This window comes from Anolis sagrei, chromosome 1, assembly GCF_037176765.1.
Source record: "Anolis sagrei isolate rAnoSag1 chromosome 1, rAnoSag1.mat, whole genome shotgun sequence".
Lineage (NCBI taxonomy): Eukaryota > Metazoa > Chordata > Lepidosauria > Squamata > Dactyloidae > Anolis > Anolis sagrei.
This window is the reverse complement of record NC_090021.1, coordinates 225,750,216-225,894,394: the sequence shown is the minus strand read 5'-3', so window position 1 is coordinate 225,894,394 and position 144,179 is coordinate 225,750,216. Positions and strand designations below refer to the sequence as shown.

General features: G+C 40.1%; 1 protein-coding gene across 1 annotated transcript; it reads right to left on the bottom strand.

Annotated features, from left to right (window-relative positions):
- Positions 1-81,603: 81,603 nt before the first annotated feature.
- Positions 81,604-126,343, bottom strand: GYPC (glycophorin C (Gerbich blood group)). Its single transcript, XM_060774149.2, has 3 exons — positions 126,100-126,343; positions 88,411-88,461; positions 81,604-83,368 (listed from the first exon to the last, which is right to left on the bottom strand). Exons 1-3 carry the CDS (start codon positions 126,131-126,133, stop codon positions 83,172-83,174), a joined length of 282 nt encoding a protein of 93 aa, XP_060630132.1. The 5' UTR covers positions 126,134-126,343; the 3' UTR covers positions 81,604-83,171.
- Positions 126,344-144,179: the final 17,836 nt, after the last annotated feature.

The following is a 144,179-nucleotide window of genomic DNA, read 5'->3' as shown; positions in this document are numbered from 1 at the left end:
TTATTTGGATTAAAGGAAAGGTACTTCTCCCAAATCACACTTAATGAACCTGAACCCAAAATCTTAAAAAAAAAAATCCTTGCCACATAAGCCATGTACAAAGACAATACTATAGGAAATTAATTGTAATGTAGTGCTGGGGAAAAAACCCCCAGTATATATGTGTGAGGAAAAAAATCACAGCTATCTTTCATCATAGGTATAACCTTGGTAGAGATCAAATCAGCCCTTGTAACACCACAGTTCCAGGGTTATATGAACATACCCTAAGTTGGGTGGAAGAAAACTATGTTATATGAATTCCATTACTGGTAAATTGGATTTGTGTGTGTGTCAGGAGTGGAGGAATTGAGGTCTGGGGCTGATAGGCAGATCTAAATGTAGCATTAAAGGAACAAGATAAAAAGAATCACTAGTTCTCATTTTCCCCCCAGAACTTAAAGAAGTCACACTATCACTAGTAGGCATCTTCAGACAATTTCCAGAGGTCCCTCAGGTATAAAGTAAATGAAAGCACTTACAACCTCATTACATGATGGGAACAGCTGATCGGCAGAGCCCCACACCGCCCACTGTACAATGTAGGCAATGTGTGGCAGTTCTCCATGGACGAACTGGGGTGTATGCATTCTAGGACATTTGGCCCACAGCATGGGAGGCCTCCTGTGATCCATAAGGACCACATAGCCAGCACATGTGATGGGGAAGTGTAGCTGCCAATGAGGTGGGGTGCAGGATGCCGAGATTTCCCCACTGCTCTGTCGATTCACCGATTCACCACGGATGCTAGCAAATCGCCATGGGGACCTCATCAATCTGAGGAGACCCTTAGTGACCTGGAATGCAAATGTGATAAATTTAGACAATGATATAGATAGCCAGAAGAGTCACAGTAGTATCCATTCTGGACCAGAAATAGTGACCATGCAGTTCTGTTCTGAGTCATTCCAGACAATTAGTTTCCTGCTTTACCTTCATGTACTCCTAGCAATCAAAATGTTTACAATGTGCAACAAAAAAGGCAATTCTTGCCTTTTTTAATGAACAGGGCATGGGGACAATGCTTTTAAAAACAAACAACCCGGAATCTCTTAGGAAAGATGATATGGATTCAACCTTACAATCCTAACTGGGAAAGACAGGCCTCCAGAACAAATAAGGAGATAAAAATCGCCATCGGAGCCAGCTCTGTTATCAGCAGGCTGTTAACATCCTGTTTCAGGATGAGATCGCAATAGAATAATATAGCAATTGGTGTTTCAGTCGCAGAATCATAAAGGTAGAACTGACTTTGCTGCAACTTCCTCCTTAACATCATCGTTTTTCTTTCACGACCCCTGTACCACTGCATGAATTCACAGCTAAGCCACCTCTGAAAAGTGGTTATCCAACCTCTGTTTGAAAAGTTCCAATGAAGGAGAGCCAATAACATCGAATGTAGTATATCCCCCTATCAAACAGCTCTTACAGTCAGAACATTGATCTAAATGTTCCTTATAATTTGAACCCATTGACTCAAGTCATATTCTTGCATATTCCACATTACCTCCTTTCCACCTCCAGCTCCACCCTCAGCTTTTGTCCCTCCTCTAACTCCACCTTCTTGCCTCACTGAGCATGTGAGAGATTCTCAATGAAGCCATTGTTTTTCTCAGTTTGCAATTTCATTCTGTGCTAGTTCCACAGGATGTGGAATCTGCAGATATGACAAGTCTACCATGCTATTATTTTCCCTGATCTGGACATTATAGTCCTTTTGCAACAACTTAGACTTGTTTTGGCTGTTTTGATACAGCCCTTTCATGCAGCAAAACTTCTTGGATTAGCCACACGTTATACAAATGACCTATTTTTCAAAAGGCAGTTTCCTCTACCTGAAATATTTCCCAGTCCAATCATTGTGAATAGTCCCTTTACTGTTTTTCCCATTGTCACAGCATGGCCTCGAGAGACATAATTTGCTGTTGATGGACAGTTCAACACAAGTCAGGTCTGTATGTGTCTTTTTTTCTAAGCAGGAAAAGGTGCTGGCTGTTTAGTTTTCCACATTTTTCCATAATAATCTGTCTCAGGCCATTAACCTGAGTGACAGGATGGCAAGCAGAGATGAAGAGGATGATGGGTGATTAGTACAGGAATATCAGAGATGATGATACTCTGGTACAACTCAGTTTTGGGGGGAGGCACTTTATTTATTTATTTATTTATTTATTTCGTGTGCTTATACCCCGCCCTTCTCAACCCCCGAAGGGGGACTCAGGGCGGCTTACAAAAGGCACATCTTGGTGCCTACACAAATACAATAACATATAAAACCAGCAATTAAATGGTCAACAATTAAAACACTTAAAAACAACAATATATCACACAATCAATAGCCAATCTCAGACACAGCATTCACCAACTCAGAGTTCATATTTCGTTCCACCTTGTCCAACTCCTATCCATCGTTACAGTCCCTTATTCTACTGCCAGAGTGCCCAAACGCCTGGTCCCACATCCACGTCTTTAATTTCTTTCTGAATGAAAGGAGGGATGTTGCTGATCTGATCTCCCCGGGGAGTGAATTCCATAGGTGAGGGGCCACCACTGAGAAAATGTTGGATTTTGGGACATTTTTGTTGGGACATTTTTGTCAATGTTAGTGGGGCTACTTGAGCAAATGTGAAAGTAAAGAGCTTTGTATATCATAGGTAGAGGATGATGCAGAAGAAAAAATTACTGCGTGTGATAGAGACCTGAGGATTGGGGGGGGGGGGGAATCTAATTCAGTTGACATTTTATATGGATTTTCTCCAGTCCACACTGCTGGACTTTTATTTTAGGAGGCATCACATAAATGTATCCAAGATAATAGGTACATTTGAAAATGCTGTACAGAAAATTGCATCCAATTCAAATGTACACATATGTGTGTGTGCGTGCGTGCACATACACCCACCTTAGTCAATGGAGGTAAAACATACAAGTAGTTGATCTAATTGGAAATTTTTACTCAAAAATGTACATATTTTCAAAAACTGCACAAATATGGAAGGAATTATGACTCAGTTTTTAATGGGTGGGAGTAAACACAGAACAGATGTGGAAGAGAAAAAAGTACTGCATCTTTAGTGTGGGATTAGATTTCTGAACTGGGAATTTGAATGAGCAGATGGGATACAGATCAGATCTGTATTGTGAAACATCCAGATATAAAATACCCAAGGAAATTCCCATTTGTACTCCAAGATGCACCTGGGGATATCCATAGTACTCTGTGTGCTCCTCCTCAGCCCCCTAATTATAGCCAAAATTGCATGTAAATCCATGTAAATCCTTGAAGTTGGAATGAGCAGCTGTTCTGGCTCTATAAAAAGAAATCCAACATCCATGATAGGAATAGATGAAAAATATGATGTGGGATATTTTCTTTTTGTATTTATTGTTATCCAAGTTACTGCTGAGCAAACATCTGTGGACTCAATCTGTATAACATTGATTTTTAAATGGGGAGTTTTATGATGTGCGTTATGTTTTCAAAACTGTAAACAATAGGTTAAGGATGAAAGTCAGGGTGTGCAGGGAAATGTTAATCTTCATCCAACTTACAACTTTGTAGGACTAAGGCAAATCCTCTGTTCTCCTAATATGCTGTAGGTACCTAAGGGAAGTTTTCCCTCTTTTCCATTGGTACTAATGTGAGTTTTCCTCTTGAAATTAATAGAAGCTTGGAGGTTGGAGGGTCATTTTGAGTGTAGGAAATGTATTATTCTCTTCCTGCACTACCATGGTGCTAAACTGAATCCCTAGTGGTTGCTATTTGCAGTTTTTAGAAGATATCACCTTGCATCCTATTGTTAAGGTGTTTCCAGACAGGGCTTAAACCCATGACGAAGTGCAATTTGAACCCTGTCTGGAAGGGTCCATAGTTTCAACTAGAGATGACCATTTGAATGAGTGGGATCTAATGTCTCACCATTCAACAGTTGGTTTCGTGCTAATTGGACTAATCAGCAGGATTCAAGCTATGTGCCATATTAAGTTAGAAACACAAAGAGTGATTCATCAGTCTTCTGTGAGAGTTTATTGTTAAAAGACTGATGTTGGCATAGGTTATATGTGTATTTAGAATTAAATCGCATTCAAAAGCAACCCATACAACATTTCTCTACCAGTCCTCTCTGATTTGGCCATGTTTGCTAACTTTGCAAGTATTTTAATGTATTTCAATTTATAACATGAGAAAAAAACATTTTACATTCAAATAATAGCCCCTGGAAATGTAGCTATTTACTTTAAATGATCTGTCTTCATCACCCAGTTTTAATCATCAAAGACTTTTGGAAAAAAATCTTTTTCTGAAGAAAATTTGAGGCCAAAAGTTTAGTAAAATCCAGTAAAGGACCTCTCACCTCAGTGGCTCCTATCCATTTTCTTTCTCTACCAAATAGTTTCATGGGAATACCTTCAACAGAAAGTGTTAAACACAAATTTGTTATTTTTATAGTCAGTGAGGATTCTGCTCAAACAAAAAACAAGGTATACAAGAATCGGAGAATCAATTGAATTTATTACTACAAACAAAAAACAAATACATTGGGAAAATATATCAATACCTTCTGCAGGAATACATAATTAATGAACAAATAAAGGGCCCCATGATCCAAAGGGCAAAAAAAAAAAAACATAGGGCAAGCAATACATTTAGAAAAATGGGAAGAACTTGTGAAAAAAGATTTCAATTTACAAGATGTTACTCTGTAAAAAAAATTACAAAATGATCTACAGATGGTGCATAACTCCAGAAAAACTCTCTAAATAAATAAATAAATACATCAAATTTATGCTGGAAATGAACAATTGGAACATTTTATCATATGTGGTGGACTTGCCCAAAGGCTAAAGCCTTCTGGATAAAAGTGCATGCTGTTATTGAAAGTACCACTGAAACTGTGAACGTTTTTTAGACTAGCAAATATGGAAAAAACCAGGAAAGAATCTTCCTGTACATGGCTACAGCAGGAAGTATTGAATATGTGAAACTGTGGAAGCAATAAAGAACATCAACTCCAGATGAATGGATTACATTTTTTTAATGGCTGAAATGGACAAATTAACTTTAATTCTACAACAAGATAAAACTGAAAGAAGAATGTAAACCTTTTATAATTTTTTAAAGTCAGAAGAAGATGATTGCAATAGGATTTGTGAATTAAAAGTATTATGAAATAATATATGTATAAACTATATAACTTCTATATCTAAGAGCAAAAAAGCCTTAGAAAATTGTTGAGTTAATACTTCTGAGTTAAAGTAGAAAAATAAATAACTTCAAGAAGGGTGATATATACATTTATATAAGAAGATTTATTATGAGTATATCCTACATGAATTACAAATAATTAAAATTAAAATTTACATGTATATTACTAATCTATTAACAAAAGAAATTGATTTTAAGACATGTAGATAGTTGACTGCCATCAAGGTAGAAATTAGTTAATGAATAAAATAAGGAGAAGGAAGAGAAGAAAAGAAAAGAAGGGAAAATATAAGAAGTTTTTTTTTAAAAAAAAAACAAAAACACCAAAGTAGAGCCTGAAGGATAATCTGTTACCCTTTTTAGAGAAGATGCTATACTTGGAACTATTTACTTATTTACTTATTTATTTATTTATTTATTTATTTAAAACATTTATATTCCCTCCTTCTCACCCCAAAAGGGGACTCAGGGCAGAGCACAGCATATATACGGCAAACATTCAATGCTAGGACAAGAATTCACATTTTTGTTTTCTTCACTTCCTCCCTATACTAAAGAATGTGTATAAAGATACTGCCTCCTTCTCTAGGCCTTTGACGATACAATAGACTCCTGTTTAGAACTGTCCGTAACTTGCATACTATATTCTGTGATGTTTCCCATCTTTCTTTTTCCCTATTTAAGTTTTTTTCCATCTTTTTTTGGAAAATGAAATAAAAACTTATTTGCACAGGGAAAAATCCTTATCCAGAATGCTCTTCTTGTACCTTGGATCAAATTAGAAGCCTTATAGGCTGCTCCCATGACAGTTAATGCAAATTACAACAATGTATAGAGTGAAAAGGCCCCAGCTAGGATTGCCAGATCTCAAGTCCTGCACCTCTTTCTCCAGTCCTCAGGGCAAAGGGGAGGAATCTGAGGATAAGAGGCCTGTTGTGATAAGTGTATGGATGTACATTTGTTGGATTTAGTGGTGTTTTTTTTTTTTTTTAAAAAAGATCAGAACAGCATACATTGCAGTTGTGGTTGATGCTAAAGATGTCATACTGAATCACATTACCAGGTCTCATCTCTGGAGATCATGAAGTTCCAAAGTTTCAGGTGTCAAACCTGAATTTGGGATAGTTCTGATCTGAAAACCCTAGGTCCTGGTTTGTGTATACTAATAATCACATGCAGAAGGCCCATCGATGTTAATACTTCCCGTGGATGTGCTTTAGCATATTCCATCTGAATTGATAGTAGGCAGATGCAAGTTGCCGGCTCTTGTATATTTTCTTTAACGCTCTACAACAAGACTACATTAAGACAATATTCTATGCCCTGCAGATCATAGTCATGCACTACAAACTGAAACGTAACTATTTTGTACATCTTTGGAAAGCCCACTAGAGATCATGCAATTAATTTCAATTCTCTAGTTTAATTTAATTTTTTTACCATCTTTGATTGTGATTGCACTTACAATTATTTGTTTCTTATTTCCCAGTATCCTAGTGTATCTGAATCCAGCCCTTGAAAGTATTACTAGGAATATGACTCTTTATCTTATTGGTTAATCCCAGTTACCATAGCTCTACTGAGTTAATGGCTAAATGGTGAGTCAATGCCTAAAGAAAGCTTGTTGACTCAACGGGCTGGCATTAACAGTGAGATTCTGACTATGGTTTTATAGCATGTTCAGAGTCAGTTGCTTATTATCAGTTTTGGCATAAGGCATCTGATCTTGTAAGTTAAGCAGGGTCAACCCTGATTTGTATTTGGATGGGAATGTACCAGCAAATCCCAGATTCTGTAGTCTATATTATAGAAGATGCAAATGGCAAAATTACCTCTGAGTATTCCTTGCCTAAGAAAGACCTGCGAAATTCTTGTGGTCACCATAAGTTTACAGGCCGTTTCAGGACATGCGCGCGCACACAATGTGGTCTTGCGAATGGATTCTCCTCCTGTAACTTTCTTTTCTTTCCCTTTCATCTTTTTGTTTTTCTTCTTCTTTTTTAGCTAGCTTTTATTTAAACAGTATTTATTTCCCTTATGGGTTCTGAAATTTCTCCTTTTTGCAGCCATCCTCCTTGAAGGACTGCTTTTTCCCTTAGAAATCCTTGCTTTGTTTTATGTAAGGGGATTGATCTTTTCACATATACTGATTATATAGCCTACAGCTATTTTGTCTCTGGAGCAGTGACTGAAGAGACTTGTTCCGGCAAAGCTGCTTCATCAGCATCCTTGGACTTGGCCTTTGATTCGGGATGCTGATAAGATGCAGAGACCAGCTGCTAAGGGGTTGGGTGGCGGGTAGTAAAGGAAACCCGAGGTTAACAGCATTGGCAGCTTTACAGCACCAACTTATGTCTTTCCTCTGTGATGGGAAACAGCTTAAACATTCACACCAAAGAAGGGAAGGGGGAAAGAGAAGATTATTGATCATCGAGTCGTGATGAAGTGTTTTTAATATCCAGCTTTCTTTTTAATTCTTTGCCAACACTGTCACCAATTATCCAGAACTAAAAGCATAATGTTATGTTTCTTTACTTGGAAGTGTATTCTGCAGTGTTCAATGGGGCTTATTCCCTTTAAGTAGCTTCTGTTTTGAGGAAGGGGGGTTCTTATTTCATTCCTAGAATCCCACATATTTCATTGGGAGTGTGGAATGGGGATTTAGCATGTAGCCCATTACTACAATCAGTTCTATCTGGCTGTTAAGATGTTATTATTCCCTTAGTTGGGTGATTTGAAACTGATTTCAAGAGGGATACAAGGTGCATCTACACTGTCGAATTAATGCAGTTTGATTCCATTTTAACTTGTATTGGCATGATGCCATGGAATCATGGAAATTGTAGTCTTCCAAAGTCTTCTTTGTCAAAACATGCTGGTGCCTCATTGAACTATAGTGCATATGATTCCTAAGTATTGGACCAAGCAGTTAAAGTGGTGTCAAATTGCATTAATTCTACAGTGTAAGATGCACCCTAGAGAAAGTGACCGGTGAGCTACCACAGCTTTCAAGGCCACATTAAAGTGCTTGAGGCCCTGGAATAGAATTAAAAACAAGAGTACATTTGTTCTGTATGTGGGAGCTAGCAGGAGTTGCATAAAAATGAAACAAATAAATGATAGAAGTGTGCGAAATGCCAAAAATCAGCTTTCTTTGTATTTACAAACTTTGGGTGCCCCCATTTTGTTTCTGAATTGTTTTGCAAAAATGTAAGAGGCCTGATTCATTTCTAATTTGAAATTTCTAATATGAATGCTTCTATGATTCCAAAAATTTCATTATTTTTTGTTGTTTACCCATTTGCGCCATTGGGACACTTCTGGTGCTGGTCAACGGTACTAGACTAGAATTCTTCTTCTCACTTGACCCCAAAATGTTTGTTTGTTGTTTGTATTAATATTGGCCCCGCATCAACAGCAATAGCAGCAAACACACCCCCACAACACCTTGGGATTTTAGAAAATAAAGCACACACTGCACTTTGCAAAATTGAATTATACTTTTAAAACCAATAGAACGGAAAGAAAGACTAGACTAGAATTAAAATAGACTAGAAAATAAAGAAAGCACTTTGTGGAATAGAATTGCAATTGAAATCATGGCTGTGGGACCAAGCTTTCGAGCAGCAGTCACAATGATAAAGGAATCATGTGATCAACAATGGAAGGATTTTGAATTATGACTCTGGATTTGGACTTGTATTTTTTAAATGGTCTTTTTAACTTATGATGATGTTTTAATTAATGTTTAACTGTGTTTTTATGATTGTTGTTGGCATCTTATGGTTGCCAGTTGTAAACTGCCCTGAGTCCCCCTCGGGGGGGGGGGGGGGTGTGTGTGAGAAAGGTGGAATATAAATGTCTGAAGTAAATAAATAGAATTAATTTAAAATTAAAGAAATCCAAAGGGGAAAAAATGGAACTTCCCCAAAATGAACCCCACCCCCAAACCACAAAGAAAAAGTGTCCTAAAAGGATCCTAAGCTCATCTGTGGTGATCCTAAAAGGAATCTTAAACTGCTAGGCTAACTAAGCCTGCATTGCACGAAAGCATTTGAGAATAGACAAATTCAGCTCCTAGCTCCTGAGCTACCCTCAACCTCCCTCCCAGCTCTCTCACAGCTTGCTCATACAATGTGAGAGAGGCAACATGGCTCCTGCATTTAAAGGAAATGCCAGCAGCACCTCCTCCCTTCCCCTCTCCATCAACATTGATAGGCTAAGGAGAGCATATGACAAAAAGAAAAAAAGAAGCTGATTCACTGCAGCCTATATAAAATAATGAATTTATTATGAAAACTCTGTAAATTGCTGTTTTAATTTTCTTGTGTTGGGAGGGAGAGCTGCTCTGGCTACATAATACAGGCCATAAGTATGGATTTTCTGAAACACTTATGATTTATGACCCGCAGCCAAATAAATGATAAACCACGAAGAATCAAAACAGGAAAGTCTTCATGTGTGATCCCCCTTTTAGCCATACAACTTTTGTGAGCCCAACAGTTTGATCCTATACACTTTTTACTGAAGTAATACAAACAATATGGATGACAATAAAAACATTGGGAAATTTGATAATCTAATGGGAAATAATAGAAAGTCTGGAATATCTTTTCCCTTTCAGAAGGGACCCCTAGTCAGTGAGGGGTCTAAAGTAAAGGCACCAGTTGAACCCTTGGCAATCTGTCCCTGGTTAGGATCTGGAAGAAGCTACCAGTGAACTACCACAACCATCAATGTGGAAATGGAAGAAAAATATGTTTGAACCGAGATATTTCAGTAAGATGTCCAGCAGGTTATTTTTCAGATGACTACAAATGCAGAGCAGAAACAATATGTTCATTAATACGATCTGCCTAGGAATCCCTAAAGTTAATCAATGAAGTCAGTGTTTCTAACTGACCCCAACGTCCATACTGTTATCAATAAATTGACCCCGGCTCCCAAAACAATAACTTAAATTAAGTCTCTGGAGCATGTTATAATTTTTTTTCGGCTCAGACAAGTAGGTCATAACAGCAGATCTTGGATGGGTTTCAAACAACCCAACCCAACCAGACCCTAATATTCAAGATATATTAACTAGGTATTTATTGAAATCAGAATGCCCTAGGGTGAATGAAAGGAAATGTTCCTGAGGCAGTGGGATAATCCCCAACCCCTTACCCAGTAAGTTTCAGCATAACTTAAACAACCCTCTGAGTTTTCATAGATATGATTTAGTGGAAATAGATTAACAAGGGGAGACTCACATATATATGCCATGGGGATTGAAGTGTACTGGCAAATGGCAGTTAAAGATATATTTGAAGGCACCCAAAAGAACTTTAAACTACATGATGTATGTGCTCGTGAAACCGTTGAGGTTTGTACATCAAGAAAATATGTCTGGTGTCCTGCTGGGAGGAAATCCCCTCAAGGGAGCAAGACTAACAGGGAAATATCCTTCTTTAGATACAATTAAGGCCATTTCCACACAGCTGTATAAAATTCACATTGAACTGGATTTCTGAGCCAATCAAGGGAGGGAGGGAGGGGGTCTCTTGAATGGCTATCAAAGGGGATAAAATGTCTTGCATTGTATTGTATGGTTGTGTTCAATTCCTTTTGGGCCGAGACTCTGTGTCAGACACCCTTTCAGGTCTGAAAGTAAATTAAACCCGTGCCATATGGTCTGTATGCATGTGCAGGGGCAATGTGCAGAAGTTCCTGTCAACACACACAGGGACAAATGACACAGTTCTGCTCCTCCATCTACACAGTGTTTACCCCCCCCCCCCCCAATAGTGCGCTTCTCAGATATGTTGACTATGATAGCCTTAAATGCTAGGGGTGGTGCAATTCTGCCCATCTGGAAGGTGCCAGATTGGCAAAGGCTGATGTAGAAGAATGCTGAGATGTTGCTGTTTGAAAGGGGATTGTTGCTACTGTTTTGAGCAACCTTGGTAGGACAGGTGGTCAATTTTATCCACGCAGAGACCCACCATAGATCACATCTCCTTCAAAATTGCAAAGATTTCTGCACATTTGGAAGGTACCAAATTGGCAAAGGTTGATTTAGAGGAATGTTGAGAGATTATCATTTGAAGGGAGAAGTTTACCTACATCAGAGTTGAGCAATTTTGCCAAGTCTGGTGGTCAGTTTTATCCCAGAGATTATCCTTAGACTACACCTCCTTCAAAAATGTAGATTCACATTTCTTCAAAGCAAGAGGCGACCAGTAAACACTCCCTTATAATATCCTCTCACACATGCTGGAAAAGCTTAGCATCTTTCTGTAGACAAAAACAGGCCACTTTTGAAAACCCAGAATTGCAATTTTATCATTTTTGACCATGAGTGGAGGAAAAGGTGGTTCAGAAGCAGTCAGTAGACCTAGAAATGGAAATGATACTCGATTCTGATTTAAAACGGGAACAGTGCCTGGAAACTAATTTCCTGATAGTGACTGTGTGCTCACCTTAGGTCATTAACTGAATATTTATTGCAACAATGCTATAAGATAGAGTAATATTATCTTCATATTGCAGCGGGTAAGAGAAAGTGGAAGACGAGTTGGACCCACAAACCACCTATTGTAGTTCATTTTCTTTATGATTATATTACACATCCTTTCTAGTATATGTTACAGATTTACATTGTAAAGTGAATAAAAAGAAATTATCATTGCTCTCTTTCCCACCTCATAGTTATAGCACTTCAATGCCATTTAAACTGCCATGGCTGCATTCTAGCATTTGTAGTTTGGGGAGCCACTTAGAATTTTCTTTAAGCAGAACCCATGGCAGAGGATTTAAAGTACCTAATGAAACTAGAAGACATAGTCTTCCCTAGAACACAACCGAGGCAGTTAAAGTGGTATCAAAGTGCTAGAATTGTGTAATGTGAAGTATATTTTATAATGTATATATCATGAAATATATCTTATCATGTATGTGGGGGCTGCCAATGGGTGCGGCATACAGGGAGCATACAATTCCCCTGTTATGTCAGCTCCACTGGCTGCCAATCCGCTACCAAGCACAATCCAAAGTGCCTATAAAGCTCTAAATGGTTCTGGGCCAGTTTATCTGTCTGAACATATATCCCTCTATGAACCACCATGGAATTTAAGATCATCTGCTCTTGGTCCCGCCTCCCTCGCAGGTAGGATTTGCAGAGACGAGAGACAAGGTCTTCTCAGTGGTGGCCCCTTGGCTGTGGAACTCCCTCCCCAGCGATGTTAGATCAGCCCCCTCCCATCTGACCTTCTGCAAGAGAGTGAAAATGTGGCTTTGTAAGCAAGCCTTTAGACAACTTGTGCAATAGATAGACTTGGAACAATGTGAAATGACCATTGGAACATCCCAGATTACGCTCCTGGATTATGTGTTTCACTCTTAATGTATTGTTTTTAAATGTTTTAATTGTTTTAATGTACTTTTAATTCTATTTTAATATTTATTTAAGTGTACATTGTGTTTTAGGTCATTGAATTGGTGCCTGTATGTAAAGCGGCCTTGAGTCCCTTCTGGGGTGAGAAAGGCGGGGTAGAAATGTTGCAAATAAATAAATAAATGTATTAGAATAAATCTAATTAGGTGGGTTCCTGCCAAAAATAATTATACTCTAGTTATGCTAACTATTTTACACAATTCTTTTTATAAGACTATTTAACTGTAAAAAAATGTAATTTTTAAGATTCTCCAACCGACTTCTCCCTAGATACCGTCACATGGGGCTAAATTCAATGCCATGCACTAATTTAGCCCCAGTCACCCAGCGAGCCAGCTGGTTCCCATCACATGATGCCACACCGGCTCCATGAGTGAAGGAGGGCAGAGCAGCACATGCTTCTGGCAGGGCAACATAGGAGGGCTCATGTGTTGCTATTGCAATGCATGGAGGGAAGCCACGTGCACCATGCATGCTCACGAATTACCCCCATCTGGTTGCCCTTGGCAGAGCCGGGTGATGCAGGGAATGAGGTGCTGGATTACCCATTCCTCTCTACAAAGCAGAGCAACCTCGGCAGCCATTTGACAAGTTCGCTAGTCTGCGGGTGCATCTATAATATAAAATCAATATAGTTTGATGCCACTGTAACTGCCATGATTTGATTCTATGAAATGATATGAGTTGTACTTTTAGAAGATCTTTAGCCTGCTCTTCGAAAGAGTGCTGGTGCCTCCCTAAACTATAAATCCTAGGATTCCATTGCTTTGTGCCATGGCAGTTAAAGTGGAGTTAATTTCCATTAATCAATCCTCTGTCCAACTCTTTGTCCATCTGCATACATGTATTTGTGTGAATAGAACTTTTTTATTGTCATTATGCTGAGATGTACACTCTTGGCCTACATATGTTATGGGACTGCAGATCCCATTATCCTAGCCAGCTAATGTGAGGAACCCTGGAAGTTCCAATTCAGCAGCATTCAGAAGGACCACACACTGCTCAAACCTGAGTTAAAAGGACAAACAGCTAAGATAAAATAAATATAATGGCAGTAATCTTGTTGGTTAGTCCCAAGTTTCCTTCAATGAATGGTTGAATGCTGAGTCAGCACATGAGTAAATAAATATAATTGATTCAATAGGTTTATTTTAGCTCTAACAACAGAATTCAGGCCAACATTTTTTCACATGTAACTAAACTTTGTTACAATCTGTATCAAAATACCAGTAAAGTACTGTTTTATATATGTAGCATAGATTATTTCATTCAATCCTTATAGAGTAGACCCACGGATTTACCCACATGTTTATTCACCATTCTGGGACTGATTCAGTGGCTTTATATATTGTGACTGAATGAGACTACCAATAGAATTCAAGTGAATATTTCTCTTTCTTGACCCAGCTATCAATAAGATACCCCAATTATTGGATTATTTGTGTTTGGGCTATGGTCACAAAATTCAGCTCCCCAAAATGGGGTATCTGTCCAACATTCATAAACCAGTTAAATTGAAAGATTTAGATTTCAGCTAGTTGAGTTGAGTGAAGTCATACGGACACTTTTCGCTTATATATTGCAATTTGTCTGTGTAAAACATGCTTCTAAAATGTTTATTAAACTAAGTCAAAGAGGATTAAAATACTCAGTTTTTCCTGGTTTACTTTTTTGCCTCTTGAGGAGAAACTAGTCATTGTGTTAATGACACAAGTCTAATTTTTATACATTGAACAGTTTGACCACTGGATGTTTCAGCAGCCTGAGTTCATCCCACCAATCATCATCAACCCAATTTTCTTTATAAATATAATTGCTACAAGGTTGCTTTCTGTGTTCACCTTGGTACCATGCATAAACCATTGTGAACTGACATGGCAGATATAAAAGCATATAAAGTATTCAGAGAGACAGGATGAGAAGTGTGGAGAATCTTTGTAGACAGCTATCAATCACTACCTGAAAGGTCTTGAGCAGGATTGTAAAAAATGGCTTTTGCATGAGCAATTGACCTAAACATTTAAGAAATCAGCAGTACCTTGCAGTAATGCAACTGGTCACACTATTCAATTATATCCATTGTTGCATTGTATCCTAATCAAATGGAGGCAGCTAAATTTCCCTTTCTGCTTGTAGTTGCTGGTAGGGTTAGAAACTGGGAAATACTAGAACCATTTTATTTTTCGAAATATTCAACATAGTTTAAGAAAGTTTCTCTAATATAAAAACTCTAATATTTCCTTTCATTTACATCTGTTTGCACTTACTGTTTGTCCAACAAGAAAAACAATGTTTTGAGTAAGTTGTGTTTATTTGAGTCTATAAAGTAAAGAAATGTATGGCACAAATTGAACAAGAATTAAGATTAGGCACACACAGAACTAAAACTCCAATCATTTCTAAAATTAGTTGTGACGGCTAATGAAGGTCCAACTTCATCCAGAGATTCACATATTCCGACCCTTGAAGTACAACCTACCACTGATTTTTTTCAGGTTTCCGTCATTCCTTCTTAAAAATTTGGCAACACAGACTTCATGATTTCAGCATCAACACATCTTGAAAGCTTGCCACAATTTTGGTGTGTTTGGTTGATTCTAAGTCGGTATTATTTGGTTATTGGTTTGGAATTTCTACTGATGGACCAGCACTGCTTATTTATGAGTTACAGTTCTTGTGTTTGTGGTAATTTCAGATATGGATGTACTTCTCATAAAACACCTCAAACATATTCAGCAACAGTTACTATCTGTAGCAGATAAAGGAATAAAGCCATGGGGTAGCAGTAGTAGACATCAACACATTTTAAACACCACCACCATTAAGACACTAAAAAACTATCTCCCAAAACAAAATAGAGAAATGTATTTCCTTTGTGGGCTTACAGAAAATAGGACTTGCTGAAGAAACGCTGAAGTGCATAACATACAGTTCTTTATGATAAAAAAAGATGCCAAGAAAAATACTAAAGTTCTCATCACAATAGAGAAAAAGTCCACTGAAAATCCAGTTTCTGCCTCCTGCAGAATTGTGGGGTTTGTAGTTTAGGGAGGAGCCTTTAACAGCCTCAGTAAACTACAAACCCCAGAATTCTGCAGAAGGCAGAAACTGGATTTTAAGTGGATTTTTTCTCTAGTGTGATAAAGGGGTTAGTGAATCAATCTGAATCTACAGTCTAACTAAATTTATTCAAGTTTCAAATATTCATATCTATTCAAGTCTTACACTACTTAGTTGATTGTCTTAACTGAGAGTTTAGTAGATCTGGGAGGCTCAGTTTTTATTGATGATCTTGTATGTTGATATATTAAAATTAATATCCTTCATGTAGAATTAAGGTTTTAGTAGTAATATCTATGGTTTTAATTGGCATTTGATTAGAAGATTGAAAGAGTCTGCAGAAAACTTAGGAAACTAGTGTCTGCTTTAAAATAGAATAAATGACACTTAATGGCCCCAATTAAGCTTAAATTTACAGAAGGCATAGGTAAAATCTGTGGTCCTCAAGTATAGCTAAAAACAATAAAGAATTACAAAAAAGCAGGCAAGTAAAAAGAAATCCAAATTAATAGTCCCTTCATTCTTGACATTTCCAGAGCTCTATCTGCTCACATCAAAGGAGAGTCAATGATAGTTTGAACAGCAAGAAATCTTACACAGATAGTGACTTAACTAAAAAAACAAAAACCCAAAGTATACTTACCAATCTCCAACCCCGCTCTCTCATATCCCAGCATCATTCTACCATTCTTAACTTTCTGAGATGCAGTGATACACTCCATTCATCTACAAATAAATAACTTGACTCCTATTTGGTAATCTTAACTAGAGTAGATCAATTGATTCAATTATTGACTGGTAAGCAAGCATGTAAGCAAATCCCATTGATTTTTGGATTCACCCCAGGTGGATTAACAATTAAAATTTAAGCCTATAACTTAATTTATGCAACTGATTTTAAAAAATCAAGCAACATCCCTGTGAGTGATATACATGACCCACTTCCCTCATTTCATATTTCAGCAGAGACTGGCTTGTTGTCGTATTATAAGCACACTATTACATGCCAGAGAGCTCACAGCTGTCTTCTGAATATTCAGGACTAGTTTATTGGTATTCCATTGACAGCTGAGCAAGTGTTGGTGGAATCCCATGTGGAGAGGACTCTGCAAGAAAGGAACATTTCTATTCTTTTTTTCCTTTCCCCTTAGGATTAACTTTGGCTTGCAATGAAAGAGGTGGACACCATGTTCCTTACTTTATTTCTACATCAGGGACCATCCATAAAGTTTGAACAAGATAATTCAGATAGGGCCCCACACTAGAGATTATTGACAGACTAGATCAACAGGGCTCTCATTCCCTGTGATTTGTTGCACGTCTTCATTGTACTACCTTGTGTGAAAATTCTGTGCCATCTGGAGTTTTCTTAGCATTCTTGTCCATTGCAATCAGCAGGCTTCTAGCCACATATATCTGTTGTGATGGGGAGCAGATGTGCAATGCCTGGTGAAGGGAACGGTGCCCAAAAAACTTCTCCATGCTTCATCTGTGAATGCAAAATGAAAGCAAGGGTCTGCCTACAAGCAGTCCTATATTAAGAAAAGTATCAATATTGTGAGGCTGGACAACCTTCCAGATATTGTTGAATTGCAGCTCCCATCCACTCTAGGTTGCACAGCCAAAGAGTTTAAGGGAAATATTAATCTGACATTTAAATGAGCTATCTAATAGGCTGGACTCTACCCCCAAAACAGGCTCATCATCTTGGGCTCTCTTTTAATGTTCAAATTATATTGCCTCCCCCCCCCCCCCCGCCTTGCTTTTTTCCTGATGATGTAATCTGTGGGGTCAAAAGCTGGTACAGTGTTTTTGTGCATTTTTATTTGGCCTAATAGTGGTATTAGAGACACATATTAGGCATATTATACAAGCTATCCTAGTTACTGGTTTGAGTGTTTACTTGGAAACCCATTGGATGTAATTGTACAAGTTATCTCAGTATGTGTGTGTCAGTAGAATGTACGGAATTATGTTTGCCAAGAAAACCACTACAGGCTCATATTAGGTTCACTGTAAAGTGGAAACAACAAATAACAATATCACCACAACATGGGCATCAGAATTTTTCACAAAATATGTCCAAGCTGGCTTCTGCAAAAAGTAATTTATCTTTACAAAGAAAGAAGCCATAAGCTCTTGTTATTCCCAATATTGTTATTGTCATTCCCCATTTACAAAATGACAACTAAGCAAAATTCTGGAGGCTATCCAAACTTTATAACGATGAGATTCCAACCCAGGCTGCCTCATTTCACATCTAATAGTGTCCCCAATGACCAGCACTGCATTCATTGTTATGCACAACCCTGAGGGCTAGAAATTTATGTAAGTGAAGAGACACTGACGTGTTTTCATCCTTTGGTACTCTGGGGCCTTAATGAAAAAATCTGAGAAATTTGACCTTCGATAAATGTGTGAGAGTTTCAAATCCATTTAACCTGAGCCACCGTAGTGAATTCCATGGGGGTATCTGACTTTCAATTTTAAAATATATCTAAATGCTTCATGGAGCTGAGGGAAAGATATAGGATGCCATATTATTTATTTGACTGTTATATACCCCCATTTGCCATTGCAGCTTTTTGTGTTGATGCTCCTAAACAAGCAAAGCTTCCAGTCTCCATCTTCTAGTCCACGTCAAAATACACATGCTTTAAGTGCAGAGGCACATCTTTCTGGATCAGTCCATGGTTGTGTTGAATCCATAGTTGTTGTCCAAATGGCCCTGGATGCCATTTGCTCCACTGAGGCAACCCACATCTTACCTCATAGATGTTGCCACAATTCCTAGAAACCACAGAGTTCCCCCAGGGCTCCTGGTGATTGCATACACCTCTGCCAAGGTCAGAAGAGGGCACCTGCATGACTACTAAGAAGGAAGTGGTGATCTCCTTCTTGCTGGTCAGGTGTGCACCTCTGTTCATGTCAAAAGAGGGCACCTGCATGACCAGGAGGAGAGTGGGGAGATCATTCCTCCTCTTTCATGCTGTTTATGTGGCTGCCCTGTTTTGACATCAGCAGAAGCACTAGTGATGACCAGGCTCTCAGACAGAGCCCCATGACCAGATAGAAGCAGCAGCAACACAGGCATGGTCCATCCACTTTCTCTTTGATGATAAGCAGCTTCCTTAAGAGGAATAAAAAAAGTAATGAATCAATATGCTGATTTGGAATTGATGTTTGAAGAAATGGCACTTCTATCTCTGTGTTTGGGTTTCTTTACCCAAGGAGCCACCTCAATTGATTTTTCAGATCTCCCACAAGTTTCAAATTGGCATCATCATGAAGAATGTATAGTGTGAAAGAGGTGGGAAGGAGGGATAGAGTCCTATAGTCAAAATCATTGTGTACTCAAGTGCAGCAATAATGCTCACAAAAGATTCTCAGGCTGCATCTGGCTTTCCAGTAGCAGGACATTCATGAAATAATTGGTTAGATAATAATCAACTTCACCGCATTGTCTTGCAAATGGAAAATGAAACTTTCCTAATGACTCTTATTTACAGCCTATTTATTTATTCTTGAATAATGCAGTTATGTAGCAAACTGTTATTATGTTCAGGGCATACAATCTCTTGAAACTAGCATCCACTTAAATTGACTGTTACTGGAAACCTGCTGCCTCTTAGTGCATAATAACTTGAGAAATGTATGGTGGCATGCTGTGAGTTTAAGGCCACTCTCACTGTGCAATGGCAACAAAATCCACTTAAGATAGGCTAATCAGAAAATTTCCTGCCTGCCTCTTTTAACCTTACTCTTTCTCTTTTTTTCTTGGAGTTGTTATCTTGTCAAGTTTGAATTTCCATGGTGTAACAAGAACATCTTGAATGTTTCCATCCAGGGGCAGAGTTTTTTAAAATAAATATTTCCAATGCATTTAGTTTGATTTGGTTGGTACTGGTTTGGTATGGGCTTGGTATCAACCTGCCCACTGTGTGAAACTTGTGAGTTGGATGAGTTAACCCCCCTTCCCCTTCCCAACTAAGATCCTGAAATTGGAACATGTCCATGACTGATGGCAACACAGTTCTGGGAAAGCCCCAGGATGTTAACTATACTCACTATTCTGTGAATGCCTCAGAGGTACTGATAATAGCAATTAAATGTCTTCTCTTAACTTCTGAAGGCATTGCAGTTTGAATATCCCTTATCTCAAATACCTGGGACTTGAAGTATTTTGGTTTTAATTTTTTGTTCAGATTTTGGAATATTTGTGTTTGTATATCCTTACATGATAAAATATCTTGGAGATGGATCCAAGTCTAAACATAACATGTATTTATGTTTCATATATACCTTATACACATAGCTTGCAGGCAATTTAATAAAATATTTTAAATCATGTAATGCATAAAACATAGTTTGTATACATCAAATCAAATGTGTCACTATCTTTGCCACTTATGCAGATAATTTTGGATTCCAGATTTGGCATTATGGTTAAGGGATGTTCAGCATGTACTCAGTTTGATTTCTTCAACACATCATCAGAAGAAGGCCCAGCCTCACACTAATGAAATAGAGCAATTTAAAACAGCCACGGGTAGTGAGACCTGAGCTGTGTATACCAAAACCTGAGGAGGGGATACCAAGTCCAATAAGTTGCAACTGCCACTAGTGAGCAGCCATCCTGTATGTCCATGTGCCTGGTGAGTGAGAAGATGCCTGTTATTTCAAAATAAAGCTCACTAAGTTGAAGAAGAAGTCCCTGAGGTAGTTTATTTCATCAGCTGAAGTGATGTCTACCTGCGGCAATCCGCCAAGGTAAGTTGAGATACCATTACAGTGAAAACCAAGCATTTTTATACAGTACTGTCTTTTGAAATACCTGCTCCCACCCCAGCTGGGCTGGCTCTGCCATGTTTGGCTGATTCCCTGCAGAGGCTGGACTATGGCATCTGTGGGCCAATAGGAGAGCATTCCTAATCTCTAATGCAGATGAGTCACTCTCCAATGGCTGAAGAGGGGCCAGACTGAAACTTCAGACAAAAGATACATAGTTTTATGATTGAATTACATTGTCCCAACTCCGGGACGAACAAAGAGGATCAACAAATCCCTGGAATTGTATTGTCCTGTTGATTGTTTTTATGAAACCTGACCTTGTGGGCAGATGACTCTGCACCAGTATTTCCAAACAGCAGATATTGTCCAGGATTATGAATCCATTCCTGGGAAAGGGGAAATGCCATTGTGGATAACAGGGCATGATCATCTCCCCATTGGGAACTACCATGACAGGTTATGAGTGTCTTTTGAAATGCCCATGTGGTTACACAATAAACAGGTGGTCCAACTACAAAGCCTATCGTCTTTGCACAGCTGGTGGTATGGGTCACAAATGATGGGTGATTGTGTCCATTGTTTTAGATGATTACCAGGAAAACAGCTGGAAGGAGTTCCCAGGTTGTGAGATGTTGACAAATGGTCACCAAGATCATGCTGAATGGCTTCAGTCTCCAAATTTTTATATAAAGATATAAAACATAGAAATATTAAATATAAACACACATGAGAGGCCCATGGATAGCAGGGGAACCTGACCTTTTGCGGAGGTGCAGTATCCTTGCGATGAGGGGGCACATACGCAGGGGCTCATGTGAACCAAGGGGGACCCAACCTATTGTGGAGACCCATGGGGAAGAAAGATTGGACAAAGAAATATAGGAAGCACAATAAGCTAAACACATGCACGAGGGTCCGTGGATACCAAGGCAACTCAGTGGATGAGTAATTTAGATTGGTATCTATTGAAAAGGGAAAACATACATAAAAGGACCTGTGGATACTGGGGAAATCCATTCGGGCTTTAGTATCCACAGGGGCTAGAGTTGATGCAGATTATGGGGCTTAGAGTGAGGCACATACAAGGGAATTGTGAGGAGAAGAGTACATAGGCAAAAGTGAAAAAGTAGGGATTGGTGCATATAAAGGCTCTCGGAAGAACTGGGGCACCTATGGAGGTTCAAGAGGCAAGGGAGCTCGAGGGTTGATGAGGAAGCCTAGGGCATTGATCTGTGGATACCAAGGGAGAAATCACAGATCTTGGTGTCTGGGGGGAAGTTTAGCATGGATTCTGGGTTAGTGGGGCAAAGGTTAGGTCAAGTGAGGGCGAGTGAAATGGGGGAGGAAAAATAAATGAGAAATATCTTTCTGGAGTGCATTGGGGCTTCTATGGAGGCTTGATAGTAATAACGGGGTCTGTGGAGATTGGTGACAGCTTAGTCTGGAGAGGGGGCAAAGATTGGGCTCCATTCCGGGGGCTGTGGAGGGCTGTGGGCCATGTGGCCCAGGCAGCCGCTGGCCTGGTTTTGGAATGTGGATGTGGGAGAGAAAGGACTCAGAAAGGCAAAACAAAATACATAGAAGCAAGAACTAAGGATAACTCAGTTTATTAAAGGGTAAGAAACAATATAATTAATCAAAAAGGGGAGAAAAAGTAAGAAGTATAAGGTACAACAAGAATGATTGACAACTGGAAAATAGAGGGAGAAACCGTGGAGGCCGTGACAGACTTTGTATTTCTAGGTGCAAAGATTACTGCAGATGCGGACTGTGGCCAGGAAATCAGAAGACGCTTACTTCTTGGGAGGAGAGCAATGTCCAATCTCGATAAAATAATAAAGAGTAGAGACATCAGACTGGCAACAAAGATCCGCCTAGTCAAAGCCATGGTATTCCCTGTAGTAACCTACGGATGTGAGAGCTGGACCTTAGGGAAGGCTGAGCGAAGGAAGATCGATGCTTTTGAGCTGTGGTGTTGGAGGAAAGTTCTGAGAGTGCCTTGGACTGCGAGAAGATCCAACCAGTCCATCCTCCAGGAAATAAAGCCCGACTGCTCACTGGAGGGAAAGATACTAGAGACAAAGTTGAAGTACTTTGGCCACATCATGAGGAGACAGGAAAGCCTAGAGAAGACAATTATGCTGGGGAAAGTGGAAGGCAAAAGGAAAAGGGGCCGACCAAGGGCAAGATGGATGGATGGCATCCTTGAAGTGACTGGACTGACCTTGAGGGAGCTGGGGGTGGTGACGGCCGACAGGGAGCTCTGGCGTGGGCTGGTCCATGAGGTCACGAAGAGTCGGAGACGACTGAACGAATGAACAACAACATAAGGTACAAAGTGTAAAAAGTATTGTGGGCACTGTTAGCTGCTGCTGGACTCCTTTGAGCTTCTAGACATTCACATAATTTATTGATTTAAAAATAAAAGCTACAATTAGCTGCCAAATGCTCCGCCGCCATTCTAACTCTATCAATTTAATAATTAGCCCCTGGGGGTGGGTTCCATGCTGAATATCATTGTCATTTCTTGTTTTCAAGGAACCTTTTGAACAGTGAAGCATCTGAGGAGAGGTCCCTGTTCATGTGGAGGATTTAAATGCAAGTAAGAATCCTGGAAAATGGATGGTAACCATATTGAAAGGAATTTCATAACTTTGATCCCACTATTTTCCATGGGAGGACAAGGAGACAAGACTAGAACTTCTGCTTACGTACTGAAGAATGTCAAATAATATTGATCCATCTACAGTAGCCCCTTCTTGCTCATGTAAAGAGCAAAAGCAAGGATATTCATTTAGCCCTACACTCTCTCCCTCTGGAGGTTGGTAGCAAATACATTTTAACATACCAGCAGCCACTAACTCTTCAACAAACTGAGAAGCAAATATTTTTGAAGCATCTCCATAATGAAGGCCTTCACACATTGGCTGCACCCAGCAAAGAACAGTCTTGCATGCACAAACGATATTATTAGACAGGGAGCAGCATGCAGGTGTAACATCAAGTGCTTCCCAAATTGAGCAATTTCCCTAAGTCACAATTAAATGCTTCAGTTGGGAAAGCTTACAGAAAAAAGCTCCTGTTCCAAGAGAGAGAGAGAGATGGAAAGGGAGAGGGAGAGAGAAGAGAGAGAGAACTCATGGCTAATTAACTTGAAGCCAACAGACGTTGGATGATCCTATGTTTATTCAGGCAGCAACCCTGTCAATTACAAACCAGCAAATCTGCTCATTTTGAAGCAAATGGAGTCTGCTTTTCCAAAACAAAACAAAAACTAAGTGTCTTCTATCCCTTTTACTGTCAGACCTTATTCACAATGTGCTTGTCGTCATAATCAGACACATTTATTGACAAGCTGGTTATGTTTGAAGCTGCATTTTGTCCGTAATGCATTGCTCTTCACTTCAATTGCTTTGCAATATTTAGCTGGCTGTAATCTGACACTATCCATTGACAATAGTACTCCTCTGAAACTTGTCTGCCGTTTATTGCTTTCTACAGCCTCCCAGTAGCCAAAGAAAGTTTTATTTCATCTGTGCGGTTTAGCCTTTTTATGCGAGATGTTATTGTTGCAAAGTTGTAACTCCATTTGCTTCCTCCCTTTCTACTTTCCTCTCCCAAGCTTTTCCTCCTTCTGTCATCTTTAATGTTTGTAATACTTCACTTTCTTGCTAAGTCTTATGGAATCATTTTGGGAAACTACTTCTGAGGGAGTTACAGATGGGAAGGGTATATAAAGTGGGCAGCTATAGTGGGAGGAAAAAAGGCATTCTACTCAACTTTTATGAACTAGTACTGAATGTAGGTGAACACTGGGCTCTACCCATTAAAAGCCATTATGATGCCCCCCCCCCATTTTGAACATTGGCACCTTTGCTGAACATAGATTTTTAGCAACATAGACTTCACCGTGTGCTATGCAGAAGCGAGAGCTCAATTTGACTCTCTTTTGCAATTGCTGAAGAGGTCTCTCTCATATAATAAGATTGCTAGCATATCAAATTGACATCACATCTGGCTAGTTGGGCCCATTCCAAGAGATGCTAAAGATCTGCTTAGGATCAAATAAACAAACACATCATGGGAATGAGGGGGGGGGGTGCATAACAGGGTATGATGTGATCCTATGTTGCATCACTAAGAATATGGGTCTAGATAGAGTTCTGCCACTGTATTTTGCTTTGGGCAGATCTCATCTGGAACACTGTGTCCAGTTCTGGGAACCGCAATTCAAGAAGGATATTGATAAACTACAGCATGTCCAGAGAATGGCCAACAAAATGATAAAAGTTCTGGAAGCCAAGACCTATGAGGATATGAGTATGTTTAAAGAGAAGTTTGAAAGTGACAATGAGAGCAATGTTTTAAATATATGAAAAAAATGTCACTGAGATGGGGCAAACTTGTTTTCTGCTTCTCAAACTACAGGTAAGTCTACAGGAACATTAGGAAGAATCTCCTGTTGACAAGAGCTGTTCTGCAGTGGATTGTGCTACCTTCAAAATCTGGAGGTTTTTAATTAGAGACTGGATGGCCATCTATCAGGAGTGCCTGGATTATGTGTTCTTGCTTGGCAGGGGGGTGGACTGGATGGCTTTTGGGATCTCTTTCAATTCTTTGATTCTATGATTTTCACATGAGTTTTGGCTCCATTCCATACTATGGCTGGCATCCTATGAGTGCAATATATGCCCTCATTCTCTATCCAAAAATTCTCCTATGCCTAGCAACTGTCAAGCTCCAGAAAGGGCATCTGCTGTTATCACATACTGATGGGACCAGAGCAGGAGAAGTGATCCAGACTACGAAGAGCCAGCTGCTCCACGTTCCTGGGGGAAGAAAAAAAGTTTGAGAGCACACCCTCATTTCTCTTGCCCTCTCCAACAAAACTGGGACCAGCTGCTTCTCCGTGGTGTGAAGTATCTCCCCTTTCCTAATGGTAAATGCCAACAGATATGTAAGAACTTGGCTTGTACTTCTATCAGGTTTTCCTGTCAAAGCTGAGATCAACATTATATATAGTTAACAAGAAAATCACTGAATTTAAGATGAGTTCATGTGATGTCTCCATCCCCCAACTCCCCCAGCAATAACTACAGTTATCAAACAATAAATTCAGTGTAGGAATTTAATGAAATCATTTAATTTGCAATCATTTGTCATGTCTTTTCATCACAATAGGTAACAATGACAACCAATCTGGGAGGTTGTATTTCTGTCAGTAGTTGGCTTTAGCTTAAAGGAAGCATACATTCTTGCTGTTTCAGCAAATACATTCTCAAAGAGGTTGCATTTTTCTCAATTAAACTGTATACCTCAGAGAGCTTACACAACTAACAATAATACCCCCAAACTCCACCTAAAGAAAACATTCTGTTGTTTATACACTTCTTGCAAACATCTGGAGTCATTAATTGTGAATGTAGCACCACTTTTAAATAATAACATCTACTGTGCTATATATTTATTTAGTTTCTGGTAATTCAATGAGGCAGAAATAAGTGAAAGAAACAAGAGAGGGAATAAAAATAATACAATTTCTAACTGGGACAAGGCTTCCATTCACCTTATTTTAGATAACTGATAGGAAAACTGTTGAATTTAGGATGAGTTCACATGTCATGTACTTTTCCTACAACAACCACAGTTACCAAAGAATAACTTTAATGTGATGTAATCAGTTAACTTACAGTCACTTACCACATTTTTTCAGCTCAATGCACATATAACAATGGCAACAAAGTTGGGAGATGGTAATTCTGTTACTAGTTGTGTTATAATATGTATAAGGGTAGAAAAGTTTAAAGTTTGTTAAACATTTCAAAACACTTTCTTAGGTTTGCAGGCTTGCACTACTTCCAGCCTGCCAAGTAAGTCAAGGATTGTAACTTATAATTAAATATTTTTTTAAAAAAACAAATAGGCAAAATATGGGCTGGCTTATACATTTAAAACATTTAATAAAATAAACAGAACCTCAACCTTCTCCCCTGACTTACAAATTTGAAAGACAAAGGAACAAGAGGGCTTCTCTCAGAAGGGAGGAAGATTTCAGAAAAGCAGGCAGCAGGCTTTGACAGAGTGCAAATAAAATCCAGTATGGTTTGAAATGAATTTTGTTGCACATGGACCGTAGTCCTGAATGGAAATGCACATTGTCTTGTGGACTGGAATTCTACTGAGTACTTAGATTTCCCTTGAGAATTCATGGCAAAAGGGGGGGGGGGGAAGGAAAAATCTGTCTGGCAGCTAATACTGTTTGTCTTTTGTTTGTGTCTGAAGTGATGTATCAATTTGTATTTCTGAACTATGGGACTTCTGAACTATGGGACTTCTGGTGAGAAAAGCAGTATATAAATACTGTAAATAAATAAATAAATAAATAAATAAATAAATAAATAACATGTGCTATATCTCAAAACACTTATTTTTAAAAGCACGTTCTCTCCTCCTTCCAAGATACACTTTACATACATTTTAGTTTTACTTTACTTGGTTGAGGTTTTTGTCAGTATTTTAGTAAGTGCAAAATCTGGTGGATAATTACCAGCGATCCATGCATTTGTCTGGAAGGTGTGGATCATGTGCATTTTTCATGATTTGAAATGTGTACAGAATTTTCAAATGCTGAATTCCTCAAATAAACCTAGATTTAAAATGAACAAGAGAATCTCTGCAAAACTTTTATATTTTTCTCTCTTTCTTTTAAAAACCCCTGACATAGATGCTAGCTCAACAAATCTGACAAATGTATGTCCATAATTAAAAAACCTGGGACTTGGAAAACTACATGGTTTTGGTATTCGTATGGCTAAACATACCCCGGAGGCCAATTTATACTGTTGGCTACTTTTAATTATGGGGGGATGCTCAGGTGAAATGTAATATGCATGAAAGAATAGAAAGAACACTCCATCTGCATTACAGCCTTGAAAATGGATGTCAACTCAATTATTCAGCACAGGGCAAAGTATGAAAAAGAAGAGTGCAATACAAAGCAACAACCTTGACCAGGAAGGATTGACTGCTTCAATAAAAAGCCCTAAGGCAAAAATAAAAGCATGGCAGAGAATGCTTTTTTAAATCCTCACTGAAGCACAGACAACTTTGATATTTTTACCACTGCACATCATGTATCTACAATTTTCATGGACTTTTCTTGATGGCAAATCAGATATTACAATGGGAGTTCTCTAGTGTTGCACTATTAGCCCTAGAATGTCTATGTACTCTTGCCAGATATTGACAGAGCTTGGAAGTGTTAGCTTTTCACTACTACCCCCAGAATCCCCTATCTTAGTACATTTCTAAGTTCTTTGTATTATAAGAATTGAAATTTGTACACATAGGATTTGATGTTTAACTTTACAATGATTGTGCTATGTCTATTACATGCTATACAACTGTATTGATGGATGGTAATGATCCACAAGATGTCCTGTTTCTGTGATGGTTCCAAAGACACAGTTGTATCTTTGCTCCCCTTCTGACAATACAAGTATTACACAACATTGCAACTTATCTTTATGTTATCATATATCGGTTTATGGTGACAAAAATATCTATTAGGCCTGGTTTTCTGTGTGGTTGAAATTGTGTGCCCCTTCAGATGTAGTTAGATGAAGCAGGCTTAGCCACCATAGCCAGTGTGAAGGATGCTGAAAGTTACAATTTAACATAAGTACATGGCTTTCATCCACAATGTCCTTTCAGTTATAAAAATGATTTTGGGAGGTAGTGGGCTGGTGAACTTAGAGGAATAGAGACAGATTTATCCTATGCTTTTCAGAAATATTATTGTGTGACTTGGGACCTCCTCACATGTGCCACCGGAATCACCGTAGATCACAGTGATTGCGGGGGTGCCCACACAGGAGGTGTGGGGACCTGTCACCTCATGCACTGTCCCTCATCTACCTCATTTCACGGCGGAGATGGGGGGAGTCAGGCAGCTGGATTTCTATGGAAAGATCAGTAGATTTCTATGGAAAGATGGGGGTGCTTCCTGTCTTTAGCTGTTGGCTATTTTTTTTGCGACTGTAGGATTTTTTTTTGGCATGGAGCTATCCCACAAGGACTTCTCCAGGGTGTGCTGGGAGCCAGTGGGCTCTATGGTAAATCTGCTAAAAAGCCATCATCAAAACATAGCCCAAGCGAAGAGATCCTATATTCCTTGCCTATGAGAACTCTATGAAATATGTGGTAATTTGAAAATTTGTGCACATACAGACATGTTTGTAAAAAAGAAACATATTTCTTAGAAAACTATGGAATGCATAGTTCCTATAAATCTGATAGGATTGATTAGAACTGTATAAAAGGGGGCATTTAAAGCTTTAGCAAATATATTATGTAAATGACACCATAAAGCAAGTATATAATGTAACATGTAGTTGCAACTTCAACTATAAAGTCAGGGTGGTCAGTGGCTTTATTTTGAGAATAACATGGTGCTTGCTAGACTAAAGCAAAATCTAGCAGGACTTTCTGCATATTAATTTCCCAAGGTCCGTTGGCTCCATCTAAGCTCTGCTACTGACTGGGGAATAAAACATTAAACTGAGAAGCAGGGGTGTAAGGAAAAAAACATGGGTCTGTTTGGTCCTGTATTAACTAGGGATTTTATTGCACAAAAGAGAGAAGCTGACATTGAATCATCTCCAAAGATTGTTCCTATTGCATGATGCCATGTACATTGCATTGCTCATCTGCCTGCAGTGCGATCACATGGGGGGGGGGGGACATGGAGCATGCATGATGCCTCCATAGATGTCAGGGTAGCGATGGCACAGTAGTTCTGCTCCTCTGCACCCATGGAACTGACATGATGTCATTTGATGGGAGCTGGCTGGCTCAGTGGGTGGCTTAATGGCAGTAAATAACAAGTTGATCCTCTCTCCCCCCCCCCCCCAAAAAAAAAATTCTGGCTGATTTTTTGCTCCTCATTAGGCACTAAAATGACTTGGCTTGGCCCTGAACAACTGTAAAACCTAGGCATGACTGGATTTTTAAATTTTTTTACCCAAGATTGTTCTTTGGCAACTGGGTATTAGGAAGAAAAAAAAAGGTGGGGAAGGAAGTTATCAAATTAAATATAATTTAGCTTTTCTATACTAAAAATATTCTCTAATTGAATATCAATCATTTATTGGAATCTCTTGTGATTAAAGTGCACCTTTCCTCCTCCCTTGGCTCTCTCCTCTCCTAGTCTTCCCTAATTTAATTTTCTCATTATGTTAAAATTATTTTTATTCTTTTCATTAGTAGTTGCAATTCACTGGGGAATGCTGACTGGGTAGGGGAATCAGAAGAGGAGACCTTCATAAATCATGAAATGACACAACTGTTATTATTTCTGGAGTCTGATGGTACTGTCAAAGGATTTTTAAAAATAAAAAACCAGTTCCCATTCATATTCAATAAAATATTAATTCAAGGAGATGTGAACAAGACTGAAAGAAGAGAAGACTCTTCATCTCAATCCCATAACTCCCTTCCTGTCCTGAGCAACTTGAAATCCTCTCAATTTTGCTGGAATGCAGCTACCATCATCCCTAGCCTGCATTGCTGATAGTGACGATACTGGGGCTTACAATCTAACCATAGCTGGAGAGTTGCACTTTGTAGTTGTTTCAAACTGTTTTCTTGGATATCATGGAGAAACAACTTGTTTTAAAAGTGGATAATTCAGGAGAACACATCTGAGGTCTTCACAAATGGTTCAAATTTTAAATGTAAATCACCAATGGAATCTATAATGCTTTTGCTGTGATTTGAAGATGACACATCTAATAACTTGTTTCACAAATCCAATGAGTATCGCTTAATTAGATATCGGTGAGATATTGGCTGCTGTTCTCCTTGATGATTGGGAGTCCATGTATTATATTCCTTTTCCTATCAATCTGATGAATGACACTGACTTACATGTGTCATGGGGTATTTCTGCCACAGCAGGATAGGCAGGAAGGAGGAGATAGTACTTTGTGGTATAAGTCATAAGAATGGAGATCAGTAAGCTATTTGCTCTGCTGACCTGACCTGGTCCTTCAAAATAACATGTCTGACCAAGGTCTAAGAAAATTGTACGTCAAAGAGCAAAAGCAGAGAGCTCTTAGATTCTAGAGAAAATGGAACTGCAGTTTGCTCTGAAAAAGCACTTTCAGACAGCGTATTAAGAGAAGCAGACGCACAGCAGTTCCCATAAATGGATGGGCTTTGAATGTATTCTTGGCCTTTTGTTCTCTCTCAGCCTGAGGGATTTTTGTTTGGAATTGACAGCATTGCTTCCTTTTGTTTATTCAGCTGGATGATAAACTCAAAAGTGTTTCCTTTTTCTGAACTATAGGCAGTGTAAAGCACTGGCACACAGCTGCTCAAGTGAACAAAATTGTTATTCTCCATTGATGCGATGTGCAGGAGTTTGAAAAGAGGCAACAAGGAGAAGCCTTCAAATCTTGTACCTTTTGTGTTTATCTCTGAGCATTTCGGGGATTGCTACAGTTATACCAGAGTAGGAGGGAGGAAGCTTCCTTCAAGTGCTCAGGAAAAAGTAAAGAAAACCTCCTAAACCTCTCTTGATCAACAAATGTCATTCTTAAAAGTTTGCCTAAATACACTGGGCTTTGTGCTGGAAAACTACGCAATTATTTGTTTGAACAAGGTTTGAAGCTTGAATAAGAAGTACATTTCTAAAAATCATGGAGTGAGAGACCTGTGGTTTTATGAAAAATAAAAGACACACAAATACATCCAATTCTGAAAAGAAAATGGCTGAAAATATGTGTGTGTCATTGAGCCATGGCAACCTACCTTTGAACATTTATAATTCATCATGGACCCTGAAATAAATAGACAAGTTCTCTCTTTTGAAACCTATTCTGGACCTTTGTATGTTCGAGGCATCAGGAGACCAGGAGCAGACCAGCAGCAGCTTCACCCCCTTAAAGTTTAATAAATTATAACTACTTTTACGATTTTCTGTGTAACTTGTATCCTTTAACTATAGACTGCATCTATCTCTTATATAAAATGTATATAACCTGTTGTATAAAATATATCAAAGATATAGCCCGGAGACAGTCACCCCTCTGTGACCTCACAAAAATAATTCCCTGGGAGCCAGAAGGTTTCACAAACCCGTCTGTCCATTTCTCAAGCTAGATAATCACCGGGCCCATTGTTTATGTGTATGCAATGACTGGTGACTTCCCCTGCCAGACCAGATAAGCCCAAGGCTGTATGGTAGGCTTGAGAGATTGCTACCTGCAGAAACAGAGACTTAAGCATGTGTATTTGTTAACTCCTTTATTCAACAACCTAGTCCCTGATGCCCCAGGATTGTCATCTTTGTTCCAGGAGTCTCACACCTTTGTTTCCCGAAGCTCCTATCTTTGTTCAACATGGAACTGGACAGTTAAGCTAATCAAAAGCTCATTAACATTTCTTTGACATTGTCTTTCTGGATTACACTTCTTCCTGGATTGGGGGGGGGGGGTGATGCACCAGCTGATTGGCCCCTCAATCAATTAACAGCAATCATACCCCCCATCAAGGGAATCCCCACCTGGAGGCGGGTGACATCAGTGGAGCCCCCAACCAATCAGACTGCAGATCTTGATCAGCCTCTTTTTCAGCCAATCAGAATAAGATGTGGGAGATTGGAATGAATGTCAAACTGTATAAGACATATTGCTTTTTCTAAATGTTGATGCTTGTACATTTGAAGTATCTTGCTTGTCCTTGCATCCCTTTTGGCCAAATTGTATTAAACCTCTGTGGTTTAATACAACCTGGTGAGTTGTTTTTCTGTTCTGGCCCTTTCAGTTTAGCATATGCTTGTTTGGCATGGATCCCCTAATCCAAGGTCCTAGCTAACCACTACATGTGGACTAAGCAGCTCTTTCAAACATTCTGTAGTGTTTGGCCCTTGACAGCACATTTTATTACCATTATAACAACATAGTGTTTGACTCCCTTTCCCAGACCCCAACTAAGTTTTGCAGCCAGCAATGTCCATATTGATTCTATTTGTAAATCACTCTGGAAGCCTACTGAGAGGTAGTATATCTCTTAACAAAATACAACAAATAAATCTAGCACTATGAGGTGTGTACTAGAAAAGAGTGCCATTCAATATATGTTTATTCCTACCATCAAATAATAACAAAATCTGTCTCCATAACTTCTGAGCTTTGAGGTAAGAGTATCAAAGGCACTTGGTAATATTCCAGCCAAGGTTGAGAATTATTGTACAATAATTCAGAATGCTATAGTATTCCTGAAAAAATGTAAGAGATAGAAGTACACATTTTTTTGTGCATGTAGGGTCATTGAAAACCCATTGTACCAGAATTGCTAAAAAGAAGGAAAATATTTTCAAAGAAGAGAAGATTAATTAAATGGTACAGAGACAGTTATGTTGTTTAAATCAAGACAATATCCAAACAGAAGAAGTTAGACATATGCACCAATCTCTTTATTCCTTTCCTTTTCCCTTCCTTCCTTCCTTCCTTCCTTCCTTCCTTCCTTCCTTCCTTCCTTCCTTCCTTCCTTCCTTCCTTATTTTTCAGGCAAGCCCATGTGAAATGCATAGGATGCTATGCTTTATTAATATTAAAGAACCCTGCTGAGTTTCAAAGACAGCACAAAAGGAATTCAACCTTGGGAGATGTGAGCAAAGTACCAATAAACTACAGGTCATTGGATCAAGGAAAAAATCTATCCCTACATTTCCTTTTTCTACACTAACACCAAATGTTGTGATCTTAAACCTCAAGGAATGCCCAGTGTTTGGGCTAAGTGAGTACAGTTCATGAAAAAAATACGGAAATTCAAGAACTGTGTTTCAAAACACAGGACAACTGAAGTCACAATACAGCTGTGTACACAGTATATTTCTGTGATCTGAGGATGAATGTAGTGAGTCATTTTCTGAGAGGCTGTATATTCTACATTATGTAAAAAGAACAGAGTCTGAAGTTTACTTGTACATCCCTCCATTATAACTCCAATGCATGACTTTAGATAATCAATATTTCTCTATGGTAACAGTGTTTCCAGACAAGGGCTCTTTATACTGATAATGAGAAGGCACTTCATGGTCCCCTCTTTTTTTCTCTTAATGGTTTTTTCATGGCTAGAAAAAGTTGGAAGAAGAAACAGAAAAGACAGGGCAAGGGCCTACACCCATTCCCGACTAAATCCAAATAGAGGAAAATGATCTAAATGTAGTCTCAGTTAAACTCAGTCTCCTAAATTTAGTTCCAGCTAAATGTCATTTCAGCTAAATGTTAGTCCCAGCCATTGCGGACCTCTTGAGTTAGTTGCTGAATAGTCAGGCAATACTTATACGAATCCAATTGATTCAATGCATCTATTCTACAGGGTGAGGCAGCATAACTTCCTTTTTTAAAATGCGCGCCATTCAGTCGGTTGAAGACATAGCAGAGCGCTAGTGGTCTCGTTTGAGAGGCGGGAGTATAACTTTTTGTCCTGACACAGTTCAGTCGCCATCATGCGTTGGAACAGTGAGGAGCGTGCTTTTGCCGTTGAGGCCTACTTTTCGATATGCACCTACATTATAAAAAAATTCTGATTCATACAATGGGTTTTATTAAGTTTTGAAGAAAGAAGTTATGCTGCCTCACCCTGTATTTAAGACTAGCAATTAGGGTTAAGCCAACATCATGTGCATCTACACAGTAGAATGAATGCAGTTTGACACCACTTTAACTGTCATGGCTCATGGCTCTTTGGATTTATAGTTTAGTTTAGGCGCTCTTTGGTAGAGAAGCCTATAGATTTTTTTAAAACTATAACGATGGCATTAAGACGTAGTGATCAAAGTGATGCTGAACTGCATTCATTCTATAATGTAGACATATTTGCTATCCAAAAATCCCATATAATTAAACCAATAAGACAGGAGGAAGGCATGATAAAGCCTTTCACAGAGTTGTGCTATGTGTGACCAGTTTCCATATTTTTTTTTCTTTAGACATGTTTAATCCTCATCCTCCTCTCTTGGTTCTTAAGACCAATAGTGATAAAGCTATAAAGATTTCACAATGTTACACTTATCAAAATTGTAGCTCTTTGCTCTCACTCAGAAGGAGACTTTGTGAGAATTTGAAGTGAGTTGACCTCTTTAACCTGCACTGCTTCTAACATTGACTTCCATTGGCCAAATTTAATCCCAAATGTACTCTTTGCAAGGTGCAATTTGATTCCAATTCATTTTCATTCATAGAAATGTTGTAGATCTGGAAGTAATTCCCTGTAGTTTCTTATCACCTTGAAAGCCACTGGCCAAAGCAATTCAAGCATACCATAATTTAAATTTCCACACAGTTCACAATATATCTGGACAATTGCGCTGTATTATCCAAACCAATGGCCTCATCAGCTCTCAGGTCAATTTTCAAAGCTCACTTTGAAAACTTGCATTTATAGATATGCTAAATTTTATCTAGTCTGGTCAAATCAGCTATTCTGGCTTCATTCTTCAGTGGTCCAAAGACAATAACAAGTCATTCAATACCTTGTGTGCGAATGCAGGGAGACAGAAAGTTAAATAGGAAATGTAAGTAATTCTTGTTTTGAACAATTATTCAAGAAGAAATTAACTTACTCTCTAAGGCAGGCCTGCACAACTTGCGAGCAGAATGGAGAAGAAATTAGATAGGCTAAGCCTGAAGGGACCACAGATAGGTTTTTAGTACCTCACTTTCCAAGATATACTTTCCAAGTAAGTGGGTTCAGAGCTATGTAGTTCAAGGTTAAAACTATCACATCACACTTTTTGAATTTCTTCCCTCTATTTTTTTCTACTTCACTTCCTCCCTCCCTCCCCTCCCCCTTTCCCTCTCCTTTTCCTCCCAGTTTTATTTATTTCTCCCTTTCACTGTCCCTCCCTCCCTCCCTTCCTGTCTTCCTCTCACTTTCCCTTTTCTTCCTCCCTTTCATCCTTTTCTTCCTCACACCTTCCATCTCTTTTTCCTACATTTATTTATTGTTCCTTCCTCCTTTTGCCTTTCCCCCTTTCTTCCTTTTCTCAAGTTGGAAGGTAAATGAGAGCTGGAGAAAGTATCTTCCAGGGTCAATGACAGGAGATTCAAGAGAAAAAAAACGGAACAAGCCAAAACAATGTAATAAATAACTGATTTGTAGCTAAGATATTAAGAACATATCTAAAGTTAGCATTACAGTAGAGTGTTGTTTATCCAGCCTTTGCTCATTCAATGTTCTGTATTAACTAAAGCAGTCTGCCTCCTGCCCAGATCCACAGCTGTTTCAATACATTGCGATATTTTGGTGCTAAATTCATAAATATAGTAATTACTACATAATGTTACCGTGTATTGAACTGGTTTTTCTGTCAATTTGTTGTAAAACATGATGTTTTGGTGCTTAATTTGTAAATTCATAATGTAATCTGACATTTAATAGACTTCTCCTTCTTCCTTATTATCCCAAATTTTTGCTTATTCAATGTTCTGCTGGCCTATTTATGTTGGATAAGTGAGACTCTACTGTATATCCTTGCTAGCTTTATTGATTTCTATACATCTTTTCCTGTCAAGATTTTATGGTCATTGTATTGGTGCATATTATGAAATAGCTATGTGTGAAATCCAGCATGCATGACAATTCGACAATGAGCACACAGATCAGATGTTAAGAACTCACATGCATGAGAAGGTAAAGAGAAAATGGAATTATTTATGCTCCCCCATAAGGTAACAATTTCTTCTAAGGCCACTTGTAATCCTTCCATATATAAGGCTTTACCTGCCTGGCGGAGCTGGGCGGGGAAGGCCGGTTGTCCCCTTCGCCGAAGGGAGAGTCCACTTCCGGCTGAGCTCCAACAGGAAGGGAGCTCTGGCCCGCCCTTCCAAATCATTCGGCCGGCAACCGTTGAGGGAGAAGCACCTTCAGGTCTGTCTCGGGGCTGGGGGGGCAGGGCCTTGGGCCCTCTCCTCCTCGCCCCGCGCCGTCCGCGGGAAGGAGTGGGCCTTCCTGGCCCTGGCTGGGGGTTTCCCCGGCGAGGGCTTGGTGGGCGTCATGGGTGCTTCCCCCTCTTCTTTCCCTTCGCTGCTGCCGGGCCCCTGCCGCCGCACGTGGCGCGCTCCTTTTGCGCCATTGCGGCTGGTGCGTGTCGCCCGGGGTGGTGGGTTTCTTTGCCGCCGCTGCGGCGTGGCTGGCGTTGGCGCTTGGCGCCGCTTGCGGTAGTTGGGGCCTGCTGGGCTGCGCACGCGCGGCATGCGCGGGCCCGGCCCCGCCTTTTGGTGGTCCCTCGGCTTTGCAGCCTGCACGGAGGTGGGTTTGGGCTTTGATTGCAGACGCCGTGCTGCGTTGTTTGCGCGACCCCCGGTTTGGGGCTTGTCTTTTCACACGGCCCGGGGGCCATCAATGACGGCGGCGCTACTTTCGAATAGAGGGATCGCGGCGCCTTACACAATGCCGGCTATCTTGGCTCATATCCGGGCGGATACGAGCGAGCGTGTTATGTGATGCCCTGTAGTTGCTCAGTGGCTTAACAGCCGGGCGGCCATATTGGCCATGTGGACGGAGGCCATTTTAAATCGTGCCAGCCATTTTGGCTTGGCCAGCTCAGTAACCGCATGGCTAGATGCCATGCTCAGGGGCTGGCAGCCATTTTGGGTGTGCCGGGGGCCATTTTGAGAATATATCCATTCTTATTCAGGAGCCTTTAGTTATATGTCAGCTGTTAAAGAGACAGTTTAAGGCCATGTTGTTCCTTTTCCTTGGCAGGTTGTGGTCAATTCACCTATTCGTTAACTGCAGTTTGTGTTATGTTGAATTAATACTATAATTATCTTGAAGGAATAATAATATTAATAAGAATAAGAAAGAAATTATTGATAAACAAATAAATATATATGTATGTATTTATATATGTGTATATATATATGGATATATGCATAGGTCTATGTGTGTGTGTGTACATATATATGTATATATATCCTATTTAAGCACAGTGTCCAGAGCGACCTCTGGGCCCATCCAGCTCATCCCTGACAGATTGCCATCCAGCCTATGTTTACTAATAATAATAATAATAATAATAATAGGCTGCCAATGAAGAGTCGCTACCGCACTCCTGGGCAGAGAGTTCCACTGTTGAACGGTTCTAATAAAATCCCGTGGCAAGTTTGCAATGGACACTCTCTATCAACTACAACCGCCGCCCATGGGCCACGATCCAATTAAGATTACATTCTTCGGTGTTACCATAAATAAACCTTCATCGCACGGGCTGTGTGTGAACTCAAACTAAATCACATATTTATGATTTTATTCCTGCAGGATGCCTGCTAAGAAGAATGTTGGGGTCCCCAAGGGCAAAGGCCCCGCTAAAAAGGCGCCGACCAAGCGCCCGTCTCCACCTGACGCTACTTCATCGGAAGACGAGGGCGTATCATCAGAAGAATTTAACGCGTTGCTCATTCGCGTTAATGGGCTCGAGAAGCAAAGAGGGTTGGCAACGCCTGCTGGCCCTAGGCCAACTAGGCGAGCTAGTAAGGCGGCAATGTTTAAAGCTTTGCTCTCTCGTGTTTCCTATTTAGAGGCTGACCGTTTGCAGCAACATCCTAAAGGAGGCGAGGCTGCCCACTCAACTCCCAGCGAATCCCCAGTGGCCCAGGTTCAGCAAGCCCAGGTTCAAGCTGGGATACAGTCATCATCAACACCCCTCCAGCAGTTGGAGACTGGCAGCCAGCCAGAATTGGTGGCCGCAGCCACTTTCAATCCTTTATCGGTTCAGCGACCCACCACATCTACAGGTACAAACACCACGGGTGGGTGGCCATGGGACAGCAGTCAGGCGCAGGGAGGGCCGCTGGCGCAACATACTCAGCCATGCACATCCACTTCTACTCAACCTCCTATACAACTAGGTCAACAAACACCGTCTCAAACAACAACAGGCTCCGAGCTAGTTAGCGCTGAAGAAGCTAATCAGTTTTGGGGCACAGCCAAATGGCCGTTGCCCACAACCCCAAAAATGAGCTCAATCGCTTTGGGATCTCATTTGGCACAAAAAACAATTGATAAAATACTAAAAAATGAATACATCGACATATTTTCTTTATATTTTAGAGATTTGGACAAAAAAGACAAGGAGGATTTAGATGATGAAACAAAAGAAAAAATTAAGAAAAGAAGGGTGTTACATAACTGGGAGAATTGGCTAGCATGTTATATGATTTATGCGGGCGTTCTTATGGAAGCCTACCCCTTTAGGGGTAAATCCTTACTGCAATATCAGAATATAATTTACTGTGCCTATGTCAATTTCACGGGCAACGCATGGCTGTCTTATGACAAGCGTTTCCGTTTCGATGCGGCCCGTTACCCAACAAGTCGATGGGACCTCATCGACGATCAATTATGGATGGATGTCATAACTTCCCCCAGGCCAAACATAGGCGAAAAGGCCGACAGCGGCCACACAATACAAAATAACAAAGGTGTGCAGCCCTTTTGGCAATGGGCCACCCAGCAACAGCCACAGCGCCAAAGGGCCATGTGCTGGGATTTTGTGGCCCAGGGAGCCTGTTCGCGCCGCAATTGCAAGTTCCAGCATGCATGCTCCATCTGTGCCGGAGCTCACTCATAAAAAAACTGCAACAAGGCTAGGACAACCAGAACAAACTCAAATGATAACCAATTATCAAGAAAGAGCACACCCTCAACCTTCCTTCCAAAAGGGCCCCAGCCCAATTAAGTTGGGACCCTTGAAGGAATGGCTGCAATACTATCCCGATAGGGTGGCCGCTGACTACCTGCTTGACGACTTTACTCATGGCTTCCGTATCCCGGCTTATGGCCCCCGAGTCAGTTTTTGGTCCCGTAACCTGAGGTCTATAATTGGCATGGAAGACATCGTCAAAGCTAAAATAGATAAAGAAATCAAAGAGGGCAGGGTCCTGGGTCCATTTGCCTCACCTCCAACTGAACAGCTGCGTGTTTCCCCTCTGGGTATCGTGCCAAAGAAAACTCAGGGTGAATATCGCTTCATTCACCACCTGTCCTATCCCAAGGGCAGCTCGGTGAATGACGCGATACCAGAATATCATTCCACAGTACACAGTACACCGAATTCGATGCAGCAATTCGGATGGTGAGAACCCGAGGACCTGCAGCTGAATTGGCAAAATGCGATATTAAATCTGCCTTTCGTTTACTCCCGGTTCACCCGCAAGATTTTGAGCTGCTGGGCTTCCAATTTGATGGTGCCTTCTTTATGGATCGGGCTCTGCCCATGGGATGCTCAGTTTCATGTGCAGCTTTCGAAAAGTTTAGCTCATTCTTGGAGTGGGCATTAAAGTCCAAAATGGGTAACAAGGGAGTTGTGCATTATTTAGACGATTATTTGTTTGCTGGAAAGACCGGTTCAGGCGAGTGTAATCTACTGCTGGCTTCATTTAAAGACCAACTTCATTTAAAGATCTTCATTTAAAGATCAACTCGGGGTGCCATTAGCTGATGAAAAAACAGAGGGCCCTGCTACAGTCTTAACTTACCTCGGGATAGAAATTGACACCATCGGACAATTCTCCAGGCTGCCACCTATTAAAATAACAGACCTCACTTCTAGAGTTGAACACTTCATTCAGCGTAAGAAGGCTACCCTGAGGGAATTTCAAGAAATAATAGGACACTTAAATTTTGCTTGTAAGGTTATCGCCCCAGGTAGAGCCTTTTTACGCAGATTGTGTGATGCCATCTCGGGGGTTTCCTCTGCGCATCACCATATCAGGTTAACACGGTCAGTCAAGGCCGATCTGTTTGTTTGGTTACAATTCTTGTCTACATTCAATGGTGTCTCATTTTGGAGACACAAATTGATGCTGAAAGATGCTCTGCAAGTGGCCTCTGATGCATCAGGGTCGATAGGTTTTGGAATTTACTTTAATGGCCATTGGTGTGCCGAGGAATGGCCACCACGTTGGCATGAGTTGGGAATGACCTCTGACCTAACCTTTCTAGAGTTTTTTCCAATATTGGTGGCCGTGTCAATTTGGCGCAAAAGTTTTCAAAATTCAACGGTCCACTTTTGGTGCGACAATCAAGCCACGGTTGAAGTCATTAATAAGCTCACATCCAGGTCTCCCAGGGTGATGGAGGTGGTTCGTCATTTCACACTCCACTGCCTGACCTTTAATATATTGTTTCGTGCATTTCACATCGCGGGCGTAAATAATTCGCTGGCTGACGCTCTGTCTCGTATGCAGATGGAGCATTTCAGGCAGCTAGCACCCGCAGCGGACGCCCGACCGGAGCCCATGCCAGACCATCTTTGGCAGGTTGGAACGAAGAGATATTGAAGGGGATGTCACTGGCTTTAGCACCAAATTCTAGAAAGGCTTATCTCAGAATAGTTCAAGAGTTTATGGAATTTAGGCAGGATTATGACCTTCCCATTGTGAGCCCCATCCCTTATGATCATATTGCTAAATATTGCGTCTATTCTAGGCGACGAGGTTTAGCGCCCCAAACAATCCGATCTAAGCTAGCAACTTTAGTGTACTGGCTCAAAGCACAAGGCCTCCCGGACTACACAACTGATTTTAGGTTGCACAAGTTTGTAACAGGTTGGTTGCGAGAAAGCCAATGGCCGCCAGATGATAGGCAGCCCTTGACACCGGCTATTTTGAAAGGCCTCAAACAGACCTGGGCACAAGTGTGTTCCTCAGCTTATGAGCAATTGCTTTTTCATGCGGTGTCGTTGACCGCATTTTTTGGAGCGTTGAGGATAAGTGAGTTAATACCTTCAAACAAAAAAGACCTATCACAACGGGCCCTGCTCTTTTCGGATGTCACTCTCATAGACCAACACTTGCAATTAATTGTGAGATCTTCAAAAACAGATCAACGGGGAAAGGGCTCCTTAATTTCCCTAGCGCCATGTAACGACACTGACATTTGCCCAGTCTTAGCTATTTCCCAATTCAGGGTCGTTAGAGGGGCAGCACCAGGTTATTTCTTTTGTCACCAAGATGGGGTGCCGCTCACTAAATACCAATTTTGGACTCTCACTGACAAAGCGTTAAAGCTGTTAGGCCTTGGACACTTTAAATTTGGTACTCATTCTTTTCGAATAGGCGCTGCATCAACTGCGACCAACCTGGGTTATGGTGCTGATAGGATAAAAAGCTTAGGGAGATGGAAATCTGACGCCTACAAGGGTTACATTCGCCCTGTTCCCCGTTAACGCTGTTTCTTGTTTTTCAGATGGAGTTCTGCTGGGCCATAGAAGAAGGGTGCTGATTTGTGGACATAGTTATGTCCATTGGGCGGAACGCCATGCACGTCGAGGTCCCTATGGCCAGCATTTGGGGCTTGCCTCCTTAGCATCAATTGAATGGAGGGGTATAAGAGGTTTGAGATGGGACGGGTTGATCCCAATGTTATTGTTACGCGGTGGCTGCCCAGCACCGGATATTTTGTTGATCCACCTTGGTGGAAATGATTTGGGCCTCCTCAAAGGGAGAGCATTATACTTGCATGCACGGACAGATTTTGCGAAAATATGGGAACAGTGGCCCCACACACACATTATTTGGTCCGCTGTGATTCCGCGCCTGAAGTGGCCCGGCGGGGGTGATGTCCGTAAACTCGAAAAGGCCAGAAAGAGGGTAAATAGGGCCATCAGGGCAGTGTTGACCCAAGCCAACGGATCCTATATAGCACATGATCAAATTACCCACGAAAACACTTTGCTATATCGGGCTGATGGTGTCCATCTGTCGGACTCGGGCATTGAAATATTCCTGGCCAATTTACAAGCGGGCATTACTATCAAACTAAGGGAATTGGTGGGGGATGGGGACTAAATTGACATTTGCCCCCAATCTGTGGCGTAAACAGGTAGACAAAAGTTTATTATTGGAGATACATACAAGGCACCCCCTCTCAAGGTTAAGAGGCCATTAACAAAACACTCTCAGAAGGTTCATTTTGGCAGGAGACGTAAAGGAAATGCCTGGAAAGGAGAGGGGAGATTATGGCCTTCGTTACTTTAAAGATTGGTTCCATGCACTTTGTACTTGAGGTTGCCCAGATTTTGTTAAAGGGATACCAGAATGTTTACCCAGCTTGCCGAGGAGTGGACGGGCAGGGACGCTGCCTCGGCTTCCCCTCACCAAATTCAGTTAAAATTAAAGCAGTTAAAGTTAACTAGGTAACGTTAATAAAGTTGCCCATATTTAACCCAAACAGTTTGTGTGGTCTCGTTATTTCGGTGTGGGAGGACAAAAGGCTTTACCTGCCTGGCGGAGCCGGGCGGGGAAGGCCGGTTGTCCCCTTCGCCGAAGGGAGAGTCCACTTCCGGCTGAGCTCCAACAGGAAGGGGCGGAGCCAGGTTCGGCCTGGCCCGCCCTCTCAAATCATTCGGCCGGCAACCGTCGACCCACCACGCCCGCCCTCTTTGTCACAGCATAACGGTTGCCATTAGGGGGCCGGGTAGGAATTTTTTCCCCCTTATGTTCTAGGGGGGTTTTTCGCCTACCCTTATCTGTAACCGGGCAAATTGGGATGGTGCGGTTTTAAATAGGGTTTCACCGTAAACAGGTAGACAAAAGTTTATTATTGGAGATACATACAAGGCACCCCCTCTCAAGGTTAAGAGGCCATTAACAAAACTCTCTCAGAAGGTTCATTTTGGCAGGAGACGTAAAGGAAATGCCTGGAAAGGAGAGGGGAGATTATGGCCTTCGTTACTTTAAAGATTGGTTCCATGCACTTTGTACTTGAGGTTGCCCAGATTTTGTTAAAGGGATACCAGAATGTTTACCCAGCTTGCCGAGGCGTGGACGGGCAGGGACGCTGCCTCGGCTTCTCCTCACCAAATTCAGTTAAAATTAAAGCAGTTAAAGTTAACTAGGTAACGTTAATAAAGTTGCCCATATTTAACCCAAACAGTTTGTGTGGGCTCGTTATTTCGGTGTGGGAGGACAAAAGTGTTTCTTCTTCCAGTGGGGAAGGCTCTTCCACATGGCCTTGCTCGAACAGGGTCTGGGTGCATCCAGAACTAGGGTCTCATTTTTGTGAAATGTCTTTATTGCAAATGCTGCAAATAATATGTATTATATGTGGGGCAACTGATTAAAAAGGTAAAACGTTGGTCAACAGCCAGACCTAACAATGGTAGTGCACATGCTGTAACCTCAAGGTTAGACTTCTGCAATGTGATTTACATTGTGCTACCTTTGTACCGGCTATGAAAAATCCAATTAGTTCAAAATATGGCAGCCAAATTGGTTACAGGAACATTCTTGAATGAGAATATTATAACCATATTGAAGTCACCGCACTGGTTGCCTATTAGTTTTCAAGTAAAGTTCTTTATAACCTTTAAAGCCCTACAACAGAGGTCCCCAAACTAAGGCCCGCAGGCCAGATCTGGCTGCCCAAGATCATTTGCCTGGTTCCTATTCTAAACTCCCCTTTCCTTTATTTCCACCATAGCAGAACATTTTTGGCCAATCGCAAATTTAAAGAAGACCTTCTTAAAACTTTGTTTTCAGTTGATCCTGTAATCCAGCCCACATTTTTGCTGAGCGGCATCAAGCCCCCCCCCCTTTTATTCCAGTTTTGTTTAGATGTTAAGGCCTGTGAAGAAGGGGCCTCTGACTGTGGTTCTGAACTCACTGGGTGACTTTAGCCAAGTCATATATTCTCAGCCTCAGATGAAGACAAAAGCAAATTTTCTTTGAATAAAACTTGACAAGATATCTCTGTGATAGGGTCACCTTAGGGTCACCCAAGGTCTGAAAGAACTTGAAGCCACACATCATCTACAACAACAACAAAAACAACAAAAACGACAACAAGAAACAACAACAAAACTATAGTAATCCCCCAACAGACTGGCCATCTACTTAACAAGGTTGAGGACCCTTGGTTTACATGGTTTGGATCTAGATTACCTATAGAATTGTGCCCCGGACACTTAGGCCTTCTGTGGGATGACAACTCCAACCGGCCAGAACCCGAGTGGAAACCACCATCCAGGGAACCTTTTCATCAGCTGTCCCAAGACTGTGAAATGACTTGCTGGAAAAGATCTGACAGATAATTGAGCTATCAGTAGACCTATCTCTTCCATCAGGTCTACTCAGTTGTAAATTTAAAAATTTATACTACTGTGTAACATTTACACAGTAGACCTATCTCTTCCAACAGGTCCACTGAGTGATAAATTTAAAATTTGTGATGATCTGTTTTAATGTTGGAATTTTATGATACATATTTTATGGCAATGTGTTTTAATTGTGCTGTACCCCACTTTGAACAATGAAGACAGGTGATAAATAAATAAATAAATAAATAAATAGAATACGACATTGTTGGTGTCAACTGTCATATGAAATTATGAAAAAAAAAAATCCAGGCATTGACAAAATAATTTTAGACATCTATGCTATGCAAATCCATCTGCCTGAGTTCATTATGTACCTTAACCTTATGAATCTTTTCCCTACATTTGTTGGTTATTTGTTTGACTTCCTCTTAAGTGATTTCCCTCCTTTTCCATTTCTTATGCATGTCTCTTATAAATCTTAGCTGATTTAAAAGATTTTTGGACATCCATTCTAGTTATTTTACATGTCTCCCATTTTTTCTCTTTGCTGGCACTGTTTGCAATTCTGCCTTCAGTATCTACATTTAAGAAACTCCCATCCATCATTAATTCCCTTCTCTATTAGTATCCCTGTCCATGCAATCACACTCAGTATTTCCTTAAATCTCCTGAAGTCAGCTCTCCTAAAGACTAGAATGCATGTTTGACTTCTCTCAGTTTAACCCTTCCTTTGTATCGCAAACTCTAGGAGCACTTGGTTATTCTCACCTAATGATCCCACCACTTCCACTCTATTGACCAGATCCTTACTGTTGGTTAGGATCAGATCCAGAATAGCTGATCCCCTTGTTGCCTCTTTTGCCTTCTGGACAATAAAATTGTCTGAAAAGCACATGAGAAATTTGTTGGACTTTGTACTATTGGCAAAATTTGTTTTCTTTCTGGCTGTTTGGTCATCTAGTTAATGAAGACTTCAACCAGTTCTTCCATTTGGCTTGAAGATCTGTAGTACATCTTTTTCAGCCCTTGTTTCCTTAATTCTTATCCTGATGCTTCCAACCTGGTTTCCAAGACTGAAGTCTTGCATCTCTTAACATGTGTAAATATTTTTGACATATAATGGTATTCTACCCACTCTCTTGTTTGGTCTATTTCTCTGAAATAGGTTATATTACATTTCTACATTTCAATTATAGGGCTCATCCCACAAGGTTCCAGTTATGCCTATTACACTGTAAATGTTTTGTTGTGCTAGGAGTTCCATCTCATCTTGCTTATTTTCCATGCTCTGGGCATTAGCATAAAGACATCTAAGTCCATTGGACATTCCCCTTAGCTCAGTGGTTCTCAACCTGTGGGTCCCTAGGTGTTTTTGCATACAACTCCCAGAAATCCCAACCAGTTTTCCAGCTGTTAGGAATTCTGGGAATTGAAAGCCAAAACATCTGGGGACCCACAGATTGAGAACCACTGCCTTAGCTGTTTATTTAAGATTATTTTCCTTTTGCTGCTTGGTACTTGTTGTGTTTGTCCAACCCTCTCTTTAGTCTTTAGTCTGTTCACTCCAGGCCTTGATAAATTACTGTCCCCAAGGATAATTGGGGACCCTCCGCCATACAACCTAGTTTAAAGTTTGCCTAATCAGTATTGCTAGTCTCTAAGCAAAAACATTCCTTCTTACTTCTGTGAGGTGCAGTCCATCCCATGCCAGTAGGCCATCTTCCTGGAAGAGCAGACCATGGTCCAGGAAGCCAAATTGTTTTTCCTGACACCACTGTTGTATTCTCTCTCTCCTTCTGTTTGAGTAGTGCAAATAATTCTTGTGTTTTGGCCTCTTCTTTCAGATAGCCACCACAGTTTAGCATGGCCCATTTTATCATCATCATCATCATCTTCCTCCTCCTCCTCCTCCTCCTCCTCCAATCAATCCAGCTCTTCTTGAGTTGTGTCACTGAATGAGCAAATGTCTTACATGAGTAAGAAACTGTCAGCAATTTCTATGATCTTCAAAGCTGGATAATACATTTTCAACAAAAAATGTACAAAGAAATTGCTGTGGATGATCATGAGCTTCCAATTCACAGGAGTATTAATCATTTCCATGCAAGAATGTATTTGGGAAAGACTGAAATTATTCATATTAATAAAATAGCTGAAAAGAAACTAGGAAAGGAGTGGCTAGATTTACTTCAAAAAACATCAGGAACCTTTTAAATTACTTTTTTTCATTTCGATCCCATTTTTTTTTTTGTGAAATTGTAAAAATTTTTTACAATTTTATAGGTGTGCATAATGGAGCTATCGTAGAAGAGACTTCTTGCCAAATTAAAGTTCTGTTTCCTCTAATAGCTCACCTCCAACTCCCATAATATCCCCTCTTGTGGAAGATTTTTTCTTGTTTAATGACAAACTCCCTAACACGGCAAAACCAGGAGGGTCTCATAACAAGCAAAATACTGACTAGTAAACAACAGGAGAGGGAGGAAATAATCTAAACATTCAACCCAAAAGTAAAGAGCACAGGCCAACTAAAGCCTATAGGCAGTGAAATATAGCTTAATCTTGCACAATATAGCAAAGGTAGCTGTATAATAAACAATTGTTTAAACCGTAATATTTTATGCCATTCTTGTATTTGAGACTTTATTTTTGTTTTGATTATTGAACAATTTAACTCCACTGAAACTTCTCATGCATTATAATCATAATGAACAAAATGGGAAACATGTGGTCTTCCAGATGTTGTTGGACTGCAACTTCCATCTTCTCTTACCACTGGCTGTGCTGGCTATGGCTGAAGGGAACTGTAGTCAGGCCACATCTGGAGGGCCATATGTTCCTTACATGAAATATAGAAAATATGTGGCATAATAATAGCGAGTGCTACAGAAATCAGCCTTCAATTCTTTATTTCATCTTGTATTTACCACCATCTTATAACACAAGTTCAGCCCCCCCCCCCCCTCAGTTTTGTGAAGTTTCAATTGCTCCCTTTTTCTCAGCATCAGGAGAATATTTCTCAAGGTTGGCTGCCCATTCTATTACCTTCTGTTCCTAGAGGAACAGCTAAACACACCTCAGTAGCCAAGGACTTCCTTTGCATGGATGATGAAATCCCCGAGTCAATCTCTGGTGCTTTGTCAACTCAAGCCAAGGACCTGGAGATCTCTAGAGGGCTGATACCAGCAGCAGTTGACAGCACTAGACCAGTAATGGATTCTTTCTTTCTTTCTTTCTTTCTTTCTTTCTTTCTTTCTTTCTTTCTTTCTTTCTTTCTCCCTCTAACTCTATTTAACTCTATGTTATGTTTCAATCACTAGGCATAAGAATGAGGATGCTTAGCCACAGTCACACATCTGACATTTAAATGCAGAATTGCAATGCAACTATAAACAAATAGAGAAAAATCTGGTTGAAAGGGCTCCAGAACTGCTCTGATGCAGCCTTAGAACAGCCCTGGAGCCATTTGGCCATCCACATGGCTGTCCAGTCTGAAGACACATCAGAGCTACCACTGCTGCATTTCTGCCAAAAAATCCCATTATCTCCCAGAGGCTTGCCAGTAACATTCCATTTCTGTCCATGGCACCCAAATTTACATCTATAGAAATGGGATCCTACGAGCAAGCCTTAATGAGAAATGCTTGCATCAGTACGTTCTTTGGCTGTGGATAGTGGATCACTCCAGATCTAATCAGACCCAGCTGTCCACAACTTTGAAATTGCAAGACTACTCTCAAACTTCAAGTAAGCTCTGGAATAAATCATTTGTTCTACTGTTGCAGAATAATAGCTGTATGTGGCAATTGGACTGAAAATCCAGATATGAGAACACTGTATAGTAGCCTAGTGGGGAGTCCACAATATTTTGGTCATTTAAACAGAAATGAGTTTGATGCCCAGCTCAGCTCCTGCCATTTTAGCAGTCTGGTGCTCTGAAAGATGGACAAAAGCATACTATTTTGAGTTTTATAGCAGGGACAAATAGTACACCCACTACATGTTTTGATGTGTGGATGCTGACTGCCTGGAAGAACCCACTCATTGTATGGAGGGTTTGTCTCCAAAGTAATTTATTGTGTCTGTGGCCAGCTATTGCTTTATCAATTTCTATTAACAAGACTATTCTAGTGAAAAACTAGTGTTTCAGTTATATGAAACTAAGGGCCCTGTCAATTTTAGCAAAGGCGTCAACAGCTGCTTCCTACCTACCTTAACTGAGAATTGATTTATGAGGTTATTGACATTTATTATAGGAACATGATACTGTCGTGAAGGATTAACTCAACAGATGCTATTTATATATCCTATTTGAGCTTAAGTAGTATGTGTTAGAATGAACTATGGTTCCAGTGTAAAAACACCAACTTATTCCTGGTGTTCAATCCACACTTAGCTGGGCTTAAACCTATATAGCAATATTCACTCACAAGTACTTCCAACCCTGTAATAAAAGCATGGAGCATAAGTAACTTTGGCTTTTCCTTTTTTTGTAATTTTTATTACATTTCTATTCGTTTTATTACAAAAAGCCAATCTCTACAATTCACATAGTTATTTCTTCTCCTATCTTCCATAGTGCTATCCATTGTGCTCCACATATCCAGAGTCCTTCTTTTCTTTATGATCCCACCAGAACCTCCTTTCTTCTGGTGGGGGTTGGTTTTTTGAAGTCCTAATTGCTGAGCAGCAGAGCTGTCTGTGACTCTACATTCCTTTTGGGCCCAGGAAATATAACTGTACTCCATTGTAAGAACAGAACAAATGCAGAGTTGTTAACCCATTTGAGAAATAAGGCATGTTAGAAAAGTATCAGTAAGATTCCAACTTTGGGAAATATTGGCATCTGATGTTTTACTTATATCATACAGGGAGGGAGAGGGGGGAAGGGAGGCAGGGAGGATGATGATAGACCAGCAGTTTATTCAGTGTGAAACCATGTTGTTCAGGTGCCTGGATTGAACTCTGAGCGGCAATATAAATTCAGCATGAATTCAGGAGTTGGGAGCCAGAATTTTTTGGACATGCTAATAATAAACTAAATAGTTAATCAGAACCAGGGGAGGGGGGGGGGGCAATAAGGTAGAATCCAAAAGGAAGTCAGCATCAAAAGACAAGCCAGAAATCAGGTCTATAGAAAAAGCAGGAATATAAGCATACATCAGAACTCAAGAAGACCATATTACTCTTCTACTCCTGTCTGAAATGTGCCAACAACCAGGATCAGCAGGAAAAGTCAGACCATGGTTTGAGCATGGTTCCATGCAAACTGCCACCTGCACTTCAGTGTCTTATTCTGTGGGGCAATGGCACACAAATTCCACCCATTTTTACACAATGGAAGTCTAAGGACTTTATCATATGAGACATGAAAACTGATATTGCAGTTAGATGCAACCAATTGCATACTGCTATGGGCATCCCACTCTGAGTTTGGCCCTGCCCCTGACTCTTATATCAATATCTCCCCATCACACTGCATAACCACTACCTACCATCTCTTCTGCTTCTGTCCCCGGCTTGCATGCAGTGAAGTGAAATCAGTGGGTCTGATTCTTCTCCTCTCTCCCGCTTCCCCTTGCTATTCCCAAGGTGATTGTTTTGCCTTGATTTTGTATATATCTTTGATTATTTTTAAATTGTTATAATTGTGCAAAATGTTTTTTTAAAAAATAACGATGGGAATAGTACAGGAAGATGGGGTTATGAGAGTGGAAAGAAGACTGATCATGGGACCATGGTAAACCAGTGCAATTGTGCTACTGAATAGAGGCACAGTATTGAAGGTGCTCAACTCAGTTTGTATCCAATATCTACACTTTTGGGACTGTTGTGATACAGTGGGATTGTGTCATAAATTCCCAAATCTCTGTTGATGGGCACTGATGGCTTAGTTCATAAGTTTTCTGTCTAAAACTATCCCAGTGACCATAACTATCTTTTATATTATTTCACCCAGTTTTTTAAAAGTAACATGGAATTATGGAGTGGGAAACAGGAATCTAAACTTTTTAATATGGTTGTTGAGTATGCTTGTGCATGTGCAACTGTCATATGAGCAAAGCTGCAGGTTAGAGATGGTTACGTTTTAATACAAATTGATATACAAAAACAGCTTGATTTCTGTCTTCCCCTCCTTCTGCTTTGAAACATGGTGTGCATTTGATTCAGTGTTTCTTCAAGACCAGCAAATCTCCTGGGTGGAAAACTCTGGTACATATTTAAAGTGCAGATGGCAGCTTTACAAGATGCAGTTTTGTGTATAAAAATATTGAGGAGACAATCAAAACATCCCAGAAACTCAAACATGCTGAACAAAATCAAATGGAAATCAAAGCAAGAACATCCTGAGGCCATGTAGGATATTCATGAGTAGCATAGATCAAAGAGCCACAGTACATGTTCTCTGCTTGATGGAATCTACATAGTACACTCAGGTATATTGTTCATCACAGCTAATGGGATTACTCGGCAGATAAACTGGCAGGAACTCAGTTTTCTTTGATAATGAGTGGGAAGGTGATAGGAGTTATTGCACTTTGTTGCATGCTCAGAAGCACTTTCCTTTCTTCTGTTTCAGGCAGTACTTGATCCACTAGGTCAAGCTTGGTTGTGTTAGATGTTAGCTTGATTTAGAAATAACATCAAATAAAGCTTTCCTAATTGAGTATGCTAAGACAAATGTTAAAGATGATTTCATTTTCAGACTGAAATTCCCCCAAAAAACTCCCTGGAAAAGCTACATACCATTGAAAATGTACCTTTATTTACTTAAGTATAATGCACCATTGAATGTAATGAGCACCTCAGTTTTGAAGGTGCACATTACAAAAAAAGGGTTTGTTGTTGAACCTGCCTTGGTCTGATGGGTGTGGCTTTGGCCTGATGGAGAAGAGCAAGTGCACAATTCCAATGTGACATCAAATCTAATGCACACCTCAGGTTTGGCTATGTAATTTAGACAAAATATGTGAGCATTAGACTCGAGTAAATATGGCAATACTTATCATGATGGAGAGATTGATAATGTGATGGCATCCAGATCTGAACTGTTGTTTGGTAGAACTCTTCCTTCTCAAATTTGTGGCGCATGTACACGTTGAATTAATGCAGTTTGATGCCAGTTTAACTACCATGGCTCAATGCTACAGAATCCTGGGATTTGGAGTTTGGTTTGACAGAGAAGCTAAAGAACTTGTAAAACTAAAGCCCACACAATTTCCTAACATTGAGCCATAGCAGTGAAAGTGCTGCTGTTTGGTAGAGCTCTTCCTTCTCAAATTTGTGGCGCATGTACACTGTTGAATTAATGCAGTTTGATGCCAGTTTAACTACCATGGCTCAATGCTACAGAATCCTGGGATTTGGAGTTTGGTTTGACAGAAAAGCTAAAGAACTTGTAAAACTAAAGCCCGCACAATTTCCTAACATTGAGCCATAGCAGTGAAAGTGGTGTCAAACTCCATGAATTTTACACTGTCGATGCACAATTGGAAATCTGGGAATTATATAACACTTCCAAGATAAATGGTGTAAAGTAGAAATTAAATTTCAAAAGAGTTTTAGAATTCCCACTTCCATGTTCAGGTTAGTTATAGTGGTCTATGAAAAAAATAATAATATTGTGTTATAATTCAATCTAAAGTATGTATATTTAACATAAATAATTTATATTTAACATGTATTTTTCTAAGATGTGTTGACCAGAATGTTGGAGAACCTTTCCCTTAAAGTCCCAACCGGGTACACACTCATCTATATACATAGAGTACAGCCTACATAGGTATCAAAAGGGAAAGTGTCCATAATATCTTGTATATATACAACAACAGGTAATCCCAGGTAAATTGTCCTTGTTTCAAGACATCCTTCTTCAGGTTGTTTTCCTTAAAATGTGGTCTGGAAAAATCTCTTGACATATGTTTTGTTTTTCTTTTAATAGTAGGCTATAATTCTTCAATTATAGTATGTTGTTTCAAACATAACACTGTCTCTTTGTATTATTTTCCAGTCATTGGCTCTGCTTCAATTCAATGTAAGTCAGTGTTACTTGTACTCTAAACATAAATATAAACAGATCATAATCACAACTGTAACATGTTCACCATAATAGATATGTATAAATACCCCATATGTTTTACAAACCCTCAGTCTAGCATAAAGAAATATATATTGACTTACCTGTAGCTGAACATACACAGCTCTGTTTAACTATTAAAGTTGCAAGCAACATCTAAAATACACTGCTCATGTATAGGTAACAGGTGAAGTCAAGTCTATCATTCAATCCTTTGGGAAATACAGAATTCAACTTAAAAGTCCAGAATTATATAATACTATCTAAGTGCCTTTCAGTGCAATCCTCCATTTGTATGCTAAGAAATGGATTCCAAGAAGATTAATCAGGCTTATTCCTAGGAAAAAGCGTGCAACACTGCAGTCTCAGACTCTCCCATTTTCAGTGAATTGGAGAATAAATTAGAAGTGAAGAATCATAGAATCATTGAGTTGGAAGAGACCTTGTGGGCCATCCAGTCCAACCTCCTGCCAAGAACTAGACATCTTTAAGACAAATGGCTAAGCAAAAGAATATAGCACTGTGAGCAGATGTATTTTTCTTAATGTGCACAAATCATCATATACCATTTCTATGGCAAGTGTGATCCATTAAAATGGTTCCAAAGTACTTATAAAACTAGGGGGTGTTGGTGCTTCATTTTAAAAGTGTTTCTAATATTTTGGAGATGAAAATTTAAAAATTCTAACAAGACTAACGAAATTACATTACTGTCAGTGGGAAAACTTCAGGGGCTCGTATCGGCCTAATTGTTAAAGCTATTTGGGTGAAATTTGCTACAATGGTAGAACACATTTACCACTCTTAACCCATCAAGTTTCATAATGTTTCACTTATCCACAAATTTTTGACAAACTTTCAAAGTTTTCATAAACAACATTTTTTTTAAAAAAAAAACAACAACCTTAAGAGCCATCTACTTGAATTTTATCTACAATGTACAAGATAACCAGGGCATCAATCCCCAGAAGTTTCAGAAAGATTCACACATCTACAGATTTTGGGGATTCTTAAAAATTTAGACCAAAACAATTTATCCCCCAAAAAGTGACCCCTTAGGCGTCTTTGCAGATTCAATAATTTTATTTATTATTAGTGACTCAATGGTTGGCTGGCTGCCTCCTCCCCCCCTCCAGTGTATTTCTTATGGTGACAGTCCAAAGTAAGAGGAATGATTTTGAAAGGCTTTGCCAAAGGTCCTTTATATTTTCTTATTTTAGTCCTCTTTGCAGATTCAATAATTTTATGTATTATTAGACTAACTCTAAATGGCGATTGCTGCAGCCAGCTATCATTTGTGATCTTCAGCCCTCATTTGGGTCCTGAGCAGAATCGCATTTGGGGAAATGCAGTTTATGGCAGAGCCTTTTGCATTACCTACCACTGGGGGCCTCACTTTCCAAAGCCACATTTAGGATGGCTGTGTTCTCAATCTCCATTAAGTTTAGACATGCCCACAGCATTTTCCTATGGAGACAATGGGACAAGGTAAAAGACTCAGTTTTTAAGCAGTTTATATTATCTTGGCTTTATCAAAGTTGTGTAAATTTTAACTGCATCACAGCTACTTATGAAGGAATCAGAACTTAAGAATCAAAGTAATGAAAAGGTTCAATTTCTTAATGTTTGCTGCACACCCCATGTGTGTGTCAGCATACATGTTGTAAGTACAAAACATACAATTTATTTCCAAGTAATGAACACTTCTGATTCATTTGCACACCTCTACCAATTATCTAACTATGGCCTCTGATGACTCCTATACTGCAAAATATCAGTGCTCCACTTCATTGGTGTTTATTTATATTTATGGCACACCTGAATAAAATACAATTCAATAATACCTAAGCATATTAGATTTTTTTAATATAGAAAAGCAATCTTTTAAAATCAATAGTATTGATTAAAACACTGGAAGGAGCTCTTGGTCAGTACTAGTAATTTCTGCTATAGTGATTTCAGATCAGCTCATGGAGGACACATTTAATTCTCAGATCAACACAGGAGATTCTGCAGTGCCTTTAGCTGCCTTAGAGAAATTTGACAACAATACTGCTGGTGGTAATGAGTGCAGGAAAATGGTAATAATATATTTGCATTTTGCTACCACTCAGCTAAGCATAGGTTGTAGGTGCTCCCAAAATCTAGCAGCTTAAGTTTAACAAAGAATGTCAGAGGTATTCAATGCTAATTCACAAATACTCTGCACTATCAGCTCCTTCCCACTTTCACCAGAGGATTAGTGTCGAACCAAGGACCTCATCACATGGACCTTGAGATGCAATGGGAACCATCTGCCTAGCAAAAGGAATTGTACTGTTAGATCCAGTTTCAAGTTCTGTCTTTCCATCACATGTGTTTCTCTTTTCAGGTTTTTGCCCATTGTTGCCTGAGTTCAGAACCATCACATGAGGAATCCCTTTCTCTGCCCTTTCCATATTACTTTTTCTAAAATCAGGGGAAAATATATGAAAGCCAAAGATTTTGCCCTTCCCAAACCCCTTTACATTAAAAGAGGCAGGGAACCATTTAAAAAACTTTTCTTTCAATGGGATCTATTGGCCTCTCCAACATCCCTTACATTAAAAAGAGGCAGGACACAATTTTAAAAACTTTTCTTTCAATGGGATTCCTTACGTTCCCCAAAACCTCTCACATCAGAAGAGGCAATATCTCCTCCCATGTCACAAACCCTCCTTCCAATTGGATCTTCTTCTCTTGTCAAGGTACAGATGCCACAAAGTCAGTCCCAAGTGCAAAGTAGCAACAGTTTATTGAAGGTACAGCTCAAAAGAATAAAAAATGCTTAATAGCAGCAAAATAGTATTCCAAAACAAAACACAGACTAACCAGTCAAAAAAAAAAGAGGCAAAACAGAGAGTCCCAAAGTCCTAAAAATCCCAACCCACTAACCAAAATACACAGCAAAAAAAAAAAAAGACACTCGCTATCGTTTCAGTGAGCACATTCCAGGGTGTAGCAAAGTCGCAGTCAAGCCTTTCCAGGGGTCATCCACAGAAAACAGGATACCACAGCAGCAGCGTCAAACGTCCAATCCAAGGTCAGGGCAGAAGAGTGAAGGCGACATCCAGAAGCATTCCAAGGTCAAAGCCAAAGCCGTAGCCGAGGGTCCACCAAGTTCAGGAACCACAACCCAGCATACACTTTGCCAGTCGTAAAATCCCCATTGCAACCAACCCTCCTTATATTACAAACTTTCCTCTGAACGGCAATGAGACAACGCCCCACCCTCAGCTGCTCCTGCATTCTCCTCCAAATTAGAATCAGACAACACCCCACGCTCAGCTGCCAGTTGTGCTGCCCAAGCTGCTCTTTGCCTTGCCTGCCAAGAGGTCCTTCTCCTGCTTCTACTTACATCTCCCCAAACAGTAGACAAATCATCCTCCCCCCAAGTTTCACCCCCAGCAAACCCTCTGAATATGTCACTACTTGTAGGCTCCTCACACACTTCTCTCACTTCTGCTACTTTTGTCCAATCCATCTCATCCCCAACCCCATCAGTGTCACTCCCAGCACTTCTCATAGAATCCGCTTCATTGCCAAACCCATCATCCCCATAAAACCCTTCAAAAGACTCTTTATCAGTGGGTTCAGTAAGTATTTGCCGAATTCTCTTCTGCTGTTGTTCTTCAATAGATTCTTTCTCCCGAGTAGACCTTTTTGCCTGCCTAGTCTCCAACTCCCTGATGTTACTACTACTCAGAGACTCATCCACAACATCTCTTCTGTTTGAATTCCTCCTCTTGAGCAGACAAGCAGAATTTTAACTCCACTTTTAACATTTCTTTCAATAATATCTTCTCTTTTAACACTTTCAGGAAGGCCCAGGTCTAATGGAGTATCAAAGTAATTTGAGACAAAGCAGCGTTTAATTGCTTTATCTTGAATTACTTTGCTTTTACCTGAGGTGTTGTTTGGGCACCTTGGGTAAAAAGCCAAAAAGGCCCGGGATGTGGGCTCTGTCTGGAAGGGCTTTCCATTTAATTGTCTTGGAGCCCATAGCTGTGTTTTCTTGGTAGCCACCATTTTAGTGCTTCTGAAGCAGTGGAAACACACAACCAGTAAATCAGTAGAAATAAATAAGTAGCACTTCATTGTGGAATGTATTGGTTAGAAATAAACTGATTTGGGAAGTGGGAATAAAATGTCTTTAATAGAAGCTCACTGGAAATATATTGGGACAATAAAACGTTATCTGGCTATCAGAAATAAAACCTGAATTTCTTGTAATTTTTGCTTCACCTGGAAGAGTCTTTAATCTTTCACACCTTATCTAATATACCTTATGATGTGTCCAGCTGTGTTTTTACCACTGTCCTTTCAGCCTTTGCATCAAGTCAAGCAAATACTCTTGTCTTTGTACTTCAGTGCCCTTTCTTTGGACATCTCCTGGATAAGCTCTCAGCAAAGTAGGAGAAAAGTCAATGTAAAGGGGCTTATTATATATTAGGAGCAGTTACCCTTCTTGTTTTGAACTCCAAATTCTATTAAAATGTAACAACATAAAGTTTCGGGTTGAAGAGGAGCTCAAAGCTACTCCTTGCTGTGTCTTGCTGAGATCCAGCTGTTCAGAAAGACCGTTTGCTGCTCCAAAGTAATTCATCTATTTCTTCAAGCCCTTTGGTAAGCAATGCATAATGTATGAAAGGCACTGTCCTTGACCAACCCATTGAAGCAAAAAAAAAAGTTATGCAGAGTGCTGTATGTGGTTTTCCTCCACCCCATATGGTCGCTCTACATTTAGAGAGCGCCAAGTCTGTTGGGAAATGTAAACATTTGCTCCTTGCATTGACTCCACTGAACTTACATAAACTAATTTTCTCTGTATCTGTACCCTAACTGGTATTATTTCTATCTCAGTGGTGGTTTTTCTTATACCAGCTGCACTCGGTGTGTAAAGTTCCTGCCCAGCAGCTTTACAATCCAGCAATGGCCTGAATTCTGATTGTAAATGCTTTTGCTTGATGAAGAAACAGTGAGGCTTCCAAAACCTGTCTAGTGAATTTTATGCTTAGGGATTGCTTCAATAAAGGTATCGCTAGATGTGATTTTAGGGTTTTGTTGAATTTTACCACAACCAACCAAAATGCTTACTCCAAACATATTTATTTCTGGATTTCAAGATACCAACTTTAACAGCAACAGAGGAAGAAATCAAAAGACTGGGACTTAACTCTTTGAGGTTTCTTTTTTACCTCAAATAAAAGTAAGGCTCTTTAATTGGACCATAGTTTGAAGATGCATCTACTCCGTAGAATTAATGCAATTTCATGCCACTTGAACTGCTCAATGCTATGGAATCCTGGGACTTGTACAATGGTGAAAAACCAACATTTTTTGGCAGAGAAGGTTAAATCTATATATATAAATCTGCTAGGTTGGTTCAACGGGACAGCAAAACTCTAAAAAACCCCAACGAAACTGCACCAAAATTCCCATGCCCATAACACAACCCACAAGGTACAAACATATCTACTCAAAATGAAAAACAACACAACAACACACTCACAAAACGGCAAAACAACAAAACTCATAAAAACCCCAACAAAACTTAACCTAAATTCCCATGCCCATAACACAACCCACAAGGTACAAACCTATCTACGCAAAATGAAAAACAACCCAACAACACACTCACAAAACAGCAAAACAACAAAACTCAAAAAAACCCCAACAAAACTTAACCTAAATTCCCATGCCCATAACACAACCCACAAGGTACAAACATATCTACTCAAAATGAAAAACAACACAACAACACACTCGCAAAACGGCAAAACAACAAAACTAAAAAAAACCCAACAAAACTTAACCAAAATTCCCATGCCCATAACACAACCCACAAGGTACAAACATATCTACTCAAAATGAAAAACAACACAACAACACACTCACAAAACGGCAAAACAACAAAACTCAAAAAAACCCCAACGAAACTTAACCAAAATTCCCATTCCCATAACACAACCCACAGGGTACAAACATATCTACTCAAAATGAAAAACAACACAACAACACACTCACAAAACGGCAAAACAACTGAGCATGCGCATTGGCGCCCAGCCGCAAGTTCCCTGGTGCGCGCACTCAGCCTTCCGGCCAACGTTCCCTCTGCGGAAGCCATGCCCACTCCAAATCCTGCCGCGCCGCTTCCCGCACACACACACACCCTGCCGCACGCACACACACAACCCCACGGTCCATCACTCCCCCCACTGCTGCACACACACATGCAACCCCACGCTCCATCACTCCCCCCGCCGCCGCACACACACACGCAACCCCACGCTCCATCACTCCCCCGCCGCCACACACACACACACAACCCCATGCTCCATCACTCCCCCCGCCGCTGCACACACACATGCAACCCCACGCTTCATCACTCCCTCGCCGCCGCACACACACACGCAACCCCATGATCCATCAGTCCCCCCGCCGCCACACACACACACACGCAACCCCATGATCCATCACTCCCCCCGCCGCTGCACACACACATGCAACCCCACGCTTCATCACTCCCCCACCGCCGCACACACACACGCAACCCCACGATCCATCACTCCCCCGCCGCCGCACACACACACGCAACCCCACGATCCATCACTCCCCCCACCGCCGCACACACACACGCAACCCCACTCCCCCCGCCACCACACACACACACGCAACCCCATGCTCCATCACTCCCCCTGCCACCGCACACACACACACAACCCCACGTTCCATCACTCCCCCCGCCGCCGCACACACACACACACGCAACCCCACGCTCCATCACTCCCCCAGCCGCCGCACACACACATGCAACCCCACGCTCCATCACTCCCCCCATCGCCGCACACACACACGCAACCCCACTCCCCCCGCCGCCGCACACACACACGCAACCCCACTCCCCCCGCTGCCGCACACACACACACAACCCCACGCTCCATCACTCCCCTGCCCCAATCTTACCTCCTTTTACTTCACGCCAACTCCAAACCCCACCCCACCCCTTCCCGCCCTGTCAAAATCCAGGAAAGACAGGGAGGAAGGAAAGAAGGAAGAAAGAGAAAGGGAGGTAAAGAAAAAGGGGGAAGGAAGGAAAGTTAGAGAAAGAAAGAAGAAGAAAAGGAAAGAAAAGGAAAGATGGAAGGAAAGAAAAGGGAGACAGCAGAAGAGAAAGAAAAAGGGGGAAGGAAGGAAAGAGGTAGAAAAGGAAGAAATGAGAGACAGAGGGAGGGAAAGAAAAAGGGGGAAGGAAGGGAGAGAAGGAAAGAAAAAAGGGAACGAAGGAAGGAAAGAGGGAGTGAAGGAAGAGGGAAGATGTAGAGAAAGAGAGAGGGAAGGAAAGAAGGAAAGAGAGAAGGATGAAAAGAGACCAGAAGAGAAAGAAAAAGGGGGAAGGAAAGAGATAGGAAGAGGAGAAGGAAAGATGGGAGGGAAGGAAGGAGGGAAAGAAGGAGAGAAAGAGGGAAGGTTGGCAACAGCAACACGTGGCGGGTAAAGGTTGTTATTTCTATCATTATTATGCTATTATTCCTATTAGACCCTGGGGGAATGGGAGAGGTGTCAGGTCCCAGAGGCAGTGCATTGCATTATTGTTATTGTTATGATGGTGGTGAAATAAAAGGAAATAAAAAGTGAAAGAAGGAAGCAAACAGGGAGGGAAGAAAGGCAAAGGAAGAAAGAAAGGGGGAGGGAATGAAGGAAAGAGAGAAGGATGAAACCAAGTAGTGAAAGAAGGAAAGAAAGAAAGAGGTAGAGAAGGAAGAAAGGAAAGAAAGGGGGAGGAAAAGGGGGAAGGAATAGGTAGGTACCTCTCTTTCATAATAGTTCAGATATCTACCTCAACTTTGATAAGTTTTACTCTAGGCCACAGCAACGCGTGGCAGGGCACAGCTAGTATATTATAAAACCACACACCCAAGATTCCGTATCATTGAGCCTTGGCTGAGAAACTGCTGTGAAACTGCATTAATTCTAAAGTGTTGATGTTCTATAAAACTACAATTTAGCATGTTTTACCTATATAGCATTTAAACATTTATCCACATGTAATTATACAGCCATTCCATGAGAAAGTCAATATTTTCTAAGAAAAGGAGTAGCTTGCTTTGCACTGGATGGTGACACCTGGATCCCAAGAGAAATTACTTTTCATTTTCTAATGGAGCAGACATTTATAAACTTCTCTTTGTCCCTAGTGAATAAGCGGAGTGACTTTTGGGGAGTTGCACTCCAAAAACATCTGTCGGATCATATTGTTTCTAGCCAAGATCTAGAGGAATAATGGGGAAAACATTTGGACATCCAGATATTTTGGGCTACAACTGAAAACGGTCTTGTCCAGCATGCCAAAAAGGATAATAAGGAGCTTTAGTTGGAAACATCTGAGGGATCAAATGTTCCTGAGAGCTGATCTGCAGCAAGACAATAGGCCAAAGACGTATAATAATACCATTCTGATCTTGAAGTAAAGCAGGTTTGGCCTTGCTTCATTTCAATTTAATAACATTGGTATCTGTCTCTAAGTTGCATTTCTTAGAAACCAGCTAGAAACTACTCAGACCTTATACTGTAATAATAAATAATATAAAAACCCTGCTTAGATTTTTGTTATTTGTTTGTTTCAGGATCCGTTCTGGGAAGCAATGATTTATAAGGTTAAACTGTTCCCCAAATTGGCATCTACTCTTTTTTCTTGTCTGCCAGTGGCAGCAGACTATAGAACTGGGCTGAGCCTGAGAGTCACAGTATCTGAAAAGTGGTTGTAGGGGATGGGGTGGGAAATCTTGAAGTTTAGTTTCACCTGATCTTTAAAGTTTTTGTGGGGGAAGCCAGGGGAAACTTATTTTGCTGCCTATCAACTTACTCAATATGAAATTTAATTTAAAAACATCGGTAGCATCAATACCACAATAATAACAAGCCAAACATTTGGAAATGAACGTGGTGACATGTGAATACCGAGGCTTTCACTGCATAAATACATAGATTGTGAAAAGATGAGGATGGGGAAAAAAGGGAGAAGACTAATAAAATGGATTCTAAAAATAAAAAGCTAGATGAAAGCCCTGAAGCCTTTAGGTTATGGGACAAAAGGTTAGACGAATTTGATTTCCCATTTCTAATCTTTTATAGCTTGCATCACATTTTACTATCAGCTTTTTATCTGCCTGTCAAAATCCCTGCCTTTGCCACACAAACGAAGCAGGATTTCCCAGCATTATAGATCCATCAGTCAATTCACAGATCTTTGGGTCTTCAGAGAGAGTGATTTAAATTATACCTGACCCCTTTAACATTGGAAAGAGGGTTAAAATATCCTTTAATATTCTTGTTTTTCAAAATCACGGCTTTAGTCTAGAGTTTAGTATCTAAAAAATATTATTTTAAAACTTTATTGCTTTTGATATTTGCAACAATGCCTGGCTCTAGCTTTCTAATTAAGACCTCTGCTGTTCCATTTACACTGCCATATAATGCAGTTTCAAACTGCATTATATGGTCAGTGCAGAGTCAAATAATGTGGTTTAACTGCACTGAGCTGCATTATATTAATCTACACTGCCCATAAAATACAGTTTCAAACTGCATTATGGCAATGTAGACGGACCTTCAAAAACAGGACTTGTTAATTCAATGTGATCCCCCAAATACTTTAACTCTTAGGCTAAATGGTATAATTATGCAGTTATTTTCCCTGTATTTTCAAAATTAAGAGTTTTGAATTTCAGTTGACTTAATTGCTAAAGTGACATAATTAATGCAAAATGACAATTTAAAATATAAGCTTAAGAACTGTAGGAGGTACTTACATGTTCTTTGGAACTGCAGAAAAAACATCACCACTCAAGAAGGTATATATACAAGGAGTTTGGAGGGAGTATTTACAGTTTCATTGCTGTCATTTCTTTCTCAAAGTTTATGCACATACACATCCATCTGAACAAAAACAAAATTCCCTTTTGACTTGCAGAGCTTGAAATGATTGATGGCTTCCTTGGGAGAAAAGGCTGTTACAACAGTTGACAGTACAATCCCTTACCCCCTTAACTGTAAGTAAGATCCACCAAAAAGTATGAGTCTTACTTCTGAATATGACTAAACTGCCAGTCTTTGTGTGCAAGCAGGCAGCCAAAGGAGTCATAAGTGGAGCTGTCTGAGAGAAAGAGATACCACTTTAACTGCCTTTGCCCTAAGAAAGAGAGACACACAGAGACAATCCTCCTTTGGCATCTGCTAGGGTTTGATCCATGGATGCTCCAGTTCCATTAGATACAGTGATGCAGTAAAATGGCAAAAATATTTTAAGGCCACACAGCAGCAACAACAACAAAGAAGTGGTTAGATGAGTGCCACTCCAACAGATCAGGAGAACTCCCTGGCTGCCAGAACAATGGCTTCAAACTACAAGAAAGGAGATTCCATTTGAACATTAGGAAGAACTTTCTGACTGTGAGAGCTGTTCAGCAGTGGAACTCTCTGCCCCAGAGTGTGGTGGAGGCACCTTCTTTGGAAGCATTTAAACAGAGGCTGGATGGCCATCTTTTCCTGCTTCTTGGCAGGGGGTTGGATTGGATGGCCCATGAGGGCTCTTCCAACTCTATGATTCTATGATTCTATTCTGGATTAAGCAGAAACGGGGCTGCTCCAGAATGTATTTACAACAGACTAAACTGCTCCAAGATATATTTAGAGCCCAGTTAAGTAATGGAAAATTAAAGTTTTTCTAATAGGCAATGAAGGATCAGTTGTTTTGCTATAGTGAAATGAATGTATTCCTCCATTCAGACTAGCCTATCTATAAACATATCCTTGTAACTCAGATCTGGTCTGTGTCTTTTCCTTTAATTCTGGAATGGTTCCCTGATTTTTTCCCTTGCTGTTTCATGTCAGCATAATAGCCTTTGCTGTGGTCTCAGCTCTCTTTTCTCTTTGATTTATTTGCATTCATCCCAGTTGAACCCATCTACCAACCTTTCTGCTTGCTTTATGAAACCTATACTTTGGTCTCCTCCCTCCTCTTTTCCTTGATCTATTTGCATTCATCTCAGTTTAACCTATCTACCAAATTTTCTGCTTTCTGCAACCCTTCATGCAGTTAAGAGCCCCCTAGTAGCAAAGCTGGAAAAAATCTCTACTTGCATCTTTACTAAGTCATCTTCTAAGAACAGAAGTTGTCATAATTTGGCCATATCATGAGACAATGTTGTCAGAAGTCAACCTCACACTGCTGAAGTCTGTGGTACTCAATAAGGAGCAATTAGTTAGCTTTAGTCTAGGTCGAGGGAATCTACCCATCGGCTCCTGAATGTCTATTAATGCATCTATTTGTTTTTCTCTCTCTTGCTTTTCCCATTTTCTAACTGAAACCTCATGTTTTTTCCTGTTTTTTCCACCTGTGCATGCAGACTTCTCTACTCAGTATGTTAGAAGAGATGTAGTGTTTAGAGCTTTATTCCTCTTGTTTTTGAACCTTAGAAGTAGTGGAGTTAGAGAGAAGCTTAGACCCAACTCTTTTCTATCAATAGATGTAGTTCTTGTATTTTTATAAACCTTTTGAAACTTCAAAGATTGAACTCTGCACCTTTGCCTCCTAAGCTCAAGAATTATTTTGCAGCTACAATACTTCACCTTCTGCTTGCTGTAAGCTGACTGCTGAATTAAGTATCAATTTTGGTTTTTTTTTTGGATGCTTTGCTAATTTGGGGAGAATTTCCTAACAAATGTGACATTGGAAAAGATAATAATGCTTGGTAAAGTAGAAGCCGAAAAGAAAAGAGATGCCGTCTTACAGGTGAATTAATTCAGTCAAAGAAGCTATTGCCCTGAGTTTGTAAGACCTGATCTAGGCAGTTGATGGGCCCATCCAGACAGATGGGCCCTCTTGGACTTTTGCCTGAGGCATCCAAATGATGCCTCTGATAAAAGCTTTGTCCCAATTTAATTAGATACCCCATTAAAGCCAGGCATTCCTGAAAGGCCTGGGCCTAATGGAGTATGGGTCCTGTGGGGACTGACCCCCCATGGAACTACTGAGGGATCAGTTCCCGCAGCCCAATTTGCTTCTTTGCGCTCCATGACCCAGGAAAAGTGAAGAGGGCACCCCCCTCAGCCCTTAAAAGAATAAAAAAGATATGACCAATTCAGCCAGAAACCAAAAAGCAATCCAATGTAGATGACATTAAAGTTGCATAATCTAAATAGTAAGTGCCCTACATAAGCTACTCAAAGTAATATTGGAGTTGAGAAATTTTCAAGGAAATGATTTTATTGAGAAAGCATTACAAAATAGCAATTAATCAGTTTGCCCACCAAACTCTCATCAGGTAGAAAGACAGAAGAAAGAGATTTGAGGATGGGTGAAGATTTAATTTATGGCAGTAGCAAAAATGGTTTTGGTTATGCAATATGGATTCAGGGCTCAGTAGAGGCAGAGGAAAAGGAACACTCTTAAAAAAGATTTTTTAAAAAGAAGACATTACACTATGTAACACATTTTTTGTTCCTGGGTTATAAATGTCATATCCTAAAAACTTGGAAAAAGTTTACTAAACTGCAAAACTGCAGCAAATTTTGCTACAGTTTTTCAATAAATATCTCATAGAGGCTCAATCAATTCAACATAGTTTGTGGCAGCCACAAACAGCTTTTAAACAGAGGCTGGATGGCCATCTGTCAGGGGTGATTTGAATGCAATATTCCTGCTTCTTGGCAGGGGGTTGGACTGGATGGCCCATGAGGTCTCTTCCAACTCTTTGATTCTTTGATTCTATGATTCTATGAAGTTTCTAGAGAATAACAATGATTTTCAATGTAAATACTACACAATTAAACAGGAAATAATTCTGTCAATCCAGGAACAGAAAAAAATCAAATTTTGTTGTAATTGAGGTTTCTCATGTTCTGTCTTATAGTCAGAATATAAGATGATTCATTACAAGATGGACATCAACTGAAGACCTGAAAGGGTAATGGAAAGTTCAGATTTTGTGTTAAACTGATTGATTTCAATTCTATCTTGCCCATCACCATATGAGCTCAAGGAATAAGGAATTTTATGGAGATGTGTACAGAAATAAGAAGGTCAAGGGAACTGGATGCCCATAGCAGGATAGGAATCCATAGCAATCAGGTCAAGGGCAGAACCATAGAATTATAAAATCTTAGAATTGGAAGGGACTGCGAGAACCATGTAGGCCAACACGTTCCCCTTTAAGAATGAATAATTGAAGCATTCCTGCAAGATGTCCATCCAACCTCTCACAGTATATTTGTCATGATGTTCTTCCTAATGTTTAGGCAGGATTTATAAAAACAGTTTTGGAAATTTTGAAAAGCACAAAAATAAACTAAAAGGAAAGAATTATCTTATTTTTTCTTAACAACATGAATAGTGGGATTTATCACTTCTAAACAATATCTCAATGCTCTCTTAACTAGTGTGGTGAGCTTTGAATAGATAATATGGTGAACAGGTTTGTATGATAAGATCAGAATTAGAAGAAAGCTGGGGGGTAACGTATCTGTATCATTGTCAATAAAAATGGAGAATTTGGATAAGAAAAATGTAGCATGCCTTTTTGCGGTTTGCTGGAGTTTGGGTAGCAAATGATGCCCAGGCAAAATAGTTTCAGGATTTGTGAGTTAACTTTCCAGGGAGACCCAAAATGTCTTCAGGATTTTGATTTTCAGAACCACAGCTGTCTGTGCAGTTCTGTATGTTTAATAAGGAAAGAGTCATAATCAGATAGTAAGGCCTCTGCTTAAGTCATCCATGTGTGACAAGGATTTTGCTTCATTTCCCCCATCCCTTCCAAATGTATTGCTCATGAATTTCAAATGTTGCAAAATATTTCTTTTTCTTGAGGGAAACAACTTTTAATAAAAACATGGGATTATTTGATTTGTAGGAGACAATGAAACCAGAGGCTCTAGAGATCACAGCATCTTACCTCCTAATTATTCTGACTGAAGCATCACTACGGCAACCTTGCCTTAGTGGAATATCTCCACCTCCACAGCTTTTTCTGTGTATTTGTATGTGTGCATGTAAATAAAAAAGTTACTGCATTGTAAAGCGAACTAGACTGATATCCTTGTGCTCTGTTTGCGATGGTCTGGCAATTTACTCGCAGTGCAAAGTGTTCTCTTTTTTTGCAAAGGTTTTTCCCTCAGCTTCAGTTGAAATTGCAGTGATGTATGCAATACCAGCTTCAAAAGTTGGACAGAGTCCTCAGAAGTGTGGTTTTTCTATGTGCACTGGCATGAGAAAAAAGGGTATTTCAATTAATTAACCACCAAGGGCAGAGGAAATTAAAATTCATGTTTCAACATTGCTCAGTGAAAGGGGAATCTGCCTTTGTGTCTGTAAGAGGTTTTGCTTTATTGGGGAAAAGCTTACAGGTGTCACTGCCAGCGTGCATCTCTGTGTGTATATCCTTCTGTTCTGTATGCATTCTGCAATTCCCCTCCTTGCTTTCCCTGCCAGTAATCAGTTTTGCGGAGAACACAAGCTTTACTTTTCACAGCTCCAACACTAAGAAACATGGGTTGCTGTCTTCATGCTGTGTTGATTTATCCTATTAGCTCCAGAGGATGAGTTCACACACCATTGATGGGCAAAATAATGACTGCCAGAATTACTGAGCAAATATTCATCACTATTTGCCAAAGGTGTGGGCATGCAGTAAATGTGTGTTCATTGCAAACAAAGCCTTAGTGCATTCAAGTGTGTGTGGTGATAGCCAATGATACATCATCAACAAAATAATAATTGATCATAATCTTCATTGTTGTACCTCTAAGTATTACTACTTGTTGTATATGTTTGAACAACCTGAGTAAATGGAATACACTTGGCACTCTATTTCTGTGTAGATGCCTTCTAGTTAATTGATGAGGTCTGATAATTCCATGGATTTCATACAGTTTTCTAAAGCAATGAATACTGAAGGTATTTTGTTATTAACTTCTTCTGAAACACAGCTGACAGCTCCAAGTATATCTGGTGGCTTTCCTCCCAAATACTAACTATGTTTGTTCCTGCTTAGCTTTCAATATTAGTTTTTTTTTTGCCTCCATGGACAAGAAATATCATACTCAGCTCATATTGGTCACTATTCAGCCATATGACATTCATGATGGTTAACATCCCAATCTTTGGCTCTTACATCACTTTCAAAATAATTGTCTTTACCCCATATTCTGGATGAAGATCCAGATGAGTTCTGGGGTATTTTTATAGCCATCATATTGAGCTCAGTAAGGAGTTGGGGTGGCCCAAACTGTTTGTCAGGGGATGATCAGGGCTAAAAGATCATTTAACCATTTTGGACAGAAAGGAATGTTGCATGTGGATAATAATGGATTAGTATACATATATCAGTATTAGCACAACTATGAATACAGAAATATGTATACTCACATAGATGAAAGGGGGTGGCCATTCCTGTGTGAAAAAGGATTTTTTTCCAGGTTAGACAGTCCTCTAGTCAACAGGATCCCATTATTAGTTTAAGATTTATTCCCCCCTCTCTCTCACACACACACACTCCTCTATTTATCTCTTGCATACCCATGCTCTCTACAGATCTGAAAATTAGAACTTTTTCAAACACTATAAAGGAACAGGCAAATTCCTCTTGAATCACCTGTATTCTCTAAAAGTTACAGATGCTTGGGTGCAGCTTTTCCTTTAGACATCACAGCTGACCATCTCTTGTGTGTAGGGGGACTAGGAAGTTGAGCTATATGAAGGGAAACCTTCATTGTCCAAATAATTTCTTTTCGTTTATACGGAAGGAGAAGAGATTAAAGTACCACTGCCTGTGCCTTCAGGTGGCAGAATATTTATAAGTCTAATTCAGACAGTCGCCCCAGGCAACAACATTGGAAGACAGAGTAGTGCATGCCAACCAGCCTCCCCCATGGACTTCCTTAAGTGCTGATGCTAGACTGAAATGCAGCAAATGGCATGTGAAGGTGCTAGAGCTATGGTAAAATTCAGCATTAAGTGGGTTCAACATTTATACATAGACATGGATGGAAAGGCACTACCTTGAAGTCAATTTTCTTGAGATGCCTCCAGCTGTTTTCATCCAACAGAGCAAATTGCTTGGTGCAGTCCTGGCCAAACTGGTTGCCATCATCAAATGCCCTCTCCTAACACTTTGCACTCATGGCCCCATTTGAAAAGATGCTCAAACTCTCTAAATTATTCTTAGGAAGAAAGCCAGACCTGAAACACTCTTCTACTGCTTATAATGATCTGTTATTTGTAGCATATGTTATTTATTTGGGGCATTTAGAGACTCGGAATAGTTTTCTGTCAGTGCTTGAATAGCAGATGGTGCCCTTTAATATAGGCACAGATGAGGACAGTCATGATGATTTAGCAGCTGGGAAACTTTTGAATTTCAAACATATATTTACAAATAACATTTGAAATTCCTTTCCACCATTGACAAGTTTGTTTGACAAAGGTTGATAGGCAAACAAAACAAAACATGCTATACAATATTTTGAAGGCTGCTGTCCTTCTTCAGTATGGTGGTTTCTAGCAATATGAAATTGATGTTTTATACTGATTTTGACTTTTAATAATACATTTTAGAATACTGTTGGTTGTTAAAATGTTTCAACTGTTGAATTGGTAGCATTTTTATGAAATTGGGAAATTCACTACCATACCATGGTGATAGCCATCAATTTCTCTGACTTTAACGGGATTCATGGAGGATATATCAATGAAGAAATCAGAAAGTGTGGAGCATCCGGACAGAAAATGTAAACCCCTTAGATTAGATAATGTAGATTGTTTGTCGTTATTGTTTTTTTCTTTTTGATGTTTATAGTATTATTTGAGAATTTTAAAAAATATATTTTGTTGTTGATGTTTTGATTTTGTATGTTTGTATGTATATTTTGTTTTAATCTGTCTTAAGAAATAATCATGAAAAAAGAAACTGTGAAACATCCCATAATATTGGAAGAAAATGGTTTTATCTTACCAATAAAACAAACATCTTTTGAACATCTTGATTATATCTACAATATTATCTAAGGTTATTAATTGCCACTATTAAAAAGTCAAAATCAGCCATAATGATTGCATGCTGCACCTGTGGTAATGATAGTAGGCCTGGGCGGTTTCGTTTCGTTAATTCGTAATTCGTTAATAATTCGTTATTTTTTTCAATTACAAAACGATAACGAACCATTCTGGAGCAATTATTTAAAAAAACGAATTTTTAAATACGTTTTGTAAATGCTTCGTATTTTGTTATTGTGTTCGTTTCGTTATTGTTTTGAGGTCGTTTCGTTATTATTTCCGCATGTCTGGGTCAGTTTTATGGTTTAATTAGTGAAAAAAATATATAATATCACACCAACAGTCAACAACAGAGGGAGAGGGAAGCTTCAGAAGTTTTTGGAGGTTTTTTAGCGTATTTCGCGGTCGCGTCCGCCATTAACGAATCGATTCGTTATTGTTTCGGAAATTGATTCGTTAATTTTTTACCATTTACAAAATTTCGTAAATATCGAACTTTTTAAAGGGAAAATTTTGTAATTATTTTAAATATCGAAACAAACCCCCCCCCCCCCAAATACAAATCGATTTTAGAAACAAATTTTTCCGTTGTTACCCAGGCCTAAATGATAGTGGTGACGATGTGTCTTCAAGTCATTTCTGACCTTTAACACTCAAAACACTGTCGGATGTTTTGAGGCTAGGTGTGTGTTACTCACTCATAGACAGGTGGAAATTGAATCCTAGTATAAACAAACATGATGATGGTTGTGATGATGTGCCATGACTCTAAGTATCAGTCAATAGGAGAGTGCTGTTTTTTTTTAAATTATTTATTTACTATATTTGTATACTGCCCTTCTCAGCCCTTAGGTGACTCAGGGAGGTTTACAATGGTAACAATTCGATGCCTCCAAACACCATAAAACATTTAAAAATATTATAAAATCATAGCAAGAATACTAAAAGCATACATCATTTGCGTCTCCTAATAAAAACATTGTCCTATCTCATCATCCAGTCGTTCTAATTCCTATGTCTTTTACCTTTCATTTTCAAATGCTTGCTCAAACAACCAAGTCTTGACTCTCTTCTGAAATGTTAAGAGGGAGGGGGCTGATCTAATGTCCCCAGGAAGAGTGTTCCCTAGCTGACGGGTCACCACTGAGAAGGCCCTGTTTCTCGCCCCTACCAAACGTGTTTGTGATGCAGGTGGGATCGAGAGCAGGGCCTCCCCGGATGATCTTAAAGTCCTAGCAGGTTCATAAGGGAAGATGTGTTCAGACAGTTGGGCCAGAACTGTTTAGGGCTTTAAAGGCTAAAGCAGCACTTTGAATTGTGCCTGGTAGCAGTCTGGCAGCCAGTGGAGCTGGTACAGCAGAGAAGTTGTATGCTCCCTGAGCGTCGCTCCTGTTAGTAATCTGGCTGCCATCCGTGGGACCAATTGAAGCTTCCAGACAGCCTTCAAAGGCAACCCCACATAGAGTACATTGCAGTAGTCTATATGGGATGGAACCAGAACGTGGACCACCGTGGCCAAGAGGACTGTTGCCATATATCTTAATTAAGATTGTCATCTATCTTTCTCTTTTTTTCTGACTGGCTCCTCATCCTTGGAAGTGGAAGGCAAAAGGAAGAGGGGCCGACCAAGGGCAAGATGGATGGATGGCATCCTTGAAGTGACTGGACTGACCTTGAGGGAGCTGGGGGTGGTAACGGCCGACAGGGAGCTCTGGCGTGGGCTGGTCCATGAGGTCACGAAGAGTCGGAGACGACTGAACGAATGAACAACAACAACCTCATCCTTAGCAACTCCCTAGGCAGATACAGATAGAAACTGTTGTACCTAGAGCCTTGTCAAGAAAATTAGACATTTATTTTGTTTGGGACTTTACAAAATCCAAGCATTTCTACATAAGCAAGACAAAAACAACTGGTTTTTTTTTTAAAAAAAACCTAGAATAATGAAGACAGTGAAATGAAGATTTTTTTGCATATTCCTTGCCATTAGCTCGTCACCTAAATGACATGATAGATTTTATATCATTTTACAAGGAGCAATCTGGGCTGAGATTAATAAAATGGTAAGTATGCAAATGTGCTGTTTGGTAGTTAGTTTCTTTATTTTGAGCAGAATATGATTTTTGTTTACAACTGTCCACTTCCAAAGATTTTTTTTTAAAAAAAGATCAAGCTAATCTGTTGATGGCCAACTGAGAACAGAACCCAGTTGAAGGTTTCTCTGTGTCTACATAGAGATGAGTAGACTAATCTAAAATGACAGATTGTTGGAATAGTTTGAATGGTACTTGAAAATAGATTGTTCAAACAGAGTAAAAATGCCTGCAATAATATAAATCAAAGCTAAGTCCAGCAATCAAAGGTGACAGAACGCAAGTAATAACAGCATTTTTGACTGAATTGAGTGACAGCATGGCATTTAAGGTATGCCCATCTTATGCTTCTGGCAGCCTTACAGCACTTGCATTGCCACGATGAAACTACAAATGTACATGACATGATAAATACCATTAAGCGGTTATGAAAACTGATTCCTGGTTATCTCCTGCGGAGAAACATAAACAGGATCATTTCCGCAGTCAGTATTGAAGATATAAAGCAGGAGGCTTGCCAAGATCTCTAAGTCAGGGAACAAATAGTGATTCAGATAATTTCTACTCAGTGCCAAAGCGATTCTGATCCAATTGGGCAAAGAGTGCAAGATTAATGTAATTAATGTAGTCTCCCCCTCCCTCCTTCCCCCTCTCACTGAATTGCCTTTTTGCAGATTAGGAGCCCAAGGCATGACTAAGGGAGACCCACTTTCCTTTTTGGGTTACTACATGCAAATTAGTCATTAAAATCTGATCTGACTAAGTGGACTGTATCCATGAAAGATTAGACCATAAATATTTTCATTCCAGTTAGACATTAAAATGTTTAGTCATTGAAATCTTTAAAATAATTTGGTTGCCATTGTTTTTAACATCTTATGTTTTGTTCATATAATATGCCCACCATTATTAAAATAATAGGCCATATTAACAGATATACATGAAGACATCGGGAAAATGGTGAAACCAGCTACGATGCATATATTTTAGGACTTTTCTGGCACAATAATGTGGAGAGCTGAAGCGTCGTATGTCTTAAAAATATGATTTGTCTCAAGCTGCAGGAAACTTTTGGAATACATCTAAACTTAATGGGCAGAGTCTTCTTATTTATTTATTTATTTATTTATTTACAACATTTGTATCCCGGCCATATCAGGACGGTGTACAAGTCGGCAACAATTAGATGCTATATATAAAATTACATACATCAGTAAAAAGCAAAAACATCACGATACATTTAAAAACCATAAAAGCAATGAATAATAAAAATTATTAAAACTATGTCTTCTTGTTGTTGAAGAAGTCTTATGTACTGTCTGTATAAATTTGTGGGAAAGAACTAGAGCCTTTTAAAATTTCATCTGTCTTGCAGCCAGCCGTTCTTTTTCCAATTACCTGCATACTTTTCTGTGAGGATTCTTCATGTAACTGGAAACATTTCACCTGCTCATAATCCTTGACATCCCACCCAAGTGGCTTTCTATGTGCTAGCTCTGCACATTGATCTTATTTATTTCAAAGGACATTAAAGACCTCATCACACTCATCAAATTCAGCAAACTAGGACACTTCCAGCCTGTTCTGGGGATGGAGCCCCACACCAATCATCACACGATGTCATGTGACTTCCAGTGGAGGCCCCACCCCCAATTGGGGTGGAAGCATCATTGGATGTTTTCCACACAACACAGGAGGCTTCCAAGGGAACCAGCAGAGATCATCTCCAGAAGGGCAACACTTCCCATGTGTGATGGGGTAAGTGTCACCAAGAGGAAGCTGCACACAGGGTGATGGATTTGCTCTGCTGCCCCTCTCTTCCCTCCGTGAAGCCAGGAGAAGCCATGTAAAGCCCAACACTTTGCCTGGACTCTGTGATAAGGTGAAAAGTCTTCATTCTATTACCTCAGATGGTCCTAAGCATCAAAATGTATGAATGCAATGGTGATAAAAAGGTGAGCCCTTTTGCAGTTGTCATCCAATGGAGAAGGTGGCACTGCCTCCTATTTTCGCACTAGGTAACAAAATTTGCTATATATATATATATATATATATATATATATATATATATATATATATATATCTGTTTCTGGTTTGGAAGTGTTATTTCTGTATAATTATGCAGTACTTACTTTGCACATAGTTGTTACATTTTAGAAACTTTTTGTGGCTGCCACAAACTATGTTGAATTGGTTGACATTGTATGAGATATCCATTGAAAAACTATAGCAAAATGTGCTGCAAGATGTCCTACAAAAAATCAAAGTTTTTGTAGTTTAATAAACTTTTTCATGTTTTTATTATGATTGAACTAATTAGGAAATGACATTCATAACCCAGGAACAAAACTCATGTTACATGGTGATATGAACCTTTCAAGGTGTTAGACTGCACATCTCAGAAAACTAGCTGGTATAGGTAAGGGTGAGGAATACTAGGAATTGTGATCTGGCAAAATCTGGACAACTCAACTGTTCCTGTTTGTCAGGGATACTCCTAAGAAATCATTTGTTGTCCACTTTTTCAGTTCCTTTCTTTCATTCATCTCTCATTTCCTTTCTTGAGGTGTAATTCATTGGTGCAAACAGAGCTCAAAGTGCAAAAGTAGTGAAAGGGTAGGGTGAGAAGGAAGCAGAATTTTGCCCTTTTCAATGTGTTCAGGAAAAAGTAAACAATTGCAGCCTCTCCTAGCATGTGAATTCTTCTTCTTTACCACCTTGCACACACTCTGATTTTTGTTTGCCATAAGTGCCATAACTTTCATCTGTGATGGATGCTCCTGTAATATAATCTCAAGCTAAAATATGTTTTAAATGGAATCCTATATAGCATTGAGCCCGAGCGCGGCGGGGGGTCCCGCCTTCACATTGGTGTGAACCGCAGCGGAGAGTTCCGCAGTTCCTGGATCAAGTTTTTGGGACCAACAGATGAAATGTGCCCCAGCAGCCAGCTGAAAACCAGGAATGCCTGCAGCTTCTCTTTGCTTTCCCCTTCCCCTTACTTTGTATCATTTCCCTAATAAAGGTACTTGAAACTTACAACTTTTTATCTCTCCGCTTGATACTTTTGTATCTTTCCTGGCTCAACTTGTAACAACACTAAAATAAACCTTTTTCCGGGCTCCGGAGAGCCGTAAGCCCGCGGGAGACGCCTCCGGGTGCTCCCGGGACCCCCGAATCTGCGTCCGTTCAAACCGCGGATACGGAAACCGCCATTTCCGACCCCCTTATCTGCGAAAATACATAAAATGGCGGATCGCCGCCGTTCCAACTTTATATTTTTCTGCAACTAATCCTAAGACTAACTGCTATCTCCTTTTTCTCATTTTGGGCTCCTACACCCGGGAATAAATTGGTTTTGTTTGAGTATTTTATCTTGCAGAGAAACAGCTGATTGTCAATTTGGCCGGGCTCTTCGCTTCTCCTCGGCAGTGCTCGCTCCCATTTGGATCTAGCAACCAGGGACCCACTGCGGCCGCCCACAGGGGCCCCAGGGAGGCGGCCAGGCATGGGCCCCGGCTTCTGACCAGGGAGATATAGTTTCCCAAAGGACATTGCCCCATTGATTGCAACCCGGAAATCCTCTTCGGACTCTTTTGCCCTCTCCTATTGGCTTTCTGCCCCATGTCCCGGACTGTTTTCCTGCTGCATCTTTGGACACAAACTTCAGACCAGGCTTGCCTTGAGGGCCAAGCAGCCTCAGCCTCCGTGCGCCTTCATCAAGGAGACTATGATTTCTTCAAATAATAAAATAAATCGACTATTTTTAATAAACTTTGCTGGGGATGGGGATGGGATTTTGTTCATGAAATATATGAAATGTATGGAATGTATATAATGAAATATCATATGGAATGTACTCTGATTCCCCTTCCCGCCTTTCCCTCTGACCCTTGCCCCAAAAGGAATGTGACCTGGGGATTACTGTAGTAGAGAGGAACTCCTTTGTCCTCCTGAAACTGTCCTTGTTTACATTTGCATGGGCCGCGCTGTTGATTTCCTCCCGATCCTGACTTTCAGAGCAGACAGTGAGGGGAGGGGGAGTCAACAGAAACCCAGGAAGAAAAGACTGATTAAATCATTTTGGATATTGTTGATCCCCCCTTTTTTTGAGGTCCAATATCGCCGAAAGCTTCTTTTCATACTTCCTCCCAAATCCCATCACAGACCAGGAAGCTCATTGTTCCCCTATCGGGCCCCCCGCCAGGTGAGGACAAAGCCTCACCCATCAGTTGGCGGATGCCCTTAAGGCTGTCATTTCCCCGGCCATTATCAGACTTCGTCCCGCCTCCTAGCTGCCGATTGGTCCATCTTCGGAGGCGCTAGGAAGGCGCTGATTGGCCTCCTAGAGGCAGCGGAGCCCGCTGATTGGACAGGAGGCGAGGCGCGCCGCCAAGCCTCCTCCCAGCTGATCCACGGCCAGCCAATCAGAGTGAAGCCGGCCCGCAGAGGGCAGGCGGGATTTTTGAAAATGTTTCCTTTTGTCTGAACCCTATAAAATGCTTGGAAAATTCTGTAAAATCATGCTTGTATGTGAATGATCACTGCAATCGCATCCTTTTCAGCTGAATCGCAGAAATAAACGCCTCGGTCACTGAACCTCTTCAGCCTCTGGTGAGATTAATTTTTAATATTTCTCGCTCTTTGGATTGGCTTTCGCTGGCTGCTCACCGAGGTCAACGGACCCCTTTAGCGGTCTTCAGGGATCTCTCCCACTGGGAGACCCCCAAATAGAGCTCGATATCAGCATGACCCTCATATCCATGTGGGATACTTTCCTGAATTTTCCATGGTACAGCAAACTGGATAATATTGAAATAAATTATGTTGTTGAAAGCTGCAATAGAGTCTCACTGGAACACCCAGAAAATTCCTTAAAAATATTCTACATGCCTATACTCACTAGTTTTTGATATCCATGTTACTCTCTAGGGGTTTAGCATATGTTTCATTGTAAATACCTACTCTTTTCCTGTAGTCACTTCCATACATGCTGTAATCTACAACTGCTTTCTCTCCCCTCTCTCCTTCATTTAACCATATATTTAATGATATACAAATAAAGCTACCTTTGCAAACCAGATGTTCTAATGGCATGAGCTTTGAACCATTATAAGTTGGAAATGACTTGAATGCAAATAACAATGCTATTTTACATGTATTAAAAAGACTAAGCTTTTTTTTTGTTAGACATTGCATGTGGAAGATGGAAGGTTGTGGGCCTGTGACTGGTTGCTGTTCATCTCCTGCTTTATTGGTTGATTACTCTGTTTGAAAGATATAATCACTCTGAATTCCCAAAACAAACAGGCTTCAGAACATATAGATTTCAATTAGGTTAAATCAAGTAGGCTTCTGGGAAAGAATAACATAATAGTGTGTCTCAGTTTAGTGAAGAAATACAATTTTCTAATGTTCCAAATACATAAAGATATTTAGCCATATTTGTTTATATGTTTAAATAGATTTTTGGTGCTGTATGAGGAGCCTGTGACATCAGGTTTCTTAGTGAAATGAACACTAGAAAAACAATCCATTGAAGGAACAATCCAGCCAGACTGCTTTATGTATACAGATTAGTCTACACTAGTACCTAGACATTCAATTATAATGCTCCCTAAGGTTGAAAACATCTGCATTGGATATGCCTTTCAGATTGTCTTCAGTTCTTCCACCCAGTTTCAACTACAGCTGTTGCAGAATAAAGGAACAGATTAGCTGCCATGGGACCACTCATCTTTTAAAAAGTCAATTAGATTACTTTCTTTTGTCGTACTAGTCAGCCACCAAATGGTTTGGTTAAGTGCACTGAGAAAGGAGGTAATGAAAACAAGCTAACTTTGGTGAAGGCAGAGTTGAATTGCATTAAAACCAAGGGATTCAACATAATATCCATCCCAATTTTTTTTCAAATATTGTCCTCTTTTCTGGTATTTGTAAAAAATAAACAGGACATTTTGTTCCCCAGAACATTCACATTAATGGGTAGGGAAGGCACTACTGATCCACATTTAAGGTGCTCATAAATCCTTGCATTCTTAATGTTTTCAGGCTTATGCTATCCCACACACATCTTGATGCATCAGTGCCAAAACCTGAGATCAGGAATGACCAAATTATCCAAAATTTCACATATGAAACTTGGGACATGTGTAGCCAAAAACCATCAGAGTTTGGTTAAGATGGCAAAAGATATTAATGAAGAAGAGCATAAAAGCTAAGAGAATGTGCAGCACGTTTTATGTGACACTACTGGGACGAGCAAGATTTTGCTACCTTCTTTCCTCCCTATTGAATGTGAATTAATTTTGCCTTTAACTCTGTTTCCATTAAATGTAGTAAGCTAGCCTCAAAGTGGGGAAAGCAGGAGGAGGAAAAAAAACCTGGAGCCTTTTAAAAGCAGCAGAAAAAGTGGGGCAACAGAGGATTAATTGACAAATCCAGACTCTTGGAGAGTATGAGCATGGCCCTTTGTGATGTCACAGCCATGAGCCTGGTGATACTTCTTCTATTCTAGAAAGAGCAGTCCCTGGTGATATCATTAAGCACCATACATTAAATATAAACCATAGATGCACAGAGAATAGTATTCAACAAAAATGACCATGTCTGACAAATAGTGCTTCTAAATGGTGCTATCACCTTGAGATCAACCCTTCTAACCCTCAGGACTGAAAAGGTGTGGTCAAGTCCTCAGAACTAAAAACTAGCAGGAACCTGTGTCTGAAGAGCCATCCAGTACAATTCTGGTCCAAATATAGCAACAACAAGAAGAAGAGGATCTGAAAACTGGTTACCTACAGTGAGAAGCACTTTGAGCAGACACATGGGTCTTTCTCACAATGGCAAGATATGTTGACTTGTCTCAACTAGAGTAAACCTACTCAATTAGCTGATGTGTGTTGAGACAATACATAGGTAAATCCCATTCATTTAGTGGATCTACTATGGTTCAGACTAGTAAAAGGACTTAGAACAATGTATTGGTGTTTAAAGGACAGGTGGAACATCTCTTAACCAGAAATCCAAAACCTCCAACATCTGAAATTGTCCACATGGATGACTGGGGTAGTGACAGTTTTGCTTTCTGATGGGTCAGTGGAGTAATTGAACGCTCTCTATTTGGGGTTGCCCTTGAAGACGGCCCGGAAGCTTCAATTAGTCCAACGTGCGGCAGCCATGATTCTAACAGGAGCGGAACGCAGGGAGCATATAACCCCCCTGTTGTGCCAGCTCCATTGGCTACCGATCTGCTACCGGGCTCAATTCAAGGTGCTGGCGTTGGCCTATAAAGCCTTAAATGGTTCCGGCCCAAGCTACCTATCCGACCACATCTCTGCCTATGAACCCACCAGGACTTTGAGATCTTCCGGGGAGGCCCTGCTCTCGATCCCGCCTGCTTCTCAAGCACGGTTGGCGGGGACGAGAGATAGGGCCTTCTCAGTGGTGGCTCCTTGGCTGTGGAACGCCCTTCCCACGGACATTAGACTAGCACCATCTCTAATGGTATTCCGCAAAAAAGTGAAGACCTGGCTGTTTGAGCAGGCATTCGAATAATCAGTGCAATGATTGGTAATGAACATAGGAATGGAACAATGGATGACGAATCTGGATTATGTTTTTTGATGATTTGACGATAGCGAATGGTTATTGTAGTAATTGTTTATTAATTGTTTATTAATTGTGTAATGTGTTAGGTTGTTAATTGTTTTTTACACTGTAGCATTGAATTTTTGCTGTTCTTTTGTTGTGAACCACCGTGAGTCGCCTTCGGGCTGAGAACAGCAGTATATAAGTAAAGTAAATAAATAAATAATAATGGAAAATTTGGTGTCAATGGTTGATGTCTGTTTTGGCTTATATGATAACAACCTGGAATTATATTTTCCTCACTTGTAAATAAACATACATCCATGGATAACATTTAAACAAAACAACCCAAAGTCTAGTTCAGCCATCTCATAAGTACTGCTAGAAGCAAAACTGGAGCATGGGGGAATACACAGATGCTATTCCGATGTGCCTTTCCTGAATAGGATAACCTCCAGCACTACGTCCCAGAAGCACTTTATTAGAGCTTAAGACTCTCTGCACATTGCACTTGCCCAGAATCCCAACATATCACCTCTTACATCCAGCACTTTTTTAACCTGTACCCTACCCTTCATTGGCCCGGCCCTGGTTTTATTGCGTGATAGTGTAATGTTTTGTTGTTGTTATTGCTTATGTTTTTAATTTGCTTGCATTGTATTGTTATTGTCTGTTGTTGTTGTTTGAGGCCTTGGCCTTTGTAAGTGACATCGAGTCCTTTGGGAGATGCTAGCGGGGTACAAATAAAGCTTAATAATAATAATAATAATAATAATAATAATAATAATAATTAATAATAATAATAATAATAATAATAATGTCCTTTCGGAGTTTTATTATTTTATTTATAAAGTTTTATTATTATATAAGGCTTGTTCACACTAAACATACAGTGTGGAGACCCAATGTAGGGTTGGATTTTCCATGTGCTTATGACTCAGAACAATTTGGGTGCAAGGTGATTTGTTTTTAGCAAAGGAAGTGGAATTTGAATGTCTTCACTTTGTACAATCATAGCTAGACTAGAATATACACTTTCACACTGTCCTTCAACCCATTCTTCAAAGCTATTCCACATTCACTTCAATTGTCTTGTATTCCTTACTAAATTCGAAAGAAATGAGGCCATTCAAATGAGTAGATATTCCTTGATAATTTTATTATTTCCACATCACTGTTGCTATGTCTGTTGAAACATTTTCTCCCTCTATTTTCCAGTTGTCAATCATTCTTGTTGCCATAATCTTGGTGTTTTTTTTATGTTTAGCTGCAACCCAGCTTTTGCGCTTTCTTCTTTCACCTTGATTAGAAGGCTCCTCAGCTCCTCCTTGCTTTCGGCCATCAGAGTGGTGTCATCTGCCTATCTGAGGTTGTTAATGTTTCTTCCAGCAATTTTCACCCCAGCTTTGCATTCCTCAAGCCCCGTATATCACATGATGTGTTCTGCATACAAGTTAAAAAGGTTGGGTGAGAGTATGCAGCCTTGCCGTACGCCTTTCCCAATCTTGAACCAGTCTGTTGTTCCGTGGTCAGAGAATATCTACTACAACTATAAAATTCTTGTTGTGACTGAGCCACTGTCATGTTAGAGATTTGGAGTTGGACATAGCAAAGAAGCATTCAAAACTGGTGTCTGGTGGAGTAATGTAAACTCATACAATTTTAAGGTGAGCAAAGACTAAAGACATTTCAGTTAAATGAGTTTATTGTGACAGCTAAAGACCATGACAAATATATTAAAAGCATGAGAAAGTACATAAAGTATATAAAGTATGGGAACTTGAGGATGAGGATGACTTAGGCTGCAGCTACACTACCAAATAATGGTAAACTCCATTACTTGGCAGTTTAGATCAAGCATAAATAAAACATTGTTCAAATTGTGAGTTGAAGTGTATTGGGACCAAATGAAGCATATGGCCCCCAACCCTAAATTGCTTTCAATTTTAGCAAGATTGTGAAATAGCTGTATTCACCAAAGATAGTAGATAAATGTATTGTCGAAGGCTTTCATGGCTGGAATCACTATGTTCTTGTGGGTTTTTTCGGGCTATAGGGCCATGTTCTAGAGGCATTTCTCCTGACGTTTCGCCTGCATCTATGGCAAGCATCCTCAGAGGTAGTGAGGATGCTTGCCATAGATGCAGGCGAAACGTCAGGAGAAATGCCTCTAGAACATGGCCCTATAGCCCGAAAAAACCCACAGGAATATAGTAGATATAATTGGCACCCCCCCCCCCCCAGAAGATAAGGGGCATTGCTTCTTGACCTCCCTTATTTCTAAGATCTGGGACAAGTTACTAGCATTTATTCACAAACATGGACACATGAAAAACAGATCCAGTCATGATATTATACAGAGTAATGTGGCTACCTCAGTCAGTATTTGCTGGTGTGAGCATCAGTAGCAAGGTTTTGTTAAAGAGATGTGTGTTTGGCACATGTCCTGATCTGAACCCTTTAGCCACATTGTAGTCACATTGCCACATTGTAGTCCAGTGGACACCACTGACTTGTCGCCAAATAAATTGAGATTCAACTGTCAGTTTGGCTGTATTGTAATAGAGGGGAGGGATTCTGCCCCATGCTTTAGGCAACAAAATATCTTGGGCCAGACTAGCTGAGAACCAGTCTATAAAAGCATATAAATCATTAATTAGTTTGGTCTGTTCTGGCTTTAAGACAGAGTCAGCACTGTGCCTAAAACATACCCACCTTCAGGCCAGAATAGAAGGAACAGAGAGGGCTCCTACAATAAGCACAAACTATGTGCTTTTTCTTTGGTTTCTACAGTTCCATCTTTCTGTAGGTTATCCTCTAAAGTGGCACAATTGCTTCTGCAAACATAAGCAGCCATTATAATTTTTGATTATGCTGATAATCAAGCTTCTGTAAGAAGAAAAAAACATAGGAAGCTTTAAAATTTAGGAAAAGTAGTGGGAAAAACTGTATGTTCAAGGAACTAAAACAAAGTGTCAATACATGCCCTAAAGAAACGAATATTGCTTCTATGCAGAGCAGGAGTCTTTCATATGATGTGAAATATCCAGCTATAAAAATTTTCACTTAAAAACATTCTTCAGCATTTTTGCAGTGTTTTCTTGTGAAATTCTAGTAATTGGCTTTTTTTCTTGCTTTAAACGTCAGGACATTATCTAAGCAAAAAAAATCCAAATCCAAAACAGCAACCCCTCTAAATCATATATATTCAAGCTTAACAATCTTATATATGTTAAGGAAAAACAAAGTGTTTACACTACAAAAATAGTTTTGGAGTCAGGATCTTCCCTGCTTTATGCAGCTTACCACTTTGTTTATTGCCACTTAACATTCATTTTCAGGTATAGTGCAGGACGTCTCAAGGAGTCTATGATGAAGCTTTCCAGCGGCACCTGCTATGTTTGCTAAATGTCAAGGTTTGACATTTGATGCTATTATCTGCTATCAGTTATTCACTCATTCATCCTAAGATTTTTGTTTTTCCTGATCTGATATTGAACTGAGCTGTGCTACTAATCAAATAAACCGCAACAGATCTGGTGTTTAGTTCCTCTTGGGGACAAACATCAATATTTCAATTAGTCCCCTGTTTTCTTCTGTGCAATCTCCACATCCCCAGTGCTTTTTGATGTAACATCCGATCGATTCCCTTGGGAGGGAAAGAATGACTAAGAATGTCTCTATGGGGCTGCCTTTGCTCTCAGATGAAGTATTCTTTCCGGCTCTCATCCATGGCATCTTGAAGGGTAGGGTCATTTTTCAAAGCAGCATCCGCGCTTTCAGCAAACTCAGTTCCCTTTGCTTCGTTGGTGTGGTAGGTGCCCTTGTGCCGATACATATATCTCAGCATCACCACCAAGAGGCAAATTAAGACAATAACCACTGCTGTAATAACACCTATAGGGAAGAAGAAACATTTGCATTTTGTATTCCTTTTCATTACCATTTTCAATAGCTGTTGCTGTTGTTGTTGTTTCGCTTTACATATGCGGGTGGCCCTTTCATTAGATTCTTCAAAGAAAAAAAAACATTTATATCTAAACAACATTTCAGAAAAAATATTTGACATTATGAAAATGAAGTCTAGGCTTAGAGAAACAAGAAATGCAAAACAACAAGGAAGTACTGAATTCCCCTACTAAAAGTTCTGGTAACCTTGTAAGTACTCTCAGGGAGCATACCACTCAGGGAGCATACCACTCCTCTGTTGAGCCAGCTCCACTGGCTGCCAATTCCCTACCGGGCACAATTCAAGGTGCTGGCATTAGCCTACAAAGCCCTAAACGGTTCCGGCCCCACCTACCTCTCCGAACGCATCTCCTCCTATGAACCGACACGGACATTAAGATCGTCCGGGGAGGCCCTGCTCTCGGTTCCGCCTGCGTCACAGGCACGGTTGGCGGGAACGAGAGACAGGGCCTTCTCGGTGGTGGCCCCTCGGTTATGGAATGCCCTACCAAGCGACATCAGACAGGCCCCTTCGTTGCTGGCATTTAGGAAGAAGCTCAAAACCTGGCTTTTTGAGCAAGCGTTTGGCTAATCAGCGCAATTGTACACAGAATGACGGTAAACTGAACATAGGAACGGTATAAGGATATGAGACTGGATCTTGGTTGCGATCGAGGCACTGTATGAATGGTTGTGTGTTTGTTATTGGGTATGCTGTGTTTTAATTGTTATTGTTGTGGCAATTAATATTGTGTAAACCGCATTGAGTCACCTATTATAGGTTGAGAAACGCGGTATAGAAATAAAGCAAATAAATAAATACTCAAGTTAATAACCCTTTGACAGATCTAGATCTTCATAGTGCTAAGCACTTCTGAACTGTTTGGCTTCCAAACAGAGTTAGGGCCCAGATAGAAGGAAAACACTCATAAGTATTCTGGAATACTTCTAATTCAAACTGATCCAGTTTTTTTACATGGTCCAGTGTCATTGCCTCCTCCTTTCTCTTGTCATAGGGCTGCAGCTACAGTGACAAACAACAGCAAAGGTAAGGGTGACCAGTGGGGTCAAACTGGGTCCAAACTGGATTCTATTTCCACCACTGATGTGATTCAGGAGTGGAGCATATAAACACCTCATCCGAACTCCAAAGAAGCAGCCTGGCCCTATATTTAGGTGATGATATATAGATGAGCACAGAATCCCCATAGCAGTTAAAATCAGTGAACTAACTGATGGGCCATAACAAGGCATATCAAGTTTGGCTATGCCTCCAAGCCTCTGTTGCTTGTGGCATCTGTTCCAGGGCCTTTCGAGACAGGCCAAAATCCTGAGAGTAACCTGCATTGAATGCCAGTTCTTATCAGATTTAGGCAACACAGCAAACCCAAAACTGGGAATTTTGCAAGGGGGGAGGGCTACATTCCCTGCCATGCTGCTCTGAGATCAGTATGAGCACTTCCAACCTCCCATCTTTGTCTTCCATTTCCTCCTTCACTTATGAGAGGAAAAATCTGACAGGGGTCTCAAATCCTTTTTTCCTCTCCCTCCTCTCTTGGAAGAGCCAAGAGAAGGCTTTGGAAAGGGGAGAGGGGTTGCCTCCTCCAAAGCCCTTTGTGAGCTGTTTGAGAGATGAGGGAGAAAAGGGGAGCCTCCAGGCTTCTGTCTGAAGCTCTCTCTCATAAATGGAGGGAAAAACGGAGGGTAGAGAAGAGAGACTGGCAGTGCCATACCTCTTCGCCAGGCTGCCTAAGCCTGGGAAAGAGGAATGGCTGTCGAAACAGACACTGGGATCATGGAAGGTGATCCCAGTGTCTTTTCCACAGGCCCCATACCTTCAAAGATTTGGACCTTCAGGGAAGACCTGGATCTTTTGAAGTATTTTTTTTCAACCTAGATTAAACCAAAAAACCCATTTACTTCTGGTTGAAGTGGATTACCCTGAAATGTCATCTAGATGCCTCAGATTAATCTGTTTACCAGCCCACATTTTAGGGTCCTCATTCTCTCTAATAGAAGGGTTGGCTCTGGATGCTTATAAGTCAGAGACATCTTTCACAACTCCACATTTGAAAAGAAACTCAGCATTTTGGTTTGATTCACTGTTTCTCATGTGGTTCTGGATCTGACCTGAACAGTTAAGGTCATTAAAGGAATCTGGCTTGGTGAAGTGTGAGTACATAAAAACTTGACATTAAATGAGAGGAGGCCATCTGGTCTTCCAAAGGTTCTGACTTACAACAGCCGCCCCATCCCACCTATTGCAATTAGAGATTTAAAATAATACCAAAATTAGGGCCAAACATGTATGCTCTAGCGCTATAGCAATTCCTTTCATTGGGATCTTGAAATAAGAGTCAGGGTGCTTCCAGACATGAGGAAAACCCATGCCAAAGCAGATTTTAAATAACCACTTTGGTGTGGCTTTTTGTCCCACGAGTATCCAGAAGAACCGAGCTTTCCCAGTTGGGTGTCATGGTGGCCCATTACTTTTTTAATTTTAAGGCTTGGGGGTGGGGTGGCTCTATAACCATCACAGTAGTTACCATGATGGCATGGGGCTGTCTTTTGGCACACCATTCTACATGCCAGGAGGCCTCCAGAGAGATATCATAGTGGCCTGTTAAGTTTTTGTTACTTTTAAGGCTTTGGGGGAGGGGGTTGGGTAGGGGGTGGGTGCCCTCCTCTGTTATCTGAGCTCATGAGGCCTGAAGAACCAAGATGGGCTATGGGGAATGCCCTCTGGGCCCATACCCCATTAGATCTGGGTCTTTCAGGAAGGCCCAGATCTAATGGGATATCACATTAATTCAGGACAAATCAGGGTTTACCTGCTTTGTCCCAAATTAATCCTCTTTTACCAGAGTCATCATTTGCAGACCTCCGGTAAAATTCCAGGAGGGCCCACATTTTGGACCTTGTTTGGAAGTGCCCTCAGAGTTGGCACAGAAAACCACTTTACCTATACACTTTCATCTAAAATATTAAGAAAGCTTCAGAGCTTTTATGTTGCCTATTCCAGGAATCAAAGTGGTTGCTATGAACAAGAAAATTGCTCCTGTAAAGATGTTGTATCTACTATAATAATATGACCCCAAAAAGGGCTTCATCAATTTTTGAGGACCACAATGGACTCCCAAAACACAATAGGCTTTAATGCTCTTTAGATGTTGTACAGTATTAATAAGCCTTAGGGACTCCGCACAATTCAATTTTCATCTTGCTAACTTGTATGAAGCTGAGATTAAAGTTACAGGAGATGGAACCAAAGGGAAATACAGCAGAACTTTGCTAATTTGCACTAATGACATGGAATCCACCTGGTGAATTACCAAAATTAGGAAGTACAGCAAGGAAGTGAGCATACACAATAGTAATGAAAAGAGCAAAAGAATACATCTTAACATTTAAGGATTGTTCTTTTGGGAGGAACAATAATTCAAGTGAACTAGCATAACAGTGTGCTAATGGGATAAGAGCTAAACTTCTGTTGCAAGTTCTGTAATGGTAGGTTTTCAACAGTAGGAAACCATGGAAGAAATAAATCTTTTCTCAGCAGCTAATAATCTAAACTGGTTTTGTGCATGGCCCCTGTATCATTCACTGTGGCTAAATATGTGGGGAGAGAGGGAACTGTGATAAAAAAAGGGGAAGCCTCATATACTGGGGTTTTAGATTGTCATTTTGTATCCCACAAGGCCGAAAGTGTGGTGTGTAATACCAGGTGCAGATCTTAGCACAGAATGTGCAGAAATATGCATTTTGTGCAAGACAAATGTTCCCACATTTAATGTTCATGTTTCATTTTTCATTGGCAGAAAAGGAGACAAAGCAGATTAAGTAAGTAAGTTTATCTGAGAAAGATAAACACAGGGATCGGTCTGTCAATCATTGCTTTTATCTCTTACTACCCACTTGCTCCCAGTTCTATTACTTAATCATTCCTGCTAAATTCTTACCAGCTATCATGAGCAGTGGCAAGCAGGGAAATAGAAAGGGAGGAGTGTGCACGTTTCCCCAAATCCTCTTGATTGTTTTGGCTATGTTGATCATGGTATGTTACCATACTGGCATGGCAGGGAATATAATGGACCTCCTTCTGTGCACAAATGCTGCTCTCCCTAACACGGGCTTGTTGGGATGGAAAAGAATATTCTTGAACTAGCTTCTTTTTAATATGAATGTGCATCCCAATCTCACATATACACATGTACAGACATCTATAAGGTTATGAATCTCTGTAACATCTTTCACATATTGGGACTTTGGGGTGAATATTTTGTGAAGGCTAATTTTTCACAAATTTCATTTTTTCACACTTATTGAAAATGTAGATCTCTACAGGCCAATAAATTTTTAAGGGAAAAAGAGACCAATGTAACTTCCCTGTTTGAGAGATTCAGTACAGCTGTCAAGAATGATGGTGAGCTTACTTTCTGAACACTGAGATTGAGTCAGAAAAGAAATTGTCCTCTTGATCCCCATTTTTCTTGGAAACAATCCACAATATTTTTGAGCGAACCCAGTGTACTGCTTTGTATAAAGACTATGGATTCCCATCTCTAACGTGGGCTGAACCTTTTAATTTTGGGAAATGTATAACTTGTAGCAATAGGAAACCCTATGCTGTGACAGTTTATAGAGGCATATTACCAATATGGAGTATGCATTTTCTTCTGGTTTTCCAGTGGTATTGCATATTGCCAAAGAAAATGCTCACTTTTTTGTTATGATACAGTAGCTTCATGAATGACTTCTCCGACTGGACCTGAGAAGTTCATCAGTTTTCCTAGACTCTCAGCTCTCTTTATTTTTTGTGTTTAGATGTGAAAGAAGAGAGAGAATTTGATTGGTAATGCTACACTATTATTTTTTCCCTTCAAAAAGATGACCAGGCATGATCCCCCCCCCCCCGCTCTCTCAAATGGTTTTATTTTGTTTCTTCAATTTTTTTCAAAAAAACGGTCTTTCTAGGAATAACATATTCTTACCTCCAATGACTCCAACATTCGTTCCTGTTGGAGAACTTCCAATATTTGCAGCTAGAAACAGAATATACAAAAGCTAATTAGAGAGGAGATCTTTGGTGATACATCATCAGAGCCATAGCATTGAATTGGGAAGGGATTTTTAACCCTTTGCTTATTCTTCCTATGCAGCTAAGCATAGGAAGAAACTGAACTGCGAAGGGCAGTTATAAAACACATATCTTAAACAATGAGACATAACAGCATGATGCTGGAAAGGAGAAAAGTCACTGGCATAGTTCAATAGAATTCCCATGACACAAGGAAAGTTCTCAGGAATATCATTACCATTTTCCAGCAACATTTCCACATGGAGGTATTGAGAAGCATTAAGGTTATTTCCTTATTTATTGCATTTATAACCCATCCTCCTCACCCCTGAAAGGGGACTCAGGGTGGTCTCAAAGCAAGCACAATCGGTGCTTTCACATAAACATTCAACAAATACAATTAAAACATTAAAACAGTTTATTAAAAACAGTTAATTAAAAAGCAATTAATTAAACACGCCAATTAAAATCCAAAGCCGAGTCAATTCATTGTTGCCAGTTTCTTAAATCTTCTTGCTTGCTTGCTGCTATTCCTCCTGCCACCGGTTGCATTTCCATTTACTTCATTTTCTTTCACACAGAGGCAAACCATTAAAGAAAATTATCCCAATAATATGAATGATAAAAGAAGTCCCAAAGATACTAAAAAGGTGGCATCTCTGAATTGGTAGAAGTTAACTATGGCAAAAGCTGAGGACGAGGAAAATCTTGGGCTTGCTTCTTGATACAGAGCCTAAAAGTGTAAGTGTGTGTGTTGTGAGGGAGAAAATAAAATCATGCAGGTCAAGATTTTGCAGAAAGGTGACACTAAGGTGAACCTATTAAGTAGTTTTCCCAACCTCCAAAAACCTACCTTTTCAGCCAGGCAGTATCCAAATCAAAGGATTTCCTAAGCATTACACATCAGGATATTGGGAAAAAAACAGCTGCAGCACTTTCCTCATTGTGGTGTGCTTTAACACACCCCCCCCCCCTACTTTTTAGTGTGCAGGCATCATTTCCTGGCTGCTCAATCTGCAAGCCTTTGTAAACCCTTCAGTTGGAACACTGCCTGGCTGAAAAGGCAAGTTTGGGGGGTCACATTTAGCTGCTGATGACTGTAAATATGACTCTCAAAATTCACAGGAGGAGAAGTTTAAAATGACAAGCTGACTTCTGAGTGCAAGGAAAGGAGGGAGAAATATTTTGGGGAGGCAAACTGTCCCAAACTAACCTCCATCCATTTGGTGTATCTTCTTTGATACAGCTGGTTCCTGTTGGCAAGGATAGCTTCCTCTCAAGGAAGCAGTCACACAGTCTGTACACTTGGAGATCACAGTTAACTGCTGCTGCTACTATCAAAATTATCATTATCCAGATAGGAGTGTAGTTAAGATATAGAGAAGGAGGCAAAGCACTGAAATATTTTTTGACTGTTACCATACAGACCACCAGAAGGAACCTTTCATGTTCCTGCAATAGCAGCAGCTACAGAAAGCAATATCTCAGTGGGGGTTCTTTTCTTCTGCTTAAGGATACCACTGAAAAGGCATCATGGGGTTCTTCCGCCAGCACAAGAAGACTGGAAGATGTGTCATATAGCTACTGACTTGTCTTTCAAATCTCGATTCATCCTTCAAGAAATATCATTGTATTTGCTTTAAGTTCTTTCTGGGTACTTGTGCCAAGCGGGGGTGGGGACCTTCTGTCCTTCTGCAGCCAGTTGCATTTCCATTTCAGGGTGTGGAAGAAGAGATATCCCTTCTCCCAAATCCAGAAGAAATGCTAAAAATAAAGGCTGTGGATAAAGGCAATGTAGTGGATATTATTCATCCAGGCAGACCTATGGACCATAAGCTATGCTCCTGTTGATTTTTTTTAAAAACTAGGTTGCTTTTAAACTAGGTTGCTTTTTCTGTTGGCTGATGTACTTTTATGTGTGTTTTAAATTTATTTTGTCTTTTTGGTGTTATTTTATTTATATTAGTGTGAGATGTCTTGAGTCACATCTCTGGGGAATGTAGGGAATGCATGCATCAATGTGGTATAGTGTTTGAATGTTGAATTAGGACACCGATGACTCCTCCAGACAGGCTCAAATGGTGGGACCTGTCTTGCTTTTACCTGAGGGGTCCAAATGACACCTCAGGTAAAATGGAAATAAATCTGGAGAAAACTGGGATTTCCCAGATTAATAAAATGCCTGGAAAGATACGGACTATAAGCTAAGGACCTGATATTTTCAGGTGAGGGCCCTGTGGGAATTGGCTCCCACAGTCTCAGGGGTCAGTTCCCACAGACATCCCAGTTCTTTGGGCTCTTGGGAGTACTCCTGACACACAAAAATGATGTGGAGGTGGCCGGGGCGGGGGACAGGGGAGGTTTGAGTAGGCCCCTCAGTGTTTATTGGGGGGGGGGATGAGGGGGGCTGGAGGAGGACTGAATGCAATTCCAGGTCAACCTTTGATTGACCCAGGATGACATCTAACCAACCCCTGAAGGAAAGCCCAGGATTTGGGTTGGGGTGGGGACACAAGCCTGGGAGAAAGTTGGTTAAAATAACCCACTCTTCCCAGGTTTCTGCCCTGTCTGGAAGGGCTCTCAGAGATCAGGGATCAAATCCCTGTTGGGATATAGAACCCATGGAAACTGTAATAGGAAAAAAAAACCCTCTGAACAAATTCTGCTAAGAAAACCGTATGTTAGGTTTGCCTTCTGCTTTCTATAAAACAAAACAACAACAAACAGTAAGCACATATGAATAAATACTTGGGAGTCAATGTGGCCTTGTAGCTAGAGTGTTGGACTAGGGGTTATTTCACATTATGGGAGTATAGCACCATGATTTCACTGAAACTGCCATGTTTCTATCCTGTAGAATCCTGGGATTTGCAGTTCAGGGTGAAGCACTTCGAATTCTCATTCCGAGAGCCACAGTGGCTCAGATCAAACAACAAATTCTATAGGATCCAGCCATGGCAGTTAACGTGAAATGATAGTGTTATAATTATGTAGCTGGGAAGAATGATATTTTACTGCAATTATATGAAATAGGAAGCACAAAGAATTGTATCTGAGTCTTCTGTCGTAATAGTGCAAAAATGGTCAAATTGCCCTTTTTTCTGTTTCTTTTTTCTTTTTAACAGCAAGGCTGAATTTGGCTTATGGAACCCCTGTTCCAGTCTGTCTTGGATTATAATAAAGGCAGAGAAGATAATTTTGCAATTTAAAAGCATATGAAAACAACCAACCATAACCTTTTAAGAGTTTGTGATAAGAAACTAGTTTGTGAGAGTTATGAGAAGCTGAAAAAAATAGGCATGAAATCTCAGCCTTAATTATAGCCTTTCCTAGAAAAGAAAAAAATCCAGACTAATAAAAAAGCAAAGGCATTTTTCAGGAGGAAATTTCAGGCAGTTCCTTTTTTCTTTCCTGTCATTTGATAGCATACTTAATGGATCAGTAAACTGTGAGAGTCATATTCCCCTAGTCTGTACCTCCTCATGCTTTTCTCTTTTTCTATCTGCTATAACAGACATAGCCCAGAATCCATTTTCCCTAAAGAAATTATATACAAAATAAGACAGCCCTGTGTTGTAATCCATGGGTTGTGGGTAGCAGTCAAAGTCACAGCCAGCCTAATTCTGATACAAGCTTTGTGAACTCAGACATCATCATTCATTTATTTATATGCTACATTTTTCCTAATTGAGAACTCAAAGTGGTTCATAGCAGGTTAATAGCATAGTTAAAATTCACAAAATACACAAGTTAAAAGGAGGGTAAACAATATATAGATATATAGATATAGATATATAAATGTAAACATAAACTATTATACACAACACATACACACTCTAACACAACAAATATAAACATCAAGTACATTGAATAGGTTAGATAGATTTGTCAAAATAGCAGTCCATGGAATCTGCATAATGATTCCACTTTCTGGTCTGCAAAAATAAAGTATAATCATGGAATTATAGCCTTGGATGAGACCATAGGGGCTATCCAGTCCAACCTCCTGCCATACAGGAAAACACAATCAAAGTGCTCTTGACAGAGGGCCATCCAGCCTCTGCTTTAAAAACCTCCAAAACAGGACACTCCAAAGCAGGGAGGTTACTAAGTATAACCTCTCTGGGAAAGGAATTCCACAGCTTGGGGTTGTTACTAAGAAGGCCCTCCCCATGTTCCCACTAGGTGTATCAGTGAAGGTTGTGAGACAGGGAAAAGGGCCTCCTCTGCAGATCAAAGCAACTTTGATAGTCTCATACAAAATATGTGGATTTTGAAAAAGAATCCTGTACAACTAAAATCAAGATTTTCCATACCTTGGCTCAGTCAGAAATCTGAATGGACACTGCCATCAAGGGCACCTATGAAGGGCAACTATAAATCAAGGGCAACTATGAAGAAACTATAAAACATTCTCTCTGAAGGTGGAATACAATGATTGCACATCAAAAGTTGGGATAGTTCATGTCATCTATTTCTATGAATAGTTGTTAGAGCTAGACAGTGAAGAAAGCTGAAAAAAGTGAATCTACTCATTTAAAATGTGGAGCTGGAAGAATGTTGTACAGATACTATGGAACAAAACATGAACCCTATAGCAGGCCCATAGCCAGGATTTCGATTGGGGGGAGGGGGCTGAGTCTGAGTGAAAGAGGGTCTACGCTAGCAAACCCTTTGTATTGTTACCCCAAAACCCCCATGCATATGGGATATATTGAGTATGGTGATCAGATCATGATAGAATAAACATAACAGTTTAAATAATGCACCAGTAAGGCCTTTTCGCGAACCACCATGAGAATTTCGGGGAGGGGGTGAAGCCCCTCAAGCCCCCCCCCCCCCCCCGGCTACATGCCTGCCCTATAGTATAGAATACAAATTCTATGCAATGAAAGCACCATCTGAAGCAGAACTGACCCATAAAAAAACCAACTACCCAGCATCAGCAATTATAAGATCTATCAACCAAAAGGTTGCAAGTTCAAAGCCCCGGGTTGGCATGAGCTGCCAACTGTCCGCCTAGCTCATTGTTTACCTAAGCAATTTGAAAACAGCTTTAGCTGTGATTAGCGAAATTAGGTACCGCTAAATAGCGGGGGAGGTGTTTTATGACACCATAAAGAAAGAAGATCAGAAAATGCTGGGCGACCAAAAAGAAGGAGGAAGTCCTGATGGCTCTTTGTCATAGAGGAAAGAGCAACAGCACCCCCTGGACTCGAGCCAAACCTTCCATGGGACCTCCTTCTGTTCTGTCTGTCTGTGTATTGTCTATACAAAGCGGCACTAAATGTTTGTCGTGTATGTGTACTGTGATCCGCCCTGAGTCCCCTTCGGGTGAGAAGGGCAGAATATAAATGAAGTGTTGTTGTTGTGTTGTTATTATTATTATTATTAAAAGCCAAGATGGCTCAATTGGGGCTGCTGTACTTTAACCATTTGAAAAGAAAACATGACTCGCTAGAAAAGGCAACGATGCTTGGTAATGTAGAAGGCAGTGGAAAAAGAGGGAGACTAAATTACACCTTAATGGACCCTCACATGTCCTTGAATTTCCAAGACCTGGGCCATTGGTGACTGGGGATCTTGGAGGTCAATAATAGTAATCATCATCATCATCATCATCATCATCATCATCATCATCATCGGAGCCTCCAGTGGTGCAATGGGTTAAACACTTGCGCCAAAAAGACTTCTGACCAACAGGTCAGTGCTTCAAATCCAGGGAGAACAGGTTGAGCTTCCTCTATCAGCTCCAGCTCCCCTTGCTGAGAGAACCCTCCCACAAGGATGGTAAAACATCAAACATTTGGCCGTCTTCTGGTTAACATTCTTGCAGACAGCCAATTCTCTCACACCAGAAGGAACTTGCAGTTTTTCAAGTTGCTCCTGACATGAAAAAAAAAACCTCATCATCATCATAGTTTTATTTCTTGCCCGCCTCTCCTCACAGCTTGAGGCGAGTCATGGGAATTATTCATGGGAATGCCATAAGTCAAAGTCACTTTGATGGCAGTTAGCAGAAACAATTAATTTTTAGGCTTGTTCAAAAGTCATGTAGTTTTGAAACTCACCCCATCTCTTGTATGTAGGATTCTTCTATCTGTTCTGCTATGGTTGCTATATTTATACGTATCTCAGGACTGGCCTATGTTATAATGTTGTACACTTCCACGTCCAAGAAGTATACTACATTTTGGGTTTTGTAGTCTTTAGGAGGAATTTACAGTTAATATATGCAGGCTGTAGGGAGATCATCTTGTGGCAGACATGTGTATCTGCCCACTGCTTTATCTTATGCATAGAAATGCTATGTCCCAGAAGTGAGATCCAGCTTCTACAGTGCTCTTGTTTTACATTCTGGCAAAATTATGCTCTTTTTTTGCAATGATCTGCCAATACAAGGCACAAGGGGACACAGAGGATTGGTTGGAAAAAACAGGGCTGGAGTTTGAAGTCTGTATTTTCGATTTTAAAAATGTATCATGAAAATATCCAACACACTGCATACACACTTTGTCATATGTTCTCTCTACTTTGTGTTACCCATATACTGGAAATTTGATTCTCAACCAAGAGAGACCAGGAAGTGTTAGAAAGACTTGCAAGAAGCTACTGCAGTATAATACAACACCACATAATATGTTGTTATTGTTCCCGTGGTGTGTTTTCAAGTCATTTCTGACTTATGGTGAACTGAAAACAAACCTATCATGAGGTTTTGACAATATTTGTTCAGAAGGGGTTTGCCTTTATCTTTCTCTGAGGCTGAGTGTTTGTGGCTTGTCCAAGGTCACTCAGTGTGTTTTCATAACCAAGCAATGATTCGAACCCTAGATTCCAGAGTCATAATCCAGCACTCAAACCACTATACCACACCAGCTCTCATTTGCAATATACAATAGTATATTGCATTACATTGCTTGTTGTTGTTATATGCCTTTGAATTGATTTTGATTTATGGCAATCCTATTGAATGCTGTTCTTGGCAAAAATTTATTCAGAGGAGGCTTACCATGACTTTCCTGTAAGGCTAGGAAACTTTAAGGTACTCAAGGTGACTCAAAAGGTTTCTTTAACTGAACAAGGATTTAAACCTTGGCCTTTTGGAAGCCTAATCCAACACTGAAGCCACTCTGGCTTCCATATATTAATGACCTTGAGGGACAAATCAAGTCAATCACTCAATGACACCTGGGCCGGGCTGTAGCACAGCTGGTTAATCACCAGCAGCAATAGATCACTGCTCAGTGCAAGTTTGAAGCCCAAGTCAGATTGAGTACCCGTCTGTTAAGCCTAGCTTACTGTCAACCGAAGGAGTTTGAAAACAGCTTAGCTGTGAGTAGAGGAATTAGGCACCGCTTAAACCAGGGAGGTATTTTACAACACCATAAAAATGCCAGCAATCAAAGAACAAGGAGGAAATACTATAATCAAAAGGGTTCGGCGTCATAGTGGATGAAACAACAGCACCCCCCCGTGGCCAGAGTCAATGATAACCTCCAGGCACCCAAGTTGGAAAATGCCAAAATACCTCTGTCTGTCTGTCTTGTACATCTAAAAATAGCACTGAATGTTTGCCTGCCGTGTATGTGTGCATTGTGATCCACCCTGAGTCTTCTTCAGGGTGGGAATGGCAGAATATAAATACTGTAAATCTATATGTATAATCTATATCTATATCTATTTGTATGTACGTATGTGTGTATGTCACAGCTTTCTGATTGGCTCCCACTTCCACAGGCCACTGTGACCCTCACAGATGATGGAACTCGACCAAACTTGGCACACATAACCCACAAGAGCCACTTTGCATCCTGGTGCAATTTGGGGAACGATGGACCACAGATGATGGGATTTGCAGTATCTTCACTCACTTCCAGAGATCACTACGACTGCCACGAATGACAGGCCTGGACCAAACTTAGTACACAGACCCAATTTGGACCACTTTATGTCCCGGTACAGTTTGGGGGAGAACGGATTGCAGATAATGGGATTTGCAGTACCTTCATCCAATTCACATCCCACAGATGACTGTGACTCCCATGAATGATGGAACTGGACCAAACTTTGTACACAGAACACCCCATGATCCACTTTATATCCTGGTACAATTTAAGGGAGGATGGGCCACGGATGATGGGATTTGCAGTACCTTCACCTGATTCGGCTCCCATAGGCCACTACATCAGTTACAAATGACAGACCTGGACCAAACTTGGGACAGAGACACCCCCCCCCCCATGACCCACTTTATATTGTGGTCAGGTTTGGGCAGATGGGCAGACAGACCATGAATAATGGGATTTGCAGTTCCTTCACCTTATTTGGCTCAAACTTCCACATACCACTTTGACCCACACAAAGCATGGACCTGGACCAAACTTGGTACACAGACTCCCCATGACCAACAGAACATACTAGAGACATTTGGGGAAAATTGACCTTGCTTTTTGAGTTATAGTTCACCTGCATCCAGAGAAGCTGTGATTCCCCACAGACAATGGACCAGCACCAAACTTGGCACAGAGAAGCCCCATTACCAACCAAACATACTGCAGTGGTTTGTGGTATTGCCCTTGATTTTGTCAGTTGTAGTTTACCCTTATCCAGAAAGCACTGAACCCAGCCAACGTCGGATCTGGACCAAACTTGGCACATAGCCCCAATAAATAAATAAACAAACAAATAAATAAATCTGGCCAAATGTGCATACAGGCGGGGTTTGGGGGTAATTGACCTTGGCTCTGGAAGTTGTAGTTCACTCTTATCCAGAGAGCATTGAAGCCAGCCGACTTTGAATATGGACCAAACTTGGCACACAGACACAACTTGGCCAAATGTGCACACAGGCCTGGTTTGAGGGTGACTGACCAAGGATCTAGGAGTTATAGTTCACCTTTTTCCAGAGAGCACTGAACCCAGCCAAAATCAGATCTGGACCAAACACAGATCCAACATGGCCAACTTTGGATAGCAGCAGAGTTTGGGGAAGATTGACACACAATTTTAGGAATTGTAGGTAACCCACATTCTTATGCATTTCTCAATGGGAACATTCATAAAAAACAAAAGACTGAGTTTTCCTAATAAATAGTGTTACACATTACCAAACTAATAATACCGAATACTCCAAAACAAACAATGTCTTTTTTCTATTAACCCGGGCACTGCCGGATCCCCAAGCTGGTAAATAAATAAATAAATGACTTCAGCATCTTGATGAGCAGAACTTGGGTTTTCCAAATCCCAGTCCAATGCTTGAACCACTACACCTTGTATTGGTTTTTTTAAAGGTATACTTGAAAAGGTTTTAAGATAACCCTAATGTATTAATATGATAAAGATGGCCTTGTCTTCTTACATTTAAGGGTGAGCTATGAGAGGCTGTGAGTTTCCATTAAGTGAATGAACAGTGAAAGAAGTAAATTCAGCTTGGCATAATGTGTAAAACAGCCTTGAACTCGATACATCAAAGATGAAAACCTGCAACAGTCCTCACCTCCAGTTATATTCGAAGTGTTCCACTCAAAATGCACATACCTTTGTAGAGTTAAAGCTTTATCCATTATCTATTTAAATACTTGCAGCTAACTCTGGTGCCCCATAAGAGTTGGCATCCACTCTTCTGAAGGGGTCATCAGAGCAAATTCATCAATCTGACATTCTTTCTGCTAAAAAAAACCCATCTTCGTTTTCCCTGAGATGGAGAAACTCATCAGCCCCGCTCTTTGAAAATTAAGGAACAGTTTCTCATCTGTCAATCTGGACAGGAGACAGAATAATTTGGCCTCCATTTATATGCTAAATTATTACAAGGATAATAATGGTGAGTGGGTGGGTGGGAAGAGGGAAAATAACAACCACACGGATCATTTTGGTGCCTGTAAATGGCTTGCCTTCAAAAGGCGAGGTTAAAGAAAAATGCAGATAAACGCACCAATTGCTTTGAAATCAAAACACTTAAGGCCCAGTGTTCATCATGCTGCAACTAATGGCTGTTCAGTGCGAATGGGATTGGATCTCGAATTGCATTCAGATGCAAATATTTAATTGCATCAGTACCAAATAAAATTACAGACTCTGGGCATTTGTGAAATGTTTTTTCCACAGAAGTAACATAGTTAAACTGTAGAGTGTTTGATGAATTAATTTCATTATGTTAATAGACTCCATATAATCTGAACAGCCCACCTTTGGCTTTAAAATACAGTGGAACTGCCGCCGTTTTTTTTCCTGAAGCCTGCAGCGCTATTGCTGGCACATCCAGAAATGAAAGAGAAGATTAATTAACCTAGAGATTTACAGTTTTCTTCATGCTTTCTACAAATGAAAGAAAGGCAATATTCCCCATGAGCCACAACACTCGTTTCCGTGTGGTACCATTGCTTATTGATCAAGGCGGGATGATACACTTTGGTATACAGCTCCCAAGGCATAGATGCTCTTTTGTTTCAATGTTCTTGGAGGCACACTGAACAAAGATCAAATAATGTGGTAAGGAAAACAACAGCAGTTCCTTGTTCACATTTTTCTGAAAGGCAGACCAAATGAAATCCAGTGACAGTGAATCATCCTGTTTATTCCTTGAGATTGATACCATAACCCAGACAACTAGGATTTATTGTACTTTGATATGTTCACACTATCCTGAAATTCTGGATTAAGATTACTGAAATCCAAGATTTAAATTACTTTGTATAAATGTGCACCAACATTTTTAATTTGAATGGGACCCTGTCAGTGCATTACGTGGGATTTTATAAAGTCTACAAATCATGGTGTGATATTTTAGCATAAAGTGACAGGGTTTTTTTTTAAAGGAAAGATAGCATGACATGAGCTATAGTAGAAAGCATAAGGGATATAGATTAGAAGCTGTAGGAAAAGAGACAGGTTCCCTTCAAAGCACACAATGTTTTTGAACTGTACAGCATGCTGCCAAAGGTGTCTTTCTTATGTGAGCCTTTAATGGGGCATTTTCATGCAATTGCAAAAGTAACTTTTGCAAACAAAAGATGCAGTTTGCTATTCTTGGAATGATGACACCGAGAAATATGTGTGAGAGAGTCAGTTATTTCATTTCCAAGGAACATTTTACAATTGAATTGTATAAAAACATTTTGTAATTGTATAAAATATCTCTATTATTGCTAGAATCTCAAAAAAAATACAAATAAACAGTATAATTGTGTATCTATCTGTCTGTCTATCTATCATTTATCTGTCTATTGGTGTGTCTATAGTATTCATAACAACCAATTCCTCCCCCCCCCCCCTACTTCTTTAATCTTATGGTCTTCTCTTTGACTCCTAATTCCTTCACTTGTCCTGTAAATTTTATGGTTTAATCCTATATAATTCAGAATTAACCCATATTCATTCAGTGGTATTTTTTTCCAAGTAAATATATAGTACATGGGACTGTATCTTTGATGCAGTCTTTACCTTAACCTGTAGGTTGCGGACCACCAGTGGGCTGTGAGGATAAAAATCTGATCCACGAGCCTATTTCCTCTTTATTTTATTTTATTTTATTTTATTTCCACTCCTTTCATGCTACCTGCCACTCCTTCCCTGTCGCTAACCAGCCCCAACCCCTTGGATAGACCACATCAGCTCTAGATTATTAAACATGGTTTTCTGTGGTGACTACTGAATGGCATATGTTCTATATCATAAACTAGAGCTGATGTGGGCTATCCAATGCAATTTTCTGAATCAGCACCCCAAATAACCAAACCGTATCTAAATTTGACCAAAAACTGATTCGTAACCCTTTTGGTACTAATGTTGGAGAGTGGTGCCTGGTCAAAGTGGTTCCTGGTCAAGTGGGCCCTGCTCAAAAAAAGGTTGGGAACCACTGTCTTAATGCTATTGCCTCATCTATCCCTAAAACCACAGTGGCATTACAGTGGTATTATATACTGTAAATACTGTGCTAGTATTTGTACTATTTGTACTTTTGCTGCAACTGAAGGAAGAAAAGCCTTTCATTTGAAAAGAACAGCTGTGTGTGTGTGTGTGTGTGTGTGTTACTCTTGTTCTGGAGGAGACCACTTCTCAGCAAGCAGGTATGAATGAAGGAATGAAGAGTTTCAGGGAATTTCAAGCTTTTTGAACCCCTAACACGAATAAGGATTTTTTTTCCAGGTGTTTCGGGTATAACCAGATCCTTAGCTACATTGCTTAACCAAATTATGAACTATGCTACCATTTTGCACAACATTGCTGCCATGATAAAGTTGGTAGCACTAAATGTGGCTGGCATCAAGTTTCCATGGATTGTTATTGGGGAAATCTAGAAAGTGCTGAGTTCTCATTTATAACATGAATAAAAAAATGTGTGTGTTAGGAATGGGTGCCCACTCACGCACTCAGAAAGACATACAGATAAGCACACTGCACATATGGGATGCTATGCAGATAGCTTTGTGCTGTCTATAACACTTGCATTTTGGCACTGACAGAACAGCTATTTAACTGCTCCTGGGGAAGTGCTCCACATATTTCCAGACTGACTGCTCAGTGCCACAAGAGTACTTAAAAATGTTGTTGAAAACTTCCTCTCAGTCTTGTGGGATGATTCATGCTTTGGAAACAAGACCCTGCAATCCTGTGGAGAATTTTATATCCCCTGTGATATTCAGCACCACACAGGAAGTGTTTTATCTTTCGACAAGCTCCCTGTCTTTTGAAGATAGGGCTTAAGAAAACAACAACACCCTTATCTGTGAAGAAAACAGCAAGGCTGCATCTCTATTCTGGATCACAGGAGGGAAATGGATGTTGATCTCCTAACCTCTGTGTGACCAAAGATGAATATTGCTTGAGCTGAAAGTTTTCAAAATTAGTAAAGTTGGAGGTCTCCGTGTAGACTTCAAGGAGACAAAATTGAAAAAAGAACAATGTGTGACAGTGCTAAGCAAGGAAGAACTGGATTTTCAGCCTCTCAAAAAAAGATCCAGACAAGGACTTGGCAATCGAATGCCCCTTCTGCTTTCTGGAATTACCAACAATTTTGGTAGGCCAAACTTTGGAACCAGAGAATTCCAAGAAAATAGCTGTTCCAGTTGGTTCACCTTTCTGGATATTCCACCTCCCCATACACAGAGATGGAGTGATGGGCTTTTAGGATGCATACCACAAGGAAGAGTCGAGCAACATCTTTCAGTGTTCTGACAGTAATATTTTTCAGAACTCCATGGGAATTGGGAAAATGGAAGAAAGTTAATGTGGATGAAGATAAAGCAGGTATTTGAGCCAATTCCTGTGAAAGATAGGTTTTGAGTTGGATTATAGCACACATGCTTTTCAGTATGAATCACATGGTCTCCCACCATGTGATTTTTCGTAGCAAAAAAAAATCTATTCCACATTTTGACCCCAACCCATATTGATCACAAAGGATAAGTTAGGCCATATAAATCCCTTTTGACACCTTTTGACATAGCTAATAAAAAAATCATTGGAGGAAATAAAGCATAAACAATGATATGGGGGAGACAGTGAAGACTGAGAATAGCTGTTGTAGATTGGGATAGGGTGAAAAAGAATTTTGTTGTAGTAGAAATACTTGGCCTACTCTACATTTCTCCATGACCACTGATACCATAGTGCATCTTGCTTTGGAAATCTGTGTGTTTTTGAGATTTGTAGTGTGCTAAGGATAAATAAAATACCTACTTTTACAAATGTGATCAACTGAAGTATGTGCTACTAAAATGCAAATAAAATACTTACAGTTTCTGCAATGTGCACAGATTTCCATACAGTAGAAAGAAAATACTGCAAGGGCTGGAAAAATGGCTGGGAAAATTCAGCAAAAAGCCACCAAAACTAAGAATGAAAGTTTCACATATCTCCAATGAGAGAATGAGCAATTCTCTGTTAGACTAATGGAAGGAAGGATTATAAGGAGAAAACTAGATTTAAGAGGATCCAGGCTTTCCTTCTCCAGAACAGTGGGCTTTTACTATATCCTAGGGATTTGTTCCAGAACCCCATGGATACCAAAATCTATGGACTCTCAAGTCCCATTAAATACAGTGTCATGGTAAAATTGTGTCCCTTATCTAAAGTCACAAAAATCAAAGTTTGCTTTTGAGATTTCCTTGTTGTTTTGGTTGTTTATTTGTTATTGTTGTAGTTGTAGTAGTAGTTTTTGGAGTAGATGAGTTAATATTTTCAAACTGTGAATGGTTGAATTCATGGATATGGAAGGACATTTGTATATTCAACAGGATCATATCATCTGTGATCAATCCACTTGCTTTTCAACAGAATGGATTCAGATGTTAGATTTGAGCCTTGGCAAATGATAATCTCATACTGTGTAAGCTCCAGCCAGTCACTCACAGTCTTTTATATATATATATATATATATATATATATATATATATATATATATAAATGGGGATGTGAATACGTGATCTTTCTGTAGGCAGAGAAAGGAAAGAAGAGAGAGAGAGAAATGGAAGGAGCTTGACTTAGTAAATCACCCTTGGAAACTTGAAGTAATGAGACATAAATCAGCAGTAGAGGGCACTGCTTCTAGGCACTCAGGCAAGGAAAGTAGGTTTTGTGTGAGGAGTAAAACACTGTCCCAACTCAAGTGATATAATCAAAGAAAAACAAATACATCACAATACAGCACACTTCAACACAATTAAGAACATGTAATTAAAAAGGACACTCAACCAGTACCAAACCAACAGTAAACCAGCATAGACACAGAGGCCACTGTAAAGAAGAAGTCTATCTGACCCCCTCCCCCCACTCCTTATGGGACTCTCTTCAGGACCATTTTTAACTTCATCACTAATCCCATTTCTTCAAGAAGCTGCAGAATATATATTCTCTGTCTCTCTGTGTGTATGTATGTATATTACATGTTATAATAGATTGCATTTTAAATGGTAAATAGTGACAATATCTTCAACAAGTGTGTGTGTGTGTGTGTGTGTGAGAGAGAGAGAGAGAGAGAGAGAGAGAAGGCAGGATGTAGCAGGGATGAAAAGGTCTTGCCATATTTTCATGATCCTATTTTTGCCCCTTATGCACTAATATCTTCAAGGCACGAGAGCCCACTGATACTGGAAGCTAAACAGGGTCAGTTCTGCCAGAGGAACACAAATATAGAACAGATATAATAGGCTGTGTTTCAGAAAAATGCAATACCAGTCCACTTCAAAAAATATTCCTTGCCTAAGAAAGTAGTATGAAATTCATGGGGTCACCATGAATTGAAGGCACATATATATCTTGCCCTTATTACCATTTGCAATATGCTAAAATGTATGCAAATTATATTTAAATGCCATACCTGATGGGATATGGGTTCTCAGAGAACTATCAGGAATAGTGGACTGTGTAGGAAAAAGGAAAAGGAGTGGACTTGAGAGCTTGGTGTATTCACAGTAATGAGGGTATGGGAATACCAGGCCTATCCAGAGATTCAATCTGTTGGACTACAACTTTTAGAATTCCCAGAATTCAATTTGGCTATGTTCAGTGGAGGATTCTATGAGTTGTAGTCCAACTTACTCCAACTTCAAGTTCTCTGTAAAACCAAATCTGATCTGAGTGCTGCTGTTAACTAAGCAAAGTACAAAGTTGCATCATTACATCTTTTTGAAAGAGACAATGACAAACAGACCTATGTTTCTTAAGAAACGTTCATTCAGTATACCTGAGCCAGGGCTGCTTTCTTTTGGCAAAGAACAAAAGGAAGGCTGAGGGAGGTATATTGTGTTATAAAGTAGCATTAAACCTTTTGATGTTTTAACAGCAGGGGCGGGGGGGGGGGGGTGGTATGAGGAGCAACTTCTCACAACTCCATGGAAATATTGCTGTCACAGCAGAACATGTGAAGATATTTTAAGGCCAGCTTAGCAGGGTGTTTCTGTAAATTTCAGGCAGCACAGCTTGAAAATGATCTGACAGTTCAATCCCACATGTATCTACTCAGACGTAAGTCCTTCTGAGTTCAATGTGGTTTCTTCCAATGTAAGCAGGTACAGGACTGCAGTCTTAGTCTTTTAAGGGTGGTTCTATTTCATCCTTTCACCCTTTGCCTTTTATTCCCGACTTAACGTGAAAGTGCTTTCTGGTAAAAGCCTAATCGACTAGACTCACAGCATGGCCCTGTAGACTCCAGCAGACCTATGAAGTATTCTGGATGACACTCACAGAAGAATCAAAGCTTGAAATAATCTTTTCCAATTGATTAGAGCAGGCTATTGTTAGCAAGCTTGGAGTTCTACAAGGATGGAAAAATGAAATGTATAAAACTTATGATAATGTGACAACTATCTGAAGGGCAAGATATTCCACACCCAGTCAAGTCAAACCCTACTAATTTGTTCAGTATGAGTGTGGATTATTAAATGTACCAAAAAAGAATTCATGACAGAAAGTCTGAAATTGTGGTTTCTATAACTATACACAACATAGCCATTTCCATTTCACTTTAAGAATATAGCATAATTCCAAACAAGACCAAAGCAAATCTTGATTTTGCCCAAATGGCATGACTCACTAGAAAAGACAAACATATTTGTTAAAGTGGAACGCAGTAGGAAAAGAGGAAGTCCACAACCCAAGTAGATTGATTCAATCAAGGAAGCCCCACCCCCAAAGTTGCAAGATCTGAGCAGGGCTGTTGATGAAGTTCACAGAGGTCTCATTCGTAGGGTTGCCATAAACCACTGGATTCTGTGATTAGCACCCTGAACAGCTAAAATATCATTTTCGTGAAGGCCTGCACACAACTTGAGTTCCATAGAGCACAATGCTACCTTGTCACCACATATCATGAGCCAAAGATACATGATAAACTGTGTTTATAGATATGTGAAACATCACAGAAGCACATCTACCCACTTCCCTTGCCCCCTGCTACCTCATTGTACTAGCTCTGGTCCAGCCCTCTTATAGCTATTTAGAAGGCCCTAGTAATGAATAGTTAGGGCTATTAGTTAGAGCCCTGTTTCTGTACTTTACCCACTTCTCCAGCTCTATGTTTTCCCATTGGCCCAACCCCCTTACAGCTGCACAGCAGGCCTTGGAAATAACACCAGGACCATGTTTGCACCTTACCCACTGCCTGGGCCCTAGTCTATCATAGTTATCGAGGCCCACTCTGGAGCTCTGGCCATTGATAACTGAACTTGCCTGATGGAAATTAGTGCTGAACTGACTTTTAATTTACATATGTATGTCTATTATATAGTATAATGTTTTGTGTTTTAATTATTTTAATGAATATTTGATATGTCTGTATGAAAGTGCAATACGTACCTATGTTGGAAACCATACTGAATCCCCTTGGGGACCATCAGGACCATCATCATCATCATCATCATCATCATCATCAAGCTACACAAGCCCATTATTGATTATTCCAGATTTGGCTATATAACAGGCATATGTAGGAAGATGTTTTTATTTTTCAGTTCAGAGTTATGAAATATTTTTCTCCAAGTATTTTCTAGAAAATGTCACAAAACCTTTCTATCTGAATGATATTTAATACTCTAGAATAAACTATTATTGAGCAAATTAATATAGATGATATGTTTAACTAAGATGTTGCAACAGGCAATTGGAAGGCAGAGGCACACACATACACAAACAGCTTCAAAATATTGTTTCTTGCCCTGGGGATAATGTCAGATATTAAATAAATATTTAAGAACAACAATAATTATACACTACAAGAAAAACATTCAGTTCATCTGTTTCTTTAAATCAAGTTTAGCTGAATTGTTCTTTCCCCAGATAGAAATGGAACAATATTCATTCTCAGTACTTATACTGTCATGAAGGAACTACACAAAATCCTCAGCTGTAAAGACATATCAGTAATAGAGTTGTTAAGTTTGGTTCGAAAAAACCTAAAATTCGGAAAAACTAGCTGAATTTGGACTTTTGACCCAATTTTGAACCATGCAGGAATAGTGGGAGGAGCAATTCCGAATTTGAACCATTTACCCATTTTTCGGAATTATTTTCGGATGTCTCCCACAGTTATTTTGATTTTCAGAACCATTAAGCAACTTTGGCAAAGCCTAAACAAATGGTTTTAAAATCTCGCGGTTTCCGTTTCCTGGCACGTGACAGCAATGCAAAGAGGGACGAGGTGGGTGTGGCTAAGCAGCACAGCTCTTCTTGAAGGCCACGTCCCCAGTGGTAGAGATTGCAAAAGGTCTTGCTGTTAAACTACAGGACCTTTTGCAATCTCTACCACTGGGGACTTGGCCTTCAAGAAGAGCTGTGCTTAGCCACACCCACCTGATCCCTCTTTGCATTGCCACTCACCAGGGAAGGGACACTGCGAGATTTTAAAACTGTTTGTTTAGGCTTTGCCAAAGTTACTTGCTTAATGGTTCTGAAAATCAAAATAACCATGGGAGGTTTGCTGCTCATTAGCCGAGATGGTTCAGCAGCAGTCTTTGTCTAAATCTATATCTATATCTATATATATAATAAAGAAGAGTGTTTGTATGGGAAGGACAGAGGAAGTGTGGAGGGCGGAAGTGTATGTGCCAGCGTTCTGATTGGCTGCCGCTGTGGTGCTATTTGCATATGGTCTCTGATTGGGCAGCTTCAATAGGAGCCCCTGGTGGAGAAGAGGGTTCATGGCAGAAACGGGGACATGACAGAAGGAAATTTGCATATGGTCTCTGATTGGACAGCCTCAAATCCAACATTCCGAGATGACAAAGAGAGGAAAGGAAAGGCCGGGGGCTGGGTCAGAACACTCCCAATACAGACCGAAATAGGCACACAGAGCCCCCATGACCCACTTGACATCCTACTGCAGTTTGGAGGAGTATGAACCATGGATGATGGGACTTGCAGTACCACCACTCACATTCTGAGACCGCTGTTAACCTTATCCAATGACTGATCAGGGCCAAACTTCGCACATAGACCACTCATGACCCACTTTACGTCCTGGTGTGGTTTGGCTGGGAATGGACCGTGGATTATGGGACTTGCAGTACCATTGCTCAATTCTTCATACCACTGCAACCCTCATCCAATTACCAATAAATACCAAACTTGGCACACTGAGTCTCCATGACGCATTCTACATCCAAGTGCAGTTTGAAGGAGGATGCACCATGGACGATGGGACTTCCAATACCTGCACTCCCTTCCTAAGACCATTACAACTGCCAACGATGATGGATCAGGACCACAATTTACACAGAGAGCCTGCATAACTCACTCTACATCCTGGTGCGGTTTGGAAGAATTTGACAATGGATGATGGGACTTGCAGTGACTTCACTCACTTCCTGAGACCACTGAGACCCTCGCCAATGACTCATCAAGACTAAACTTGGCACATGGAGCTTCAATGACCCACTCTACATCCTGGAGCAGTTTGGGGGACGACAGACCATGGATGATGGACTTCAAGCACCTCCACTACCCAAGACTGCTGCAAAACTCATCTAATGGCCAATCAAGACCAACGTTGGCACACAGAGCCCCCATGACCCACTCTACATCCTGCTGCAGTTTTGGAGAAGGGTGGACCATGGATGATGGAACTTCCAGTACCTTCACTCACATTCTGAGACCTCTGCAAACCTCATCCAATGACGGATCAAGACCAAACTTGGCACATAGACCTCTCATGACCCACTTTACGTCCTGGTGTTGTTTGGAAAACTTTGGAGATGGATGATGGGACTTGCAGTACCTTTGCTCACTTCCTGAGACCACTGAGACCCTCGCCAATGACTAATCAAGACTAAACTTGGCACATGGAGCTCCAATGACCCACACTACATCCTGCTGCAGTTTGGAGGAGGACAGACCATGGATGATGGGACTTCAAGTATCTCCACTCCCTTCCCAAGACTGCTGCAACCCTCTTCTAATGACCAATCAAGACCACACTTGGCACACAGAGCCCCCATGATCCACTCTACATCCTGCTGCAGTTTGAAAGGGGATGGACTTTGGATGATGGGACTTGCAATACCTTCACTCACTTACTGACACCACTGCCACCTCATCTAATGACTGATAAAGACCAAACTTGGCACACAGAGCCCCCATGACCCACTCTATATCCTGCTGCTGTTTGTAGGAGGATGGCCCATGGATGATGGGACTTCAAGTACCTTCACTCACTTCCTGAAAATAATGCAGCCGTTATCCAAAGACCAATAAAGACCAAACTTGGCATACAGAACCACCATTACCCACTTTCTCTAATAACCCGGGCAACGCCGGGTCCCCAAGCTAGTATAAAATAAAGTGAATCTACAAAGGTGTTAAAGAGAAGGCAGCAAAGCCTTTCCCTGCAATAAACCCTTTCCCTGCAATAAAGATAGCATGTGTCCACCACAAAAGGGGAGCTCCATGGCTCTCCACACACACACAGAGTTTGTGCTACACAAAGTTTCTGGAGTAGAACAACTACTTTTCAACTAAATCTGGCTACTAGTATTTAAAAAAATCTCCAAAATCAGCACAGTAAATAAAGAGCAACACTCAAAAAACAGGGGAATTCCAGACAGGAAACAATCAGGGCCAGCTGACACCTCCCAACAAAGGATTCCCCAGGCAGGAAGCAGCCAGGCTTTGAAGCTATGAGGCCATTCAATGTTAATCAAGGTGAACAATTGCAACATTCACACTTGCTTCCACCAGACAAGAGTTCTTTCTCCCACCCTGGTCATTCCAGAGAGATATAGTCCTCACTTGCCTAGATTCCAGCAGACTTCACAACCTCTGACTGCTGGAGAGTGAGAGAGAGGCTCTCGCACCCACATTCATACAAAGAAACAGTGCAAAGATCGAGAGAAGATAAAGGTTCCTATTCTCCCATGCAAACCAATGGTAGCAAAATAGCCTACTGGCAGAGCTCCCGCCTTGGAAACAAAAGCCTCCCCAGTTTGAATCCCGGTCAGGGACAAAAATGTCAAAAACAGGGGAGTTCACGGAGGGTTGCCAAGACACATGCCATTAACGAAGAAATTGGGAAATTTTTGATATTTCCGATCTTTTTTTTCCAGAAAATTTCAGAAATCATTTCAAAATCGAATTGCCAGTGCTCCCTATATCAGAAACGTGTTTTGAACCTTTTTTTTTTTGATCAAACAAGCCTAATCAGTAAATACCAAAGTCAGAAACATCCAGGCAACATTAGTTTCAATTTCTATGCTTTGCTGTGAAAGCTGGACAGTGAAGAAAGCTGATAGGAAGAAAACCATCTCATTTGAGGAGTTCTACAGATATCAAGGACTACAAAAAGGGCAAAAGAATGGATATTAGAGCATATCAAGTAGGAACATTCCTCAGAGGATGTCTAAATAAAGACTTTAGTAGTTAGCCCTATCTATCAGTACCTATCTATTGAATCTATATACCCCCCTCCCCCAAGACTGGATTTAAGATGTGACTCATTGGAAAAGTTAATAATACTTAATAAAATGGAAGCAGTAGTAACCTTGGGCATGCAACACTTTCTCAGGCTTAGAGGAAGACAAAATCAAATCCCCCCTGAACAAATCCTGCCATGAAAATACTGTGATAAGTTCACCTTAGAGTACTCATAATTCAGAAATAACTTGAAAGCTCACAACAACAATAACAATTAAAAAAGAGAAAGGCCACATTATAGGATATTCCATTTTTAATCCACAGTTTTGAGCTTGGAAGACTAAGCTGGGTAACGGATGCCCAGGTGTGCTTCTACACAGAACATTGAAGTACAGCTGATTCAGCAGCTCAGACGCCAGATCCGGTCCACTTGGCTGCCCAATTCAGACACCTTGAGCCACCTTGGAGGCTACAGGGAATCTCGACTGTTCAGCTGTGCTAAACAGAGTTCTATACCATTACACAGCCTCCCTATAGGAACACACCCCTCCCCATACACACACACTCAATGCTGTGGCTGTTGCCAGCTGAGATACCCCAACAACCTTCTGGTGATGTCAGCCAGAGCATCTACTCACTAAGGAGGTTGGAAGGGGTGGGAGCTCCCTGCCTTTTACCCTAAATGAGTGGGTGGTCTGGCTGATGGCACCCAGGCTACCTAGAAAAAGGTAGGTAAGGTGTCACCATTGGTGTAAGTCATAATAGGGGGTGGGGGATGGAATGACAGATGGCTGCCATCCCATATTTTTTGGAGCCTTTGCCCAGGAAACATAAAATGGCTGGTTCTGCTTAGGAACCAGCCCAGGTTTTTTGAATGCTCCTACATCGGGGGAGAACCTAATTCAGCATCAAGGTTTTCTCTTGACTTAAGCCACATCAAGGCAGCCTTCCTCTGAGTTAAGCCTAATGGCATTTAGCTGTAGCAGCACTGATCAGCCTTTTGAGAGCTTTTAATTAAGTAGAAATATTGGGAGAAATGATTTTTTTGTTACGTATGGCATGAAAAAACAATCAGTTTGAAGTTATAGATTTTAAATTGATTTTAATTTGAGTTGTCACTGGTTAAGTCCCAATTAACACCACCCTTTCCAAAGTGTTTAATTAATATTGCTGTTGCTTTGACTTCATTTACCAGCTCACATTATCTCCAGAGCAGCAAACAATTTTCTGAAGTGGAAATTGTTTACAAAAACCGAACTTGTATCTACATACCAAGTTACCACCATTCTTTATCCAGAAATCCAAAATCAGACATAGTCCAAAATCCAAAATAGTTCACATGGGTGGCTGAGAGAATGGCACCTTTGTTTTCTGATGCTTCGATGTACACACATTTTATTTTAGCACAACATTATTATAATATTAAGTATAAAATTACTGTAGGGGTATGTGCATAAGCTGTATTAGAAATTTAATTGAATTTCATTTTTAGTCTTGGGGTTCATCTCCAAGATATCTCATTATGTATGTATATACAAGTACAGGTATACCAAAATTCAAAAAATATGAAATTCAAAACTCCTGGATCCACGCAGTTGGGAAAAGGGATACTCAACCTATACCATACTCTCCAGCATGCAAACTGGGACTCATGTCTCCAAGAAACCCCATAGTCTGGTCACGATGCCAAAAGCCATTAATGGGGAAGAACCACATGAAAGTCAGAATAGGCTGCAGCAGCTTATGTTTACCTGCGCCTACTAAGAAAGGCAAAATTCTCTTCCACTTCTCCTCTCTTCACTGCTGATATGAGTACAAACTCATTTTTTGCCTGAACTTCTAAAGACCATCTCTGCAAAATCAAGATAGCTAGAGGGTAATAAAAGTATCACTGGGCTACTGAATATAGTCCTTTATAACAACTTCTTGGAAATGCTTGAGGAAGTGTGCTTTCACATTCATGCCCTGCCTGCTTGTGAACTTCAGGCAACCAGTTGGCAACTAAATGAACATAATGTTGGATTAGATTACCTTGTGATCTGATCAGCCTGGAACTTCCTATGTGCTTATCAGGCTTTACATTTTTTCAGTGGTTCCCAAACTTCGGTGCTTTGAACTTCAACTCCCAGAAGCCCTAGCCTATGTGGTTAACAATCAGGAGCGGGAAGCCAAAGTCCAAAACACCTGGAGGATCAAAGTTTGGGAACCACTACTATTATGTTGTCCTGAATTTAGTGAGTTTGGAAATATTTATTTGTTCAAACAGACGGATATATACATTGGATTCCAGACTTTTCAGATACTCACCTTTTTGCATTGATCTTACACTGGTTGTCTTTTTTGTCTTTTCCTTGGTAGAAAAAAAGTTAAGTTTCTTTTGTGCTACAAGGAAGAAAAAAGAATAGCTCTGGTAGAATTAATAACCAGCAGGATCTTTAATTACAGGACATGTGCAGCAGACGCCCGGAGATAGCTACAATTACCCATCTGACAAAAATAGTCATGTCGCACTTCAGACAGGCAAGCTACTGTTTCACCTCTCCATGCTCTGATTGGTCACCTCTAGGCAGCTGTCAGGACGTGTAAGTCACAGCATCGGTCTGTGTGTTGTGTAAAAAAGAGGAGAAGGGGCAAAGCTTGTCTAGTAAATGCTACCTCATTGATTCAGGAAAGACCTTCCCTGTGAAGCAATACCATGGAGAAGATACATGGAATTCATAATTTCATCTCCTCAATTACTGCCTGGGGCAGGGAGGAAGGGAAGCTACAAAACACAGCACAAGATTCACTTGCTGCTTGAATAATGTTGTTAATGGTACAAGACAGAAAACACAGCCCTTCTCTTTCAGGGAAAGACAAGCCTCTAAGAGAAGAGAAAGACCTTTGCCTCAGGATGCTTCCTTTCATTTCAGCCATTTCCACACATCAACCCTATTTGGCTGTTCCCCTTGCCTAAGCCTCATCCAGCATGCCTTTGCCCCGGCAGGAAGCTGTTCAAGCAAGCATGCCACCAAGACTGTTGCTTCACAAGTCCTGTGACCAAAAATCAGCTGCTACCAAAGTGCAAAAGCTTGATTTGTTCTGAACAAGCAGAACAGTTCAGCTGGAATCACCCTTGGCTTACACACCCCATAAACAGGATGTGTGGATTACGAGACTCTGGAGGCAGAAAGGAATGGGGTGGGTGGAATGAATCTGGAGTGGACACAAACACATTGCCAAAAAAGAAAAACTGCATCATCCAAAAAAACAAAAACAAAAAAGATGACAAAGTAAGACAGAGAGTTGCATAATATTAGTATAAGAAAAATTATTTGAAGGACATGCAGAAATAATGTCTACAATTTAGATAGAAACACATGACATCTCCCACCATATTCTAAGACTGACCAAGTGGCTCCTGTGCCTGCTTTGTTTTTTCTCCAGATACTAGCTGAAAATGGCCAATTTCAAGGTCCTAGCTCCCCCCCCCCCTTATAAAACTTTATCTTTGCACCAACTTGAACTGGTCAGTAATTGAGACAATGCAGGGCTGTGAAACTTGTGGTTATGGAATGAAAAGGAAATAATCTATTACCATTATTATTCCCAAGGCTTCCCCCCCCCCTCCCGCTTTCCAGTCTTCTGATATGGCAATTATTTATCTTTCTTTCTCTCTTCCTCTCTCCTAATGTTATGAACCAGTGCTTCCTAAGCTATCTGATATGGGGAACCAGCAATTATTTTGTATCTCAATGTGCCAAGGACCAACATTAAAACCATTAGCTACAACATCATTAGCTACAACTGTTTCTTCTTTTTCTCAAAACTTTCCCTGAACTAGCAGCAAATGGTTAGGGACAAGCACTTTTCTTGGGACCAGCCCTTTAAGCAGTGCAGTTACAAGTAACCATTAGCACGCTGCTCTTCTGCTCTAGCAATTTTTACTCACATATTCAGAATATTTAAAGAATGCTCTTTGAATACCAGGTAATGGGGTTTGGTCAGTGCACTTACGTGGTCAAGAAATTGAACAGTGGGATATTTTACATGAAAAGCTGTAAAAGGGAAGCCATATTTATTTACTTATTTACATTTTGTGAATTAATATACTGCTATTTAGTTTAAAGTCTCCAGGGTGGCATAACCATTAAGCAAATAACAATGCACCATAATTAAAACTGTAGTGCACAGAGTGACATGAGATATCAATACTATCCTGCAGATCAATAGAACAGCAATTGAAATACAGAGCACTCTGAAAGGGAAATCATTGCCTGAAAAAATGTGAACACTGAAAAAAGTGATTGTTTTACTCTCTGTATGCAAGTTTGGGCTGGTTCTTACCGTAAACTAGATTGGGTACCTGGTGTTACCTGGGTTATTTGAAAAGTCTTTTTTATTTTACAAAAAGCATACGTTTGTGGGTGAACTAAAACTGACATCATGCCAGGTTAACCCACAGATAATCCATCAGTAGTTAAAGTTTGTCATGTTGGGGAAGTTTGATCTAGATCAGGCATGAGCAAGCTTGGGCCTTCCAGGTGTCTTGGACTCCAACTTCCACAATTCCTAACAGCCGGTAGGTTTAGGGTGCAATTTTATATGTACCCTATCCAGGAAATCAATGAGGCCAATATTCGAGTAAATATGCATTGATGATATCTATTGATGTCAACAAAAACAGATTGGGGAATGGCTACTATGATTACTTCATCAACAAAACCAGCAACTAATCTAATCTGCCTTTGTGGACAGTTAAGTGGACAGTCTCACCATAGAACTTCAAGGTAAAAAGCATTCAAGTGTGGGTCACTTTTGTCACTGACTACATAGTGTCAACTCCTTCAGTCACCCCCGAGAGATCCTTACCTAGTGTTAATGTCAAAAATTCTTTGTGGTTTGTGGTTCTTTTGTCCAGTGTGCCAAGTTCAATGAAAAATACACAGAGAGGTGTCCAACTCTCTTTATTTTTGTCTACACAGAAAAGAGGTGCCAGGAAATATTTTCTAAAGTTACATAAAACTAGTGTAACAGCAGCAAAATTGTTAAAAGTTAATATATCTCTGCACATGTGTATCTGTGTTATATTTCATAATAATCAGTGGGAAGAGACAGTAACACACTAAATATCTTCCCTGGGCTTGATTTTAGCATAAAAATGAGCTTTGAATTACTTTAGTTCAAAATCTACCTTGATAATTGGGTACTTCCTCATTATTTGGATCTTCTTCCTTATCTCCTGCCTGGTACTAACTCCTGGCACATGTTTATATACTCCCTACAATCCAGAACAAAACTAATCTAAGGGGCCTGCTAAAGGGAAATATCTTGAGTACATTGCTATAGTCTTTTAAAGAGAACCTTAATTTCTTTTCTTATGAGATTCCCAGTTTCTATTCTATGAACCACAGCAATGTCATCTCTTATTCCTGCTGCCTCCCATTACTGTTTGGCATGTTCAGTTTGGCTTTTCAGAAAAAGGCTGTCAGACATGAGAGACCCTAGCAGCATAGCCTCATAATTTTCTGGAGCACTCAACATCACCACCACAGGAAAGTAGTGCCAAGGTAGATGTGGCAATATTTATACGTCTGATTTCTATGAATGGGTATGAAGATTTAGATATTGAATAATACTGAAAGGGGAAAAAACCCAACTCCTTTGAAATGAGATCCTGGAGGCAGGTTTTATAGACATTGTGAACTGCAGAAATACAAATGGCTGGTTCCAAAATAATTAAGTCCCGAACTTTCACCCAAACCCAAAATGGCTAAACTGAGGCTGACATACTTTTGGCATCTTATGAGATTATGTAGCTCACTGGAAAAGACAATAGTATTGAGCAAATTGAAAGTCGGTATGAAAAGTGGAGGGCTGCATTACAGAAGGATTAACTGAATCAAGAAAGCCACAGCTATGAGCTTGAAAGACTTGAGAAGGGCAGTTGATAACCTGGTCTTTTGGAGGGCCTCTCATTCATAGGGCCATCACTGATGACAACTAAGAAACAATATGAGGGTAGTCTAGTATCTGTCTGAAAGAGGTCTCATCTACACTACCATATAATGTTGTTTGAAACTGCATTATATGATCAGGGGGAGTGTAAGGCCGAACAGGGTATAGGGTTACAGCCTGTGTTAGACGGGGTTACACTCCCCCTGAAGACACAGGTTCGCAGCTTGGGAGTGATCCTGGACTCATCGCTGAGCCTGGAACCCCAGGTCTCAGCGGTGGCCAGGAGAGCTTTCGCACAATTAAAACTTGTGCGCCAGCCGCGCCCGTACCTTGAGAAGCCAGATCTGGCCACGGTGGTCCACGCTCTTGTCACATCCCGGCTGGATTACTGCAACGCACTCTACGTGGGGTTGCCTTTGAAGACTGCTCGGAAACTACAACTAGTCCAGCGAGAAGCAGCCAGATTGCTCACTGGAGCGACGTACAGGGAGCATACAACCCCCCTGTTGCGTCAGCTCCACTGGCTGCCGATCCAATTCCGAGCACAATTCAAAGTGCTGGTTTTGACCTACAAAACCCTATACGGTTCCGGCCCAGTGTATTTGTCTGAACGAATCTCCCTCTACGTCCCACCTCGAAGCTTAAGATCTTCTGGGGAGGCCCTGCTCTCGACCCCGCCACTGTCACAAGTGAGGCTGGCGGGGACGAGGAGCAGGGCCTTCTCAGTGGTGGCCCCCCACCTGTGGAACTCACTCCCCGGGGAGATTAGATCGTCATCTTCCATTTTGGCATTTAGGAAAAAACTGAAGACCTGGATCTGGGATCAAGCCTTTGGTCATTCTGACAGCTAACTGAAGGATCTGATGATAGACAAGGACAAATTGAATGGAATGGATATATGGACTCTGAACCCTGAGCATGAGACTGTTTTTATTATTTTATTATGTACTGATGTTTTAATTAATTGTTGAATTGTTTGTATTTGTATTGCTTGTGAATTGTTTTGGGCATCTAATTGTGCCCCCACTGTAAGCCGCCCTGAGTCCCCCCCGGGGTGAGAAGGGCGGGGTATAAGTAAAGGAAATAAATAATAATAAATAAATCAGTGTAGACTCATATAATGAATTTCAATGCAGTTAAATTGCATTGGGGTTTGATGGGGCTTGAGATGGGGCTTGAGATCCTACAACTACAAACGCAACTGTTTCCAACTAAAGTTGCTTCTTTTGTGCTCTTCTTGGCCAATAGCACAGTGCCTTTGTCTCTGAATTTAGTTTCATAGTAGCTAAAAGCATGCAAATAAGAAGGCTTACTCATCAGTCTGGAAACAGCCTAAGTCTAGGCTAGTGAAAAACAGTCATTGAGGTGAGTGGTGAAATTGAGTAGATCTTGAATAATCCTCACAGTGTGGCAGAATTATTTTTGTACTGGTGCTGTGCAATGTTTTTCCACACACTTCTCCCACACTGTAATTTAAAATAACATTTGCATTTACAAACACAAAACCTTTAAAACTACAAAATCATGGAATCATAGAATCATAGAGTTGGAAGAGATGTCATGAACCAGTTCAACCCCCTGCCAAGAAGCAGGAAAATCGCAGTCAAAGCATGCCCAACAGATAGCCAGCCATCCAGCCTCTGCTTAAAAGCCTCCAAAGAAGGAACCTCCACCACACCCCAGGGCAGAGTTCCACAGCTGAACAGCTGTTACAGTTAGGAAGTTCTTCCTAATGTTCAGGTGAAATCTGCTTTCCTGTAGTTTGAAGCTATTGTTCCGTACCCTAGTCTCCAGCGAAGTCCTCCCTATGACTTAACCTTGCATATTTATACATGGCTATCATGTCTCCTCTCCTGCAGACTAAACATTCTCAACTCTTTAAGCCACTCCTCATAGGGCTTGTTCAGTATATTGCTGTACCTCCAGTCAAAAAGGGAGTAATTACTTTACATCATATACTGTAAGTATTACTTGCATTACATCTACAACATTTAGTTGAAGTCCATGGTTTTGTTTTAAACAAGTGTAATGGTGTTTAATATACCCCAAAATACATTTTGCTAGACCAAAATTAGTTTTCGGTTAAAAAACATTTTAGATATTAAAATATGCAGTTTTCCATTTATATGTTTGGAAAAGGGCTGTTTAACTCTTTGCTCTTTACAATTCTAGCTTCAGTAAACATTCACAACCTAGACTTGTCAATTTCTTTTTTTGAAGTCACAATTATTTGCAACAAAAGAGGGATGACTAACACATGCCGAGCCAAATGTGTAGACACCAAAATACTGTATTTGTAAATATTGCTAGCGTGTGTCTGCATGAAACTCATAATTAGATTGCAATATAGAAACAGGCAAAAATGTGTGCTGTGAATTGACCGGTTGATCCAAAGTACCAGTCATTCCGTTTCTTATACAAAAGGAGACATCCTTTATCCCATTGATTTAGCATGACTGCATGGGTCAAAGTGTCACTGCATGGCAAGCCATCCTGGCAGGAGAAAGCATGGGGAGAACCATCCATTTACAACACTATGAAATTGTAGCTGTCAGAGGAAAGACAAGAGCTTTCAGGAAAAGATGGCAAACAATGCTCATCATGTTTTTTACAGCCCCTCTCTCTGATAGCATAACTTTTTTTTTTTTTTAAAAAAAAAAGAGTCTCTGTATCTCAGGATTTCATCTTTTTAAAGTCGGTTATTTGCCAGTGGCCTCATAACTCCTCAAATCAACAAAGCACTGATTAAGGAACCTAACATCCAAATAGAACATCTTATTCTTGTCACTCTTCTTTATGGAGACAGCAGAAATGACTGCAGAAATATAGCATCAGCAGAGGATCTGAAATGGTCAGATTTTTTTTTAAAAGTATTGCATGTACATTTAGGTTTTTGCTACTTAAGTGATGGAGAAAATAACATGCTATATGTTAAAGTAAAAAGGAAATTTGTTCCCTTGGGGGAGGGCTCAAAAGAACATTCAGCTCCAGGGGAATGTAGTGAGGATTATGTAGGGACTAGATAGACACTAGGCCTGTTTGATCAAGAAAAAATTTGTTTCTAAAATCGATTTGTAATTGGGGTGTTTTTTTGTTTCGATATTTAAAATATTTACAAAACTTTCCAAAAAATGTTTTGTTATTTACGAAATTTCGTAAATATTTACAAAACATTTTGTAAGTGTGAATGTTGCAGTAATGGTCACCTTGATTAGCATTGAATGGCTTTCATTTCTCCCACCCTGGACATTCCATAGATAAACTCCATTTGCCTAGTTTCCAACAGACCTCTGAGGATGCCTGCCATAGATGTGGGCAAAATGTCAGGAGAGAATGCTTCTGGAACATGGTCATACAGTACACTCATACAGCCCTGAAAACTCACACAACCGGCCTCCGTGCGCCATCCAATCGGCTCCGGCTCCTGCGCCCTCCTCCTCCTCCTCCTCCTCTCAGCTGTGTTGCAGGAAGTGCCAGGAGGAGGAGGAGGAGCAGGAGGGCGCAGGAGCCGGAGCCGATTGGATGGCGCGCGGAGGCCGGTTGTAAGGGTGAGCGCGCGCGCGCCATCCAATCGGCTCCGGCTCCTGTGCCCTCCTCCTCCTCCTCCTCCTCCTCCTCCTCCCAGCTGTGTTGCAGGAAGTGCCAGGAGGAGGAGGAGGAGGAGGAGGAGGGCGCAGGAGCCGGAGCCGATTGGATGGCGCGCGCGCGCTCACCCTTACAACCGGCCTCCGCGCGCCATCCAATCGGCTCCGGCTCCTGCGCCCTCCTCCTCCTCCTCCTCCTCCTCCTCCCAGCTGTGTTGCAGGAAGTGCCAGGAGGAGGAGGAGGAGCAGGAGGGCGCAGGAGCCGGAGCCGATTGGATGGCGCGCGGAGGCCGGTTGTAAGGGTGAGCGCGCGCGGGCCGGGCGCCCAACAGGCAGGGGCGGTGCACTGCTGGGGTGCTTGGGAGCGCCGGATTGGCTCCCAGGCACCAGCAGCACTCAGCAGCCTCCATCCCATTAACGACACGAGCTGAAGCTCGTAAAATATATGGGGCTGCTGTTTCGATATTTTTAAACCCTTCCGGGTTTGAAAATGTGTTTTGAAATCACGTCGGATGTGGTAAAAATAACGAATTAATAACGAAATAACGAATTAACGAACGAAACCGCACAGGCCTAATAGACACAGCACTGGAGCTGGTACTGTAGCCCATGGCTCTCTGCCATCTGATTTTGTTACATGCAGGAACTTTGGCAACTGCTGAGCTAAGCACACAACAGGAAGGAAGCTGGTGTTTACAAAGAGGTGAAGCAACATACCCCAGGGGGAGCTTTTGCCTTTTATGCCTTCTCTAGCCTGCCCTGCATCTATCTATGCTCTGAGCTGTGTATGTTCCTCCCGTTGTCTGACTTTCCCCAGCAAAAAAGTAGCACAGAGATGCCACTGGTGTATATGTATCCATATACCAAAGGCAAATCCCTAGTGGCAACTAAACACACACACACTTCACAGCCTTATTTAAACCCACAGCTCATGAACCAAGGTGCATGAGATTAAACTCCTGTATTTATTTGAAATTCAGAAAGCAAAATCCACTGAGACATCTGCAAACACGAGAGTTGTGGACAAGGAGTGTGGAGGGCATGAGGTCTTTTGAGAGAGGAAGTGACTTTATAACAACAACAACAAAAATCCTCTGCATACATATACACACAAAGCTCCAGGCTATAAGCTGAAAAAGAAAGATTTATGTTTTCCTCCCTTGTGACCATAACTTACTTCCTTTCCCTTCCCTTCCTGCTGATAAAGCTTCTATAATACCTTGGGAGGAAAGGAGATGCAAAAAGTGCATACACTGCTAAAGACAGACTCCTGTAAGGACTTGGTGGGAGAAAACAGAGGACATTTGCTGAGAAATATTTAGATGTTGAATACTTTTCCTGCTTCTTATCCCTTCCAACCAACTGTAGAACGTTAATGACTATTTCAGATTATCACTGAGGCCACATCTCCCAGAGCAAACTTCAAAATGATAAGTCCACCATCACATCATCCTATTAGTGTTCTAAGAAGATAGGAGGCTGACTGAGCTGGCTTTAGAAAAAAATGTACAAAAAATGGCAATAAAGAAAACTAACATGATGATCTTCACAAATTGTCTGGTTTGCTGTGCAGTAGATGGCTTGGGAATACTGAATAAAGAGACTGGCATTGTTGGGAGACTAAATAGCAAAACTGAACATCCTAGGCAATCTTGCGATAGTACATCCCTTTCAGATAGGAGACCCAAAATAAAGGCTGCATAACTTCCATACAGTCACATGATAGGTGCTGACACCTATGAGAAAAGTAAATTATACTGACCTGAGCTTTACCAACCAAATGATAGGAAGGAGTCTGTCTGGGGCCCTAGAGCATTGCTAACATTTTGAAAAGGCAGCACCATTGAGTTTAGTTTTTCAAAACAAGAATCATTTTATATTGGACTGGAGTCTCTATCATCTTATGTTATCATGACCAGCAGTCAAAAATGGTCTGAGTTACGGACTGATATCTAGGAATATAGATCTTAAAAAACCACAATTTAGAGAAAACAATTGATTGACTCAATATGATCCAGCTTTGTATTTTGCTATCTATAGCATATGTAAATAGTATGCAGGCATGGGTTTTTTGTTTTGCTTTTTTTTTTTTTTTTTTGAAATACTATAGTTAGGTTGATACTGGAGCTGAGAAGGATTTACATTTTGAACAATACTCATTACAGTCATCAGATAATTTACAATGACCTGATTTTTGAGGATTGGCTGCAGGCCCGTAGCCAGGATTTCGTTTTGGGGGGGGGGGGGCTAAAGATTTTTCAGGGGTGTTTCGCGGGGTTGAGTTTTGGGGGGGGGGGGCTGAGTCTGAGTGAAAGAGGGTCTAGCCTAGCAAACCTTTTGTACTGTTACCCCAATACCCCCATGCATATGGGATATATTGAGTATGGTGATCAGATCATGATATGAATAAACATAACAGTTTAAATAATGCACCAGTAAGGCCTTTTTGCAAACCACCATGAGAATTTCGGCGGGGGGGGGGGGGGGGGCTGAAGCCCCTCAAGCCCCCCCCCCCCCCCCCCCCCCCCCCCCCCGGCTACATGCCTGCTTGGCTGGATTCAAATTATAAGAAAAGAGAAGTTCTAAACTTTAGGGAGAACTTCCTGATAGTAAGTGTGTGCAATAGTGAAATAGGCTACTTTGGAATGTCTCCTTCTTTGGAGATTTTAAACAGAATCTAGACAGCCATCTGTTGGGAGCACTGTGATTGTGTATTCCTGCATGGCAGAGGTTGGATTCAATGGTATTTGTAATGTATTCTAATTATGATTCTATGATTTATAGAAAAAATGGGTTGTTTCTGTTTTTAAGAAACAGATGTAGATATTAGAGAAACAAAAAGTCAAAGAAATAAATATGTCTAATTCCTCAGTAGAGCTCACTACTTCCCTCTCTGAGGTTTGAAAGAGAAGGTACATAGTGTGTGATCTCATCCAAGGCTACACTGCTACCGTTTGAGGGCTTTCCAGGTAGACACCTTTTAATAGAGCCAAAATAAATTAACTCGGACCAAATATATGTTAAATATGGGATTCATCATTAGTAGTTTATGACATCATGCATTATCACTCTCAAGACACTCCACATTAACGACCAAAAAGTCTTCAGGAGGCAGCTGCTGATAACAAACTGAAACAGAGTTTACTGGGGAATCAGACACTCCAGAAATGAGAGTGAGGAAAGAGAGGTGGCAGCAGTGGAAATTGCATTACAACGTTAAGGCTGCACAGAAATATTAAACTGACAACATTTTACTGCAGAATTGTTCATTTTAATTCACTGGATCCCTGTGGTGAAACATATGTTGGAGAACAAATTATGTGAAAATTTGGCTGCTGTAGGGATTACAATACTCAACGCAGTCTGGCTTTTCTGAAAGCCCACGTACCTTCATCCAAAAAACAGGCAGCTGACCCAATGGACATGTGGTCTCCACTGAGTATATATTCAATGACAGTAATTACTGAGGTTTCTTAGAGTAACTTCATTAAGAAGGATTTCTATTTTGCTGTCTGTTGGCTTGATATGGCAGATGTTTCATTAGCAGGGTCTGTTGAGTTCCTGGTTGCAAATCAATCATTCCACAAATCCTTCCTTTTTCTCTTTGGGTAACATATATCTACTACTGAATTTGAAAAATGAGTCATTTGTTAAATAGTAGAGTGCAGCCCATTAGAAATAAATATAATAATTTTACTGCTCTAGAGCAATGGGCCATTGTGCAAGTATTATCAATTTACTGTAAACAAAGATAACAGCTATCAATTTATTATAAATAAATATAATAAATATATTGTGTGAGGGAAATGACATTAAACAATTCTACTGTCTTGTCTATTTGCTATTTTTAATAGCTATATTTTAACTGATTTTAATTTGGAGTCAATTTAATGATTTTTGAGGTCATTAAACTGACCCCAAATAATATGTATGTTGTTTAGGTTTTCTTAAAATTATTGTAAGCAAACTTTAGTGTCAGATTGGCAGAAAGGACGGATAATGCTGGTGCTGCTGCCACTTCAATCTGTTTAAAAGATGTTTTGCTGATTCTGAGACTTTCCGTAGTGACAAGACACCTGCCTTGTTTAGAAAATACTCATGCAGGCTGGTTAAGAGCTGCAGCAATAATATCTTATTGTGTGGCCTACATGAGATATTGCAACTGTGCTGTGCCCATCCTGTGGTAGGCCAATGTTTCTTTCTCCCACTGACATGTTTGAAAAGTCCAAGGTCTAAGTGGTAAGCATATGGATAATGCAGTGTGCCATTGTGTTTTAAGTCTTGTACTACAACTCTGGAGACAATGGTTCTAATCCTCATTCTGACATAGAAATCCATTGGGTGTCCCTGGGTAAATCACACACTCTCAACTTCTGAAAACTGCACAATAGGATCACCTTAGAATCAACAGAAGTTGGAAATTACTTGAAGGCGCACAATAAGACTTACTCTACATTATGAATTTAAAAAAAACTTTGATTCAGATTGGACATTCCATCTTTTTGCTATGCAACGGACACAGAAAGCCACTAGAATCTAATTTCATTTCCATAGACCCTAAGAACATAGGATGAAGTTCAAAAACATTTCCCTTTTCTCTGTCTTAGCACCTAGATGTGCCTCCTGAAAATGTGGTGCTTTGAGGGTGACTCTCCTATTGTGCACATTTAGGTGTGCCTTTGACCTGCATGCACAGGTTCTGCACACTTCCACTCAGTAATTTAAAGGAGATTTATTGCAAGGCCCAGAGTCTCCCAACCAGTGGGCATTCCAGGTTCTAGAAGCTGTAGTCCATAAAAAGACACAAAAGCCAATGAAGAAGGGACTGTTCAAAGTTCTGCTTGTAAGATCCAAGCCATCACACATATAGCACCATTTGCTTATACATACATGGCTAATCTGTACAAAGGCTGTCAGTGGCATATTAAAGTGTTTTCTATGCTCTTAGGCCCCTATATCCCATATTACAGTGGCTCTCAACCTGTGGATCCCCAGGTGTTTTGGCCTACAACTCCCAGAAATCCCAGCCAGTTTACCAGTTGTTAGGATTTCTGGGAGTTGAGGGCCAAAACACTTGGGGACCCACAGGTTGAGAACCACTGCCATATTATCTTCTTATCCCAGAATGTCTGGCAGTAGAGACTCGTATAATCCAGTTTAAATCAGATGATCTGGGATCAGATTCTGGAATATAGGGTGGTGTAGAAGGAGCCTTAGTCAAATGCAGACATGGCAAATAAGATGGGGCTACAATAATTAAAACAGTCAGAGGAAGAGGGAAGGGGAAATGAGAAATTATTATTTTGGTTTCTGCATTTTTGTAAAAGTAATTACAGTACATTTTAAAAATCTTTCCAAGCAAAATTAGAAACATTATATACTTTTATGTGGAGTTCTTTTGAAACTGCTCATCATTACACAGTATAGGCCATTTATGTATACCTTATGTTTTCAGCAGCCTACCATGTAACTATTTGGATTGGAAGTGTGCTTAAAATAAAATGAGGAGAAGAAAGACACACGTGTTTGCCTCTTTCTCCTCATTTGTGCCCAGAAAACCTGTTCTCAAAATTTACCAATTATCTAAGAACTGATTTCTCCAATTTTCTAAGAACTCTTTTATGTCAAACATTTGGAACAAAGGCTGTTGGTTAATGGAACAGCTGTCCACTTTGTACAAGATCCATGACACAGTGAATGAGCAATGCTCAATTTATCCTTTGCTACATTTCTGACTTACTGTACTTCCTTTTCTGCTTGTTTTCCTCCCTGTTCATTTTAGATTGTAAGGCCCTTGGGGCATTTTTTCTTAGGAAGGTTTGAAAATGCAGCTATATATTTATTGCACCATGCTAAATGAACACATGATAAATATGACTGTGCCATTATTAATTCTGTTGTAATATTACCAAATGTGTTCTCACCAAATTTCAGGCTTTCCCATATTCACAATATGATCTCTAGCTTGGAATCCACTTTGGTAACACTGTTGGAAACTTATACTAACTTCTCAGTTCTCAAAGAATTCATAAACTTTACAGTAGAAAGTTTGTTGCTTCTTTTTCATATTCACCTATCCTAGTTCTCCCCACTCTAACATCTATCATAGTATAACTTTTCACTGAAAAATATGCAACTACGGAAACAGGAAATATGCTCCCTCCCCATTCCATTCTCATAGGCCTGCTTTGCAAAGGTTGTGAAAACAAAAATGCATTGTGGCTAAATATAGGCTGACAGTTTACGGCTTGGTTCTCATGTTACACAGAGATAGTTCCCTGTCTGTATATGAGTGAAGTAGTAAAATGTCCCATGAGAGAAGCAGAGAGTGTGTGTAAGAGGCAAAACTAGCAAACAGTTATCTGAAAGTCAGTAAAAAATGAATAAACAAAAGAAATGCAATTAATTCATTCTAGTTTCAGCTACATTTTCTCTGTAACAGATTCAAAACTTTTTTACCTAGAGTTAAAATCGATGAAAATGACTGTTGTCTTTGGATCCTTGCTTTAACTTCTACACACATGCTTTCATTCTTTTTGCTTAAACCCTCCCACACTGCTAAATGTAGGAAAGAAAGGAAGCAAAGTTTGAAGAACAGCCTTTAGAAAGGAGATCTCTGCATACAAAGTTTCTTTTAAAATAGTTCTTTTAAACAAATTAACATTAACCTTAAGGGTTGTACAGTTGCCGTTACAGTACTACCGTGGGAGGGGGAATTGATAATGAGTACTCACGCGGAGCAGATGTTGAACTGTTATAGGAATTCATTCTTTATGCATTCAGAAAAGTGCCCCCCTCCCTTTTTGTACAGTCTTGCTTTCCTAGCCGCAGTCCAAAGTTGGGTGAAGCAGAACAGCTGGAAGGGCTGGGGAGAAACCAGGAGAAAGCCGCTCTTGTTCGGATGTCTCTTCTCTGGTTCTTGACCATTTACCACTGGAAAAGGAAACAGCCCATGTGTCATTCCGTTTGGCCTCTCCAACTCATATGAGGAGGGGAGGGGCTCCAGTTTTTAGATAAGCACTAACTGTTTTTTACTTTTCTTTTTCCTGTTCCCAGCCAGCGAGGACCTTTCCACATTCAGCAAGCAATAAGTTGAAGCAAATACAGCCTTACTCCAAATTAAAAGCTAAATGCATCTTGTACAGCAACATAAAACATAACATAAAACACAACATAAACAACAGTGAACTTTAAGGTGGAAGGGATGCTGGTTTTATCAAATCAAGGGGAGGAATTAAAATGGACTATTATTTTGCTGCTTTATTGCAGCAGGATTTCTTTATAGAGACACAGGGGAAAATGTCCTTGTCTTTTGTTTTGTTTTTATTAAGGGTTTTTTTATGTCAGAAGTGACTTGAGAAACTGCAAGTCATTTCTGGTGTGAGAGAATTGACCATCTGCAACAACATTGCCCAGTGGACTCCTGGATGTTTTTGATGTTTTATTATTCTTGTGGGAGCCTTCTCTCATGTCCTTGCATGGGGAACTGGAGATGACAGTGAGCTCATCCAGCTCTCCTTGGATTTGAACCTCTGATCTGTTGGTCTTCAGTCTTGCCAGCACAAGGGTTTAACACATTGTGCCACTGGGGCCTCTGCATTGAGAGGGTAAAAAGTATTACAAAGGGCTCTTAGAATCTGCTGGGGCTTGGTCCAGGGTCCACCCATGGATCCTAAAATCTATGGATGCTCAAATCCTACTATATACAATTGTGTCGTAAAATGGCAAAATGGTAAAAATGGATTTTTAAGAAAACATTTTCAAGCTGTGGATGCCAGAATCTGTGGATTCAGTAGGCTGGCTGTATATGTCCCCATTCCACTTTTGCCTCTGATGTAGCAGGTTTTATAGGTGTTTGTAAGAGAGAGTGCAGAAAAATCTTGTGTGCATTGCTGCAGTTTAGAGGCTCACTTTCAAACTGAAGTAATGCTGGTTCCAAATTCTCCTGTGCTATGAAATCAGAAAGGGAAGTCTGTGATCTACTTAACCTTATGTAAAATGTGTGTGTCACTTCTGACACACACCCAGAGGGGGCCCTAGGTAATTTTCAATGGTAAGCAAACAGTATTTTGACACCCCCCCCCCCAAACCAATCACTGATATATATTTTCTGTTTGTCGTGGGAGTTTTGTGTGCCATATTTGGTTCAGTTCCATCATTGGTAGAGTTCAGAATGCTCTTTGATTGTAGGTGAACTGTACATCCCAGTAACTACAACTCGCATATGTCAAGGTCTATTTTCCCCCAAGAGTGTCTCAAGAGCGCCCCTGGGCAAAATCAACTATACTGCAAATGCTTACTTTGCGTAATGGTTGAGCTGCCCCTGCACACACCTTATGTAAAATATATATCTGGTTCTTTGGCTATTTTGAAATACTATTTATTTTGCACCCACTAACAATTCTGTGCATGTGGGACAATTTTATCCTTTAAAATACATTCTCATTCCAATGGAGCCAGAAAATACATTAGAAATCACTCAGTGCATTTTATCTGCATGGATGAGGTTTAATATACTATTGACTACAGCCTTGTTTACCTAGTTTAACATTTGTTTGCCTCTGTTGTCTACCGGTCATTCAAGCTGATGGTAGTATTTGTTCTGCATCCTGTCTCTTTGGAGCCTAATTTTCTGTTCATTATATTATGGTATTCCTTGTGGAATTTGGCTTAGATGATGATGATGATGATGATGATGACGACGACGATGATTATTATATTTATACCCTGCTTTATCTCACCAAAGGGGGCTCAAAACAGCTTGACATAAAAGCATTGGTATCCAATTGAAAATATACAATATACAAATATTAAAACAGAATGATACAGAAAAAGTATTTTAAAATTCAGTTAAAATTCATCAAACATGTTCAAAGTTAAAAATTATAGCATCTCCTGACTAGATCTTAAACATCTTCATCTTTAAATGCCTGTTTGAATAAAAAGGTTTGGAAGAACATTGGAAGAACAGGAGGCCATTCTGATTTCCCTTGCCAGGGAGTTCCAGAGTCAATGGGCAAAGAAGGAAGGCTCACTCTTTTGTTCCCACCAACTGAGCTTGAGATGGAGGTGGGACTGAATGAAGGGCCTCTCCTGAACATCTCAGGGCTTGGGCAGGTTCATACAAGGGGATGCGGTCAGCCAGATAGTCTTGGTCTCAACCATTTAGGGCTTTAAAGATCATAACCAGCACTTTGAACTGTCCACTGGCAGCCAGTGGAGCTACTGCAATTGGGGGGGGGGGGGGGGGTTGTCCGCTCCCTGTAGCCAGCCTCAGTTAGCAACCTGGCTGCATCTCTTTCGACCAGTTGAAGTTTCTGAGAACTCTTCAAAGGCAGCCCCACATAAAGTGCATTACAGTAATCCAGATGGGATGTAACTAAGGCATGTACCACCATGGCCAGATCTGGTTTCTCAAGGAACAGGCACAGTTGGAGCACAAGTTTTAATTGTGAAAAGGCCCTCCTGGCCAGTGCAAATGTCTGGGCCTCCAGGTTCAGCACTGAGACAAGGAGGACCCCCAAACTGTGGACCTATGTCTTCAAGGGGAGTGTGACCCCATCCAACACAGGCTGTATCCTTATTCCCTTCTGACTGACCAGGAGCACCTCTGTCTTGCATAATCTGCATATAGGTGGCACCCAACTCTAAAACTCCAGATGACTTCTCCCAGCGGTTTCATGTATATGTTGAACAGCATGGGGGACGAAATGGAATCCTGAGGAACCCCACAGGTCAATGGCCAGGGGTTTGAACAGGAGTCCTCCAGCACCACCTTCTGGGTAGGGTGCCCCAGGAAGAACCGAAGCCACTGTAAAACAATGCCTCCCAGTACCATCACTGTGAGATAACCCAGAAGGATACTGTGGTCAATGGTATTGAAAGCTACTGAGAGATTCAGGAGAACCAACAGGGACACACTCTCCCTGTCTAGTTCTCTGCATAGGTCATCCCCAAGGTGACAAAAGCTGTCTCTCTTCCATAATCAAGACTGAAACCAGATTGAAATGGATCCAAATAGATAAACCTTGCTCAGAAAGGGGAGGTTGGACACTGTCCGATAGTTGTCCATTAGGCCTGGGCGGTTTCGTTTCGTTAATTCGTAATTCGTTAATAATTCGTTAATTTTTTAATTACAAAACGATAACGAACCATTCTGGAGCAATCATTAAAAAAACAAATTTTTAAACACGTTTTGTAAATGCTTCGTATTTCGTTATTGTATTCGTTTCGTTATTGTTCTGAGGTCGTTTCGTTATTATTTCCGCATGTCTGGGCCAGTTTTATGGTTTAATTAGTGAAAAAAAATTATAATATCACACCAACAGTCAAGAACAGAGGGAGAGGGAAGCTTCAGAAGTTTTTGGAGGTTTTTTAGCGTATTTCGCGGTTGCGTCCGTCATTAACGAATCGATTCATTATTGTTTCGGAAATCGATTCGTTAATTTTTTACCATTTACGAAATTTCGTAAATATCGAACTTTTTAAAAGGAAAATTTTGTAATTATTTTAAATATCGAAACAAAAAAACCCCCCAAATACAAATCGATTTTAGAAACAAATTTTTGCGTTGTTACCCAGGCCTATTGTCCATTAGAGAGAGGTTCAGGGATGGTTTTTTAAATGTAGGTCTCATAACTGCCGCCTTTAGGCAAACTGGAACTCTGCCTTTTTTAAGGAGGCATTGACCACCACCTTCACCCACTCTGCTAATCCCCCTCTGACCTGTTTGATCAGCCAAGAAGGGCGAGGATCTAGAATACATGTGGTAGTTCTCACCTCTCCAAGGCAAGATTTATTCCGTTAAAGATGCCATTGTCTTCCTTTGAGGCTGGGAGAGTGGGATTTTCCCATGGCTACCAAGTGAGTTTCCATGTTCTCCAGCTGTCCTATTCCAACATTCAAACCGCTATGCTATACTAGCTCCCATGAACAATACCACACTGAATGCATCAGTGATCCATTTCTGAAAAGTGCAATGATTCTCTGCCCAAATAAATGATATGAATCAGAGAATAAGAAGACTGAACTGCCGGAAGACATCTAAGATGGTGTTGTCAAAGGCTTTCATGGCCGGAATCACTGGGTTGTTGTAGGTTTTTCAGGCTGTATGGCCATGTTCTAGAAGTATTATCTCTTTATTTATTTATTTATTTATTTATTTATTTATCTTATGATATTTCTACCCCACCTTTCTCAAACCTGAAGGTGACTCAAGAACAAAGGCAGCTATTCAGTGCCAATTAAAACAATGTAAAAATTACAATATCAATTTAAACAGAATTATAAACAACATACATTAAAACCTATAAAAACATCTATGGCAGGCATCCTCAGAGATCTGGCATGTAGCTGGGGGGGGGGGAGGGTTGAGGGGCTTCAGCCCCCCCCCCTCCGCCCCAAATTCTCATGGTGGTCCGCGAGAAGGCCTTACTAGTGCATTATTTAAACTGTTATGTTTATTCATATCATGATCTGATCACCATACTCAATATATCCCATATGCATGGGGGTATTGGGGTAACAGTACAAAAGGTTTGCTAGGGTAGACCCTCTTTCAATCAAACTCAGCCCCCCCCCCCCGAATCAAACTCACCCCCCCCCCCCCGAATCAAAATCCTGGCTACGGGCCTGTCAGAGATAAACACTACCTCTGAGGATAAATAATAGATGCAGGTGAAATGTCAGGAGAGAATACTTCTAGAACATGGCCATACAGCCCAAAAAACCTACAACAATCCAGGATGGTATTTAGTCCAACCCAGTCCAAGCTCTGCAATGCAGAGTCACATAGAGAGATCGCCTTCCAGCTTCCAGTGAAACATCACCAGCAAAGAGAGGTGTTTTGTTGCAAACAACTTCGGCTACACAGATTTTTCTTGCAATATTTCACCAAAACCTGTCTCAATTGATCTTGCCCTCTGAAGGAAAAGAGAACAAGTTTGTTCTCTCTCTATGCAACATTGCTTTACATATCCAAAACTCAGCTCTGATCTTAAATTGATATTGCTTTCCCTGGGTAATTATGTACTTAATATTTACTTTATGTATTTGAGATTTAGACCATCTGACAGGTAAGCTTCTCTTGATATTATACAAAACACTTTAGGAATATATGAATAATACCACTTCTTCAGGCAAAAGGTGCTTTCTTGGGTGGGTGGTAGTAAAAATGGCCCCTCGTAACCAATCGGACACAATCACCCACAGTAAAACTTGTGTCTTACCTGGATTTAGTCTAAGCATACCTTGTCAACAAAATGGTTAGCATTTATTTTTTAAAAAATAGAATACTGAAAAACAAGAAGTTAAAAAAGGCTACAGAATAGATAAAATAGCAGTCTTTAAAGCTTTACTTTTAAAGCAAAAATGTCTTTTTTTCAAAAGGAGAAAAACCCTGTGCACACCCAAATAGGCACTAATACATTTATTTATTTTGTAAACTTTATCCAGCCTTTCTACCAACTGATGGAAAAATGGCAAACAAATGTGAGCTCAGCCAGTATGAAACAAATGAGATTTCAGGGAAGGTTTAGAAAAAAGAGATCTTAGGAATGTTACTTTTTGTATTGCAGCTTCCAGAATCCCCCAGCAAGTGGAAAATCCATGAGCTGTCATCCTCAATTGGAGATTTCATACCCAGACACTTTGCTTGCCTTTAAAGAGGGGAGCCAAACGAGGACACTACCATCTCCAAATAAGAAGCCTGCCTCTTCAAGAAATTTTGCTCCTATCTCCAAATTACTGACATTGCAGAGAGAGAATTGAAACTCACTAAAACCTAGACTTCTATTTGATGTGTTTACATTTCTTCAATCACATTAAAAGTAAAAGTAAAGGTTTCCCCTGACATTAAGTCTAGTCATGTCCAACTCTGGGGGTTGGTACCCATCTCCATTTCTAAACCGAAGAACCGGTATTGTCCATAGACACCTCCAAGGTCATGTGGCCAGCATGACTGCATGGAGTGTCATTACCTTCTTGCCGAAGCGGTACTTATTGATCTACTCACGTTTGCATGTTTTTGAACTGCTAGGTTGGCAGAAACTGGGACTAACAGTGGGAGTTCACTCCGCTCCTCAGATTGGAACCATCAACTTTTCGGTCAGCAAATTCAGCAGCTCAATGGTTTAATCCACTGCACCACCAGGGGCTCCTGGTTACAACATTAGGAGAGCTCAAATTCTTTTTCTTAAAGGTAGCTAAGGTAAGAGATAGTAGAGTCCTATGGATGAGAAGGAAGAAGTAGATACTAGAAAGATCTGTCTTATAAAACCAGAACCCCAAGGTCATCTGATAAAGTTAAACTTTGAGAAACTTTGGCTGAACTTTTAAGTCACTGCAATACTATTACATCTGGTGATTAACAGAACGTTTCATTTCAAGGAGTATAAGTCTTATTTTGGGGCAATACCCTCATTTTGACCCCTCCTTGTATTTACGTCTCTGTATTCCTTCCTTGGCTAGTTTTTGTGTGTGCCCTGGATGAGTGCTAACTATCTGACAATCACTTCACATTCTTTGCTACCAAGGGTAACTTAGTACCATAGCTATCAACACTCTTTCGTCAAATATGGGTATTATCTAAGGCTAACCCATACTGATAGTCCTGTTCACAGGAAAAACAACTGCTCCTCATGTGACATTAACAATAGCATTGTTAAGGTAGAACTGCTGCATTTAGAATTTGGGTGTACATTTTGGAATGATGCAAATTACAACAAACTCTTTCATCCTTTTTCTGCCCACCTTCAGATTTTTCATATTTAGTTCTTTTACAGTAGTGTTTTACTGTCTCCTTTTTCTTCTTATGTTTATTTATACCCTGGTTTTTCTCTCCACAAAAGAGACTCAAGATGCTTTGAAACTACCAGGAATCCACCTATAGTAACATCCACATTTTGTTCTCAATTTGTGTGGGGTTACATCTATTCCTAAACCCTGACAATCTGCTTGTCATTTGAAAATGAGTTTCTGTTTAGTGTGTGAAAATGGGAATATTTTAAATGAGACATGTTAGGAGCTATCCACAGATTTGCATAAAAATGAAAATAGGGGTGGGAAAAGCAATTTAGTAGCACTTTTAAAACTAACTGATCTATTTCCACATGAACTTTCATGGATATTACTCCACTTCTTCAGATGAACTGTTACAGTACAAAATTATAATAGCCACAAGCATTTAAGCACAGTTACATAGCATCAGAATGTAATAGGCTACAGAAGATCCAAATTGTGACCCTGGCCATATATTTTCAAATAGGTTTGTAAGATGATTCCGGTCTTTCAGATCTTGAGGACTGAATGCAATAAATCCCCATACTAAAAGTCAGTTTTTGTTAAAGTTAAGAACTTCTCTGAGAATTATTTTACTGCTTATATGATTATGAGGACATTCATATTAATATATGCAATTAGAGCTAGGATGGTGCACTAGTTTGTGAGTTGAATTAGGACTCTGAAACCAGGGTTCGAATCTCCACTTAATCAGAGAAGTCACAATCTCTCAGCCTTAGAGGCAAACCTTTTAAACAAATCTTGCCAAGAAAACCTCACTGATAGGTTCTCTTTAGGGTCACTATAAACCAGAAATGATTTGAAGACATATAGCAACAAGAATGTGCCAAGAAACAATTATATCTCTTCTTGATTCTGCAAGAGTTAGACTTGGTGATTATATTCCAATACCAAATGTAGCATTGCCCAAAAAAGAATCAAGGAACATGAAAGGCACTGCAGACTACTTCAACCAGAGATGTCAGCCATAGCAGAGCACCTGATGAACCATCCTAGACATAGCATATTATTTGAGAACACAGAAATGCTGGACCACTCTAACAACTACCATGTCAGTCTACACAGAGAAGCCACTGAAATCCACAAGCATGTGGACAATTTCAGCAGAAAGGAAGAAACTGAAAATGAACAAAACCTGCCTGCCAGTATTTAAAAACTCTAAAATTATAACAGTAAATAAAAAACAACACTCAAACACAGGGGAACTCCAGACAAGAAACAATCAGGGACAGCTAATCACCTCTCAACAAAGGATTTTCCAAGGCAGTAACAAGCTAGACCTAAAAACTGTCAGACCATCAAATGCTAATCAAGGTGGCCAATTGAAACATTCACACCTAGCTCCAGCAGACAAGAGTTCTTTCTCCCACCCTGGACATGCCACAGATATATAAACCCAATTATCCTAGTTTCCAATAGACCCCACAACCTCTGAGGATGTCTGCCATAGATGCAGGTGAAATATCAGGAGAGAATGCTTCTAGAACATGGCCATATAGCCTGAAAAATGTATAACAACCAAGGGATTCCAACCATGAAAGCCTTCGACAATACATTTAGCTCTCTCTCTTTTCAGTCTTCCTGTAAATCAGAGACTGAATGTACAGAGATCTAATATTTGGACCAGTAACGCTCTTAAACACTTCACTTTGCTCAGAACTGTGTATTCAACTGTGTCATGACATTCAGATGCATTCTAACCTCTTTGCTGGTTACAGGAACTTTCCCCACACATCTCTGTCTTTTTCCCCACAAACAACTTGATTCAAGGGCCTTCTTTGTTCACTAAGGAAAAAGTTCAGAGCGGGGCATCCCAATTTCCCTTCACCTAGAACAGATGTGGAGCATGGGATAAGAATTCAGGACAAAGAGACACCTAATCCTCTCTTTTTCCTTTTGCAGCTGCCCTGAGGGAAGCAGAGAAATAGGACAATGAGGAAACAAGAAAAGGACTGCTGTGTGTCATTAAATTATTAAATTCTTCATGTCTGAACTTTCCTCTTACACTTATATGCTTCAGGCAGTAAAAGCTGCCAGGCTGAGGCAGCTAAAGAAGAGTGTATGAAATAGCTTTTGTCTGAAGAAGATCTTTCTGCAGCAAAACTGAGACTACAAAACAGCAAAAGTATTTATGGAGTGAGCAAATGTTTTTAAGGTTTTAGGGGACCCAGTCACTTTGATCTTAGGAGCAATGTCTATGGCTACACACCCTAAAGGCAGCAGATCTCATCTGATCTTGGAATCAAAGCAGGGTCACTCTTGGTTAGTGCTTGAATGGGAGACCAATAAGGAAACCCAGGTGCTGTAGGCATTATTTCAGAGAAAGGAACTGGCAAAACCACTCTAGCCTATGAAAACCCTATAAAATTAATAGGGTTCCCATAAGTCCCCAGGTGACTTGAAGGTACATTCACACACACAGCTACATTACAAAAAGTGTGATTTAAATAGCTTTTTGTTGGTTTCTTGGTGTCTCCACTAGACACTCCATTATTTAGTCTGAGGGCATGTTTACATGAACAGTTATCTGAGCATGAGAAACCCAGAATGTATTCCAGCCACTATTATATCTACTCTCTTCTAGGGAGGTCATTTGAGGATACAATGAACTGCAGAAACACCAACCGTTTCCGATAAGAGGAATAGTTTTGACTTCATCAGTGTTTTATCTCATTGCACGGAAAGGAAGCCATGCTCAGGACTTCTCCTTCTACTTTTTTCCACATGAATCTTGGAACCTGACAGCTGAAGACAGGCAGGAAATAGTGGCATATAATTTGGAATTCACAAATGCTCAGCTCTACCCAAAATCCTTTCATACATAAAACTGGTGTTTGTACCCAAATCCGTTCATACATAAATCTGGTCCAAATTTCCCTCTGTGAGTCTAATGAAAGAGAAATAAAAGTGTATTGCTTTTGTTTGTGTTATTTATCCTTTATTACACAATGGTTGAGATCCTACATTACTTTAGAGTAGCATAAACATAGTTTGCTGTATATATGTTGTTCTCTGTCCTGAGTCCCCCTCAGTGTGAGAAAGGTGGAATATAAATGCTTTGAATAAATAAATAAATAAATAAATAATATCAATTGATGAGATTACATTACATATACACAACCCATCCTGAATACTAACAGAACACAATGTGTGCAGATCAATGAACACTGTGTATGACTGACAATTCATTGTGAAATTGCAATGTGCAACATGAAAAAGGTAGCCATAGAAGCAATGCACATTTGCATGCTACTGTGTACTTTAATGCAGTACTGGATGGGCAATAATCCCAATGCATAACACTTTTTATGCTGCTGCCCAGTGGATTTAACCATTGCAAACTGTCCGGAAAAAACACAATTTGTGTCTGTCTGTGAAATAAACAGGATGCTCATCTAAATCTGTTAATTCATTGGCGCAAGGATGTTAGTATTAACAGCCAAGCACTGTAATTGGTTGCAGGTATACTTTGTATAATGAAGTGTCCCTGGGCATGACTGCCTTAAAATAAACTTTGGTATCAGAAGCAGAAATAAAATAGAAAGGATGCGGATAGGTTTCTACACTACCAAGAGATAGAAAGAGAGAATAATTTGGACAAGTTTCAGCAGATGTTTTATTCAGAACTAAAGTTTATGCACATATGAAATGAAAAACCAGGTCAGATAAGCATTGCAAGAATAAACAAAACAATTAGGAACACCTAGAGATTACTTCAAGATTTCATCCAAAATGCATCCAGAGATTTTCTTTCTTCTCTTACTGGCCTTCACTTATATATGTGTTGCCACCCAACTATAATTTGTTAATGACAATATTTAAAATAATGATCAGTGTTGTTACTTCCTGAATTTCAGAGTGATTGCACCAGTCATCTACCTAACCATGTGTGTAATAATCTGTCAATAGAGGCAACATTTCATGCATCTAATAAAGAGGGTTGCAATTCATGGAAAGCTAAGCCAAATAAAAATATAAGGTATTACAAGACTAACAGAGCAGATCCTTGCTGGAAGGTAATGCAGGGTTATGTATTTAAAATTTTAAAATGTGTGAGTCTCTTCTAGGAGAATCTAAAAGTGAAGACAGGTCATAAAAGTGATGACAACTGGCTCTTTATATAAAGTCAAATAAAAAACCAGCTTTTCTGCACACATGCATTTTCTACACATATATGGTCATTAAAATAAACTCTGACTCAGTCCCTAAGTATAATACCGCCTGACACCAGTATGGCCATTTCCCCCTTTGGTTCAATAATGTCTACTCTATGATCTCCAGGAGAGCTCACTCATGCTGTCTCCATCACTGACTATCTTAACTGGAAGCTGAACATGGAACCTTCCCAAAGAAAAGAATGTGTTTTACGCTATCTGGTGTCTTGTGGCACAAGCATTTTCATATGCCTAACTTTGCCCTATTTCCCCGCAAACCATGCTCCAAAAACATTTAACACAAGGATCATTTCAGGAATGAGAATGAGAGAGAGAATGAGAGATAGTTAGGATTTGTAATCAGAGAACATGTGAATTGTAGCCCAAGCACATGTGGAGACTCAAGGTTGAGAAACCACTAGTTTACAGAGAGACAGATATGCTATCACTAAGATATTACTTTTGCCCTCATAATAAAATAAAATAAAATAATAAATTGTAATAAATATTTTTAAAGCATGGAGCAGAATGAGAATGGGGTGACAAGAACAATTTTTAGAAGATGTGTTGTACCTGTATAGCTGTGTTCTAGCGACATTTTTTCCTGACTTTTTGCCTTCATCTGGGCTGGCATCTCCAGAGCATCCTAACAAAACTCCAGTAATTTCAGCTGTGAAATCCTTTGACAATATGATTTTTAGAAGGAAGATTAAAACAGGAAGGAATTTTCATGAAGATATGCATAGGTGAGTAATAAGTTGTATCTCAGATAGAGAGAAAAATAAAGAAACAAGATGTGAGACACTTGAGACACTGTTGCCTGACCCCTTTAAGCCACTTGACAAAGCAAGGCACAGAGAGATCTAGTCTAAAATGCTATGAAGCTTTCCCTCTTGATTAAGAGCCCTGTAGACTCTTAAACAGATGGGAGAAGCTGTTTTCTCTTCATAAATGGATGAAGCTTCAAGTGTGCAGGCATCCCTTTGTAAACACAGAGCTGTGTCTTCTATTGAAACATTTGGGGAAGCCTTCAGAGAAACAGAAGGGCAAGGCTTATATCTAAAAAGATTTCTTTGAAAAATATATAGAACTAGATTAAAAATCCTAACTTCTTTTATTAATATAATGGAGGGAGAAAGCTTTAAGACAAATCAATCAACCAATTATACATTTTAGGGGGTTGGCCTGGATTTCCCTTGTGGTCTCTTCCAACTCTATGATATGATCCTTAACATATAAAACAGCTCTGTATTTAAGCAAAACAATACATTTGAGAACCACATATGTGGGGTTGATTGGGGTAAACTGTAGGGGTAATAAGGAAATATAATGTATATACTCATCAGTTTTATCATATCTTGTATTTATTTATTGTATTGCTATAAGTGTCTCATTTTAACTTACTACACAGAGTGCTATCAAGTCTTATCAAGCCTTGTTGTTTGGTTTGGTATGGTGATATGGCCTAAGGGCTAATCAATAACATTATTATTATTAACATTATTATTATCAATAATAAACAATCTGAACTAATATTTTTTTTCTTTCATCTCAAGAAATCACTAGATTAGGGCTGAATCAAAGACTTTTCCAGTTGTCTTATGTCATTCAATACATCAAGCACATATCTATCAATTCACATTACTCATAAATGCCAGATTTCTATCAAACTATTGAAACAATAACAATAGTTTGGAGATCAGAACTGCCACTTCTATCGTAACGTTCAGGAAACAGGTGAAAACCTGGCTTTGGGGGTTGGCGTTAGACAAATGAGCCATGATTCTGTGATATGGATAGATGACGACAAATAATGATTTTTGATGATGACTGACCACTGTAATTATATGATTGTATTTTGCTATTTTAATGTTTTAGTGTGATTTAGAATATGATGTTTTAATGACTGTCTGTAATATTGATGTTGGAAACCGGCCTGAGTCCCTCGAATGGAGGTGAGAAGACCGGTATACAAAACTGCTAAATAAATAAATAAATAGTAATAATAATAATAACGCAAATCAATGAGAGTTCAAAGCTGCAATGAGCAATATCTTCTAAGATGGTGGTGGTGGTGGTATGATGATGATGATGATGATGATGATGATGATGATGATGATGAGTTTTGTATTATAGATGTAGCAATATCGGGGAACAGAATAAGAGAAAGCAAAGAGATGGAAAAGATTATTAAATATCAACAACAAAATTGAGGTGCAGAGCTTCTGGCAAAAAAGAACAACTGTTTTTGGAAGTGATAGCTGTTCTGGAGGAATCTCACATGGACTGACAAGAGAGCTGGATGAAATAGATACAGAGAGAATCACAATTATAAAAAATAACACTACTTGTAATGAGCCATGTTATCTGACAATACCTCACTGATTGTTATACTCTTGGATAGAATCTGAATCATTGATGGTTCAAACCTTCAGTTAGTAACAATTGATAAGCTACGATTTCAGGACGAAACTGGGATGAGCGAATCAAGGAATGATTCATGTTTTTGTGTAGCTTGCAAATTATGTAATTACAGGCCACATTCCTGACTCTGCAGTTGCATAGCTGCTACATAAATATTCTGAATACACACAGCTTTGCTTTCTTATATGTTTTACTCTTGCACCTGCTGTCACATATGCTTTCTTGTAGTCAAGAGTATATTATAAAACATGACTCTGGAGTGAACTAGTTTCCCCTAATTTTGTACCATCTGGAGGGCATCAAATTAAGGAAAACTGGTCCATAGTCATGTATTCACACATAACACAAAATAAGGCCTATAGTTGATCCTTTTGGATGGGGATGATAACCCCAGACACCGGGAAGGTACCAAATTATGAAAGCTGATATAGACCTTTCAGATCAGTTTGTGGCACAGTGTTAAGTTTTGGCTGTTGTTACACCCTCAGTAAAATAAATGAAACACTGGTTTTTAAAAATTCATGGTTGTTGTATTTACATTGACAATTGTATTTTTATAGCAATAGTATTTATTTAAAAAGAAGCAGAATTCTGGTTGTGGATTTTAACTGTGTTAGCTAGTGATTGTTTATTCCTCTAGTCAGTCAAGGTAAGAAGTTATAACTAGTATGGCTGCAATCTATGTACCTAGGAGTCTCCTACTGTTTACTGGAATTTACTTTTGCATAGGATCATACAGTTAAGATATCTGTAGGAGGAAGAAGGATGGTGAACATATTGGATGTTGTACTTCTTGCTTGCTAGTTTCTGATGGGTCATACAAAAAGTATATTACAGCTTTCCAAGTGAGCAAATCTGTGATTGCTTTGTAAAAGCTCAAAAGTTAAGAAGCTGTATTTCCAACAAACTGCTTACATCTACTATCTAAGGGGTACAAAAAGATATAGCTGGGTGATTGAGATAAAAGAATGCATACTGATTTTTATTTCTTTCTCCTCTCCTCCTTTTTTTGTACTGAGGCAAGGGCCCATTCAAACAATATCAAATGGGCTTTTATTCAAGACTTTCCAACTTGTAGAAGTCAAAGAAGAAAAACATTGTTACAGTAAGCCCTTACTGTTTATAACCACTGCCTAAAACAAATATACCTCCCCAAAATGCAGAAAAAATATTGACAGATTACAGCCCTCTCAACCTAAACGTTTTCTTTACATGAACATTCATCATGTTTGTTTCCTTGTTTTGCCCAGCCTCCAATGAAGACTTGCCCAAAAGAAACCCAAAAGAAACACATAATTGTGAAAAACTATATATACATATACATATACATATACATACTGGCCAGTGACATGATTTCAGCAGATACTGGGAAGGGGAAAGGTACTTCAATGTGCTGGGGGCGGGGAGGGGGTCTCAACTATGTTCAATATAAGACTGAATGTAAAACAAACAATATCTTTAAAAAGATTTTTAAAAAACTTCCCATAGTATCATAGTATTTTCCCCATAATAATGTCTTTATTCTTCAAGGTCTATTTAAGGCTCTGAAGTGCTTATGTGACTTCAGGGCTTTCTCCAGGCTTGAGATGGGGTTTAAAGTCTCCAGTTTTTATGGACTCAGCTCCAAGCAATAGAAAATGTCTATGGGCAAACCTCCAGCAAGGCTTAATTGATTTGCTGCTATAACTTGCAAAGACTCTCTATAGGGCCTGTATATTCACATAGTCAGCTTCCTTCTTTTCTTCTTAGGTGTTCTAGCTCATGCTGTACCCTGATCTGCTTCCACCTTCTTTATCCTGTCTCCCCCAGTAGGTGGGCAATGGTATTTAGTGTGTAATGTTTGATGGCATGACCAAGGGCTGCCTCTAGGTTTGATTTCATCCAATTAACTCTGAAGCTCAGGGTCTGAGATCCTAAACTAGGATCTCTAGATTGCATTTTGTTTGGTCTTAGCTGTTAATAATTGGATTCATCACTCAGTGGCTAATATAAACACTAGCCATGTGAGCCATGTGAGAAAAGTAAAGTTGGCCCCTCACATTTGAATTACAGTGTTTGCCACTTCCTCTGCTGTTGCCCTACATAATTTTAAACAGGAATAACACTAGAAAAAAATCAAAGTGGCAGGATGGCTGGTCCTGGCTGCATGCATGGGGAGGGGCATGGATGAGAGGAGGGACAGCACAAAAATTTACTCACTTGAATGAGCAGGAGAATAGAAAGAGAAAGGGATGGTTGTCCCTTTTGTCCTGTCTCCCCTTATGCCATTCAATCCTTTTGCCCCTCCCATCCATGTGAATGAGTCAGCAAGCAAAGGACACATGCTTACAGACATATGTTTACGTTATGAAATATTGGGAAAGGGATAACAAGGAGAAGGAAAAGATATTCATTTTATTTCACTTTTATGGGGGTTCTGTGTCTCTAAAGTGTAGTCACATTGAAATGAATAATTTAGCTACTCACATTAGAATCCCATGCTTGCTTTTTACACAATAATAATAATAATAATAATATATTTTATTTATAACCCTCCCTATCTACTTGAGGGGACTCAGGGTGGTTTCCAGCAATGTAACAAGAAGTAGTTACAAGGTTGCCTCTGATTTTTTGGCTTTTGGTGCTTTCAGCCCTTATAAAGCATATAAAGTGAGTGACTGGGTTTCTTGCTTTTAACACATTGGTATTTCCTCCCATGACCAAGACAGAAACATTCAAATGTAAGCCTTGCACAATTATTTCATGTAAAGAATAAAAGAATCATAGAGTTGGAAGAGACCATATAGGCCATCTAGTCCAACCCCCTCCAATACAGAAAAAGCACAATCAAAGCATCACCAACAGATGGCCATCTGGCCTCTGTGTAAAAGCCTCCAAAGAAGAAGCCTCCAAGAAGAGAGTTCCACTGCTGAACAGCTTGTATGGTCAGGACATTCTTCCTATTCCTAATGTTCAGGTGGAATCTACTTTCCTGTAATTTGAACCCATTACTCTGTGTCCTAGTTTCCAGGGCAGCAGAAAACAAGCCTGCTTCCTCGGCCTTATGACATCCTTTCAGATATTTAAACATAGTGATCATATATCCTCTCAACCTTCTCTTCTGCAGGGTAAACATTCCCAGCTCTTTCAGCCACTCCTCATAGGACATGGTCTCCAGACCTTTGATTACTTTAGTCTTCTTCCTCTGAACACATTACAGCATGTCAAAATCTGTCTTGATCAAGAGGCAATACAAGGTGCTGACCTCTTTTGTTCCTACAGTTACAACATTGTTGAATTTCTCAACATGATTGTGAAATTAGAGATTTTTCCCTTGGTGATGAAGCTGATTCCTCTCAGTCCAGCATTTTGCAGAGCTGATATAAACATTATAGGCAAGAGGGGAGGAAAGAGATATTGGCTCTTAACCAGGTTCCATGGAATTCATGACACACTTGCCCTGAAATGCAACCTTTTCTTTGGCATTCTTTAGAAAAGAACCACCCAATCCTTCCTCGCCATTGTTCAGTATGACTGAAATGGAAAATAAATTTGCAAAGGAGAACATAATCCTGTTTCCACTTGGTCAAGTTTGAAAGAGGAAAAACAAATAAATGCAGGAAAAATAATACTAGAATTATACATTAATTCTATGCACATTACTTAGAAATATGTTTTATTGGTTGGACTTGGATCTGATTACAAGTAAGTGCATATGCTAATACAGAAGCCCATCCATTCATTTTGGATCATATCTATTGGATTTTACCAGTTCCAATGACATATGTGAGAATTCTACCAGAAATGTGTAGCCATCTAATTTTACAGAAATTATCGTTCTAGAAAAGGGACAGGGAACTGTGTGACAGACAAAGCTCAATGTTCTTCTCTGCCTCCACTTCATAGGCTTCACCACAGTATGGTCAAAACAATTTTCAGTCACCATTTTTGCCAAATTTTGAATTATTTTAATCTTTTTTCTCTGCTGTGCATTTTGGAGTCTTGGAATTTGGAGAGTAAGGGGATGTGAACCAGTGCAAATCTGCCAGATTTGGACTGTTTTGAGGGGAAACTGTCCTGAAAAAAATAAATTTGGGAATTCAGGGTCCATACTTCAGGGCCCATGGGTCACTTTGTGACTCTCAGGCCACATGTAATTTGCCCCTGTTCTAGCAGGAGAAAGAATGAGAAGAATAATTACACACCATGGTTTGCGGCAAGCTGGAGGCAGCTGTGCATACAATATGTTATTTGGTGTGTAACATGTTTCTTTCATATTCATGTGCTTGTCCTCTATTATAGCCTTCACCAACCTTTTACCTTCCAGATGTATTGGACTACAAGTGCCAATATCCTCCAGCCATTTGGGATATAATGCTGGGACATCCCAAATTATAGATCATGAAATGCACATCAGATCAGATTGGATAATTATATTCAGTTGCGAATGTGTGCTTTTA

Excerpts from the sequence above, each read along its gene's own strand:
- GYPC (XM_060774149.2), bottom strand. The coding sequence starts at position 126,133 with ATGAATTCCTATAACAGTTCAACATCTGCTCCGC. Across the intron at positions 88,462-126,099 it reads CAGTTCAACATCTGCTCCGC|CTGCAAATATTGGAAGTTCT; the intron begins GTGAGTACTCAT and ends TTCTGTTTCTAG. Across the intron at positions 83,369-88,410 it reads GAATGTTGGAGTCATTGGAG|GTGTTATTACAGCAGTGGTT; the intron begins GTAAGAATATGT and ends TCTTCCCTATAG.